This window comes from Corapipo altera, unplaced genomic scaffold (genome assembly GCF_003945725.1).
Source record: "Corapipo altera isolate COAL_440 unplaced genomic scaffold, ASM394572v1 64, whole genome shotgun sequence".
In the NCBI taxonomy this organism is placed as follows: domain Eukaryota; kingdom Metazoa; phylum Chordata; class Aves; order Passeriformes; family Pipridae; genus Corapipo; species Corapipo altera.
The window spans coordinates 8,865,886-8,998,589 of NW_020884893.1; the positions used below are offsets into that span (position 1 = coordinate 8,865,886).

General features: G+C 51.6%; 3 protein-coding genes, 1 long non-coding RNA gene and 1 pseudogene across 8 annotated transcripts; 4 read left to right on the plus strand and 1 right to left on the minus strand.

Moving 5' to 3' along the window:
• Positions 1-66,033: 66,033 nt before the first annotated feature.
• On the plus strand, positions 66,034-83,165 carry RGS19 (regulator of G protein signaling 19). 2 transcript variants are annotated; one of them, XM_027646016.1, is made up of 6 exons: positions 66,034-66,105; positions 77,603-77,742; positions 77,906-78,042; positions 79,959-80,033; positions 81,035-81,269; positions 81,825-83,165. In XM_027646016.1, the coding sequence occupies exons 3-6, from the start codon at positions 77,942-77,944 to the stop codon at positions 82,011-82,013; spliced, it is 600 nt and encodes a 199-aa protein (XP_027501817.1). In that variant the 5' UTR covers positions 66,034-66,105; positions 77,603-77,742; positions 77,906-77,941; the 3' UTR covers positions 82,014-83,165. The 2 variants fall into 2 exon arrangements, with proteins under 2 accessions (XP_027501817.1, XP_027501816.1); XM_027646015.1 differs by lacking the exon at positions 66,034-66,105 and adding an exon at positions 74,782-74,910.
• Positions 83,166-85,652: 2,487 nt separating this feature from the next.
• TCEA2 (transcription elongation factor A2) lies at positions 85,653-100,442 on the minus strand. 4 transcript variants are annotated; one of them, XM_027646011.1, is made up of 10 exons: positions 100,261-100,442; positions 97,616-97,678; positions 96,853-96,958; positions 95,659-95,749; positions 90,316-90,449; positions 89,858-89,914; positions 89,003-89,157; positions 88,507-88,653; positions 86,521-86,592; positions 85,653-85,956 (listed from the first exon to the last, which is right to left on the minus strand). In XM_027646011.1, the coding sequence occupies exons 1-10, from the start codon at positions 100,327-100,329 to the stop codon at positions 85,948-85,950; spliced, it is 903 nt and encodes a 300-aa protein (XP_027501812.1). In that variant the 5' UTR covers positions 100,330-100,442; the 3' UTR covers positions 85,653-85,947. The 4 variants fall into 4 exon arrangements, with proteins under 4 accessions (XP_027501812.1, XP_027501813.1, XP_027501815.1 ...); XM_027646012.1 differs by lacking the exon at positions 100,261-100,442 and adding an exon at positions 98,832-98,948; XM_027646014.1 differs by lacking the exon at positions 100,261-100,442 and adding an exon at positions 98,797-98,847.
• Positions 100,443-108,253: 7,811 nt separating this feature from the next.
• On the plus strand, positions 108,254-111,361 carry LOC113948547. The gene is made up of 3 exons (XR_003528189.1): positions 108,254-108,325; positions 109,061-109,273; positions 110,353-111,361. It is a non-coding gene; the product is annotated as an uncharacterized LOC113948547 (long non-coding RNA).
• Positions 111,362-115,845: 4,484 nt separating this feature from the next.
• SOX18 (SRY-box 18) lies at positions 115,846-119,799 on the plus strand. Its single transcript, XM_027646352.1, has 2 exons — positions 115,846-116,547; positions 118,246-119,799. Exons 1-2 carry the CDS (start codon positions 116,145-116,147, stop codon positions 119,094-119,096), a joined length of 1,254 nt encoding a protein of 417 aa, XP_027502153.1. The 5' UTR covers positions 115,846-116,144; the 3' UTR covers positions 119,097-119,799.
• Positions 119,800-128,652: 8,853 nt separating this feature from the next.
• The window catches only part of LOC113948440, a 9,594-nt pseudogene continuing 5,542 nt past the window's right edge, over positions 128,653-132,704 (plus strand).

Here is a 132,704-nt window from a genome sequence, read left to right on the forward strand (position 1 = left end):
ATTTTCCACCCTTTGTAATTCACAGCTTTCTCCATCCCAGCGGGGTGGAAAATTAGCTCTGCCACCTTGGCCGTCCAAAAGCACTGTACAGCTGGCAGCACCACCAATTGCCCAATTTTCTTCAACAGTTAACTCCCCTGCCAAGAGGAACAAAACAATTTGCAGCCACGTTGCCTATGTATCTCTTTGTTTTATGAGGTTTTCTGTCCTTGCCTTACATTATCTGAAACAAGGAAGGGCTGGTTCGTAACCGGTGGTGCTGTCTCCTGCAAGAAGTGCTCCACAGTCCTGCAGTGACACTGGGAAAAGATATGGTGTGAAAAGGGTCAGTCTGTGAGAAGGAAACTTCCCCTCTGGGGAGAGAATCACAGTATTGTTAAGGTTGAAGAAGTCCCCTAAGATCATCAAGAGGATTCACTCCTTCACGGCCATCTGGGAGACCCCAGGATGAGCTGGGATCATTCACCCCACAGTACGATATCTGGGGGGGGGGGAAACTGGCCAAGTGGACTCAGATAACCACTGGTACCAGACTGCTTCTATCTGGGGCTCCCTCCTGTTCCCAAAGCTGTCAGACACCTCCCTGGAGCCAGAAGCATTGCACCCAGAAGGCTGTCATCAACTCTCATACAGTAAAGCCATTTCAGCTAATGAATCCCCTCTAGAATCTGAATTAGCATCTCTCAGTAATAAAAAATCACTCCTGATTTCTGATTGCCTATAAATAACCTACCAGTGACCTCAGGAGCTTTCAGACAAGCTGCCGAATTCCTCTTCATCCCATGGGACTTGCTGGTCCCTGGACACAACCCAGTCAGGCTGGATCGTCAGCCAGAGGAAAATCTATTCAGCTTCTTATCTTGTTGCTGGCAAGAGAGAAAACAAGACCTTTTTAATCCCCAGGAGGTTAGTAGAAATATTTATGGCCCTACCTAATAATTAAACTATTTATGATTTATCTCAGCTTCCTCTTCCATACTTTTGACAGTTCTTTAAAGACTGACGAGTTAAATGGATGTAACAGATCTAGTGCTCTGGTACATTTACATTGTGGCACCTCCTGGCTGAGCAGACAGCAAAGGGCACCCAGCACTATCCAGGACTGACCTCCCACACTGCTTCCTCCCCCTTCACAGAAAATAAGGCTTTTTGTCTAAACCTTATAATTTCTCTGTCCTGCTGCCTTAATTTAATTCCCGTATTCTTATTTAATTCTAAAAACTGCTTTTAGAAGTCTTCGTATGTAAGAAGTTAAGTTAAATTCTCTCCTGGTCAGTGAGATATAAAAAAATACATATATATAATACACAAAAATCATTCATCCTTTTATATTTGAAGGGACTGAGGGGCATTGCCTCAAGATGAGCTGGGGAGCAAGGAGATGACAATGGTGTCAGAAAAATCAATTTTTAATGCTTGTATTTAGTAGTTCCTGGCACTGCACCACAATCTGTCACCTAGAGGTACAGAATTGTTTCATCAATATGCATTAATGAGGCTCCACATCCTGCTGGGACCCCCAGTTTCTACATCATAACACAGGGCTGGGCTTCACTTGGGTCTTCTCTGCTTGCCCATTATCACCAGTGGGGTTCTTTTTTTAAGTAAACCAGTGTCAGCAACTGGATTCCTTTTGTTTTATAAAAGGCAGTAAACAGTAGCACAAAACCTAGCTCTGTAATTACAGAAACACTCAACTGTTAATCACAGCTTAATTGTTTTGTACCTTTTGTCAAGTCCTGAACTACTCAGACTGTGATAATTCCTGTCATTAGTGTATGAACCTTGGGGCAACATTATTCTAACATCTTAACATTTGCACTCTCTCACTAGAGAATGGCATCAAATATGCAGAACAGCAGCCAGGGTGGAAATGAAAGGCCTTGCTGGAATTGCAAATGTTCTAATCAGAGTTAACGACCTCCCTCCCACCGCAGTGGAGGGGAACTTCAGAGCCGGGATCGGCATCACTTTTCACACTGGTGCTTATCCGAGTTGCATCTGTGCCTCCTCTCCCCCAGAATGTTGCATCCTCCATCCTCCAGCACCAGCCCATCCACAAGAGGAGAAAAAAACCGGTATCTCATACCCAGCTGCAGCACTGAGGGAGAATCACCACCCTGAAATAACAGCATTTCAATTACACTGTCCCGGGGTACAGCCAGACCAAGGTATGGCACTGGATCAGCACTGAGGCAGAGCAGGTGAGCTGGGACCCGGGACATGCAGATGCCTCATGAGACTAGAGAGCCATAGAGTCAAATGCCAAGTAGTTTCAGCTCCCCAGGAAGGCCTGTTATCTATCTGATTCCACTTGCTTTGATGTAGTGTCTTTCATAAGCTGTCGCTCAGAACAATTTGCAGCCAGAGAGGAAAATAACAACTTCAGGCTTTGGTGAATCGCATCCAGCAGCCCTTTGGATAAGCAGCAGAGCTTTTTATCCAGCTCTTGTTACGTTTTTGTAATGATTGGGTAACACATCTCAGCCCGTGTGGTTGCACAGATCACTCCATCCACACAAACTCAGCAGCTGGATGAGGCAGGATTTCTCCCTGTTAAAATGTGCAAGTGGTAATACCCTTGAACTAAAGCTGGCAACAGCTTGTTTAAAATGCATGGGCTAAACAATCAGCTCTGGGCTGACTAGGGCTCTGCATTTGATTAGAAAACGTGCTGGTGGTGTTCACAATGTGCTGTGAGCTCCATCCGCAGAGCTCTGAGACACAGAGAGGGCATCTGTGCACAGACAGTCAGAGGCTGGGAGGTGTGGTGCCAGCCTGTCTCCTGTTCATCAATGGTCCAGCACCTCCTTCCAGGGTAGGAAAGCATCAGGTAATTAGTTATTCAGCTGCCCATCAGCATCACAAAGTTTGGGTTGGGAAGGTTCGAAGAGGAAAGACAAGCTGCCTAAGAGCCAGCAGGGAGGTGGGAAGGGCACGGCACTGCTGGACAGACAGCACTGCAGATTCCTTCTTCCCCGGCCACCACATTGTGCCTTCTCTCCTTTTAAGATGACAAAATAAAATATCCAGGTGAGAATTAGCTACTCTTTGCCCCCTAGTGCAGCTGCAGTCATCTTCATCCCCCTCACCCTGCTGACCTCTGCCTCAACACCCTCCTCCGGAGCAGCTCTCCCACTTATCGCCCTTATCCCAGGGCAAATCTGACACGAGCCCTCCACACACCATCTCACAGCTCAGCGCAGGTGTTGAGTTATTCAGAAAGCTTTAAGGTCACACTGTTCTCATCTAATTCCACTTCCTGTAGACAAGAGCCATCTATGAATCCACAGCTCTCCTCGGGAGCCTGGTGTCCTCACAGACCTCGAGACATGTCAGCGACAAAGGACATCACTGACGTCTGAAGGTGCTTTTCCAACTTCATCCACTCTTCCCAGGAATAATTTTGCACTTGGCCTGTATTTAATCTTCCTTTCTCTAAAGCAATAGGCTTTTATCAGAAAAATCTGCAGGGCATGTATGGTCAATGGCTTCTTAATAATATTTTTAGCATTATGTTCCCAAAGGCTCGTGTGACAGAAAAAATTAAACAAAATAAAAAAGGTGGAAGAAACAGATCAAAACAAACAGCTTGTGCATGGTCTCCTGGAACTGTTTAATAATCCACCTAGTGAAAAGCACTGGACGAGAGAGGCAGGAGCATCACTCCCAATTACACCCCCTCTAGTTGAATAAACCAGAAAAATCATTGGATTGCTGGTAGCTGCCAAACCCTAATGCCTCTTAACTACCTGCATTTACTCTGTTTGGTTATTATTGTGGTTTGAAGGCAGGCCCCTGTCTCACAAAGGTCACCTGGCAAAGCGAATCCCTCCCATGCCACAATTCCATTTAGTCTTTCTGTTCCTGGTGGGAGCACTCACAAAAATAGAAGGCTGAACTCAAGCTCCTGAGATTTTGCCAAAGGAAAATCTGAATATTTCACCTATTGGTGAAATTTGGAGCTTGTCCTGTGCTGACTGAGCTCACAAACACATCAAGTGAGGACAGAGCTATGATAGTCTATGTTCCCAGCAAACCCCAAAAAACTGAACTTGCTCAAAACTGGAGGAAAACTACTGGGACACACATGAATCCCACCTCAGGGACTCCAACCCAATGTCAAAATGCCCCAAACTGTGGCAGGAACATCACTACAGCCACAATAGCTCAGCAAGAGTGAGGCACTTTCAAGCCTGGGTTATAGTAAGACCCAAAGTTTGTTGTTATTTTACAGGACCTGGAGGGGACATTGAAATTTTCATTGCTCTTCTGATTCATAGCACAGCTTCCATAGGGAGGCCATGCACCAATAAAGTTTATTTCAGCTGATTTCTCCTCTGATTACCATAAAACTCCTGCACACACACACAACTGGCCACTCCCCGTATCCTGGGACCACTTCTGCCTGCGTCTTGCAACTTTTAATGTTTCAAATATTTCAAGTTTAGCATCCCTTAGCCTGGAATCAGAGATAAGAGACTAAGGAATAATGAAGAGAAAAGCCAATTTGTTGGAAAACATCTTTAAGCTTTCCTTGGCAAGGAGTTATCTGTCGTTCATACTGTGCTGAGAGAACCAGGCATTGTGTTACATGGACCTTTTAGGAAAATTAAAATGCTATTGCTACTCCAACTCCACTGAAAGCCAACACCATTACTCACTAATAAGCTTAAGGGATTTCACAATTTCACTGCAATTCCCTCAGTATCTGGACATTACCCTGGTCTCAGTCACAGGTACATGCCAGAGTCACTTCATGCAATTCAGAATGGTAAAATTAATTTACAAATTGAATGAAAGCCCAGAAATATGTCAGGAATATCTTCCCCAGGCCAGGCTGCTGGTGACACTCAGCAGAGGAGCCTTCTCCATCCCTGATTCCCACTCTGCCCATTTTGTCAGCTCCTCACCACTGTGTGCAAACAGGGACATATAACAAAAAATGGTACATTTTTTTTACAGTCTGCCCTGGCATTGCACCTCTCTCCACATGGGACCATCGGGATGATGTCTTGCTTTCCTCCCCAGAGCCACTGCAGATGGGAGAAGGACAAAGGAGAACTGATTTTCCACAGAATATAACTTGTTTTTACAGCTACTCATGGTGTTTTATGTTATAGTCACCCTGGAGAGGATGGAAACCACTTTCTTCAGTGAAGAGAAATTGGAAAAAAGCCTCTGTATTAAAACCAGAAAATTTGGTTCTATACAGCCAAGAACAGCAGAAATTCCCCATCACCAGCTGGGTTTAGGGAAAAGGGCAGCACAGAAGAGCACAGATCCATTTTTACCAGCAACCCCCCAGCTCCCAGGGCTCTCCTGTGCATGATGCCATGGGATACAGTCCTGCTTGGGCAGGACCTGTCCCACCCACACTGCCAATCTAGGAGTAAGTCCAGAGGGTCCAGACCAGGCCCTCATTTGTCCATGGGAAATTTTTCCAGCTATCTTTCTCCAAAGAGCCATCCCACACAGCACCACAGTGCTTCCATCACTGCCTCTTTCATCAGAGGAGAGCAGAACAGATGAGATTAATCCCTTCTCAGCCTGCTGCTGAGGAGGCAAATCTCCTTCCTGAGGAGTTCTACCAGATTGTTTTTCAATTGTTATAAAAATAATGATGGTGATGAATTGCCTGGGCTGGATGAGGTTGGCAGGGCTGGGAACTCCAGCAAGAGCCACCATCCAGGCTGCAGCAGTCTTGTTCATCCAGGGGCAAAGGAGGTCTCACCTCCTGTTCATGGGTAAGGGGGAAATGGAGGAGTTGCTCCCTAATTTTGTGAGATTCCAGAGCTTTCCTGTCCTCACAGAAAGTCACCTCACTGGGACTTTCCTTCCTCCTTTGATGGTCTCATGGAGTAACAGCCTAGATGAAAGAGAACAACCTCAGTGAGTCCCACCTTTTTGTGGTCCTCTCAAGCTTTGTCCCCACTCTCCTTAGAAACACCAGCATGTCCTAATTCCCCACAGATCTGAGCACAGGAGTGGCTTTCTGTAAACAGCCCCTAACTGGAACCTCTGCAGCCTGGAGCTTTCATTAGAGGCTGGGAGCTGCCAGGATGGAGCCAAATCGGGATGGGTTACATCCCAGTGCCAGTGGATAGTGCAGAGGAAACCACTGCAGGTCAAGTGAGACACTGGGTTACCTGCACACCCTCCTCCCTCCCCAGTGCTGGGGGAGTCCAGCAGCATGGGCATCCATGAGCCCCCCATGGACCACGCTCCTTCCCTCTCCTCAACTCTTTCCCCAAACTCAGACAGGGCTCAGGGCTCCCCCTGGGGCAGGCACAGCCATCCAAAAAGGTAATTTCATGTTGAGATATGAAGGGAGATGCCCTCTGGGTTCAAAGTCACAGCAGAAGCTGTGCTGTGTCTCAGATGTGGCCCCCACAGACGTATCACTGTCTTCTGCTTGTTCAGGCCATTCACTAAACACCCCAAAACACTTCTCTGTCATCAGTTCACCCTGATGTCCAGACTGAGCCAAGCTACTAACACACAGCAAGCTGCAGGAGGTCCAGGAGGCTCTGCCACACTCATCCCTCCATATCATGTCCATGCTGAACAGCTCTGCCTCCCTCTGCAGAGAAACCACGTCTATGGATCGGGATCCACTCCGCTCGGAGTCATCCAGAGGGGTCTCCAGCTGAAGCCCCAGCATGTGAGCACAGCAGGGCCCAGGACAGCCTCGTGCTCACAGCCAGGAACCCAACACCTCAGCTTTCACAATTTCCCTGGTTCTGGCAATTTGCCTGCAAGGTGCCAGACGAGTTATCAGCACTCCCAGATAACCAGGCAGTTTTTCTTTCGCCACAGTAATTGCACATAGAGATCAGAACCTTAATTGAATGTCTGTTCTTCTCCATGCAGGTGTAAGCCAGGGGAGGGTTGGGTTGTTTTGCTTTTTTTAAATAAGGACTTCTCATGAGCTGACAGATATTAACATCTGCTGAGCATCTCTCATCACTTCTGAGACGACTCCGGACTCAAAGCAGGGCAGATCCTGCAGGATGCTCTCAACCACCCGTGCCTGGGGCTGCTAATTGCAGGACAGAGCAGAGAGCTTGCCTAATTAGTTAATTCTGTTAATTTAAAACATCTCAGCAAGGCATTCGATAACATGTAATTTGACCTGCCCTCAGTGCAGTGAGTCATTTTGCAGATTCACTGATTTGTTTTTCAGGACAATATGAAATAAGAACTATTAGAGAAAAACAGGAGGCGCATTCCCTTTGGAGAGGGGATTTCCCCCATAGGGCAGCACCTCCAACTGGAGGTGTGGAGCACACCAGGACCATCTCAGGGATTCCTGCTGGTTCCAACAAAATACACTTGGCCATTGCCTTAAACACTGGTGAGGTCTGAAACATCAGAAAAACAGGCGAAACTTGAGAAAAATTGCTTTTTGGTGTCTCTGTACCATTTTGTGACATCCTTATTTCCATCTCAGGTACATGTTCTGGTACTGCTTTAAATGGTAATTGTTTCACATTGTTGTGTCCCTGCAGCATGCAGGTATCTCAGCAGGGGAGTTCCCACAGATACATCAAGCACTAATGGGAGATGTTAATGCTGGCTAGACTTGCTGGACTTCAGACAGAACTTCTAAACACCACCCACAAGAGGCTTTTTCTATTGTTATCTATCTCCTCCATCTCCAGTTTTCTAAAAAACCACATGGATAAGCTCTAGTTATTTTTTTAGCGAAAGCAGCAATAAATAAATATATTCATTTAGCAGCAGCAGCTGAGATGCTGAAGGTTTCCAGGAGCACATCTGTTCCTGCCTGGAGCTGAGTCCCTGTTGCAGCAGCTGGAGGAGGAAGGTTGGGGAGCACACACACAGAGCTGGTGTGCACAGCTGGAGCGTGGGCAAATCACCCAACTTGCTTATGGACCTTTTAAAAAGGTGAAGGATGAAATAAGCAGGAAAAGCCAAACAGAAGATGATAGTCAGTCTATCATTGGTTTATCTACAAATCATGTTTCAACTGTAAGTTATTTCCTTCAGGATGGGCATGGAGGTAATTGTCCACCAAACATTCCCTGATGAGGCTTTTTCTTTCAGCTTCAGAGTAGAACTAACCAGCCTCATACTCTATCCATCTTTCTGGCTTTCTGCTGCCCTTAGGTAACTCAGGAAGTGACCTCCATGTAGCTTTGCTAGCTGGCACAATTGACATTTGCCCAGGAGCAAAACAACACTCATTTCATCAACCTGTCTATCCCTCACTCAGCAGCAGCACTTGATGTTTTTCAACTGCAGTGAAGTAGCAGGAAGACTAAAAAAATCCCACTAAAAAACCCCACAAGGCAGCCTTGAGCTGGGAGCGTGGTGATATCATCCAGCCAAGGAGCAAATCTGAGATCCTGCACTGATAACAGAGAAAAAACTCGGAGCCAGCAGCTATCCAAGGGACTGCTTTCATCTGTCTCGCAGTAGGCTTGGAATTTAAATCAGGTATTCCAGCCCGCTCCTGCTTCGGAGCTGTAATTGCATCAAAGAGCCCCTCACGCCTGCTGCATCAAACACCAAGCATGAAAAATTGCCAAAGGAAAATTAAGGTAGAATTAGAGTTGTAAGCCAAGGCACATAAAAATGGCTCAGGCAAAGGCAGCTTTTCCACGCTCACATTTCTCACGCTGCAGCCATATCATACCTGTGTGGTGAGCAACGTCTCGGGGGATGGAACATTCCCTTGGGCCACCCAACCCATCTCCTTCCCAGCACCAGCTTTTCACATTTATTATAATTATTTCCAGGTTCATCAGTTCAGAAGAGCAACAAGAATTTGGTGCGGGTGGGATGGACTGAGCCTTCCTTCCTCTTGGTTTGCCAACTGGTTCCACACAACTGACCCTTTTTTCCTTAGCATTTCAGATGTTTCAAATTCTGTTCAAGAAACAGCCAGTGACTTTCTTGCTCTCTGAATAGGAATATGAGATTCAGGTTGGGCTGTTATTTATTTCTGTAGCTTTACAGAAATGTTATTTAATTCACAGGTCCATGTTAAGAAAAACCTCTCAGAGGATCAGACCTTGCTTGAATGTGTGAAAATATTCACGTTACGAACTGTTTATCAGTTCTTGTAAAGAAAACACTTTTCTTGTGATGAATCCATCCCTCCCACATCAGCCAGGAACACTTAGTGCCATTTCACTTAAATTCCTAGTGGCTTCAGAATAAAACCCTTTTTAAAGTAAATGTCATTAATTAATTCATCTTTCAATTTGAAGGAAGAATCAACCGAAAGGTGAGAAAATAGCCACAGCATCTCCTCAGGGTCCCATGTCACAAATAGGATCTGATTTATCCCATTGATTTATCCCATTGGAAGCTCCCTGCCTGGGAGCACCACTAGTTCAAAACAACATTTCCACACAGCAGTCAGGGAGGAGATAAAGCATTAATGACAATCAACAAATTCCATCATTTTTAAGTGCTTTCCCTTCCCAACTGCTGCTCCTGGCAGAGGGGAGCATTTGGGGGTGTTTCCAGCTCGTTCATAGTAAATAAAACCCTCTTCTCTCCATCTGCTGTGCTGGAGGCAGCGTGGCAGGGTCCCCCTCTTTGCTGGAGAGCTGGAAACCCCTGAAACACCGTCAAAGGCAAGGACATGATGCAGGCTGGCTGTGGATTATAAATATTCCTACCCATGGACCAAACACATCTGGGGGAATCATGGCCACATCCCCCTCATTGGGGGCATAAATCTGTCCTTCGTCCCAGACCGGTGCCAAAAGCGATGTCACACTCTCAGAAATGAGAATACATGCAGAAATAACTAGAGAAACTAAAAGTAAACCCCTTAAATACCTCCTGGGTAGGTGTATTGCTCTCCCTCCCCTTCCCCTCCACTCTCAGCCTGCACTGCAGCGACAAAATACTCTGCCCAGACCACTTGAAAATAGAAGAGCAGAAAGTAGTTTTCCACCTTAAGTGGATAAAGGGATGATTGGAAGAGGCCAGAGTGTGATCATCACGCCACACACAGTCACCATTTCCCCACCACCTCCATCTCCTCCCTGTTTTCTCTTGGTCCCAACACCAGACACCAACATTGTGTCCCCAGGAAGCCAGGGAGAGCACAGTGATTTCCATCTCCTTGAGGGAAAACCTTGGGAATCCTGGAGAAAAGAAGCCTCGGAATAGACCCTAGAGCACCTTCCAGTACCTAAAGGGGCTCCTACCCAGAGAGGGACTTTATACAAGGGCATGGAGTGTCTGTGCCATCGGCAGAAATAGCTTTGACATTCCCAAAAACATGGATCCAGCTGTACTTGCCTCTGGGCAGGCTCAAAGCTGCAGGTTTAGTTGAAGCACCACCATTTCCACAAGGTTCTTCCCTCAGAAGAGCCCATCTCTGCTTCCACACCACTCTTCTGATGCAAAGGGCACTGCTGGGCTCTACGTGGCCCTTGGCATTTGATCTGAGCAGCGTGTGGATTGGGGCAATTAACTGTCCCCATATCAAAGCAATTACTAAGTGCTCTTGGAGAGGAATAATTTAGTAAAAATTCAAGTCTAAGAGGATTTAAGCACAATGTCTTTGAAGAACAAGGCAGAAGACCTTTATCCACAAAGATACACAGTGTTTGTTCAGCATCCCTAGGAACTGTTGCATGGAAATTAAATGTCATTCTTTTTTATTGTTTCTTACAGAGATGCAGCAGAAATATAAGATTTTAAGGACATAGGAGTGATTAAAAACAACAAAATATTAGAGCTGTGAAGTTCAAAACACATTTTGTTCCTTGCTGTTCTTCGTGCAATAAAAAAAGAAGGCAGCAGAGCTTGTGCAAGAGGCGGAAAGACCTTCATCTTGACAGCCCTGGGGACCACAAAGACTTTCTGACAGAGAACAAAGAGGAGGGTTTTCCTCCCCAGACCTCTTATAAGGGGTAGCAGAGGGGGCAGGACCACAAATCCCATGCCAGGCACACAGCCAGGGGCAGCAGCAAGGAGCCCAGCAGCAGGACAAATGTGGCAATGCTGTCATAGCTGTGCTTTGCCAAGGCACTGCTCCATCACACACTGCTTAAACCAACATTTTTTCTTTCCAGTGAGCCTGCACAGCCCCACCTGGACAACCTGCCTCCTCCTCTCCACACTCATTCCAAAGTCTTCCAAGGAAAAGTAGCAGAGAGGCACCAAGGGTTTTCCAAGGTGTGGGAGGGCACAGGGGTGTCCCAGCCCCAGCCTGGTGCCCGTGTCCCATCACTGCCCCACCACCTGCTCACACGTGCCCGTCCCACCTCCCTTCCTCCTCCACCAGCTCCCACCTGCGACGTGCTTGCGGGGAACTATTTTCTGCAATCTGTCTGCCACTCCAGAGCCATTAACATCCTCCCACAATTTGGGCTGTCATTTTCCCCTAATGATATATTTAAAGAAAATGATACCACAGGCGAAGCGTTTCTCGGTGATTATAACACATGGCAAGTAACACCACCAGGCGTGACTCAGCCCGACGGGGCTGTGTTTGTGCTCGGCGCTCCAGCTGCCGTCTGCTCCTCCCTGCAGGCACTGCCAAGAGCTGCAGGAGCGTCCTGGGGCTCCAGCCCCACATCCCAACACGATGTCCAGCACATGGGACAACCCACAGACAGATGTTCCCCCCCCCAAAACCCACCAAGCCAGGGGTTTCTGTCCCACACAGGGCTTCCCCCACGCTCCCAGGGGTGTAGCCAACCTGTATCTCTGAAGGGGTGATGAGAAGGTGTAGCTCGAGGCCAGGTGGGACAGGGGTTTCAGGGAACCCCTGTGTGTTTAAACTAGGGCAGGGCTTATGTAGAGATTTTTGTATAGCACTACAACTGGTGCACTTACTGGCTGGACATGGTTTAGTGGGAACAGTGGTATTCAGCCACAGGTTGGACTTGATGACCTTGGAAGTCTTTTCCAAACTTAATGATTCTATGCCACAATCCTATATATTTTTTTTCCTCCCTTTATGTTGAGCTATAACACCTGCACAGAAAATCTCAGGGGTCATGCAGCACTCCTGACCCACCCAGCCCCAGAGCTGCAGGGCAAACAGGCTATTTTAAAAGTCTGATCACCAAAAATAAAGGAAATAAGAGATAAACATGGCTACCCAAGCAATTCCCAAGCACAGGGACATCCCAAAGACACTGTTAAGACCACCTGGGAGTTCATTTACTGCCATTAAGTTGATATGCAGCTGTACAAAACCCAGAGACAGGCAGCTGTCATGTGTACATCTTGTTCCAAACTGGGTTTTCTCAATGGCAGGTCCTCTCAAGAGAGTTGGCAGCAGTTCCAGATTTGGCTTGTGCGTCTCAAATAAAACTACAGGAGGTGAGAGAAATGCTATATCTCATTTTAACAGCAATGACTGAGCCTACCAGGGCAGACAGCTCCATGTGCAAAGCCCAGCACATCCCCTGACTGGCCATCCAGCCTTCTGGCTTGGTTCACCACATCCAGCCCCACACATACCTGCAGCTCCTCTCCAGCAGCACGTTCCTTTCTCTTGTGTCTCCTAGTGCAGCTCCTGCTGAGATCAATACGTTGGGCTTGCCCAGCCAAGCTTTTTCATTGCAATGCCACAAGCAGACTTTCAGCCTCTGACTTTCAGCCTATCGATGGCTCTGAGCTGACAAATTCTGGAGCACTAATTCAGAAAGTAATGGGCATGAAAAGAAGGGTGACGTCCCAGTGCAAATAAATAAGTTAAACAGAGGAAATTTATTTTTCTTGGCCTGTTTTCTGTTGATCTTGTGAGGTTCCCACAGTACCAGCAAGGTGGATTGCTGCACCAAGGACTCGCCAGCATCTGCTGAGCACTGAGTTATCCTGTAGTTTCTAAAAACTCCACATGGCAGGCACATGTTTGGGTGAAACCCCCTCAACTTTGATTAGAAAAGAGGAAAAGCACTTCAATCTTCTCCTGGTATTTCTCACTGAAAGGCACATTTTGACTGCTGTGCTTGTGAGGAGCAGCACGAGGAGGTGACAAAGCATGTCAGGAGCAAACCTGGCTGCACTCAGCCTGGATCGGGGCCATCACAGGGTACAGGGAGCTGCCTCCTGGGCCTTGGGAGCTGCAAGCTGGCCATATCCCCACATGCAATTTTCCAAATGGGAACAATAAAGGAGGAGATAGCTTCCTTTGGACCCAAAAACTCGCCAGAAATTTGGGCTGCCATGTCTTACACCACAGCTGCTCTTGGAAAAGTGTGACTGAAGACAAGGTCATTGTTACCCATCATTGGGGATTTTTCCCTCTGTATTGGGTGCTTCCTGGTCAGAAAGGGAGTTGGGGAGATCCAGGGGGACACACAAGTGCCTGGAAGCAAATGGACATAAGCAGGGTACAAAGGCAAATATCCCTTTGTAAATATCCACAGCAGCAATGCCCACAAGAGAGCTGGTTGCTCAGACACCAGCAGCTAAAGAGAGGAAAAGATGGGAGTTACAGACCTCCAGTTGCTTCCAGGAAGGACCTTGCTCAGCAGAGGTGAGGACACGGGGATGGGCTGCCATTCCTGCCTCAGGCTAGATATAATTCTACAGAGGAAAAAAGTAGTGGAAGTGGTTAAAATTCACTTTAGGAAATTGTACTGATGAACCCAACACACAGCGAGTCATTTGTTGCCTGTTTTCCAGCACAGCTCCAAGCAGCCTTCCCCGTGATTAGTTTTCCCTTCTGTTGCTTTGGCAAGTTTGGGGAGACACATTGTCAGCGAAATCTGGGAAGAGACCCCGCCGGTTCCCACCCAGCACAGATGGAGGAGGGCTCTGGGCTGCCTCTGTGCCCACTGCCAGTCCTGTGCCCACCAGACACCCACGCTGCAAAAGTCATCGTGTCTGGACGATCAAAGAAGTGTTTCTTCTCTGTACACACTCCCCTGGGGCTTCCCAGCATCGAGGAGGGAAACGCATCACTCAAGACTTTCCTGCACTCCCCTTCCCATGATTCCACCGAATTCTTAATTACTGAAGGGGGTGGCAGTGAACCCTCAGTCTGTCAGTACACTGAGTGTTTGCCCTTCTTTAGTATTAATTTCCAATAAGCAAGTAATTTAGAAATATCAAAAGCACGAGCTGTGCAATTTGGAGCAGTGTGTCACTAAATAAGAAGCTCGTCACCGGGTAGATTTCAATCAAAGCGGAGCAATTTAACTTGCAAAATACAGGTTGCGGTTTTAGAAGGAAAGGAAATGTCTCCTTTTGTGTGAAACACCACATTTGTCTCTCTCAGCGGGAGGTGCTGTTGTCAGTCACTCCCATTGCAGAAGGAATTATTATTGCTAAACACTGTCTTCTCCTATTTTGGGAAGTAAAAGCAGAATTTCCATAGGACACGGCAGTTGCCCGGTAGCTCTGCTTTGTTTAGGAATATCAGCAAAGCAGGGCTGGACTCTGCAGTGTGACTGTGGTTTGCACCAGGCAGGTGCAATGGAGGCAACGCTGCTCAGGGTCTCCAAAAATCATAATGTTGGGTCCCTGGGGGCTTGGGAGGGGAAGCAGTAGGAAGGGAGCTGCAGATCCCCCAAAACAGGATCAAAACACACAGATTCCATGAGGACAGCAGAGAGCTTGGGAGGGTATTTTCCTCCTTCATTTCCATATTATTTTCAGTAAGCAAAATGCCATGAGAAAGAAAGCAGAGGAAGCAAGCACGAGGGAGCACAGCACTAAAGGGGTCAGCCCTCCCCTCCCACACAGATCCATCTCAGGGCATCACCAGAGACACAAGCAGTGTCACAAATGCACAGTAACACCACAACTGACTTCACACCCATCCCAACTCCATTGCAAAGTAAAATCCTGACTATAATTTAAGATTCACCCCAAAAGAAGCCCTGGGGCCTTATCTCCTGCCGGGACCAAAGCACCACACATATCCCCCACGGGATCCAGGGGAGGTGCTGCTGCTCCTGAGAGCAGCACAGGCAGGTTTGGAGAACGCTAATGAGGTATGAGACTGCTGATCTGCATCTCTATGGCCTTGTTGGGATCAACATAAATTATATACACTGAGTTTATGCTGAGGAGCGTGCGCCTGCACCCATGCGTGACTGTAACACTCTGTCTCCCCTCGGATTCCCTCAATCAAGCTGGCTGAGGGAGAAAGCCAAGCTCCAAGCACTCCCAATGATCTCCAGAAACAGCACTGAGTCCAGTTTGTTAGGGGCTAAGGAAAGCACCCACCACAGAGATGAATGGCAGAAGCCAAGGGCTTCCCAGTGCATGGCTCAGGGACCTTGGGGGGCACTGTTGGCTCAAGGAAAAGTCACTTCTTCACCAAGTCCTGGGAGCTCGATCCCGTCATCATCCAGACCAGCCCTGCACTGAGGTCAGCCTGCCATTGCCATATTATCCTATTTCTCTGCCTCATTGTTTCCCAAAGAATCCCTGTGCATGCAGCAACCACTCTCAGAAAATGTTCTATTCATTTAGGTGAGAAGGTATTTCCAGCCCCTGGATCATAGAATCCTAGAATGGTTTGGGTTGGAAGGGGTCTTAAAGCTCAGCTCATCCCAACACCCCTGCCATTGGCAGGGATAACTTCCACTAGACCAGGGTGCTTCAAGCCCCATCCAGCCTGATCCTGAACACTTCCAGGGACAGGGCATCCCCAACAGATGCTGTTCAAGCCAGATGGCCACTGAAATATTTCCAGCATAGGCAGGAGCTCCCAGCAGACACAGGCAGGCAGGACATCGGAGCTGCACCACAGCACATCACACATCCAGCTGGCCTCCACCAGCTATCAGAGGGTGCTTACAGCATCAACCCCCCTTTCAGCACAGCCTTTGCACCTTCAGCATCCCCCTGATCTGGCAGCACCAGGAGAGCAGGAAGTTACACCAATTCCCTGGCACAAGTTGCAGCTCCAGCCACTGAGGGCACAGGCCATGTGTGCACAGCAGCACATGCATGGGATCACAGTCAACTCCCAGGGGAAAAGTTCTGTGTGCTTTCCCCTTCCATAAAAGCTTGCTCCTTTTCTTCTTGTGGAAGGAGTAACAGATACAGCGAGGTTTTCTCATCAACATTATGAGCCAGGCACAACACTGCTAAAAAGACTGAAACAGTGGGTACAACATCTTGGAGCAAGAATTCTGTGAATATTCCTCTTCAGTATCTCTTATTTCTGTCTCCAGGTAGACAGATTTAAGGCTGGGGTAGTCCAAGCAGCCCCTTTTCCCACCTACTAGGAAGAGCTATAAAGCCAGACTTCTTTATTGCAGGAGATCTTCTTCAGAGCTAATAACTGCCTTCCACCCTCAAGCCCACCGTGAATATTTTACTGCCACTTAAATCCACCCTTAGCCCTGATTTTGTTGTTGGCACAGGATTTAGGTTGCTCTGGATAATCACCAGGCAAGTGACACGTCCTGTTCTCATTTTTGTTTGACTACGAGGTTGACTACAGGAGTAAAATCATGTCACTGTCATGCCTAATGCAGGCAGGTTTCATACAAGTGCTTCCCCACAGAGCTCTGCCAGTGCAGCTCATTTCTAATCCTTCCCATCCTCACTGCTCCCTGGGGATGCAGGGCAGCTTTCAGAGCCAACGCGACCAGCGGGGCAGAATTAAATCCCTGCCTCCAGGAGACTCTTCCCTGCTATGCCAGAATTGGGAGGAATAATATCTTTTGACTTTGATATCCTTGGCTTCGAGGACACCCATTACCAGAGCCATCTGCCTGCTGAAATCTCTGTTGCTGTGCAGAACAGGGCACCTTGACCTCACCTCCAGCGCCCACCTCCTGGCCTCTGAGCTCATGCTCCACTGCTAGAGCCACATTTTCACTCAAATACGCTGTTATAGGTGCTAGGAAGATCAGATGGCAAGGAGGAAAAAAATTCAATTCCCTTGAGTATTTAATATTAATTGAGGAAGTGGATGGGAAAGTCGGGTACGCTCTGCGCAAACACTTAATATGCCAGATGGGTTGGAGTAATTCTAAGCAGTAGTTTAGTAAATGTCTTAAGAAGAAAATGAACTCAGGCACAGAGCTGCATAAGTGGCATCCAATAAATACTTCAATCAACGTGCATTAAAGACCAGAATAAAGGCTATTTACAAAATTTCAGTAGGTAAAAAACCCACTATGATTTTAATGAGATACGAGGGCTAATTAGTAACTGGTACTTCACAAAACAGCAACAGCTGATGAAAAAAGTAGAAAGCACCCATTTGAAAGCATCACTTCTGTGCAACTGCCTTTTTTTTTTTTTTTTTTTTTACAGCATTGTTCCTGAACAGTTTTCACCAGAAAAAACTGGCAGGCAGATGGTGTTTACTCACTGCAGTGGTGACAAGGAGAATGGCAAAACCGAGGCCTCACAGCCATGCCCACCCTCAGCATCCTCCTGCCCAGCCAGAACAGTCAGACACAGAGGGATATACCCACAGCCTGATGGGTGAACCCATCCTTTCCACTGCACAAAGCAAATGTGGACTGACATCTCTAATCTAGAGACACATTTCTTTCTCCCATGATAGACAATCTGCTTTTTTGCAGCCTTCACTCCCTCTGAAAGTCAGAGGAAGAAATGTCATGTGTCAGAGGGCTTAAGTGGGTGCTAAGAACTGAGTGTTTCCAGACAAATGGGTTTCTTGCCATTTCACATCATTTTCTGCATTCATCTGTGCAAACAACAGTTCTATCCTTATTAATATTTTGAACCATATGTTGCCATGCTAAAACATTACTCCATGGCAGTGCTCCTTGCTAAAGAGAAGCCACCCATGGCACTAGGAGCTCATGCTTATCCTGCTCTTACTAGTTATAAAAAGCCCCTACAGGGAACAGTAATTCCAAAAGACTACAAGCCATCAGCATCTCTTGCCCCAGTGTTTCTTCAAGCAAAACCTTGTGCATCTTCTCTTCAGGGGGTCCTGTCCTCACAACACTGAACACTGGGAAAACCTCATGCTCTGCCCTCACCAAGGGTCACCCCAGGCTCCTTCAGTGTTGCAGGAGAAGGACATCATGGAAGCACTGAAAAAACCTCTCACAGAAATAGCAAAGGCAAAATCCCAGAAAAAACCCCGGGAAACAAACAAATCATCTACATTACAGGAACAAAACCTGCAAAAGCTGTCACTTAGGCAAACCTGTGATCTAACCCCCTGAGTCACAGCAGCAGAGCCTGGAAAGCAGCACAAGTTCTGCCTTGGCAGCTCTTCCCTTCTGTCCCATTGACTTCCCAAAATCCTGGCAAAGCCCTGGGAGATTCACTCTCATCCCTCCTACCCTTCTCCCCAGAAATGGGTACTGGCAGCAGGCAAGGCACGTTTTCACAGGGGTGAATCACTACCTGCATCCTTCCCACACACACCCTGATACCCAGCCCATCACCCAGCTTTCCCCCAATGATGTGACATGATGCTACAGGAGAGATGTTCCACCAGCAATAGCAGCTGCCCACCCACATTATCCCTCTTTGAATGATGCAGTTTCCAGCTGATAGTACTATTATTAATTATTAATTCCAGCACATAGAAAAGTTATTCAGCCAGCACCAGAATTTGAGTTGGCACCATTAGAAAGAAGCAGCAAAATGGAACTGAAAAAACAGAGGAAAGTCTGAAGGGAGAAAAACATTCTGGCCCAGGGAATGCCCACGGGGTGTCAGCGTTTCTGGGAGTTAAGCAGGGTGGAACATAATCCTTCAAGAAAAGGTTAAAATTAACATCCTGATTAAGTTGCAGCTCACAGAAATCAGCTTATAGAAACAGGGCAAAAAAGGAGGATTTGAGTATGAAGGAGCCCTAGGGAAGGTTTGAGTGCAGAGGTTACACATCTCTAATTTTCAGCCACTTCCACGAGGGAAACTACGGCAGCATCCAGCTGACAGCAGCCCTGGATCCCCAGCCAGTTGGCTGGGTGAGTATCCTCCAAGCTGGGAAACACAGAGAGAAAAATGCTCTTGAGCAGATGGAAGCAGAAGAACATGCAACATGACGTTACTCCACTTCCGTAGGCTTTGCTCTTCGGAAGCCTTCTACGTTTATTTATAATGTGACGATTTTGAGTCAGGTTATACAGCAAATCTGACCTGGATTGTGTCAGAGACATACTTTAGGACTGAAAACTCCCTAAAACAGGGACAAGTCCTGGCTTTGCTCTGCATCCACGTGGAGCAAAGCATCTCACCTTGCCTGAGCTATGAGCAGGGCTCCAAGGGGCTGCTCCGTGTCATCACCATCATCAACCCGTGCACCACCCCGCCTCACACGTGGGGATGAGCTCAACACGGGATGATACATCAGTGCAATTAAAGTCTCAGCTCTTCGGAGTAATTGGCCTCATGAACTTTGGGAGATTCGTAGAAAACAAATGTGACTTCAGCAGAATTAAATCACCTCCTTCAGTGGGACATCAATTATGGAAAATCACATCTCGGAGTCTGCAGAAATCCCTCAGCAGAAATCTCAATGAGGGAACATTACAAATTTAAAGCAGGGATCGTTATGGGATGTGTAAGATGCGGGATTGCTTTACAAATAACTTAGGATATTCTAGCAAGGAGCAATTCTTCAGTGGTGTTCATGATCAGAACACAGAATAGGGATGCTGCCCAGGAGGGAGGAGGAACTGTGGAAGACAGAAAGGAATAAAGAGAAGGAGAAATTATTTAAAGCCAAGCACAGTTATCTATGATGGAAACAATTAGCACAGTGAACACATCATACAGTGGGTTCTTTCCACAAAAGCACTAAAGGGCACACCGTGAAATTTAATTGAAAATTGCAGTGCGGAAAAAAACCCCAACAGCCAAACATATAGGCCAAGGAAGAACTGCCAGAGGTCCTAGATATTAAATAAGCCTGTGGAAACAGTATGAAGGGCTCTGAGTAGTAAATCCTGGAGCAAAGCATACTCGGCAAGAATGAAAAATGAGATTAAGAAAGAAAAAACCTGCTTCAGCCTACTTCTCGAGCACAAGGACAAGCACTTACACTTGGCTTTTTTTTTTTTCTTAATCATCTCAAAGCCTCTGCCACCTTTCCCCTTGTCTAGACACCTGCACTCTGCATGCAAAGTAGGAGCAGTGCTTATGGCAGAGAGCTCTGACTTGCATTTCCCACCCTGGTTTGCAGAGACATAAGTGATGACGCACGCTGCAGCCAGGGAGGAAGTTCAGGGCTTGTTTCACCTTCTGCTGCATGGACATGCTCTGAAACCACTCCAGTGGTTACAAGAACATTTGCAGGTCTCCAGGCAAAGCCCTGCTTGGCAGGGAGAGGTCCTGAGCCCCATGGTCCCGCATCCTCAGCTCTGCTGTGACACCATGGGGAGAGGAACCAGCACCGTACCTGGGGAATAACATAAGACATCCCCAAGGATGCATCTTCCCCTTGCAAGTTGGGCTACAAAGGTGGATGCTGCCAATAAGAAATCTGGGAGGTTAAAGGGTCACACATCCTCTGAGCTCCAAGTTTTCCTCGCCAGGACTAAGAGCAGCCAGAGCAGATCATCACCTCCTCTCAGGACAGTGCAAGTGCCTGTTCAACTCCCTTTTCCTCATTTATCCTACTCTGAGCAGTCAAAATTAATTGACTCCATCCAGCAGTCTCCACTAGGGAGGTTCCCTCTTCCACTCACTTTTTTTAAGAACAATGCAAGTTGCCATTTATTCGATGGGAAAATAACTTGGTTTAGCTTCGTCCCCTGTCATTAGTGGGCATCACATTAAGGACACAGCAAACCACTGAAGAGAAGAAGAAACACCTGTGCTAATCAGATTTAAAGAGCTGAGACCACAGTGCATCAAACTGAGTTACAGCAGTGAGTAACAGGTGGCACTCCCTGCCTGGTGGAAAATCCCAGCATCCCTATGGGTGCACAGTTTTCTCACCACCCAAATGCAAATTCCTTTCCACAGCAGCCCAAGCTCCTGCCCTTGTCTATAAGAGTTTGGGTTAAATACAAATTAATAACAAAATGTGACCTGGCAGCAAACGCAGCTCATCCTTGAGTGACAGGAGGGGACCACAGGGCTCCATCCTGCTGAGGCCAGTGCTTGTGCCCTGAAAGCACAGCAGGGGAAAACACTTAATGAGGGTCTCACAGGGGTTCAGATTTTCCCACAATTTTAGCACAGTGCCCTTCTCACACCCCAGGCACCTCCCTGGGGACAAGTCTCTGCTCCTCATGGCTACTGCTGTCCTTGTAATCAGCTGGTGAGAGAAAGCAGAGCATCACCTCTGATCTCAGCAATCCCCCATCCTCAAGCCTGCCTGGCATCCCAGCAGTGCTCATCTGCCCCAGGAAGAAAATGGGTGGGTGGCAAAGGGCCATGCTGGGCTGTGACAAACACCAGCAGCCTCAGTTCCTTGTAGTAGCACTGTCAAAGACCAGAGATCAATCAAGGCACTAGTATGGCCATGTAACAGCTCTAACGAGGTGGGGAAAATGCCGGTGGAAAAGCAAAGCAGATTTAAGTGAGCAGGAGCTGGCTGAGCCTTTGCACAAATCCAGGACATTTGCAAAGTCCAGCATCATCAACTTGATGAAGTGAGATCTGTGAAATAAGAATAAAGCTCCTGCCTCAGGCCTCAGTTATTCCATACACCCCCTCAGCATCCATTCCTACCTGTCGCCTTCCTAAAGCAGCCTGTGAATCCCAATTACTTGCCCATACCATCCAGTCATCCCTCTGGGACAGCCCTGCCTGGTGCTCCCCTGATAACATCTATCTTTTAATGCAGCAGGGAAAGCCATAATGAACTCCTGGCACTGGAAACTGAAGTGAAGTAGCTGCGAGAAACAAGACAGTTTTTAATTGCGAGGGTAATTTTCAAACTTAACGAGGTCTTTCAGGGTTTGCTATCACACATCACTCAGTCTTAAAGTTAAGATGCAGCACATGCAAGAGCTCAGGCAGAACTGTGGGCTTGGGAAATGAGGGAAAGCTTTACACCTCGCTGGAGGTCAGAGTAAATAATCAAAGTGATCCCTTCCAGTTCCAAAGGCAGTGAGCTCCCCATAGCAACCAAGTCTCAGAGAGCACAGAGCCTCATGAAATTAAACCAGAGCAAGGGTTTCCAAAAAGAAATGTTTCAACCTTAATTTGACACAAACTGCCCTTCTGTGCATATCTGCAGTCTGCACATGTAACCCCCACTGCTGATTCACCACTCTTGGAAGATCAGAGCCCAGCAGACGAAGCACAAAGCCCCACACAACCCACCTTGACTCACAGACTGCACGTAGCAAATGTTAGAAGACACAGGCAAATGCATCAAGCATCCTGAATAATGGCAGAAATGCAATATGGGACTTGCTTTCCAACAGAGAAGTTTCCAGGAATATAAAGAAGCATACAAGTGCTCCCAGGCCAGCTACCCAGGAGGACACTGTCCAGGTATTTTGGCTGATGAAGCCCCAGCCCAGCAGTACACAGAGCTACCAGACCCTGAAGGACCTTCCAGTGCCTAAAGGGGTTCCAAGAGAGCTGGAAAGGGACTTTGGACAATGGTATGGAGTAACAGAACAAGTGGTTACAGAGTCAAGCTGCCTGAGGGCAGGGCTAGGTTAGATATAAGGAAGAAATTCTTTCCTATGAGGGTGATGAGGCCCTGGCACAGGTTGCCCAGAGAAGCTGTGGCTGCCCCATCCCTGGAAGTGTCCAAGACCACGTTGGACAGGACCTGGAACAACCTGGGACAGTGGAAGGTGCCCTCGCCCATGGCAGGGAGGGTGGAATGAGATGACCAGCCTAGGTATTTTTCCCATGGTTTTATAAACAATTTTTCCAGTTAATTCATTACATATCTTCCTGGTCACTTGGGGACACGAGATTTGCCCAGCTCAGCAATATAATTTCCTTTGTTTCCTTTATTCAGGGCCCTGCAAGTACATTTTATACATTAACCTGAGACTTTCAGCAGCACAATTAATTCGACAGGCAAGGCTATTCATAGGGCCATCGTTACTGAAAGATTTGCAATGTGAGCTAATAAAATAAACAACAACATATGGGATTGCAGGGTGGATCAGCAGAATGTAATTGAGTGAACTGGAAACTGGCCAGGATAGTAAAATGAATTATTTTATTTGGACTTTTTTTTTTTTTTTGATGACCAGAGGTGGTCTGGGTTTTGCATCCCACACAGCTCTGGGTATGAGCTGTGGGGATGATCCCTGCTTGTTGTGAGAAGACAGCAAGCACAGCTGACAAAGGAGAACAGAGGGCACAGACAGATTGGATAGGGGGGGAGAAATTCTTCCCTGTGAGGGTGGTGAGGCCTGGGACAGGGTGCCCAGAGAAGCTGTGGCTGCCCCATCCCTGGAAGTGTTCAAGGCCAGGTTGAGCTTTGACATCCCTTCTTAACACAAACCGTTCTGTGATTATGACTTGGCACAAGCAAAGGGACCCCCTGACTATTCCACACACGAGTTGGGTCTCCTTGGTTAACTGCCCACATGAAGAAAAAAATCTCACCTGGATTCCCATCCTTGCCCAGAGGTGTATATCACCTCTGACACCTCTGCACTGGGCAGAGCACCACCTTTTAACCCCTTCCCCCTTGAAAGATCACAAGCAGAGGACTCAAACAGTTTGTACATAGAGCAGGCAGTGCAGTTGGATGCAGGTGTCAGCTGAGGTCTCTGGAAGAACAGAGGACAGGATCCATAACAGTTGGTTCAGGTGCTGGCATTTCCATTTTTGAATTCTTGCAGCCTCAGGCTCCTGTAGGACACCTCCACAGCTTCAGCACATCCCCACCACGAGCTCTGACCTCAGAGCTGCACCTGGACTGGCTCCTTTGGAGCTGCTCCACTAAAGCCTCCATTAACCTTGGATGAAGCATCTCAAGAGCTCCTGCAGCATCTCCTGGGCTCTGGTGATCAGGACTCCAAGTCTCTTCTTCACACCCCAAAACATATCCAAGGAGAGCCAGTGTCAAAGCTACTGCCTGCTCTGCCCAGAAGAGACCCACACCCTCCCAAACCAGCTTCTGTGTCCCATCTGGCCCTTATTGAGGGGCAAATGGTGCCTGACTGGGCTTCTGTGGCTCCACCTTGCCAGGGCAGCCCCACAGCTGCACCTGCCCTCACTTGAGAACTGGGGTTAATTAGCCCTCAGAAGATCTTTTCATTCCAACATCCCACCATAAGCCCCACTTTCCCTGCCCCACAGTGATGCTGGACTGTGCTGCAGCACATCTTCCCTGGCCTTTTCCCCTTCCTCTATCACCCTGCACAGCCAACTGCTCCCACAGCTCCATCCTTACCCAAAATTCTCCCCATCCTGACTCAAAATATTCCCTATTCTGATCCAAAATGCTCCCTGTCCTGACCCAAAATACTCCCCACTTCTCCCAGCCCTCTTCAGAGCATCTGCAATAATTACCTGGGGCGAGGGGAAAGCAAACTACACAAGCTACATCTCAGGAGGCCAAAATGCCCAGAAACTGCTATTTCTGTGGGAAATAAACAGCTGGAAAGAGCAGTGAGGTCATAATGAAAGGCAGAGCCAGGGAAAGCAAAGCTCTCCTTGACTTCTTCTGCCTCTAGAGAGCATTGTTGCATTTTCTTCCCAGTAAGAGACAAGAACAGAGAAATCTCCCGACACTCCAAGCAGAGCACTTGAAACGCTGCAGTGGTACATGGCAATCTCATGTTAACCCCCCCCAAAATCCCTTCTGTGAGCTCTGAGGGTGAACAAAGCCTTGCAGAGGAGGGCACTGGAGTTTTGGATCCAGCTCACCTTCCATCGAATGCTTTTTGCTGGCTCACAGCAGAACACTTCTGAGGAAGGGGCAACAGTTCTTTCTTGAAGATACAAAATGGCTACACACCACCCCAGGGTGTGGGCAAAGAACCCAGGGGAAGCTGCCAAAAAGGCTGGCAGAGGGAGGATGAAAGCCCTTACATGCGCATGCAATGCTCACCAAAGATCTGTGTGGACACAGCCCTTGCACAGGCTCCTACAAATTGCCCCTGGCAATTCTTTTCAAGACTGACAATGAGTCCAGCAGCGTTGCTCTCCCTCTGCTCATGCCCCAGACATGCCTGTTCCCTGCCTGTGCCCTGTCTGCAGCTTTAGGCCTCCTGTACCCTCTGTATGAGACACTCCAACCATTTCCACTTGCTATTCCCTATCCACCCATTCCTCATCCCTCCGCTACCCGCTCCCTGCTAAGCCAAATTCATTATCCAAAATCAATTAAAATATATTTTTGAAGGAGCATCATTGCTGTTACGGAGAGAAAGGTTATTACAGCTCCAATTTGCCATGGCTGGAACAATTACTTTCTCCCACACACTGTGAGTCAGGCTGCAGCTCCCAAGGCTCGGACTGCGGAGGTGCAGCAGGGTCTAGTGGGAGCTGAAGGGTGATCTGGTTCAGCTGATGGGCTGATAAGAGGGCAGCAGAAATTTGTGAGAACGCTCTGTAATGAGCTGAATTCGCCGGTCTGGCAGAACATTTCTTCCATCATTATCTCCTTCACACCAGGAGCAGGTCAGCTTCCCCTGCAGGGCAGGAGAAAAGGAGTGATGGAGCAAGACCAGCGCAGGGACAGGATGGAACCAGAGGCACAAAGGCAAGGGGAGGCATGTGGAGGGCAAAGTAAAAACACTGTTTTGTATCAGCTCAGCTCCTGCAAAAGCATTTAGAAAACTCCATCTGCACATCCAGCATGTTTCGGGGGAGGACAAGAGCTTCAGCTTCTCCAGGTCACAGCCACCGGGATGGATCGGAGGCGAGCTGGGCTGAGCAAGGTTTTGCACTCACAGCTGTGCAGCCGAGAGCTGAACACAAAGTGCTTGACTCTGCTGGACAGTGAACGTGTTAAGCTTCCAAGCTGCTCCTCAAATTGTCCCCCTGCCCCCTGGATGTTTTCCTGATGTGTCTGGCAGAGCAAGCCCCACCCTCACTCAGTGGTTGTAACTTCAGGGCAGTGCTTGAGGTCGGCTCTCCCCCAGCCCCTCTCCCTGCCACCCTGCAGGAGAAGAGTGCTGAAATCCTTTGGGAACAGTGTGCTGACTCGAAGAGCAGCTCCCCTGGACTTCACTGATCAGCCAAGGAGCTGAGGCCAACCTCACACCAGTTCTATAGCGCTGGAAGGAACTTTTTCCCCTGTAAGAGTTAAGCATCTTCCAAAAACCCTGTGGAGTTCCAGGAGTGGAAATTACTTGGAGCATGGCTGAGTGACCCCTCTGCTGCAGTTAAATTTCAGAGAGTATCTTCCCAGCCTCTGGAGAGGAGGGACCTGCAGCGAGCAGGTAATGAAAATCAACTCCCCAGAACATTTGGACACTTGGAAAACATTCTGCTCAAATTGAGAGCTGCTGTCTCTCACACACGGCCATCCAGCAGGACACGGAGCTCACAGGTGTCACACAGCAGCTCCTAAGTGCCTCTCCCTGCTTTTTCCCCTGCAATCTGCTGAGTGGATTTCTTTGCCAGCTGAGACCTCAATCACTGTGCAAACCCTGACCTCGAGTGTGGCAGCCACTGTCCTCCTGTCACCATGCGAGTGTGTCCCTCCAGGATGATTGAATGTTTGCTTCAGGGGCTCTGGGCATGGAAGATAGGGATGCTTGGGTTTTGGATACAAGTTTGCCTTTCTTTTGGGGATTTATTTGGTTTCATTCCTCCCCAGAGCCCTGCTGTCTCCCTCTACCTCGCTGTTGAAGCAGAAGACCAGTTACCCCGATCCCAAAGATGGGGATCCTGACAGCACTCATGTCATTAGCTTCCCCTTCCATGGATGCAGCACTCATTTACGAGCACTCTGCTCATTGCATCACTTCACACTTCCCATCACAATCTAATTATAATGTGGTAAAGGAGTAAACACCTTTTTTTTTCCCCTTTCCCAACTCCACATTTTTTTCCCACTAAAAAAGCCACATTTTTGGCCTGATATTGTAAATTGAAAATGGCTTTGAAGGCAGAGTGCTGGGTGCTGGGGCACCAGGGGTTTGAGCCACGGTTCCTCATGCTCCAAAGGTTTTCAGTCTTTTCATCCATAAAGTGGATTAATGACCTTGGCATCCTCCAAGGTGAGAGGCAGGTCCCCAGGGTGTGCTGCCATCAGAGACTCAGAGTGCCAGGGATGGGCAGAGCACATCAGCTCTGCTCAGCAGCTGGCCAGACCTGCAGGAGTAAAACAAGCTGGCAGCTGGGCAGGAGATAGAACATCAAATACCTGTTAGAGATGGCACAGTGAATCTCAGGGTGGAGTGTGTGCTTTTCCCAGGCCAAAAGCAGCTGCCACTGAGCGCAGTGGAGATGGCAGGTTGACAGGGTGCTCACATCTCCTTTTCCTGGGGCCTCTGGAACTGAGAGCTGTCGATCCATGAAGAAAATGAGCATCCAGGAGCCTGTGGGTCCCTCTGACGGGCTGACAGCACCCTGTGCCCAGGACACCAGTGAGACTATCCTGAGGCTTTTCTATCCCACTCACCCCAGGCACCGCAAACCGTGATCATGTCCCCACTCTGTGCAGACCCCAGCAGGCAGCAAGAGCTCTGACATGAACAAAACCATCCAGCCTCACCCCAGCAGAACTGGAAACAAAAGCAAGCCCCTCCAGCTCCCTCCAGGAATGGCATCAGGGCATTCCCATTCTTTTCCATGTTGCATCAGGAGTGGGGATGCAGGACCCAGGGGGACAGTGGTCCTGCACAAGCCAGCCTGGTTGTACAGCTTGTTCACTCCTGCTGGCATTCACTATTCCTCGTTTCTCCCTCAAAATGAAAGGCATTGCCTCAGTAGCAGTGGAAAAGCTCTGGAAAACCAATAAACTTGTCAGAAGGAGACAGGCTCTGAGTCAGAGATCTCGCAGGAGGGAGGCAGGGGAACGGGCAATGCCAGCAGTAACAGCAATCCTGCAAGCCAAGGTCTGTGATGGCAGAAGGCTGAAAACCCCCAGACACAAATCTGTGGGGATTCTCCCTGCAGGAAATCACCATTTCCCAAAATCCATGCTCACGGTGGGCAATCATGCAGGGGCATTTTACCCTATAGAGAAGCATAAAGAACTCACCCTTGTTTGGGGGGAGCCCATCACTGCAGCCCCTGACCACAGGCCAGGGGCAGCAGTTATTGCTTCCAGCAGATGTGCCTGGGCACTGCTGGAAACCACCCCCCCCGTGCCAAAATACGGGCAGAGAGAGGGGAATTCAAAGGTTGTTTTTGTGACTTTTGTTCTGTTATTTTTTACAATGGCTGTTCTCCAAGAATGAAACCATCAGCTGAGGGACACCACCACGAGGTCAGGAGTTACACTGATGTTTCAGTTTTCCCAGCACGGCTGGGATTCACCACGGCAGTGGGAAGGATTAGACACCTCTTTCCCAGAGGAGTCCGTGAGGAGCAGAGATGTTCCCCATTTCACAACCAGACCAAATACACCCAGTGAAGCTGTGTCTGTGCAGAAATCAGTGCACAGCCCAAGTGCTACAGCAGGCAGATTTGGTTGCTTTATGAATAAAGGAAGCCAGAAAATCTTCCAAGACCACAAATCACCTGGCCACACACTAGAAAATGGTTATTTTCAGCCAGAGATTGGAAGACATTTCCCTTGTTAAATTGCTGTCTGGTCAGTATTCAAAGCCCCGTGGCCCCTGCGAGCAGAACAGAAGTTGGAGAGTGAAGCCTTTGTCCTGTGGCTCCTTTGGATGCTGGGCTCAGCGGGACAGCCTTCCTCGGCACTCACAGGGTTTTGGCAAGAGCTCAGTTTTCACACCCACTCAAGCAAAAGTGTATTTTCTAGCAAAGGAAAGTATGTCAGGGCATTGATTTCTTGGGCAACTCCACCACAGAATAGATGGAGCTAAACTCAGTGATGCATTAGGCTGTTGGCTGCAAACCAAACACCTTGTAAAAATGCTTTAAAAACAAATTTTTTTGTGGTTTTTTTTTCTTTTTCTGGTGCATTTGGAAAATAGCCTGCCTGCTCTTAGGCCTTCCCTTCTGTTCTTGGCTACCCCATGCCAAATAGGAGGGAGGTGTCACTTGGGTTCCCTCAGCATCAGTTTGGGGGGGGGGGTATGCTTCCATTAAAAATTAGGCAAATAGGAGAGAAAAAACCAAAATTATGTGACCCTTTGGGAAGTAGTATTCACAACCAGTGGGAAGGGAGAAATGTTCCCCAGAGGTACAGCCTGGCTTGCCCAACATCAACACCACTACTGAGGGAACATCAGCAACCCACCGGTGTGGGGCCAGGGGGAGCCAGAATGGGCGGATGCACCAGGATGTGTCCTCCTCCTCACCACGTACCATCACCACCTGCCTGGGGTCATGCCATGGTCGTTCACAGGCTGATGAGCAGAAGCCCATGTCCCCCTGTGCCAAGGAGCACAGTGCAGGATTCTGGCAGCCGAAAGCGCTGCAGAAGGCGGCAGACGGCTGCTGACACCTTTGTCCGGAAGGATTTCCGAGCTGGCTCTCAGCAGCAGCTCTATGAATATCCAAAGAGGATAACGTCAGCCCTGGCTCTGGGAAGCAGGAGGATCAATAGAGAGACATGGCATTTAATCACCTGCCCTAATAGCTTTGCATCTGACAGAGGCATACCATGAAAAGCGCAATCCCTGAACACCGGCAGCCGCTATGAGCCGCCGAGCAAAGAGCCAGCTCCCCCTCTTAGGGAGGGCAGAGTCCTGCCAACAGGCTAACGAGAGCAGCCCTCCCTTCCATAGGGACAACGAGGGCTGAACAACACCCACTTTTCATTTTACACAGTATTTAACTGGCAGGTGTTCACCGTGTAGGGCTCTGCCATGACTCTGAGGGAGGATGAGGCTTGGCTGCGTTCCGAGCAGGAGCAGCAGGCACAGCGAATGTCTGAAGCCTCCCCCAAAATTTTTCTCTCTTCTGTTCCCTGTAGCTTGTGATGTTCTGGGATTTCAGATGCCTTGATGATGAGCGTGGTGAGTTTTTCCTTCTGGCCTCCAAGCCCTCTCAGCAGGTTTGGCCAGATGGAAACACGAGATCAAGTGTTGGCACTGCTTCTGCATCCATCCCGCTTTGGTTTGCAAATGCTGAATAACATGAAGCTGTTGGCTGGAAAGATTTGGCCATCATGGGCTCCATCCACAAACAGAGGCACCTGACATGCACCCATCCACCCAAAGAAGGCAGGGCAGGCCCCCCTGCAGCCCCAAACCCTCAGCTCTCATGCTCGATAAAACCACTCAACTGCAGCCAGCAGACTGACTTCAGCCAAGGGAAGGTTTAGATTGGATATTAGGGAAAATTTCTTCACAGAAAGGATTGTTCATCATCAGAACAGGCTGCCCAGGACAGTGGTGGAGTCACCATACCTGGAGGGATTTAAAAGGCATGTAGATGTGGCACTTGGGGCATGGGTTAGTGGTGGTCTTGGCTGTCCTGGGGGAATGGTTGGACTTGAAGATCCTTACAGGGTTTTTCCAACCTGAACCTGTGATTCTGTGGTCTAGCAGGTCCTCAAGGATTTGCCCAGCTCTGAACTGTATCCCTGCACCACTTAGCCACCCTCTGACCTCACGGTTAGATGATGGTCCACACTGCCATCACTGCCCAGTTCCAGGTTTCTACCCTCCCTAGGTCGTCTCCCAAAATCTCAGTGCATCCCAGCACCACTGGCTTGCACACAGGGGGAAACCACTTCACTGAAAGGGCTAAAGGAAGGTTCTCCGGCACCAGCAGGCAGCACTGCTATAAATGTTTTAAAACAGCCATAATTTCTTTAGGAAACATTTCCAGGCATGCCTGGATAAATAATTCACAAAGAATAAGAGATGAACCCATCTGGATAAAAGGAGAAAAGGCCATTGGGATCAGGCCAGCAGTTTTTTTCCTGTAATGCTATTGCCACTTGCAACATTCCTGTTCCTTCTGTGAAAGTATATAGCAATTATTTGTATTGGTTTAATGGAAAAGGGTTTCATCACATGAAATAACACACAAGCAAGTCCTGAAGCAGAGAATAATGTGGTACCTCTGGACAAGCAGGGCAGGGGGAAACCCACCCACCATGGCAATAAGAAAGAGATCACCATCACAGAACCATCCCAGCTAATTTTTGCTCCATTTCCATGTTAGCACTAAGAACATTAAAATTCTGTTGCCATTTTTAGAGAAGAAAACGTATTTCAGTAATGTTTGTTGCAAATATCATTAGGATAACAGTCACCCCCACAATGTTTTATTGCAAGCAGTTACTTCCATGCTGCCATTCGCAGCGATTACTCTCCAAATTACTTCTAAACATCCAAATTGCAAAGGGAAGGAGTTAGTCTAGCACTGGGATTGATTGCTGTAGTTTCTCTTGCAAGACTAATAAGAATATATCTATCTCTTCTGCAGTATTTTGCTTAACGTGGTTGTGGATGAAGGGGGGTAAAGGCTTCTCTGAGGCAGCAGAGCTGCCTGCAAAGACGTGACCCATCACCTGTCCAGTGAAGCCAAGCAAATCAAAGCAAATCAGGATGACCCACTAATCAGCACTTAAAAACCCATCTTCCTGGCATAAATGTACTTGAAAGCTGGGGAAAATTCCTAAAAAATAAAATCTAAGCAGACAGTTAAAGAGTACAGCTCACAGCAGTGTTAGAAAACAAACACCTGGGATTAAGACTTCTTTAATCAACATTTAGTGCAGGTTTAATAACATGTATTAAAAGAAGGTAGGCAAATGGTTTTTAGGAAGCGACAGGAAAATAAAGTAGATAAATGCACTAATTGCAGCTTATCTGACAGCTCTGTGTTCTCTGCTGCAGCTGAGACTCCAGATCTAATATTTATACATTAGGCAGGATTGATTCCCTGGGATCAAGCAAGACTCAGGGTAGGGTGACAGCAGCTGATGGACGGGCACAGTGTCTCACCAAATCCTGGCAGGTTGCTTTGTCCAGGTATTGCAAATTGAAAAAGGAAGTGTTTTGCAGCTGACACCATCCATTTACAGCAGGGAAGATTTGATCTACCCATTTTTGCAACACACTGGTGCAGGGCTGCTTTACAGTCTGAAGCAGCAACAGGTTTTGTATGTATTTGTGTGTTTAGGAGGGGACAGGTGAGCTCCATCCTTTTGGGAAGCTCCCACCCAAACAATCTGGATATAGATAAGAGGACCCTGAAAATCTGTATCGCAACCACATCTCATGAAGAAGAAAAGAGATCAAGATGTAGAAGCTCCATGGGGCTGATGGATGCAGCCCCATGGAGGTCAGGGGGCTCGGCTTTGCCATGCCTAGAGAGAGGACAAGTGGCAAAGCCCACCCAGCTCATCCCAGGAGCAACCATTGCCCCAGGGTCTGGGGGCACACACCCTGAGGTTTTTACCATCCAGCATCACAGCTTTACTCATCCAGAGCTCTCCTCATCTAGGATCTGGAGATCACCATCTCTGCAGCTCCTTTTTTTTTTTTTTTTTGATGGCTCCATCAATTCCAACACTATTGAGCCAGGAGAGGTCTGACCAAAGCCTGTCTCCCTGCATGAAGCAGCCAATGTGCATTTTGGCTCTCCTGCCCCGTTTCCCACTGAGCAGATTGTCTGAAGGGGCTTGCTAAAATCCTTGCTTCCATTTAGTGTTTGTGCAAAGAAACAGCCAAATCTGGGGTGGCCTCAACTGGTTTTGCAACTTGAAGGGAAGGCCTTGGGGGGGGCTTTTCCTGAGGCAAATCCCAGGCAGATAGCATCTCCCTCAACCACAGAAACCAGCTCCCTGTTGTTATGTGTAACCACAGCATCTGCAGCCCCTTTCTCTCTGTAATCAATCACAGCAGACGTGGTGGCAGGGCCCTGGCAGGGACCAGGGTGTCAGAGTTCCTGAGCTCACGCATTTCCGCACAGGGCAGGATTTAACGAGGGGAAAAAGCACCAATTGAAATAACCAGCAGCAGCCAAAGAGCTGACCCAGCAAATTCAAAGAGAAGCTTTTTAGTTGTTTGTTTTTTTTTTCCTTTGGGAAAAGAATGTGTGTAGAAATAATTGTTCCCAAAGCTCATCACTGACAAGTTCTTCATGGGTGCTTCCATGGACACTGATATAAAGGAGATGGAAATGCAGGAGTGGAATTGCTTTGCTCCTCTGGGTTTTGGGCTGTGCTTGACAGTGGATTTCTTCCCCTTGAGAGCCATAGAGGACACTCATGGGTTAATTCTCTCACTCTGCTCCTCGCAGAGCACAGTTGTTACAAACACATTCTCTCTGTTGGCTGCCAATAAACCTGAGCTACCTAAAACCAGGAGAAACCCAGGAATAAGCCAGCCTCTCCTCTCTGAGTGATTTCCCCTGCAATTTGTGCCAATATTTCAGAAAGAAATCCTCCCAGCCAGCTCCAGAGCCAGCTTTGGAGGAGCAGCATCCTTCTGCACTCCTGCTTTCCTTCCTCTGCCTGGAGCACAGTTCCACCCACTTCCCTGGGAACGGGAGCCAGATGCCCACAGTGGGTATGCTGGGCACTGCCAAAAGCACTGAGCACATCAGCTCCAGCTTTTTGATATCTCCACTCTCTGAATTAACCAAGAGGTTTGCTGTGCTCCCAGCTGACACTCTTCTCCTCCTAAAGCCACAGGGAGACTCTTGCTGGGAGGCTGCGGAGCCCGGTGGGGCAGTGGGACGTGTCCCATGGCAGAGCTGGCCAAGGTCACATGGCAGCCTGTGCACTGGTGGGACTGACTGGAGGCCAGGCATATCCCTCAGAGCCGGCACAGCCTGGCTGTAGCCTCCTCACTGAAGTGGAGCACGGAGCGTTTCAGCTCTGCCAACCCCACTGTGCTGCTGCCACCAAACCAAGGAGAGGAGGACAGGCTCTGCCAGGCCAAGATTCAGCTCTTCCCCAGAAAAACTGCCTCTCATTTTCAGGAGCATTACTTTCACAGTGTGTGCAAAGCAACATGAAATGTGATTACAGTCCTGTGTCCACCCATGCCTGCAATGCCCCAGGGATAGGGATACTCCTGACAGAGCTGCCCAGCTGGACCCCAGGAGGCTCTGCTGCCCTCCCAAGGGTGGACAATGCCCCTTCAGAATGGGGATTTTTGCTGATTTTCCAGCCAATAAACTCCCTCCTTAGTGAGCCTGCTCTCACTTTGGGACAAGTGAGGGATGGGGATGTGTCAGTGCAGGGATGGGTCATTAGCAGGCTGGTACCTACCTGTGTGTTCCAGGACTCATGGGCTGTGTGTGTGGCACACATGGATCAAGGCTTCCCAGGAACGTCTCAGGTCTTCCTGAAGTCCCTGCATATAACTGAGGTGTGTTTGGACCCCCAAGCTCATGCCTTGTGCCACAGTTTGTCCCAGACAGAGAGTTTACTTGGTAATTCCTGAAGCAGCCTGCTCTGGTGCAAAGGGGACTTCAAGCCTTTATTGCACCCTGGTCTCTCTGGCTGCTGTACCCAGCCCACACTCATGGTTTACATAAAAGCAAAGCTCAGGCCTTGCATTGCTTTGCGGGGAATCTGCCTTTCCCAGCCTCCACATTTCCCAGATCCCAGCACCCAGCCCTGCTCCGCATCCCTGCCTGGTCCCCAAAACCAGTTTCCTCCGCTCAGCCGCCCGGGCTCTCCAGCCGGGTTCCTGGTGAGAAGAGGAGAAACCCATTCTCCCAGGCTGTGATTTTCAGCCCAGAATGATTTTCATTATATCTGTCCCCAAGGCGCAGAGGGGGACAGGCCACACAGGCGCTGAGCAGCCCGGAGCTTGTTGGAGTCAGAAGAAAACGAGGCAGAGCTTTGCTTGCAAACTTAATTTGAACCAACCGGCGGCTGGCGGAGCAGCCAGGAGAGCCTGTCCCACAGCAAGAGCCAGCATTTTCCAGGGATACCACAGAGCTGGGATGCTAGCAGGGAGGGGAGAGCAAAGGGCTTAGTCAAAATGTTTGGGCACAATTATTTCAAGAGCGCTCCAGGCTCACGAAGACGGGCTCTGGCACACGCGCCAGGGACGTGCCCTTGCCCGTGTGTGCAGCTCAGCACCAGGCAAGAACACGAGGAGGGCTGGAGGGCACCAGGAGAGCCCCAGGGGTGCTTTGTGGAAAGCTTGACTCTTCCTGTGGGCAGTGCTGGTGGCAGCAGAACGTGGCATCCGACACGGGATATTGCATTTGGTCAATGTGCATCCTCTCTCCAGTCTCCACTGCCCTCATTTTATGCCTAATTAATGAAGTTTTATTATTCTGTGTAATACAATAGCTGCAATGAAGATGCAATTACTCTGGATGGAACTAAAATTGTATTCAGGACTAGTGAGACACAGAGTGGATGGACATGGAGCATCGAGGGCTGCGGAGAAACCAGGTGAAGTAGGAGGTGGCCAGACTCACATCCAGGCAGGGCTGGGACAGGCTGGGCTCCCAGCTCTGTCAGCCAGGGCAGGGGTGGAACAGCACCTGAAGTATCCTCCCAGCCGGGTTAGACAGCCAGGAAAGGAGCCCCAAAGCCCCACACACATGGGGCTGGGAAATGAGAGCGGGTCCCCTGGCCAGAGCATCAAAGTAGGTTTGATACCATCTCCAGCACAGGAGAGAGAGGGAGAGTTTGGGTCTGGCAGGGCAGAGCCAAGATGCTGAACATCCAGGTGATGGGAGTGATGCCCCCGGGGATGTATCTGGCTGCTAGCAGGACCCACATGGTAAAATGCATCTTTCCAGCATCTCCCCTGTTTCTTCAGCTCTGTTTCCTTGGCTCTCCTCTTTGGGCAGGGATCCATTCTCACCCCAGGCAGGTAAAAAACATAGGACAATGCTTGCTGCACACGGTGGAGACTTCATTAAAGGGCAAGGGAAAGCAAAGCCTCCCACCAGCCACCCCCACTTGCAACATCACCAGGACACAGCCCAAACTACCTGGTTCATTCCAGCCTCTCCCCTCAGGCAGTTCCAGCACGCCAAGGAAATCCCAGGGGCTGCTGCAACTGGCTGGAAACCACTTGCCCTGTCAGCTGTTTTGAATTTTCCTTGTGTTTGCAAAGGAAAAAAAAAATAGATTAAATGGCCTTTTAATCCTTATTCAGCATCGTTCTGGAGGCTTTTCCAGCTAAACTAAAATGTATCACCGATGCCTTGCTGTTTGCATTAATAGCCCAAGGGGAGCTAAAGCTGACTCAGATTGTGTGGCAAATGCCCCAGAGAGCTCAGCAAGGGCAGCCAGGCACTGTGCATGGCTGGGAGCTCCCACAGCCCTTCCCTGGTTTGTCTCCAGCTCACTGATTCTGCAGCCAGCTGCTGAGCCTGTGCCGTCCGCCCGGCACCACTCCTGGCCTGGGGATGCTGCCCTGGAGCTGGAGAGAGCTTTTGACAAGAGTATAGAGTGACAGGATGAGGGGCTGTGGTGTCAAACTGGCACAGGGCAGGGTTAGGTTGGATATAAGGGAGAAATTCTTCCCTGTGAGGGTGGTGAGGCCCTGGCACAGGTTGCCCAGAGAAGCTGCAGCTGTGCCATGCCTGGAAGTGTTCAAGGTCAGGTTGGACAGGGCTTGGAGCAACCTGGTCTAGTGGAAAGTGTCCCTGCCTATGGCAGGGGGTTGAAACAAGATGAGCTTTAAGGTCCCTTCCAACCCAAACCATTCTGTGAGTCTGTGCTAAGTCCCTGGCTGGCAGGATTGCTTCCAGCTCCTACAAGGCCCTGCCTTCCCCCAGCATGAGCTGGGTACACAGCAAAGGGCAGAGGGTCTCAAAAGGTGCCTGGCAGCACGGTATCAACTGGAGGCTGCAGTGGGTGGATCAACCCCATCTGCATCATAAAGAGGGGGCGTGAAATCCCACAGCAGCACAGCCCATCTACCCAAGTGTTTCCCTTCGTACCCACAGGGCAGAGCATCCAGTGGGAATTTAATTTCAAGGCAGGTTTGTTGTATTCATACAAAGCACAGCATGATTAGAGCTCGGTTTGCATCTCTCCTGACCCAGCACCATGGAAGGACCTGTGTCTCTGGCCCATGCACCCAGAGACACGCACATCCTCCTAAACTTGCAGCAGGTCAAAGGTACTCACCAAGCTCAGCTTATTCAGCATCTTTATGCCAGTTGGCCTCTCCCCTTTTCCTCTCAGGATTTATCAGGTTTAATTAAAATTCCTATACACGGTTAGTTCTCTCACTCAGGCTATTATCTGCAGTGTGCTCTACTGCCTGTGTCATTGAGCTCATCTTATTAGGAATCCAATTCTTGGTAAATGGAGCCATATTTAGGAGGCAATATGTGGCCTGGTTTTGAGTCTGAATAGTTCTATTCACCCAAACCCTTGACAAGACAGGTGCCCCGAGGACCTGCTCTCAGTGTGCCTGCCACGCATCTATTTCCAGCAAAGCAAGGGTTTGCTTCACTGCAGGAAATTACAGCCAGGAAGGAGGAGGAGGTGGAGGTGAGGTTGCTCTGCCTCTGCACTTACTGCTGTCTGTGTTGCAGGTCACACTGCCCAGCACACTGCAAAGACCCACTTGTGCCCACCCTGAGCTCATCAAGAGTGTAGGTCTGTGTTTTAACCATCCCGAAGCCAAAGAACACCTGCAGAGCTTCTCTCTTCCTCCCTCCCTGGGAAATCAGATCTCACATGGAGGTGGCATTTGACTCTGCCTTCTCTGCTTCACAAGGGCTGGTCCCAAGTCCCTAGGACACCAGCCCTCTCCTGCTGTGGGCAGAGGACCAGCTCAAGCAGGAGCCTCAGGCCAAGCGCTTTGTGCATGAAGCACTTTTGGGGCCCTAACTGAAGCTCGAGGATTCACACATGCTGCAGATATGGAGCAGTGAAGCAACACAGCAGCCCCCTCCTCTTCCTCTTCCACCTCGCAATCCCCGTTGTCTTTTGGAGGACACATGGTCCAATAGACTCCTTTGGTCCCCCTCCCACACTCTGAGACACCCCCAGCCCCCCAGCAGCCCCCTCCTCTGCCCCTCCACACACTCACTGCTCTCAGCAGTAGCTGCTTACTCCTTTTGGCCACTCGCTGCTGGTTCCCATCCCGTACATTCCCTTCCATTTAGAGATATTGTCAGTCGAGAATCAGAGCTCAGATGTTTATTATTTCTAATGTCATTCCAAGCCAAAATACGAGGCAGCGTGTTTAGTCTTTCCCTCGGCTCTCATCGCGGAGGAACGGCAGCTGAGTCAGCATCCGCGTTACCCATCACGGCACATTCCCCACGGACAGATGGCAAACTCGGAACTCTTCGAGCAGCCCTCAGATATTTTTACTGCCTATTTCTCTTTCGCCTCTGTTTGTTTTTCGGGCTGAAATAAGCAGAGTGATGGGAAAAAGAAATCTCCTGCTCAGCGTTGCATCAGAGACCAGATTCCCATAAGGATTAATTTCAGTGGAAACAGCAAGACCTTCATTTTTTTGGCAGGGTGAACTCAGCAAGGGCTGTGCCCAGCACAGCAGAATTGGCTTTCCATGCTGAGCACCTGTGGACCCTCCTTCAGTCTGGCCTCCCTGACAGTCCCTTCCTGATGTCTCTTATCCTCTCCTGGGTCTGGTTTCTTTTTCAACTGCTGTGATCCCACACTGTCTGTGGCATTGTCTGGAAGGTGAACAGATGGATGAATCCTACTTGTGTCCTCATTGCTGGGCAGCATTTGCCACCCTTACTGCACATGGAGGGCTGTATCCCAGCCCTTGTTCACGCCTGGTGAGGCTCCTTACTCTGTACAATCTTCCTTGTTTCCTCAAGTGCCCAACAACAAGGAGAAGCTCTCCACATCCAGCCCTGTACTCCCATATGAACCAGCTCTGGCCACCACAAGATGCAGCAGAGCACAGGAACCAGCAGGAGCCGTTCTGGAGCAAGCTGGCTTCTTTCTTCCCTTGTGATGCTTCATATAAAGCACAAGAGAGCCACTGTCTGCAGTCTGCAGGACACTTTTCTGGAAGATAATGTAATACTTAACAAGGAACCTGACTTTTTTAATTATTATTATTTCATGTGTTATGTGTCAGAAGAGCCAGGTCCCCTTGCACTCACTCTAATGCCCTGAGCAGCAGAACTGGTTCTTGTGACTGATGAATGTTGCTTATTTAGTGCTCCCCATCTGTGAACGAGGTGCTAATGCCTCATAATATCCTGCAGCAAATTGTGCATTAGGAAGTCAGAGAACATTAGAGAAACTTCCCACTGTTTTCTCAGGCAAGAGAAAAGCATTGAGAGGCCAGGGCCCACATGAGAGCCCATTAGCCTATTTCTCCTTTACCTCAGAGAGTCAAGATGAGCTCTGGGGCCATTTTAGTGTAGAAGAGGTAAATGTATCAGGACACAATCAGAAGACCTTGTTGGTTCAGATAATCACTAAAGATGCTTCAAGCACAGACCATCAGAGAGCCAAGAAAGCTCCATCCTGTTTTGGGCTTGTTTGAGTCAGTCTGTCTCTGCTCAGCCAGGGCATCCCAGGGGTGTGGGTGACTCCAGGCAGGCAGAACTGATCCGAAGATCACACTGGTGCCTGCCCATGCTGTGGTACCCTTCCCTGTCCAGAGGTGGGCAGACCCACAGCATCCCTCCAGGCTGGCACTGCAGGAATGTTATGGGGATTTGGGAACATTAAGGGGATTTCCCATCCAGCATTTTTACTGACTTCTGAGGTGGTATCACGTGGACCAAAGTTCTCTGAAACTGGGATTGCATCACTGACTCATGTCTCCCAGCAACTGCACTATGTGCTGCAAAGCAAACTGCCCAGGGCCCAGCAGTTATTTTTAACCCCAGGCAGGCCATGTCCACAGGACAATTTCACAGGAAGAACAAACACCTGATGCTATTTTTGCTGTGCCATAGCTGAAAACCACTGAATACAGAGCAAAAGTGAAGAAATCCCAGCTGGCAGGATCTGGGGAACAAAGAAAGAGCACAGCTAGGCAGCAGTAAGGTTCTGTCACTGTTTCCATCCTTAAATCTCAGAGAAATCAATAAGATCTTACTGAACAGAACCTTTCCCCATAAGAAAAGGGATCACAGCAAGAGGGGTAGATGTGCCTCTTCTGCAGCCACATTAAAACTATCCTTCATCTGGATGGCTCACCTGGGAAGGGCAGCTCTTGTGAGAGCTGCAGTGAGGTACAGGGCACAGCCAGGGGGCTCGGAGAGCTCCTGCAGATGGCAGTGCACAGGGATGGACACCAGCACCAGCACGAGGATTCCAGGAATGAACTGCTTTAGAAATAAGCTCCTCACATGTCAACATAAAACTCCTGTTGACACACACACCTGCCTCTCTCCTGCCAGAAGAGAACAGGGAGCTGCTTTCATCCTTCTGTGGGAGCAGAGATGAGGCTGGAGCCCAGCATCAATAAATTAATGGAAAAGAACAGCCTTTGCTTTCAAACAGAGGCACTGCAGATCTCAGCAGGCACATCACAGCTTTCTGCTCCTGCCTAAACAAATATTCAGCTGGCAGGAAAACTGCAAGGTTGGGCTGTACCGACACCTTTCTGGGACACCGCGGCAGCTCTGCCCTGATTCTGAGATGCCCCTTTTACAACAAGCTGGTCCAGAGCTGTTCTGGAGCACCTGTCACGTTTGTGGAACCAACTTCCTCATTTCCCATAAAGGGGACCAGACCTGAGAGTCCAGCTAGCTCCTGGTTTTCCTTCATTTCATCCATACCCATCAGCACAGCTGACAGCTCAGACCTGGGGCAGAATTCACCCTCCCAGCCTCGCTCCGTTCACAGGTGAAGGCTCTACCCCCTGCTCACTCCCCTGAAGCAGTCCCCCATTCCCAGTCCTCATTTGGTGGCTTTATTTAGGTTTAGCTATCCTCTGAAATAGCTGCACCCCTGCAGCTGCAGGAAAAAGCCAAGTCCTCTGTGTCCAGGGCCAGGGCTGTTTATTTGCACTTGAAATCCCATCCATTTGCTGGTCCACCCCACCCTGGGCACCATAGTGTGCTGGCAGGGATGCAGCTGCTGCCAGCAGCCTGTGACAGCCCTGTGTCCCCCAGCCTGCTGACCCAGCACCAATGGGCACAGCTGGGCATCCTTCGAGCCCCATCCCAGACAAAACCTCGGGGAAATACTTTTCCCTGTCCCTCTATTGCCCTCCTCCCTACTCACTACTGAGATGTTTTCCCATCTGTGCCAGTTAACAGGCTGAAATGCAGCAGCTTGATTGTCTAGTAGTGGTGAGGAGTAAAGAAAGCTGCCTCTGACCCAAAGGTTTACAATTAAGAAATAAAAGGAGCAACTAAGAGGAGGATACAGCCCTGGCAGCCAGCAAAGTCGATGAGCATGGGTGGGGAGCCAGGGGAGGCAGTGGGTGGCTGAAGGCATGAGGGCAGCCCAGAGGGGTGAGGCAGAGAGACAGGAGATGTGGGAAGCAATGCCTGAAGCAACATCCCAGTGGATGCAAGCTGGCCCACAGTGAGTTTGTTCGGGTCAAAAAGGGATATTGCAGCAAGTGGAGGGGGATGTGATGAAAGAGAAGGTGAGAGTTTTAGCTTTAGGAAAGGCTGTGCAAGGTTATGCAAGTGTTTGAGGTGTCCAGGATATGAAGACATGGGAGGAGATAGGAGATGAAGACAGGTCTCAGATTCTGGCAGCATCCTGGCATTGCTGAGCTCAGGAATCACTGAGCTAAGAAGGAGAGGTTAAATGCTCTGATTTGGCCGTGCTGTGCTTGAGCAGGTGGTGAGACATCCACAGGATGTCAGAGAGCTCCTCTGAGATATGAATTTGGACAGGGAGAGGAGAGCCCAGAGTGGGGATGCATGCCTCTGAGTCATCACCACAGAGATGGTATTTGAGTGTAGCTGAAATGAGATTACCCAGAAACACAGTGCAGAGAAGGGACACAGCTCTGTGAACTCCTGGGGCAAACCAGGTTCCAACAGCAGCCCAGCTGTTGGCCACCAGGGGGGACAACAGATGGCCAAAACTGGGGCACACTCTAGGCAAGGCTCAGAGCCAACCACAGCCACATCCTGGCCTCACCTCCAGAGCATGACTTGGGCCCTCCTCAGCTGTCCCTCTCTTCTCCGTTGGCTCTATGTTCTCCACACAGGAAATCCAGGTCCTAAAACCATCGGACACCAAACTCCAGCACTTCAAAGGGGACAGAGCTGAGCTTCAGTCTTAGCTCTGCAAAACAGAGGGATCCATACCCTCACACCCCTCAGAGGAACCACAAGGACAAATCCCAAGACAGTGAAGAGATTTCTGGGGTCAGGTTGAGAGGGCAAGAGGGATTTCAGAGCAGTGCCAAAATGAGCTTCTGTGAAGTGACACAGCAGCTCAATCACCACTTTGCTGGGAACAGAACTCCCACATGGAGCAGAGATGACAGAGAGACTGAGACCTCTCAGCCTCCCCCTCCAGCACACCCCTGATCTCCAGGACTTGGAAGAGCCATGTGTTCTCTCCCTCCAGGGAGGGGAAGGAGGAGGAATGTGTGTAGTGCTCAGGGCACGTGGCACCCAAGTCTTTTGCCCCCCAGCTTCATGCTCCAAGCTGTGGTTAGTCCTGGAGACTGTGACCAGGAGGTGGCAGGCTCAACTCATCCATGGATGGTGGCTCTTCTTCAGGAGGGTCTGGCCTGGGGACAAAATCGCTCGTAATGTGTCTCTAACCCACCCAAAGGAAACCAGAGCACTGAAGCGCTGGAGGAAGAGAGGAAAAAAGGGACTGTTTGAGCTTCTCTGAAAAGCAACCACGACTTGGGAGAGATGTTTCTGCAACCAAGGCTGATGCCTGTCAGGGACAGAGTCGTGCTCAACACCGGGACTAGCATGGGGAGAACAGCCAGGCTGGTGTTGTCGGAGACTGTTTCTCTCCGCTCTCGTTTCAGATAACTAACATGAATCAATGAAGAGGAGGAACATGTCTGCATTTCCAGCTGTCCCTCCCCACCCCCAGCATCCTGGTCCCTGGGAGAGCATTTGAAAAATTGCAATCGCTATAATTAGAAGTAACACTCACTTTCCAAGAGGAAACTGTGCAAAAGGTTGACTTCCTCTTCAATGCCATTTCAACTAACAGATCTGCAGCGCCAGTGGTGAGGGGATTTGCTGAGCAGCAGTCTGGATTGCTAAGAAGAATTAAGAGTTCCCTCCCACTTCCATGGGGATTACTCACTCTAGGTGCAAGATGCTGGGTCCTAAGATGCAGAGGGGACTGTGGTATTTTGAACTATCCCTCTGCAAAGAGCAAAGGCCAGAGGCATTATCTCATGACTATTATGCATTTGCCCCCATGGCTAACTAACACTGCTGCATGCAGCACTGACTTGGGAATGCCAAAGACATTGGGAATGCCAAAGACATTGGGAACTTCATTGCTGGAGCTTTCAACAGAGCTACAAGCCACAAGCAAGCTCCTTGTGATTCCATACAAGGAAATATTCACAACATACAACAAAAATAGCCTCCATCACTACACGTTATAATCACATCAGGGAGTCTCCAATCTCTGCAGTAATAAATGATGCCCTCCCTCCTCACCCAGAGCACTCTGCAAACACCCATTAACCCTCCCAACACCCAAGGATGGGCTGTGGAGATTACAGCACAGACCTCAGCTGGCACAAAAGCATGGCAGGGAGTCAGCAGCAACGCCTGGACTGTAACAACCATTTTATCTTCTCTGATAACACAAGACAAGTTTACAGTGTGCCTTGTCCTTTCCAAACTTTCTGAGACCTTATAGCCAAAAGAAGCTGATACATTTTCTCCCCCTTCAGTGTTATTTTTGTGCTGAGCCCAGGAACTTGTGATGGATAAAAGCACCTGCAGAAAGGTCATCAGTCATAACTCAAAATTATTCAGAGGTAAAGAAACTCCCTCTTCCCCTTGGCAGGGTGCTCTGGTGGTTCAATCTTGCACTATTCAAAATGTTTGCCTGGTTTCTAATTTGAACTCATCTTCATTTTTCATCCAGATGTTGGTCCTTACTAAAGCCCCATTGAGCTGCCTACTGCTGCACAACATTGCTCAAGCACCACAATCAAATCCTTTTGATAAGCTAAAGGCAAGGGGCATTTTCATCTCTCATTGCAGAAAGACACCAGACCAGTTACTGGAAATGCTCCTTTGGCCATGGCAGCTTGAGATGATGGAGCCTTGGGAATTTCTGCGCTGAACTTTCTTGCTCAGGCCTTCCAGCCCCTCACTAAATTCACCAAATAAAGTCAGGTTCTCTTTCCAATCACCACTGACACAAGGGGCGTTTCAGCAGTTGTCCCTGAGATGGTTTTCTTAAGACAGAATTAGGTTCAGTTCTTTTATCTACAAAAATACTGTAAAAATAATTTTCCCAAACTTTTTCAGTGAAGTAACCAGACCACACTTTTTCCACTCCTTTAAATACAGCTTCAGAAGTGAGATGTGCCATCCCTGAGACATTCATCGCCTTTGCCCTCCCCTGTACTGCCAGAATTAGATGTGTGTGTGTGTCAGCCCAAGCTGCTGATCCCTCCTGCCTCCCCAGAAAACATCTACAGGGCTGTGAGCTGGTTCTTTGGAAGCCGTGGCTCCCATACAAGGCAACTGCTCCCCAGCCAATGCAGGACAGTTGGAAAGGCCTGACCAAGTAAGAGATTTACTTGGCTGAGCATCATTTCATTCTCCACAGGGGAGTGTAGGAGGGCAAAATACAATTGGGTCACCTAACAAAGTGAAATCTCATCGTGTGTCACTTGTTTCCAAAGAGTGATTTAGTTTCTGTGAATGTCATGCTCGTTCCCAAACAAGTAGAGAAGAAACTTCACGTGGTGGTAAGTTAAATGTCTTCCCTCTTCCCATCAACTTCAGAGGGAAGAGTGCCTTGGATAAGTAAGCTCCTCCACCAAGTCTGGAGGTACCTTCCCCATGTAGCAAGCCTGAATCTCCAGATCTAGGCAGGTACAGGCTGCTCTGCAGCAGGGCTGAGCATCAGCATCTGCCCAGAGAAGCTGTGTCTGCCCCATCCTTGGGAGCGTTCAAGGCCAGGTTGGGCGGGGCTTGGAGCAACCTGGTCTAGTGGAAGGTGTCCCTGGCCATGGCAGGGGGTTGGAATGAGACAAGCTTTAAGGTCCTTTCCAACCCAAACCAGTCTGTGATTCTGTGATTCTGTGATCAGCATCAGCCCATTCCTGTTGCTGGGCTGCAGCTGGCAGGGAGCGTGCAGGACCCTTGGGAAGCTCAGGTCACTCCACACACAGCTGTGCAGACTCGGCCTTGTTGTGTTTGGAAAGACAAAAGTGATGGCACATGTCAGGCAGATTAGAAGGTGGCGGATAGATGGACAGGCAGGCAGGCTGCCTTTAAATAGTCTCCATATTTTTCCCATGACATCTGTCTGCAGGAGTTTAAATTATGATCCTCACTTACAGCTTTGAAAGAATTTAAAATGCTTAAATCCCTGTTAAAGACTAAGCTAACAAAGCTTGGCTGGATGCTACACTTTTAATCCACAATGAAAGCAGTGTGCTGGATTTGAAGGGCTGCAGAGCTCTCATGGAAATACCCTGCAAACACTCAGCCCCTCCTAATGATCAACCTGCTATAAGAAATGGTTTGGTGTCTGATTCAAATCTGACAGCTACGCTGAAATGACTCCACCATAGCTTCCTTCTGACTGAGGGATCAGAGTATAAATGTGCAACTTGTTCTGTTTTGGGACACCTCACAAGCAATAACTGTGATGTCAAGGCCCCAGATGCCAGGTGGGATCTGGGAGAAATCATTTAGCTGCCTCTGACCCCAGTGAGTGAGGGGAGAGAGCAGCAAGTCCCAGAGCTAAATGCTTTCAGCAGGACCACCTGCTGCTGCCCCCCCAGCAAACCAGCCATAGATCCTATGAGCTCTGCCCCCCCATAACCAGACACGAGGAGCACATGGCAAGTAAGGCAGGTTCCCAAGGTCATCACTTATCCAAACCTTTGGAGAAGTCCTTTCGTAGCATAAACCACAGATGATGAAGTCCCAGGGAAGACCTCCAGTTCCCCATTAGTCTTTATTTATCATCCTCTTTAAGACAGACTGGTTAACTTCCACCTTCCCATGCTGAGCACAGCCTGCTGTCTGCAGAACTGCTCACAGGCAAGCCCCAAACTTCCCTGCTTCGAGCCAAAAACTGAAGCATGGCCAGAGCACGAGCAGGCAGGACAGCACAGCAGCTGTGAGACCATCACCCTGCCCACCTCCTGCACTCGTGCCCTCCGCTTGCTGCACCATGGCAGAGGAAGCTCCATTCTGGTTCATCTAAAACTGTGGTGCTCTGATGTGGAATTACAGAGGTGGCTCTATCAAGGAGGGTGAAAAAAAGAGACAGGGGTCCACCCCAGCAGTGGCAGTGCCCTGTGTGATACACGGGGACATCCTGTCTGTGGGGACTTCCCCGATCGCTGCCAGATGCAGTGCCTGTTCCCCATCCAGCCTGCAGCTGGATCTCATCGCCTGGGGAAAAGCCTCTGACTTCCCTGACTATTCTGTTTATTCTGCTAAAGACCATAATCATTCTGCTAATTGTTTGGGTTTGTTTGGGGTGAGGGTTTTTTTTAGCAAGCTCCTATTTTTGTGAGTTCATGTGCTACGCTCCCTCTGCTGGCAGGCTCTCTTGGGCTGGGGGAGAGGCTCTGGGGAAGCACTCATGGAATCATGGAATCATAGAATCACAGAATGGTTTGGGTTGGAAGGGACCTTAAAGCTCATCTCGTTCCAGTCCCCCCACCTTCCACTAAACCAGGTTTCTCCAAGCTCCATCCAACCCAGCCTTGAACACTTCCAGGGGTGGGAAAGGAGAAAAACAAATCCCTGCTCCATTTTCCTGTGAAAAGTCACACCACAAACCCTTCCCAGGCCCTGACTCACCAAATGTGAGCGAAAAGACCTGAGAATGGCATTCTTGTGCCAGATTTACTCCTCATAGCCTGGTAATGCTGAGTCTTGTCAACAAAGACAAATGTGTGGTTTGCTAAAATTCAGCTGATCTTTGTACGAGAAACTCTTACACTTGGAAGTCACGTCAGCAAAGTGATAGCCTTGTGCTGCTGATGGTTTAGAGCTGTGGTGTTCAAAGACCCTCAGCAGGAGTAATTACATCCATCACAAATCGTGAGCAAAAACATGAAAGCAGATCTTGAAAATCTTGATTATAGAAAATCTCCTGGAGGGCAGGAAGTATTGCCGAAGAAGAAACAAGGGGATGCTTCAGCAAGGAGCCTTCCCAAGCCCCTCATGCTTCAGAGAGTGTTTCTCATACACAGAACTGCTATCAAGAGCCTTGGAGCTGCCTTCCCTTTCTGTAGAGGCAGTGAATGGGATCAAACCCAGGGTCCTGCAGCATTCACAGTGCTACTTTCGTCATCAGAGGAGCAGAGAAATCTTTTGATAGACGTTAACCTGAGAGTTTTTCATCAACCCTATTCAGTAGGCAAGTCAAGAAACGGCAAGGGCACTCAAAATCAGGCAAATAAAAGGCAAGACAACCCCCCATACAGATACTTTCTTGCTAAAACTATTAATAAACATTGCACATTGCGTCAATCTCTGAAGGTCAGAGCAATCTTTTTCTCTGGTGGAAGCTCTTAATGGAGATTTTTGAGCTGCATTTTATGCCTAAATGTGCTTCTTTAACGAGTGCAATTTTACATCTGTTCAGGTAAAGCGCCTTGTTGTACATTTGCTTTCTTCCATGGTTTTATTATACCTATTTGGCTGATGATGCCCAGCCAAAAGAAATGAAAGATGCTGGGAAATAAAAATGGACTTCCTGAAAGTATTTGTCTTCATAACATATTAAAAAAATAAAATATATATATATGAAGCAGCATGCTTCAGTATCTGTTTACCATACACCTTTTCCTCACATAAAAAGGCATTTAAACAACATAAAAGATGTAATGATTCTGCTAGACAAGCCATTTGCTTCCAGCTGTAACATGAAAAGGGAAAACAAAATGCCTGTGAACTGCTTAGCTGACATCGAGGCCCTGAGGGCTCCTTGCACTGCCCTGAAGCAGTGGAGGAGAGAGGGGGAGTGAGGAGGGGAGTGGAGGGATAACCCTGATGGAAAACACCCCTCTGGGGCTGGGGCAGCTCGGGCCCTGCTTCACCCCATGCCACGATGGGCTGGCCAGGACAGTGCTGCTGCTGTTATTGAGTCTAGACCTCAAAGGAACCCCCAAATCTGTGCGTGGGGAGGGCAGGGTGTGGGGAACCCCACAGGACATGCTGTGGTGAGGATTGGTGCTGCCCAGCCTGGGTATGCTGTAAATGGGCAACAAGTCCTTGCCCCAAAAAGGAGCTGGGTTTTGTCTCATTTTACATAAATGTGTGACCCATCCCTGTTGTTCAAGTGTTCAAGGCCAGGATGGATGGGGCTTGGAGCAACCTGGTCTAGTGGAAAGTGTCCCTGCCCATGGCAGGGGGTTGGAATGAGATGCACTTTAAAGTCCCTTCTAACCCAAGCCAGTCTGGGATTCTATGATTGTATGTGTCATCTAGATAACTGTGGGTAACAGCCCCTGCAGTTACACAGCGTTTCAGCCCAATGCCAGCAGCAGAGAGAGGTTCCTGTGATGCCTTTTCCCAGGAGACTGAATTGTGGGGTATCAGGGTTCAAAAGGTAATTCCCCAAAGATTTGGAACAAGGCCGTGTTCCTCGATCTGCGATTTCTTCCAGACCTTCCTTGGAAAAAAAAAGAGATAATTTAAAACATCTTTACCTATATAAATATATTTAAGGTCTATTTCATCAAGGTCCATGAGAAATGTGGTGTTTGAACCCAAACATCTGCTCTTGGAATTGTTCTCAGGCAAAGTTAGCACTGTCTGAGTCAACAGCTGGGCCTGTGAGGGTCCCTGTGGTTGGCTCCATCAGTGTGTTAGTTACAGAGGTTTTCCAGAGAGCTTTCCTGGGTTTTGATTTTTTTTTTTTAAGTCTTATCATGTTTTATTTAGGAGATGTACTTACTATAAAGGATTTGTGAACTAGAAGGGTCTTTTTGCTGCCAAGAGCAACATCACAAAAATTGGATTTCTGCAGTTCTCATACCTTATTCTCTTTGTGCTATTGGTAATTATGTAATGGTAAAAGAACCTCAAGCAGAAGATGTAGGAAGACACAATCTCTGCTCCTCAAACTCACTGTTCTGAGTTAGAGAAACAACACTGAGTGACAGGTGGCAAAAGACAGATGGAGGAAGGCTAAAAGAGATCTCCAGTTCTATCAGTTTAATGAGTTCTTTACTTATCAGCTTCAGCCCTTGTCCAGATCTGCTAAGTGGTTTTTCTTAGAGACTGAATGACTATGAATTAGAATGTGGCAGCTCCTTTTGTTACACAACTGACCAGATTTTCGACAGTTCAGTCTCTAAAGAGCTGAGCTGTTCTCAAAGCCTGGCTGCTAAGGCGAGCATGCAGACGGCAGCTGAGCTCCTCTGAACACTGATCCTCTTGCAGGGCCAGGCTGTGAGGCCACGGGGCTTCCACACACCCGAGCAGAACCAGAGCCTCTCAGGCTGCCTGCAAAAAGTTTCCAGCCTGAGACTTTCCTGTGTTCAGCTTGAACACGTGTGGCTGCATCCACACTGAAGCAGAAGCAATCCAGGATGTCCTGGGAAGTATTTTGCACTAGCCTAGGAAACGGTGTTTGGCAGGAAATGCATCTTTCCTTCATTTGCAAAAGTGTTTTCCATCTGGGAGCACAGTGCATGAAGCAATCCCTGCTCTCTCCTCTTCTGCCCAGGGAATGGATGTAGCTCAGGAAAGGCATCTGTGGGGATAGTCTTGGCCCCAGGACTCTTTTATTAGAGTGGTGTAGGCCAGGGACCTCACTTGTCTCATTTCTACCATCATGTTGTTTTACCTTGGACCATACAAATATCGGGGGCTGACCTCCACTTGGGAAACTGGATAAATGCTAAACCTCTGTGTGCAACCACTTAGAGGGTGTTACCCTCACAAAGGCCACTTCCAGCAGCAAAGAGAAACCTTGAAACTAAAAAGCCAAGCAGCAAGTGGACCTTATTTATTAGGCAAGGGTACTTCTTTCTTCAACATACTTGGAATTCAGTTGTATTTCATAAATTGCAAATTTAAAATGTGACTACATTTATTCCTACTTGTCTTGTCCAGAATATTTTCTCACTGATGAAAAAGCCATTTCTTGCTTTGCTACAGAAGCCAGGAAGTGAAGCCACATTTGTCCTGGAAGGCAAAGGCACACAGCACATTTCATGTGCTTGAGGGCAAATAGGGCAGCTGCCACTGAAGCAGGGACCCTTTGAGCACAGAGCTGAGTGGTGGTTTTTTTTCCCTTTCTGATATTCATCCTTCTGATGCTTAGGTGACAGCAGTTTTGCAGCAGGGATTGACAGAATGGATGCATTACTGCATTTGGAGATTTGAAGCACATGAACAGGCAGCTGGATCTGCACTGGCTCTGATTAAACTAAATACTGTGGAGTCAGTGTCCTGAATTTCTGTTCACAAGTAACAAACAAAGTGGAGGTGGGAGCCTGCATTTTGTTATAGACTCATAAATATAACATTACGATGAACCATTTATGAGCAAGCCTTATGAATAGCTGTTTTACTCTGAGTTTGGATTTATGTGAGGGCTCTGAGAGAAATTTTAAGATTTTTCAGCTTCATGTAGCTACTGACGTGAACTTAGCTGTTTAAAAGCTGTATAGATTAGCTGAAAAGAATCTGAGCTACATTAACTATACGGGAAAAGAAGCACAGACAGACTCCATGCAGAAATACACAGGCATCTTCACTGAAAATATGCCAAATATATTTCATTCATGGCTAGGCTTCATGAACGAAGATTTGGGAAGGGTTGTACCCACATTTGTTAATACATTTGTGTATATATATATGTATATATACACAAATGTGTACACAAATTCTGTAGGTGCATCCCTGCACAGTTATTTCGAAGGGTATTCAAATCTGTAGCAAATGACTAGCTAGAACTGAAACTGTTTTCATTTGCAGTTACACTGACCCACAGGCCAGCAGCAGTCACGCAAGGCTGTCTGCTGAGAAACCACCTCCTGCACCCTCTGTGGAGGCAGAGGTATTGTGCTGCTGCCTTTGAACCTCTACTCCACATCAAGAGTGAAAGGAAAATAACAGACCGAGGACCTCAATAAACATGGATTATCTTGTTTACTGTAACCACTTAAAAATGGCCAAGGCAGCCCCGAGTTCTCCACGAGTCAAGTACTTTGCCCTGTTTCTATAATAAGGCCTTCTCATGCACTGCTGGCTTCCCACATGATGTGTCCCAAGTTCAACAGGGCTCAGAAAAGGTGGGGCCTTCCCCAGGCAGAGCTCAGGAAGACTTCAAAAGTTTCAGTTCCTGAACAGGTTTTGTAACAACGGCGCCCTGAAGCAAGAGGTGACGAGACAGTCCAGCCGTGCTCAGTCAGGAGCCACAGAGGCTTGACGAGCTCGGGGAGCTCCCTGAGTCTTTCCTCCCAGCATGTGCTGCTCCTCTGGGGCACAGGAGGCAAGAACAGTTCATGGCATACTAATTGCAGAAAATACCGATTCCTCATGTGAATTTGACACGTCTGGCATCCCACTTGCAGCCTCCAATGTCATCCTTAAAACCACTTCCTCCCTCTCGTCAGCACATCCTGTGTGATTTCCTGCGTTGTTTTGTAAGACCAGTACAAATGAAAGGATTCCTCCTTTATAGAAGGGCTTTTTCTGTCTTTAGCAGCTTCTCTTTCAAATCTACGTACAAAGCCCCTCTTTAAAGCATTTTTCTAACATGTTTTCTTTTTTCTTTTTTTCTTTTTCTTCCTTTTTTCCTAGAATTCAGAGTATTTTTCTCTACAGTCAAAATTCTTTCCCTCACTTTTTGTTTTGTTTCTTTTTTTTTTAAATCACTCACTGATCTTAATAACCACAAATGTCCTGAGCTTTATTTCAAAAAGAAATGAATTTCCTTTCCATCTTCATCCAAAATCCACCGTGCAGAGCTAATGTGTTCAGAGTAATTTGCATGCACCATGCACCACTCCCACTGTTGTTGGTATATCACTCCCTCCCACAGGCATGTAAACTGCTGACTCAGTGCTTAAGACCCAATTCTAATACTGCTTTCATGGATCCTAAGTTAAGTTGGCATCTTCTGGCAGCTCCTGAAACTGAGTTTTGGCAGACATTTAACCTCCTAAACACTCAGTCAGATTCTTTTAGTCTCAAACTGCCACCTGCCTTCCGTTGTTGTGTTATAAACCCTCCAAACTTTCTTCATTTCTATTAATATGTAAATTAAATCAATTTGCCTTCCTGCTAGTCACGTTCATCAGGGTACAGATCACTCTAAGGAGAACTCAGCTGAGGCAAAGGCAGGCTGCTTACACTCCACAATATCCCTCTGCTCTGAACATGTTATTCTCCATGACTTGTCAGCTTGTCTGCTTAGAGTCAAACCAATTTACCCACTCTCTCTTGTTATTAAGAACATTGCCCATGTAATAAACCCGAGGATCTGTGCAGGACAGACAAATTCAAAGGCTTGTTTGTGCCGTAGGGATCAAACACATTTGTTCCTCCTGACCAGTAGCATTTCCTGTGATAATAATAGTTTCTGGTTACCACAGGCTGTCACGTATTTATTACAGATTCCAGTTTCTAAGAATTAAACGATTATGCCTCGGGCTGTGCTTCGTGTGAAACTTGACAGGTTTGGTTCACATGGCTTGGTGAAAACAATCTCAGCTCTCAGAGTTCCTCCATGGGTTTGTATTCATTCTCCCTGTGTCCTTCAGTTCTGGCAGCCACCTCATCACATTTGAGCCATAATATCTGTGTTTAATCTATCTTGATTATAATTTTGATCTGCAGTCATTGGTCACCTTGTGTTAACCTGCAGTCAGCTGTGTTTTACACTGAGGGCTGAAACCAGGAGCTAGACTGTAGAGTTTATTCTAGAACACAGGAGAGACTCCAAGGAACCTGTTTCAGTGGCAACAAGCTAAATTCATCTGTAGTCTCTGTTTTACACAGACTGTATTCAGAAGTTGTTGACCTAACCCTGCCTGTCTGGGCTCCTCTGTTGTGATGACACCCTAAATGTGAGACCCCTGTGTTTGTGTGATAGGGCTTTATTCAAGAGCTGTGGTTTCCCAGTGTTGGGATTCCAGCCAGTGCTCCCCAGCTGCCATGAATGCTGCAGGTACATGTCAGCAGCAGCAAGGGATGAGTGGAAGAACTCCCTGACTCCCAATTTTAATATGGATGCTGAGCTTGCAACCTTTAGTGAGCTAATTACCATTTGTGGCCTCAGTAAAATGAGAACTGCACTACTCGGGATCTTCCCAGGCCTCTTACAAGGATCAGCTGGTTCATGTATGTGAAAGGTTAGAATATATATAATGCTTTTTGAGCAACAGATGTATTGGGATGTCTTGGTCTCCTGAGCAATTGATATCTAGTGGCTTGTACCTTCTCTGTTGCTCTCAGCCAGAAGCAATCAGCACAAGCAAGGCAGGGCCGAGCATCTTTGGGCTTTTTATACTTGGCAAGTTCATGGCAGCCTCTCGTGGCTTTGAGTCATGCCCTCAGCTCACACTGCAGCTGGGACAGCCCCTCAGCGTTTGGACTGAGCTTGAACCACAGTTCCAGGAATGCTGCCTGGCCCAGCTTCCCCATTGCTCTGAACTGGGGAGCTGTGCTGACTAACTCTGGCCACTGCCTGCCTGCCCAATTTCTTCCTTAGATTTCAGTTTGGTTGTCTCAGCCTGTCTTAGAATTGAGGAGGGCTATGAATCTCTCAGGATGCACTTGACAAGCTGACACGATCCGAGCTACTGAAACAAAACACCAGCCATGGCAGACTTTCCCTGTGATCCCTGAACATTTACAATCTTCCCGTCTTACTGTGTAGGCAAAATTATTCCCTGTTGAGTTATGTTTCTGCTGCAGATATTCTGGTTGCACCCAGAGACAGCTTTTCTCAGAACTTGAAAACAATGTTCATTAATCAACTGAATTGGACTTTGAATCTCATGAGTGGCAGGGACTGAGTACACTGTGTCTGTAATGCCCCATCTGTCTCCTCTGAAGCTGTTGCAGAGCACAGCCAGAGGACCTTTGGGCTCATGAAACCTGAACTAAAAATAGTAATTACTGGGAAACAAAGAGGACAACCTGACCCCACAGCTGGCACTTAGTACAACAGCAGTGGTACATAATTGCCTGCATACTTCTAAACTACATTTGAGAACGGCTTCCAGGAACTTCCAAGTAGAGATGCACACACAGGTCTGGCAGATGGTTTCTCCTTGCAGGAGAGAGGGCTTCTTGGACTAGTCAGGCCCCCTCACAAACATGGAGTAGGCTGTTTGGCATATTCCAGCTCAGCTACCTGTAAAATAGCTCAAGTGGACCAGACTTGATCCTTTTGCTTGGCAGCAGAGGATTTGAACAGAACAGTGAAGCTCTAAATAACCCTGATGAAATAAGACTGGGTCATTTTAAGAGTGACACCCTATGTGGTGGTAGAAATCTCAGTGTAGATGAGGGGCCCATATTATTCAGCAGTGAATAGATAATAGATGTCCTGCAGTTCAGGCAGAGAAAACGGGCAGAGTACAAGAAATTACAAAGATTTGAGTTTGCAAGGGTTAAAGGACAGGTCAGCATCAAAGCCACAAGCATCTTCTGAGCCTGACAGCAATATTTTTATTCACTGGCCATAGTAAAGAAGCTATTAGCACCCTAAATTAGTACTAATGTCAGTTGGCCTCTTCTAGCCACTCAAAAAACCTCTGTCCTCATACACAAACATAGTTCTGTAATCTTCCTCCTTTTTTCTGCTTTAGGCTGCTTTGCTACTCACAGCTGCAATAAAGATGACTTCAAGACAGAGAGGCTCACACACACAGAGAAGGACTATTCCTAAACCAAAAGCATCCCTCTGTTCAACACAGCCCAAGAGAGGGCAAGGTATGTGGTATTCGCCGAGCCCACTGCTGAGAAAATGAAAACCATGCTGGCCTCCCACATCTTCATGATGGATAACAGTTACTTCAGAAGCCAAGCTTGGCATAGACAAAGAGCAAAAGAAAGAGGCCTGGGTCGTCAGCCTGCTCAGAGCTGCAGAAGCCCAAAATCACCTTGAAACCTGAGACTTTGCTCTCGGGAGCTGGGACTAAGTTAACCATCAGAGGATCTCTCAGCAGGGATCAGGCTGTTAGCAGTGAGAGGCAGGGCTAATGAATGCAGTGTATCAATCGGACTTGTTCAGCCTATCCCAAAATGTCACTTTTCAGATGTTGTCTGCGTGATTAGAACCAGGGAGAGCAGAAATAAAAAGTACATTTCATTTTTCACTGTGTGCTTAAGTTTATCCACTGCTTTTCGTGGGGGGACACCCTCTAATCCGTGTTGTGAAATGGTGTTAAACAGAGGGAAAACATTTCTAGGATTATCATAAGTGTTTGTTTCGGGCAAAATTCTCTTTCCTTACCTTGGAGAAGAAATGAAATCTGAAATGGGAGGTCATGCCGTAATTCTTTGGTCCCTTATACCAGGTTTGAGCACTCCTGGATCACTTAGCAGGACAAATTCAATCCAGATCATGCCTGGGCACACAAAGACGTTTCTGTTGAATTAGCCAGAGTACATAACACGGCGTTTGTGCTGGCTCTATGCCGGCAGCAGGAAGAAAGACAATATCTAATCTGGCATAAATCCTACCAATACAGACTTCATGTCATAACTTCTTGAACAATTTTGAATGGGATCAGTGCTTTGGGTTGTGTAGTCTACTATTTTGTACCCAGGAGCCCTAGAGCTGGGTTTCCTGTATCATTTTTGCTGTGCTTAAAGTGTTCCTCCATAAAATTTTCACTTATTATGAGAGACCTTTATCCCATTTGAGTCCTTGTTGTAATCCATGGTAGTGCTGTACTGTATGTAATACATATTTGCATTTCACAGCCTTTCACAGTTGCTCTCAAGGTTCTGCAGATTTGTATGTAAATTTTGTGTGTACATTTTGTGTAATTGTGTGTAAATTTTGTAATACAAACATCCCAGCTGTTTGCTTGACTGGGTCAATGGATGCACACGAGCTGTCATTTGCTTGTGCAGCTCCTGTACTGTTACCCTTGCAGCCATGGGAACTGTCAGTGCTGACCTCTCAATCCATCTTTACAGGGTTCATCAGTGGCATCTGATTTCTGAAAGGACCTTCTTCTCCATGGCTCCATACTGCAGAACTTGGGCTGGAAAGACCATGTTTGCTCTCATTCCCAGAAGGTGCTGTTTTCTAAGAAAGCTGATGGAGAGCCAGGCTGTCATTCCCTGAGAAGCTTGGAAGAATCTACTCCCTGAGCTGTTTTACCTGCTGACACTTCTCATCCAGTCAGTTCTACCAAAGTAATCCTTCTAATTTACGGCCACAGGCTGGAGTTTGTGTAGTCTTTGGGAGAAAACTCACACTGGAAAAGTTGCTTATTTTAGAACCCACAGCCTCAAGGAAGATATTTTCCCCTAATCCTAAACTAAATGATATCATACTTGGCTAGTGCTGTAACCATGGTACTGAAGTTATTTATGACTCTGAAATTAATGCTATAGTTAGCAACACTGGAACAGGGTTTCTTCTATGCTACTGTCCAACTACCTCCCTCCCCCAGCCCGAGGCTACACTGGAAAGCAAGACAGAGTGTCTCCAGAGGGTCTTTAATTTGCTGTAAACAATTGTCAGCCTTTGCTGATTTCCAAAACTTGGCAACACACAAGTGGATATGCACAAAGATGCGTCTTCTAAGCAAAACAAAGCACTTGGCTATGTTTTTATTGATCTTATTTTGTGAGGAGATTTATTTGGGTTTTGTTTGTTTTAGTTCTTAAAGTAAATGTTAATTTCCGTGAAAGGACCTGGAACCCCAGTGCACAGAGCCAGGGCTGGCAGGAGGAGAGAGAGCTTGTACACTGTTCAACAGCTCTAACACTGGGGAATCACCACGAGGGCAAAGAGGAGAGGTCAGCTTTTATGCCTGGGACACTCTGAAAGTCACCTCATTGAAATGGATACCTTGTGTATAAACATATCTGGGGACCAAACCAATATTATTCCAATTCTGATCCCTCTGCAAAGATCCCAGGAAAAGTTGGGAAGAATCCAGCAAAGTAGAACAGAGGAAAACCACACAATGCTAAATCCCTTCTGGTCAAAGATCAGGCAGCTCCCTGCTTCCATGGCACAGATCACTGTCAGGAATGCTCATGGTCACATCCTGAGGCTCAGATGACAGTCTGAGATACCTCTCTGCTCTTAGAGGGGACTCATGCCAGCAGCAGGAGCTTCTGCATGCCTTACACAGTACATCTCCTCTCAGTCAGGGAATGAAGAAAACCATAAAACAAGACTGCAATAAAAATATTGAAATAGAAACTTAAAGGGTAAAATGAAAAAAAAAAAAAAAAAAAAAGAAACAGAGGAGAAAGAAGAGACAGAGCCAAGAATTATTAAGAGGTGATGGGATCCTGCTCTGGGATGCAAGGGCAGCCCATCCACTGATCCACGACTGAAGGCAGTGTGAGTGAACTCAGCTCAGGTCACAATGTGGGCAAGTCCCCATCCTCAGTGCCTGCTCTCAGACAGCAGACTGAGGAACAGATACACCACAGCATTTCTGGACACTCATGCCACTACCATGCTTCCATTTGATGTAACTGTCTGACTGCATGTCACATCTGCCACCTGAATTAGCCTTTTTTTTTCTGCCTCAGAACACCAGTTGACAGAGCAGTCTAATTCTGCTTATGCCAAGAAAAAGGAGGAGCCAAATCATTACCCCCCAGTTTAGGGCTTTCCAGATACTCTGGCCTTGGGCCCTTGGAAGAAAGTCTTAAGGCCTTCACTGAGAAGTAGATAAGGCATTCTGGGAAAATTTATTGGGTGAGAATGTAGCATTTATTTGGAGTTTCAGTTTTATTTTGGTTTACAGTCTGAACTTCCAATTCCCAGAGCCACGATTCTCCCATTGCCTTCATGGGATTTATAGTGGAGCCACTTGACCGGGTTTTGATATGTCTAACATGTTTCTTTATTTTTTCCTTTTTAAATTTTTTCTCCTTTTGACCACAGGCAAAGGAAATAAATCATCTGACATCCTGCCAGCAAACTGCCATAGGCACTTTGAGATTGGAGGCATTTCTCCTGCCCCAAAAGAGCATTAAAAAAAACTGACTGATAACTTGGACGGGGTTCAGGTATGTTTGTGCACATACCAGCAGTTAAAGTGATTTCTTTTACTATCTTATCTGTCCATTTCTGGTTTTAAAGGGGAGGAAGTTTGGCAGTCAATGCACTCTTGGAATGCACTCAGTAAACCATGGGCAAGAGAAGTGAAGAGCATAAACAGAAATAACCATAGGTACAGCAGCTGGGAGCCTGGCTGCTGCCTTCTATTCCTGGCTTTACCCATGACTCAGTTGGTGACCTTAGAAAGCCACTTCACCTCTCCATGCTCCAACTTTCTCACAGGGAAAATCACCCATGTCACAGGTCATCCCAGGCAGAGAGATTCTGTGTCTCCCAGATGGGTGTTTTTTGGAGGAAAAGCCTCATCCTACGGCCTCTGCCAGACCCAGACCCTTCCACCAGCAGGATCAGGCCGTGGTGCCTCTCTCCCTGAGGGCAGCTGGCAACTTTAACCGAGTGCATTTTGTGAAGGAAAAGCACTATAACAAAATGTTGCTAATTATAGCACAACAGCCTACAACACATTCCTGCTCTGGACAGAACTCTGCTATCAGCCAACTTAATTATACAGTACCTTTGCCCAGTTCCCTCCTTATTAATTGTGGCCAAAGCACTGAGCAAAGCCAATTTGCTGCTTGCTCTCCATTTCTCCTTGTCCAAGACCAATTCCTTGACAGCTCGACCGTGAGACTGTTACGCTGGGCTGTTTCTGCTCCCCCGCCTGTGCTTCCCCCCCAGCAGTTGTAAACATGTCTCTCCACTTTGTTCCTGCCCGCCTGGAGCAGATTCCTGGGATGTTAATACCAGATACAGCCCTGCTCTGGTGTGGGCAGTCCCACAGTCAGAGCAGGATGGAGCTGTGCTCCTGTGCCTGGAACCTCCAAACACCCCGGAACGGGCTACTGGAAACACAGACCCTGCTTTTGCAAGAAAGGTTTTTTAGTGGTGCTTGGGAGTCTCCCACACTGGGCAGTCAGAGGGGTGTCCTTCCACACATCTCAACCCCAAAGCTCTATCCATGGGGCAGTGCCAGGAGAGCCAAATGAACGAGCAGGAAAGCCAAAGCAAAATTCCTGGAGCCCACATGCACTGTTAGCCCCTCTGCGTGCATCAGGACCAGCAGCAGCACAAAGACATCCTGGATCAATCTAATTTCTGTATAAAAACAGGAAGCAGCCCCTCCCTTTGCCAAAGGAGAGGAAGAGCTGCATGGCTTGTATCTGTATCACCGAGAAAAAGGGCAGGGAAGGAGAAAACAGCTCCTTTCATCTTATCCAGGAGCGTGTCAGAAAGAGATGCCTCAGTCAATTTTTAGGGATATTTTTAAGTCTGTCTCTGGGACAGGTCTTGGACAACAGCAAGAGGATCTCTAACAGGGTTCAGATCAGACAGGCTCAGACCTCTCCTGACACCCATTTTCAGCAGCAGAAGCAAAGGAGGGGTTGGCTACAAGCAGCAGGGCAGGGATGCCTCCCCAAAACACACAGGGCACTTCATATGGGGCCTCTGTTTCAATTTTAGTTTGGGGTCATGGCAGCTGAACCCCAGTGCTGCCTTATCTGATGGTTCTTAGTGACCCGGAGGAAATGAATCCTCACACACAAGCCCGACAGCTCTCCCCTCCCCCTCCAGCTCTCACAGCAGGGAAAGCCGCGATTGATTCAAGACTGAGAAAAATAAACCCTTTCCCTTCAGAAACGGCTCTTCCCACACTGGACCAGGCATTGTACAGCAGAGGGAAGGCTCTTATTTTTGACTCTTTTAATTCTGTAATGAAAACATCTTGAGAGTGCAGGGATGACTCTGCCCTACATCCATTACAGAAAGACAAGGGCAAAGTGAGAAAACATCTATGTTCTTCCTTCTTGTCTTTATTCCCCTCGATTGAAATAAATCTCCCAACTGATACAATTTGGGAACTCTCATCTGAGCTAGCACTTCCTCAGGGCACAGCACCCTGCTCTCCTTTACTCCATCATCTCACAGGATCTTACTGATGTAGGATGAAAATATAAATCCTGCAACTTAGTTGTGTTTGTTCTGGAACTGCATGCATGTCCATCGGGCTGTAACCAAAGCTTTACCCATTTCAGAGTCACCCGGTCAATGAGGAATAAGGATTGTATGGTATTAAACCAAAAACCACATACAAAAATCACTGCTCTACGTGTCAAAGTTGTTCTCAGCTTAACGTGTAACTGAGAAACCTCAAAGTCATGAGCAGCTTTTCCTGACAACGAGTCCTGGATCTTGCTGTGTTAAAACGGAAATATCAGGATGATATTTGTTCACACACTCATAAACATTGTTTTCTTTGTCTGGTGTCTTGTACTCAGCAGGTCAGGTACACTTGTGTTTACATGTGTCCACAGAGGAATCCACCTGCAAACAAAGAACTGCAACAGAAGTTGTGGTTTTGTTATTACTGCTCCAGACTGAGATGGTGTGAGAAAAACACTTTCCAGTTCAGACAGAGGAAATGGAAATCACTAAGATTCATTACTTTGCTATTCAACAGACCAGATTTCTAATGAACTCTGTGTACCAACCGATTTAGAGAGGAGGAAGCAACAGAGAAATGTTCTTCACACCAGTAGAATAAAAACAGGATAATGTAGTTCTTGGGGTAGATTATACAGCTGAGAGTACCTTCCCTCTTATGTAAATTATTTTCTTTTCATTAAAGACACTTGACTTCTCAAACCTCCCCCTCAAATACGCTCTTCCCATCTCCAATCATCAGCATCCTCTTCCCCCTGCAGCCAAAGAGTGGAGACTTTCCACTAGCTCTCCACACACCTGCAGGAGCAGCAGACATAGATTGGAACACGCTGGACTTGGTCCAACTTTTTCCCTTGTCCATACTGTGGTCAGGGAAAAGGCACAGCTGACCAGATCTCCTCTGCCTGCCTTAATTTCAGCCAAAAGTAACCAGAGGAGACCGGCCACCTCAGTTTTGCCCTTATTGTCACCACTTCCAACTTTTTTTGTGACCTACCTCATAACAAGTGTTCAGCCACCTCTCAAACACTGATGAGAGTTTGAGAGAAAGTCTGTAGCTCACTGAGAGGCTCAGGTGAGAACCATGATGGTAATATGGATTTTAGTGCCCTCCAAGACACTACCAGCTTGTGCCACTCAGCAGCAGGGCTGATAATTTGCAGTGATTCCTTCAAGGAGGGCATCTTTACACCATCACAGGCAGGTTTGGGGGCCTTTAGACCCATCCTGGAACACCAGCATTAGCCCTTTTTGCCAAGACTTCTGCTAAGCTTCTTCTCCCTCCTGGCTTGGCACTGCAAAGCAAACAAACAGCTCTGGGAGCTGCAGAATTTGCAGAGTCTGGCTTTCAGCAGGCTGGCGTCTCTTGGGGGACCGACCTGGGTGCCTGGGAGGGCACAAACTGACTGAAGCTTTTCCCACGGTTTGGGCATCGATCAAATGTCAGCTCCGTGTGGATTCTCTGCTGTCTAATAAGGTCTGACAGCATGTGTTGGTTTTTCTCACAGTTGCAGCCCTGGCAAGGTCATTCTTTGCCCAGTTGTTTGTAACGGCAGGAACTGAGCTCTAACTAATGTCATTTTTTGATAAAACTGGCCAAAGGGTTAAAAAAAATTTTTAAAGAGAAGAATTTGGAAGAACATGAGTGGGCTGATATACAGTGTGATTGCATAAGCTCTGGTATATTAGGAAACCAAAATAATTGACCCTCTTCCTTCTAAATGTTATAGAATTTGGAGCTGTGCTGTTCCTGGTAGTGCAAAATCCCCTTTTAAATTTTGCTCTATGACCTGTGGAGAGCAACACTCCAGAATGTTGCTTTATCTTCAAGCTTGAGTACAGGAGATACAATCTTTGTACTTCAGACCCCTGTGGAAAAAACATGACCCCAACCAGAATGACTCTTGAGTCAGCATGTGAGCAGCCACAGGAGCCAGAGAGATATGCAGGTTTGTAGCACACCTGATAACTAAGGTAGAGATCAGGATGGGAAATGCAGCTCTGACATTTTCCAGGAAGCTTTGAGGCTTTAAAAGAGTAAGTAAAGGCTCTAAAGGGTACCTAAAAAGATATTTCTCAAAAGGGAATAAATTAGCTGTGATGGGACTGCACAGCTCAAACAGGGTATTCTGCAAAGACAGCTCCACGACTGTGGTGCCCAGGGTGGATTTATGACCCGGAGCAGGGCTGGTCTCCAGAACAGCTCTGCTTCCTGCACCCACACGTGCCAGCTCCTGTTCACACACAAGAGCATCACCTCTCTGTGTCCTCATGTGCCCTCAGCAGACAGGAGATGCATATTCAGGGACAGGATGAACACAACCTTTACAATCTCAGCTGTGGGCTGACAGCACAGAGTTGCTTCTTCTTGACCTCCCACTTGGGCCGTAGCAGCTTTCATACTGTTGATTCCTCAGAGCTCAGTCCCAGGTACATCTCTTTTGGTTACTCCAGTGCAGATACGCTCTGCTGCTTAGAAAGTTTCAAAAAGCCCAGATAGCTGATGGGAGAAAGAGTCTTTCCTAAAGCAAAGTATCTCTGCAGCCTTCATCATCCAGCTTCATCACCTGCCGGCCTCTCAAGGAGCACACGAGCTGGAAACACCCTGGGAAGGATCAGCCCATTCTGCTGTTGCAGCCAGCCTGATACTGCAGAACACTTTGGAGATGGGATTGAACAACTGTTGACAGGATTTCTCCATCAAATAGTGCTTTGCAGATCTGTTGGGAGCCTTGGTGTATCTCAGTCCTGACACAGGCTCACTCCTTTCAGATATTCATCAAAAGAGCCTTCCTGCTTCTGAGCATCCTGCCTGGAATTACTGGACTTCTTCTCTTTGAAGAGAAAAACAAGCTCAGCAGGTGCTTGCATTATGCTGTACTCACAGCTTTCTGCTGCTCGTGGCAGACTTCACCTCTGCTCACCCAGCACCTTCTTAGAATCATGGAATCAGAAGGCAACAGAATTGCTTGGATTCAAAAAGTCCTCTAAGATCATTAAGTCCAACCCTTAGCCCAGGACAGCCAAGACCACCACTAAACCATGTCCCCAAGTGCCACACCTACGTATCTTTTAAATCCCTTCAGGGATGGTGACTCCACTGCCCTCGGCAGCCTGTGCCAGGCCTGGACAATCCTTTCTGTGAAGAAATTTTCCCTAATATCCAACCTAAACCTCCCCTAGTGCAACTGGAGGTTATTTCCTCTGGTCCTGTCACCTGTCACCTGGGAGAAGAGATCAACTCCCACCTGGGTCCAGTCTCCTTTCAGAGCCTGGCAGAGAGTGAGAAGCTCCTCCCTGAGCCTCCTTTTCTCCAGGCTGAGCCCCCCCAAGCTCCCTCAACTGCTCCTCATCAGACTTGTGCTCCAGCCCCTTCCCCCGCTCCGTTTCCTTCTCTGGACACACTCCAGCACCTCAGTGGCATTCTTTTCATCGGGGGCTCAAAACCGAACACGGGATTTGAGGTGTGGCCCCAGCGATGTCCAGCACAGAGGGTCAGTCACTGTCCTTGTCCTGCCGGCCAGGTCTGAGCCCACCCAGCAACACCATCAGTAAAGTAGGGAAAACTTCAACGGAGAGCCCAACTCCTGCTGTCAAGACCGGCGATGTCCCTTCGGAAGCATCCGTCGGGTACCCGAGGAACGCGGCAGCAGCTCCCGGGACGGTGCGCGGCCGCCCCGCGCTCCTGAGCCGGAGCTGCTCCGCTCCGCAGTGGGTCCGCTCCCCGGGACCGGCGGGGGCCGGGACGCGCCGGAGACCCCCCGAACCGCCCGGGATCCCCGAACCGTGTGCTCCCCCCGAGCCGCCGGCCGCGCTCCCGGCGGAGTCGGGCGGCACCTGCGGGCAGGTCCCGCTACTGCAGCGGCGGGCGCGGGGCTGGGACCGGCGGAACGGGTCCGGCGGGGAGCGGGTGCGGTAACGACGGGGGGGAGGGATGGGGAAGGGGGGCTCCGAGCAGCCCTCCGCCCCCGACTGCCGCCTCTCAGCACAGACACGGCTCAACCCAGGCTGCCGCCCTCTCCGCCGGTGCCTCCGGGCGCAGCAAGATGCTGCCCGTTCTTCCCGGGAGCTCCTGCTCCCACCTCGGGCTGGCGCGGGGAGAAAGCAGCTTTCCAGAGCCGGAGAATTGTTGTCGCTATTGATCGGAGCATTTGCAACTGCTAGAAAAGACGATAGGCCGAGCTGCCGCACCCTGAGAACCCAGTGCCGCGAGTCTGGCTGTTCACTGACAGCTCCACTGTGCAGGTGGTTTGGGAGCACCAAGCATTTGTTCCCAATCCACACTTTTTTTTTTTTTTTTTAAAAAAGGTAGTTTCCTTTCATCATCTGAAGGAACAGACTGGATGGAGAATCACAGGGAATCACAAGCCCTAATCATAAAATCCTGGAATCCCGGAATGGTTTGTGTTGGAAGGCACCTTGAAGCTCATCTCTTCCCAACCCCCTGACATGGTAGGGACACCTTCCACTAGATCAGGTTGCTGCAAGCCCTGCCCAACCTGCCCTTGAACACTTCCAGGGTTGGGGCAAATGTTCATGGGTATTCCTAAAAATCCCAAACACACACTACAAAGCAGTTTCTGAAGGCGTGGGAGCCTTTATGGGCATTTGTGAGCTTCCAGTTAAATGAATCGCTAAAGAAAATCAGGAGAGCTGGTGGCCCGGTCACACAGCAGGAGGGGGCAGACTGGCAGTCACAACTGCACACTGGAGCTGCTCTGAAGATTTCAAAAAGTTGCAATCAGAGAAAGGACCCTGCTTTGTCCATAGAGGTCCTTGGGCAGGTCGTCCCTGGGTGAAAGCTGTGTAGATCCCTCTGTAGTGAGCTGGATGGGTGGAAAGAGGAAAATCTGGAGAATTGGACTGGGCAGGTTGAAAATCTGGGAGGCACATCGGGTCTGTCCAAGCCCACTGTGCAGAGGTAGCAGGGCTCAGCTCAGAGACACTGATTGCATGGGTGAGAGTTGGGGTGGTGTTTTCAGCAGAGCAGTCACATTTGGTCCCCCATTGGTCCCCCACGTCGCAGAGTGCATGTCTCGAGCATTGAAATAGACAGTGGTTTGAACATTGCCTCTCCCAGGGAAATGGTTTTTAATGAAGTTTTAAATAATAAAGTGGGATAATTTCCCTGGCTGGCAAGATCATGAAATTTTTATGCCTCCTTTCTCTCCCAAAGTTTTATCACTCTTTATTTTCAGTGATGTATAATTGCCCTCTTTTTTTTGGGGGAGGGGGGAACCAACCAAAAAAACCAAAACCAAAACCAAACAAAAACAACTGAGAAACCATTGATATAGGGAAAGCTGCTCCTGGGCAGGGACCCTTAGGCAGCTCCACAGGTAGCCCTTCCCCACATCCTGGGGATGGGCGAGCACCCCACAGGGGCAGAGGGGACCCCCAGTGCAGGGTGTCAGCATTGCCTGCATGATGCTGGTGCATGTTGCTGGTGTCAGGTGCAAGCACTGGGTGCATGGTGCTGTTACTGGGTGCCAGTACTGGGTGCATGGTGCTGGTATGGATACTAGTGCCGGGTGTATGATGCTGGTGCTGGGTGACAGTACTGGGTGCATGGTGCTGGTCCTGTGTTCCAGTATTCGACGCTAGGTGCTGGTGCAGGGTGCGGGTACTGGGTACACGGCGCTGGTACTGGGTACCAGTATACACGATGGGTGACAGCAGTGGGTGCCTGATGCTGGTGCTGGGTGCCCATAGTGGGCACCGGGGCTGTGCGTGGTGTGGGTGCGGGAGCGTGTGTGTGCGCGTGTGTATCTCCCTCTCTCTCTCTCTCTCGTGTGTGTGTGTGTGTGCGCTGTGTGTGCCGTGAGGAAGTGCCAGGGCTGCAATCGCTTTCGGAAGTGGCCGGCGGGGCCGGGCCGGAGCCTGCGCAGTGCCGGCGCCGCCGCCGCTCCGCTCCCGCTGCCGCTCCCTCTCCCTCCGGTGCCCAGCCCGGCGGCAGCGCAGCGGCGGCGCCCGGGGGCGGCGGCGGCGGCGGCGCGGATGCCCGGCCCGTGAGTACCCCTCGCCCCGGACCGGGGATGCCGCGGATGGGGCGGGGAGTGGGGGGGACACACACGCGCGCCCATCGCCCCCTCCCTCGCCCGGTGCCCAGCCCAGCCTCGCTCCCCCGGCGGACCCCGCTTTGCCCATCCCCTCCCTCTTCGCACGCTCCCCCCGCTTCCCCCGGGCATCCCTCCCTCCTGCACGGCTTTCCGCCTGGACACGCACCGAGCCCCGCGGAGGATGGAGAGATCTGCCTGTGTGTGTGTGTGTGTCTCTGTCTGTCCGCGCGTCCGTGTGTCCGGCTGCTGCCTGTCACCGGCCCCATGTGCGAGCGCTGGGGAGGGGGGATGCTCCGTGGGGACCGGCCGGCGGGGCGGGGGGACCCCGAGCACCGAGCAGGGAGCGGGCACTCCCCGCCGCATCCCCCCAGGGGAGGGCAGGGCTCCTGCCAGGAGGAGGAGGAGGAGGAGGATGGAGAGGGGGAAGGAGGGGGGCACCCTCCAGCCGCAGGGCCGGCTGCACCGAGGTTTGCCCAGCCCGGGGGCGGAGGTTGCAGGGAGGATCCCCCCCCGGGGGCCTCCCTGGCTCTCCTGCACCCACAGGTGGGTGCCAGGGCGGCGCCGGAGCATCCACGCAGGGATGGCCAGGCAGGCTCCCTGCCCGTGCAGCTCCCTGTGCGCCCATGCAGGGGGTGCTGAGCCTCGTCAGGGCGATGGGGAGCCCTGACCTGGCCGTCCAGGGCTCTGGGAGCACCGGGACTCGGAGAGGTTGGCTGAGGTCAGGGCAGCCGTGAGCTCCGGTCCCCGCAGTGTCCTCCAGCAGCAGCACGGCCAAGAGTTGGCCGGAGGGACCTGCCTCGGTGGTTCCCGGGACACAGCTGTCCCCCACAGGGACGTGACATGCAACCATCGCCCAGCACGAGCCCATCACGTGGGCAGTGTCGCGGGATGCCACGACTTGGCGCCGTGTTCCCGGGGCCGAGGGATGGAGAGGTCCAGGCGCAGCCACCGGAGCTGCTCCGCCTGTGGATCGCTGTGCGTGCGTCCCTGGGCACGGAGAGGTTCCCTCGGGAAGCTCCCTCTCCCCGCCGCTTCCATGAGGCTGCTCTGGCACAGATCCATGGCCTTATTTAAGAAACTAAACAAAAAGTGTTAAGCGAGTGGGAGGGATTCCCCTGCTGCGAGGGGAGTTCATTCCCCTCTGGATGCATCTCCATCCCCGTCAATAGAGACACTCATCCTGTGTCATGCTGGATGAGCGAAGCCGTGGCACTTGCTGGCCTGTTGGATGTGGTTTTCTTTGGGAAAACGGGTCGCCCCAGTGGGCACATATTTCAGAGTATCTCCCAAGGGAGAGCGCCACATCAGATTTCCCTACAAGGATTTTAGCTGCTCCGCGTCAGCCCTTCCCCACAAATGACTCAAGCCACTAATCAAAATACAGTCGTGTTCTTCAGCAATTAAACAAACTCCACCTCGTAGAATTATAGTGGAGAAGCAGGAGTTTGGTGACAGGAATATAACTCAATCAGGGTGTGGGCCCATCTTGATATTATTATTAAAAAAAAGAAGGAACTGAAGGCAGATAATTGGATAATTCAACTCAAACCCAGAGAGGGTAAGGGAGAAAAATACCTTGGTAGGGTAGTTAGTTCTGAGTCTGCCCAAGGTGCTGGAGCAGCACATCTCAGCCACCTCTGGAAGTGCATCCTCTCCCATCTTTGCTGAGCTTTGGTTCTAGTCTCACTTTTAGGCTGGACTTGGGCTCCAGCATCAAGTTTCAGCTGGGCTGGTATGAGGGGGGGGGGAGGTGAGCTCAGTGCTCAGGGCTTTTCCTTGTGAGCAGCAGGTCCAGAGTGGCAAAGCAACCACCATGTCACTCCTCAACCTCTGCGGAGTGTCAGCTAGAGCTGGCGTGGCTTTTCCTCTTTTTTTTTCCAAATGTTTATCTTCTGGATAAAATAATTTTGGAAAGTCAGCTGAAGGGGAGATAAGAGCCATGCTTGGTGCTGGCACTGCTCCTGAGCCATCCTACAGGCCACCCTGCCTTTCCCCTCCAGCTCCTTCTGCTCCTTGGATCGGTTCCTGTACCACCTCCCTGGTCATGCCTGAGTACCCCAAAAAAAACCCAGAGTGGCCAGGGCAGAGCAAGGCCAGCAGGCATCACTGCTGGCGTGCCACACGCTCTCAGAGTTCGGCATGCTGGGCTCTTGTCTGGAATAACAGCAGATCCTGGGTGATCCAGTGCCCACGGCCTTTACCGAGACTTCCTATTGCTCAGTCCCTTATTCATCTGTGCATCTCTCTGCATTTCCTTTATAGAAGCTGTTCAGAGAGGAGGAGATCCAAAGCCAGTTGTTTATATGCATGATTTCATAGCTATCTCCTATTCTGGGGGGAGGAAAAGATCTTGGACCTTATCAGTTGTCATTTGCATCCCCCAACATGTTACAACATGGGTTTTGCCTGTGGGGAGTACAGGATAGGGGAAGAGTGTCTGACATTTTCTGTGGTGTGAGAAGGGAAGGAACTGAACTTGCAGAGACTCCAACCACCCTGTCACAGACTGGGAAGCAGCTCTGCAGTGCTGTCACTGTCCCTGCTCTGGCGGCTCAGGGAACAGGCACCCAGCCCCACAGGCATCTCCCTATTCACACCGTCCTGCTCCAGCCCCACACGAGCCTCCTTCAGCTCATTCCATCAGTGCTGGGCTCAGCCAGCCCATTTACTTCCCCAGCTGCTTGCCCCATGTAGCACAGGGAGGACCTGCAGGAAGTCCCGAATACTCACTGGCCATCCAACAGTGTGATGGTTGCTCCAAAAGCTCCACTGGCTGGCTCTCCCCTCTGCACCCACAGGTTTGAGGACATCCATAACTTTTCACTGGGATAGAACATCTTGAATCCAGCTGTGCATGCTCTGTAGGAGCCGTTGGCTGTGCTGGTCCATGAGCTATGGGGTGAGTTCTCTGTGGTGCTCCCCAGCCTGCCTGGGAAGTGCTGGGACCTGGGGACACAGGAACTGATAGCTTTGGGGTAAAACTGTAGTGAAGGCAGAATCCTGGCTCCGTCTGGATCCTGAGTGCTGTGTAAAACAAGGCAGCAACCCTGGAGTTCTGATTGACCTTTCACCCTTCTGCGAAAGCACTCCCTGGGAGCATGGAGAATTATGTTATTTCTGTTATTTTTGGCTGGAAATCCACTGGGTTCCTTCTTCAAGGGAGACCAGTAACAAAACCTCCCGCCTGTGATTTTTTTCCCCCTCCCCTGCCACTGTAGTGGGCATGGAGGGTGGTGCCCCAGCCCACCCCATCAGCTCCTCTGGGTCTGTGGGACCTCAGCCATCCTGAATGAGTGTACCAGGAGAGGTGGGGAGCAACTCTGCCACTCACCCATCCTGCAAAACCTCCTGCCCATGGCCGTTTAATGGAAGCAAAGATTTAACCAGGGGGAGGGTGGAGCAGCAATGAAAACAACAACAAAGTCCTTTGGGGTTCAGCTTTACCATTCATCTTAGACATGGAAAAAAGGGGGTTTCCTGACAGCAGGAAAATGTATGGTCGAGTTTTAGAACAAGCCACCCTTCCAGTTCTCTAACCACTTGGAAACAGCCTTGGTTGACCTTTTGAGGGCTCTTAACTCCAGCTGTGGAGACCTGCTGGGTTTGGGGGCCCAGGTTTGCCACACTCCAGACTCACTTGTCAGCACTTGCCTGCTCTGAAGGCAGAAACACTGTGGAGGCTCAGGCAACAACAGGATGGGCACAGGCAGAGCAGAGCCCCTGGCATCCCTGTGCACGGCCATGGCTCTGGGTGCAGGGGACAGGCTGTGGGTGCACTGGCAGCCCGCTCCCAAAGCTGGAGGTACTGCTGGTTCTGTCTAGAGAGGGTCAGCAAAGGGGTTTGGGGTGAGCTCTTGGGTTTGCCAGTTCTGCCCCCCTCCTGCAGGCTTGAACCCAGCCAGGGCTGTAGTTTCCTCTGGCAGAAGGTGAATACCCAAGCAGTGTTTCAGGGCAAAGGGCAGAAGGAGAGCAAACAGGTACATATTGGCATTAGCAGGCAGGAGTCCTGGAAAAGGAAAAGAAAGCTTCACACCAGCCTGGAAAATAGGACAAAAAACAAGGAAAGATGCTGCCTGAGCACCTAGTGTGGGTTTCCCCACGAGGAGAGACCTGGCAAAGGGGATTTGGGGCCAGGGAAATGTATTGCTGTGATAGAAGTGCATGTCCTCTGACAGTACTCGAGCCCTGCAGCATCCCCAGGGCTTAGGGAAGGGCATCTCTCACTGGCATCCCCTGCAAGGCCTATTCCTTCCATCTGAACCCAGAATGCCTGCGATGGGCATCCACCATGGCCAGGCTCCTGCACCCCAGCCGTTTTCTGCAGCTCTGTCTGCCAGCAGTGGGATGCGACAGCTGCACTGCCTGGCACTGCCCCAGGGCCAGGGGCCACCTCTGTGACATGGGGCCACACAGGGTGACAGTGCTTCCTTCCTCCCCACTCTGCCAGCTCCTCCCCGGGGTGACGGAGCTGAGCCCTGCCATCATTCTTCCCCTTTGGTTGGGGTTTAAAGAACCGGGGCAGCCAGTCTCAGAGGGCACAAATTGCTCACAGTGCTTCCTGTTCCTTCTCACAGCCGGGGCAGGGCAGAGCTCAACTACTGTCCTGGCACTGTGACCACAGCACAGGGGTCACTTGTGACCCTTGGGATACTCCAGAACTTGGACAAGGTGTCAGGTCACCAGATCCCCGTTGCCTGGGTATTTGCCTGCAGGATGGTCTCATTCTGCAGTCCCTCACTGTTTTAACATAGGACCAAAGTCTGATGTGGGAGGAAGTTTTACTGGTGCGAGTGAAAGCTCAACTCTGCCAGCTCTGGTCCAGGGACCTGTGGTGGCACTGGGGCTGGGCCTTGGCACTCACCAACAAGGAGTGACATCTTCCTAAAGCCAGACCTCAGAAGGCAGCAGCACTCACAGCTACCCAGGTGAATAAACCATGGTGGGCAAATGCCCTGGGGTGCAGCATTTGGGAGATGCTCCCCCTTGTCCTCAGCTGTCCTGCTGGTGTGGCCCCGGCCTGGCCGATCCCACTGCTGGTTGAGCCAGCTGCTGGGCTCAGCCCTGCCCTGACCACATCAATGCCATGCAGGGCTACGCTTTGGGCAGGGAGCATGGCCGGAGAGCAGGGCCAGACCTGTCCTTGGCGTGGTCAGACCCACCTCCTGCCTGTACCAGCACACACTCCCAAGCCACTCGTGCCCAGATGGTGCCTCCCATGCAGGGCTCCAGGTGCAGCCGGCAGGGTTTGGTCTCGTGCCGGGGCTTGGGGGGAAAATCAGTTGCAGTGGGAGGTCTGGGAGCCATGGTAAGTGAGCCCCTTGATTCAGCATTTCCCTGTGTCCCTCTTTTTCATCCCAATCCCACCTTGATTCTCCACGTAGTTCCTCATTTCCTTGAAAGGTGCAATTCCTCATCTTCTCCTCAGTCATCCTAGCACCCCTCCTAGGACCCTCATCCCCTAAATTATCTCTGTCCCATGGTCCCAGGGGGTTGTGATGCTGCCCACACTGGCATGTGCTGGGAGAGGAACAGGCAGGTCCTGATCTGGCAGCACCCCATGGACAGAGAACACCCCACTACCCGCCCGGCTCGGCTCTCACCCTGGCTATGCCAGTGCCATATCCCTCCCTTTCCTCTCCTCTTCCCTCCCATCAGCCACCAGGCTTCATCCGGACTGTTTTACGCCCCTGCTGAGTATTGATCACTGATTTCTCTTCTCCTTTCCCATGGATCATTTCTAAAGGTTGGAACAGGCGTCTGCCTTAACGCCACAATACCTCTACTAATAGAAACATAGTTGTCAGGGCTTGCAGGCTTGCCTTATTAAACCATTCAGCTGATTGGGACGGGTGCTATTTTTATGCTATAAAATAATCAACTCTGTTTCAGTGCCAAAGTTGGGGTCGGGGGGCGGGTGCTGGCAGCACTGTGCTCGTTGTGCCACCCAGCAACTGCTGTGCCAGGACAGAGCCACGCGTCTGTTCTCCTCTTCCCAGCAGGTGCTGGAGAGGCTCATGTGGTCCTTTTTGGAGGGTTCTTGGTGGGATTTGTTTTGGAGGATGCTTGAGCAGAAATACACTGGGAGCAGAGAAGATGGCTGGTCTGGAGAAGGACCGTGGCATTGTCCTCATCCTGGCAGGAGAGGTGCCCATGGAGCAGTCAGCCCTCAGGGTGCAAAGGACCAGTGTTGGGACACACTGCAGCGTCTTGCTGTTCCAGTTGGCAGGACTTGCCTCCCCAGTCTCTGGGAATGGCAGAAAAATCACTGCAGGGCAGAGGATCTCTCTGAAGGCATCCCCTGGCTGCCGCCGCCTCCACCCCGTGCACCCCGGGCACATCTGCGGCGTTATCAGTGCCACGCGCTCACAGGGCAGCGAGGACATGGCAGGGTGCAGCCACATGAGCATCACCCATCCCCTCATCCCAGTGGGACCCGGGGAGCCCATCCAGCCACTGTTGGGATGGCTGGCACTTCCATACTGGTAGTATTGGGGTCAGCCCAGCCCCATCCTGCAGAGCCAGGGGGCTCAAGCCCTCAACCTCTTTAATCTTTTTCTAGTAGATTGCTAAGGGGGGGGGTTGAAAACTAGGTCTAAAAATAACTCCTAAAACTTCCTGTGCTGCTGGCAGGTGGCTGGGACAGGCTGCGGGGGCGGGAGGCAGCTGTGGGGCTCGGCAGTGGTGCTTCAGTGGTTACCCCAGGGGTAACCCCAGCAGAAGGGTCCTGGGAGGTGCCAGCCCCCCGTCACCCAGCCTGGCTGCCTGCTGGGCTGCCTCGCCTCTGCTTGTTACTCGGTGGCCAGTTTCAGCCAAATTTGGCAGAGATCAGAGGTGCTGGGACCTCCTGGGAGAATGCCAGGGAGGGGGTGGGGAAGCTGCAGGCTGGGCTGAGCCCTTATTAGACACTGGAGAATCCAGCGGCGTGCGGGCAGCTGGGGAGGCCAAACTCTCCTTGTGCTGATCCAGCGTGGCTGGTCTCGCAGGTGATGGGTGTTTGCAGCTCCTCCGAGGCATGGAGAGGGGCTGGAGCTGGCATTGCTTCCCACTGAGGCATCACTGGTCTGTGACAGGGACTTGGCCTGGGATGGTGTCTCTTCTGGCACCAGGGGTTTGTACATCACCCCCACCCAAATGATCCCTGTGGGAGTCTGTGATGAGCAGCAAAGCTGCCATCCCAGTTTTGACCCATAAAATATGAGGGGAAGGTCCCCTCCTGGGGTGAGGAATGGCCAGAGGCAGCCAAAGAACAAAAATACCCTTGGTACCAGTGAGCTGGGGGTGTCAGGGGCTTCCCCATAGGAGCGTGGCTGCATTCTGGCAGCCCCCAGCTCTCAGAGCTGGCCCTGCCTGGCAGCAGCAAACAGAATCCTGGAAAACCGTCTGGGAAATAAATGAGGTTCAGGTGCCCTGAGAAGCAAAGCCCAGATGAGCCCCCGGAGCACCAGGTGGGCAGCAGCAAGGGCGAGAGATGGTGGCAGAGGAAGGAGCTGCCGAAGCAGAGAGTGACTTTTTTTCCATCCCATCTGGATGGAAACGTCCAGGTGGGGACAACGGCAGCACAGCCACCTTGGGTTTTGGGTGCCAGTGCTCGCAGACTTAGGAAGAGAGGAGATAACAGCCCGAGTCCCAGGGAAGGCGAGGGAAGCAGCTGAACCTAACAGAGCACTGGGAGAGCTGATAATGGGCACATGCCACAGCCCCAGGGGAGTATGTGGGAGGTGCCATCATACCCCTTCCTCTGGTGAGACCGAAGCGAGTGAGGGGCAGCCGCCAGCGGAGACCACAAGGGGTGTTGGTCGCTGGTGTGTGCTGGGGCTGGAGCCTCCTCCGCCCACAGCAATGCTGAGGGTGAATTTAATCAAGAAAACGGAGGTTGGGCATCTGATTTCTCTCTCTTCTCTTTCATTTTTTTCCTGAAGAGGAAAAAAACCAAACAACTTTGTTTGTGAGTCACTCTTGGCGGAGGGAGCAGGGCCGCACTCTGTGTGGCAGGCTGGCACATCCCACCTCACATGGACGATGCTGTGGGGAGGCACCCCCGGCCACTCTGACTCAGCCCACCCTCAGGCACAGGCCCTTTCCCTCACTGCCCACCTTGCTGCCCGTGTCTGTGCCCCACGGGCAGCACCAGAGACACCGGGGACACCAGTGGGAAGTGCCATCACTTTGAAGTGGCCTCGACTGGTCACCAAGAACCAGCCCATGTCCACCCTGGGGACGTATCCTGCCTGTCACTCCTTGGCAAAGCTGCTTCCTTGGTCATGGGGTTGTTCCAGCACCAGCATGCCCAGGTTATCTCTGAGATGCCACTGTCAGTGCCAATCCTGACTGGGGAGCTCTCATGCCCTCGTGCCTGTGGCAGCCACCAGATCCATCCAAGGGCTGGAAAGCAGGAGGCTGACCTGGAAGCAAGAGGCTGAGCTGGCTCAGCCACTGGTGGGACCCGCTGTGCCCCACTCCTGCCCTGTCAGGGCAGCTGGCCCTGTGATGGAGCAGCAAGGAGAGCAGCCGGGCTGGGCTGGGGCTTTCCCAAAAAAGGCCTGAACTCTACAGTTGAGTTTGCCACTTCCCTTACCACTCCCTTTCCTGTGAGAGGATGTGTTCGGCCGCTTTTCTTTTCTCTTTCTCTCTTCTTTTCTCCCCCCCCCTCCCTGCCCGCAGACCCGGCGCTCCTGGCGATGCCACACACCCCCTGAGCTGGCCGGGGTCACCCCGGCTGGCACCCGCCACCACCACGTGATGGCCAAGCTGCAGGTACGGACACGGCACAGCAGGTCCCCCCACACTGCCTGCCCTCCCAGCACAGGGTTGGGGGTGCACGGGGGTCAGTGTAGGCTGTGCTGGGGGTGCCTCTGCACCTGGGTGGGCACTGGTTTGTGCCTCACACTGCAGAGGTGGGGGTGGCTGGAGGAGGATGAGACACTGCTGAGGGCTTCATCCCTGGACAGGGTGCTCGGGGAATGTGGGGTGCATGAAGAAGTATCATCCCTGAGGCCAGTATTTGCCATCACTTTGGTGTGGCCTGCCTGGGCACCACGATGCCACAGCTCCCACTGCAGCTGGCACAGGGTGATTTTGGCGTCTGCTTTGCCTGGGGTGAGCAGGGCACAGGGCACTTTGTGTGTAAGTGCATGGTTTAGAGCTGTCCTGGCACCTTGGCAAGGCCAGGTGGAAGGGGAGGTTTCCCTTTAACAGCGATTTTGGGGAGCATTTGTCTTGTCTGATTGTGTGGTGGGGTCCCATCTGCTTTTGGCGAGAGGACGGTGTGGTGCCAGACTCATGGGTATGTCCCAGGCACATGAACTGGCACAGCCCAGGGAAACCAGGACTCCCAGGCTCATGGGAGCTCAGCGAGGGTGGCTTTTGGGGCGTCCCTTCTTCTCCCTGGGGGGAAACAGTCCCCTTCTTGTCATCCTTCCTCTTTTTGCAGCCTCGAGCGCATGCCCTCACCTTCCCTCCGGCATTCACAGGCTCCACCACCCGCCAGGACTTCCCTATCTGCTGGCCCCAGCAGCCCCATGGTGGTGTCTGGCACTGGGGCAGCTGGTAACAACCCCCTGGCACACAGTCCCCGCCAGCATGGTGAGGTGGGGGTGTGTTGGGACTGTCAAGGGGGGCACAGACAGTGCTGGGAAACCATTCCTGCAAATCTGGAGCATAATGCTAGTGCCCTTCAGTGCCAGTCAGAATGTGCTGGCGTTGCCCTTTGGTGCCAATCCAGATGTGCTGGTGTTGCCTTTCGGTGCCAACAAGGATCACACCAGCATTGCCTCTTGGTGCCATGGGCCAGAGTTCCTTTGAAGCCCCACAGCTCCCTTCTCCCTGTTCCCTGTGGCACAGCCCACGCAGTCGAGATGGCCCTGGGTGTGTGCCGCAGCATCCAGGATGGACTTATCCTGCTCCTGGACAGGTGCTGAGTGCACCCTACAGCATGAGGAGGGGAGACTCTGTTTGGAAGGATGCCACCCCATCCTTCTGCCTCTCCAGGGTGTGTTGGCTCAGCCCCCTGCAGGTCAGCTCCGGCCAAGGAGTGAAGCGAAGAACCTGGGAGTCCCCCCAGAGCACAGCCACACGCTGTCCTCACATGCCTGCCCCTCAGTCACCCCCAGTCCACCCATTCCACACCCAAGGGCCGTGGCAGAGCCAGGGTGGGCTGGGAAAGAGCAGGGTTTTCCCAGCCTTCAGGGTTTCCTCCTGCTCTCCCCATTCCCACAGTCTCAACACCAGTCGCTGTCATTGGTGCCGCAGCCCCCAGCAGTGCCGGCTGCCATGGGGTGAGCAGTGGGATGTGGGTGGGCAGCAGGAAGAGGGGTGCCAGGAGTGCAAGATGGTCGGGCCGGGGGGAGCAAAGGAAAGGGAAAAAGTAGGAAGTTAAATGGACCTGAGGGCAGCAGAGTGTGAGAGGGAGCAGAGCTGCTGCTGAACTGGGCGACAAGGTCACAGCCATCCTGCCTGCACTCAGGGCTATAAATAGGGACAGCTGGGAGTGAAACACAGACTCTCTCCTTTTTCGTTCCTGCAGGAGCACTGGGACAGCGGGAGGGTTTGCGAGGACCCAGGAGAGTGCTGCTGGGTGATGGCCACGCTGGGACAGCGGGGGCTACACTGCCGGGGCTCAGTGGGTGTTCTGGGGACAGCTCTGTCCCCAGCTGGGACCCACACCCTGGCTCTGTTCCCTTACTGAGTCCACAGCAGGACTCAGACCTGAGGTGATGAGACCTGGGGCAGCTCGAAGTGGGGATGCTGAGGCTGAGATGTCTGGGGGCTCTGCCTGCCTGCTGCCCTTGCTCCCATTCCTTCCTTCTGACAGGGGAAGGACTGTGATTGCTGCCCATCACCCTTGGTGGGGCACAGGGAGGTAGAGCCAGCTGTGTCCGTGTCCTCACCACTGCCCACACGGAGGTGGGTGCTGAGCCTAGCACTCAGCATCGCTCCTGCCCAGGAGCATCCCTGCTCCAGGCTGAGCCAGCGGTGCAGGCAGGGGGCATAGGATAAGGTTTGGTTTAGCGCTGGGAGCTGTGAAAACTCACCACCCCCACCCCATTTCCTTCCACTCACATGATGCCATGGAGCAGCTCCGACTTCCCCATCTCGTGCCTGAAGGCACCAGGGGGTCCAGCCACGCTTCCCCGCAGCACAGGGTATGGCCAGGGATGTGCAAGGCCAGCACTGAGCTCCACACCCTGCCCACCCCCACTGCTGCCAGCAGCAAGCCCCACAGCATCCCCAAAGCATGGGAGGGGATCCCAGGCAGGGCAGGGATCTTGCAAAGCATCTCCCGATGTGTTTCCTCTTCTACTTTCCTTCTCACTTCCTTTTCTTGTGCTTTGTCTGCTGCCCTGCCCTAGCTCGCCACCTTCCCAGAGCTTTCCTTGGCATGGAGCAGCCCCCTGAGCACTCGAAGCTGGGGGGTTCCACTGAAGTAACGTGGTTCCTCTCCCCACAGGCTCCATCCAGGAGGCGGCAGGGACGTTAGCTGGAGGGTCTCGGCACGGCTCACCCACGGGCTGGGAGGAGCAGAGAGCGGCACAACAGCCCCTGGAGCTCGACCCAACCCCGTCCACCGTGTATGAGGCTGGGACGCAGGTGAGGGGTGACTGACCCGGGGCCGGGGTGGCGAGCGGGAGCCAAAACTCAATCAGAGCAAGTCGCTGCACAGGGGTGCCCCATGTACCTCTGTGTGCTTGCACGAGGTGGGGGCTGATTGTGGGCAGCTCACTCACCTGCTCCCTGCCCTCCTGCCTTCCAGTACGCAGGACCCGCGTCCGCAGAGACACCCCTTCCGATGTCCCGACATGAGACTTCTCCGACAACGGTGCAACCCGCCAGCAACCACCGCCCCAACGCCTGCTGCTTCTGCTGGTGCTGCTGCTGCAGCTGCTCATGGTACGTCCCACCACCCGCCCCAGCCCAGGCTCCTGAGGGGCCAGTGAGCATCACCCACCCACCACGTCATCCTTAATTCGAGGGTCCCATAGGCAGGGGTGATCACAGAACCATAGCAAGGCTTGGGTTGGAGGGGATCTTAAAGATCATCCAGTTCCAACCCTGTTCCATGAGCAGGGACACGTTTCACTGGACCAGGTTGCTCCAATCCCTGTCCAACCTGGCCTTGAACATTTCCGGGGATGCAGGCGTTGCACCCTTGTTGCTTTATGCAGCAACAAGTGCTTGGACGTGGCTGCTGCCCAAGCAGGCAGCCAGGTCTGAGGGAGATGGGGTCTCACAGCAACCCCCACCACTGGGATCCCTGCAGCCCTGTGGTGCAGCTGTAGCACCCATGCCACGGGCAGTGGGAGCAGGAGGGCAGCTGGGACTCACTGAGCTGAGCCTCCAGACCACTTGTGTGCTCGTTGGGTTGGGAGTCAAGAGCAGAACAGCCATGTGGTTGGACAGGTGTAAGCTCCAGGTGCTCTGACGCAGATGGGCATCAGTGGAACCATGGCGTGGGGCTCTCCCTGGCACAGAGCCTGGTGAACCTGAGCTGAGCCTGAGTGCACCATGATTCCTGTCCATCAGCCAAATCTTTTGGAATACATAGAGCAGAAAGCAGCAGTGGGACCCCATGGTGCTGCACTGGTGGTCTCCAGGGAGGGATGGCCCTAGTCCATGTGAGCCCTCTGGGAAGCTCTGCCGTGGAGCAGCAGGTGCAGCATCCGGCCCTGCCCTTCCAGCACTACCCAAAGCCAAGGATGTAACCAGCTGCTTGCCTCCAACTGCATCTCCTGTCCTCACTGAGGATCCACAGCTCCTTATTCTCTGGATAGCCCAGATTTTGGAGAGCCCATCTGCTCTTCATCCTCAGCATCTGTTTGCTTAGAGATTACTGATGGTTCTGGGCTTTGCAGCCCCTTTGGGCTTTATGGCCATTGAGAGCTGTGAGCAACAAACCCTGGAGCTGAGCACTGTGCATCTCCTTCCTGGACGGTGCCCTGGGCTCAGTGGCATTCAGCCATGGGCAGAGTGCCCCTTCCCTGTGTCTCTTCTCCATCTCTGCAAGAGCCTGTGAGCAGAGGTGGGACAGAATCCCAGAGAGGTGGCAGATATCCCTCCTGTATCCCATTTCCAGAGCAAGCGATGCTGGGTGGCAGCCACGCTGGGGCTCAGGCACAGCAGGCAGTGAGCCCTGGGGGTGGCACAGGCAGCTTCACCCACCCCAGCCGCCCACGCTGGGGCAGAGGTTTGCACAGTCAGTCCTGTGTGAGCAGCGAGGGCCGGTGTCGCAAGCAGGAAGGGCTGTGGTCAGCGCCGGGCGCCAAAATTCAAGGGCCCAAGGGAAGTTGGCTGATGGTTGCTCTCTGCTTGTACCACCAGCCCCCCTGGGGGTGAGGGGCATGGGGGACAGGGGACACTGGCACCCCCCAGCCCCAGCACCTCCATCCCACAATCTGCCTCCGTGCTGAACCGGTGCTGGGGTGTCACCAATAAACCCTTGTTTATTTATTGGTGTGACAGTTCACGACGGCTTTGCCGTGGGCTGATCCAGCACTGACCTCTGCCGGCTGCTGCGGCCACTCCAGCTCGGTTCAGTCCTGGCACACATCCCTGGCACACATCCCTGGAACACGGCCCTGGCACATGGCCCGGGAGCAGGAGCGGGGCCGCGGCAGTGCCGGAGCACAGGGACACCCTCTCATGGTGACAGCAAAACTGCACGAGGGAGCCAGGGTGGCACCGGGGCAGCGGGTGAGGGGAGGGGATGGGTGGGGGATGCTTGTGCCCACAGAGGACCCCACAGGGGTCAAGGTGGGGGTCTGTGAGTGTCCCCAATGTCCCTGACTACCTTTCTGTCTTCCTGTTAGGAACGAGGACCGGGAGCGAGCATGGAGGGCATCCCGGGAGACCAAACTGGAGCCCATCCCTAACTGTGAAGCGTGGTGAGTGTAGGGGCAGTGCCGTGGGGGTAGCAGCATGGCATGGTACAACATGGCACCATCCCTTCTGCCACCCTCCGTGGCACCCAACCCTGGGGTACACATGAGGAGGAGGGTCAGGGGTTCCTGATGATGTGTCCCCAGTTCCCACCAAGAAACAGGGATCCCGAAGCCACAGGCTGCAGCCTGCTGCAGTTCTGCCCTTGGGCCCCTTGCAAAGGAAAACTGAGGCACAGGAAAACCTCAGCAGGTTTCGGGTCTCGTCCTGCCCTTTAGACCTGCTGCCAAGAGCATCTTGCAGTCATGGGGAAAGGAGGGGACAGGTCATTCCTGATGTGTTCAGCACTGAAGCAGAGGCAGCAGCAGTGTCCATGTACTGTGGGACACAGTGGATTTACACTCAGGGAGGAGCAGGATGGGCCAGCCCCCCACTCCAGGAATGCTCAGCACGGAGCACCCGCTCTCTGAGGGACAAGTGTGACTCCCTCTCACCCAGCCTAGCCATGGGTGCTCTGTGCAGTGCCTGGCACAGCCAGCTTAGGGTCAGACTTGGTAATTATCCATGGATAATGATTGCACCTGCCCTGCTTGAGCAGGTGATGAGTATTTGCTGGGGAGCAGCCTCCTTCCTTCCTCAGATGAGAGGGCTGATGGACCTATGTCAGTCCCTCTTGGCTCAGAGCTGCCTCTCTGCTAAGGAAGGGCTTTTGCTACCTTTGGGATTTGTGCAAAGCCAGCACCACAATATGTCTCAGTTTGGGAAATCCAGCCAAAGGCAAGGCTACACTCCAGCCCAGCTGAACAGAGCCGGGAGAGACCCCAGGAGAGAACCTCTGAAAGCCCTGTAACACCAGAGCCTGAGCAGGAATGGCCTCTGCATGAGCACGGGGGATGTGTTTGGGCACAGTCCCCCAGGGGATGAGCAGGAGGGACACAGTGGGGAGCTTGCAGCCCTCCCTGGCCGTCTGTAACACTGTGTCCTTTCCTTCCCCTGGATCTGTCAGTGCCAAACCCACGCCAGAGGAGGTGCAGGGCTGGGCACAGTCCTTTGACAAGCTGATGAAGAGCCCGGCGGGGCGCAACGTCTTCCGGGAGTTTTTGCGGACTGAGTACAGCGAGGAGAACATGCTCTTCTGGCTGGCCTGTGAGGAGCTCAAAACCGAGTGCAACAAGCACACCATCGATGAAAAGGCCAGGATGATCTACGAGGACTACATCTCCATCCTCTCTCCCAAGGAGGTATGAGGCAGAGACTCTGAGGGGGTGGCTCGGGCTAAAATGAGGCTGGGGAGGATTCTTATGGAGAGGGCTCTGTCCCAGCTCTCACCACAGCCCTGTGACAGTTTGGGGATGAGTTTGGCAGGATAGCAGCGGTAGGGAGAGGAGCCCTGGCCCCGCAAAATCCTCAGGACGCAGCCGTCCGTGGGATCACGGGCCAGGTTGTGCTGCGGGTCCGAGACCTCACGAGGGCACCATCGGGCCGAGGAGATGCTGCATCCCGGCCTGCGGCATCGCCGGAGTGGGAGCACCCAGGGCGGGAGCACCCACACCCGCCTCCTTGTGCCCAGCTGGGGGACACGGCAGGGGACCCAGAGAGCTCCCCGCTACTCCCTGCAACCCTCTCTAAACCACCCCAGTATCATCCAGGATGGAGCACACCGTGGTCTTCCCACGTCTGGCCATAGTGCTGTATTGATACTGTTTCCCACGAGAGCTGGTGCAGGGGTGGGTGCTGGGGCTGGGGGCTTGTCCTTGGGTTTTCCCCAGCCCCCAGTTTCTCTCCCTGCCGCCCAGGTGAGCCTGGACTCGCGGGTGCGGGAGGTCATCAACCGGAAGATGCAGGAGCCGTCCTCACACACCTTCGACGACGCCCAGCTCCAGATCTACACGCTGATGCACAGAGACTCCTACCCCCGCTTCCTGAACTCTGCCATATACAAATCGCTGCTCCAGAGCGTCTCCCACTCCTCCTCGGAGTCCTAAGGGCGCCCACCGGCCGCGGGGACATTGGTGGGGACACAGTGGCTGGAGGGGCTTGGTGCCTCCTCACCTCTGCCACCTTCCCTGCTGGCCCCCAGGAAGTTTTTAGCTTTTTACCTATGAACTGTCACCCCGGTGTCTGGGCCACACTCCAGGACTGTCCCCGAGGCACAGCCCGGGCCAGCTCATACTACTGAACCCCTGCCCCGTCCCCGCCGCTGGCCGGAGCGAGCTGGGGGAGCTCACGGGAGAGCGCCCGGGACCCGGTTTCCCCTGCACCCTGTTTTGAAGAGGTCACTTTATCCCATCTCCACCACACCCGGGGACACAGCACATCCCCATTTCCCACCTGAGACCCAGCTGGGGACTGAGTTGGGGTTTTTTTTGAGGTGGGGGGGAGGTCGATTGTTGTTTGGTTTGTTTTGGGTTTTTGTTTTTGGGTTTTTTTTTTAATTTTAAATGCTCTTTTGGTTGGCTTTTACTGGGGGACTCGAGGGGCGGGAGGGGGGTTTGACAAGTGTCTCTGTACATATAAAAACTTGTCAGGTTTACATCACTCGGTCTGTTTTAGGTGGCCTAAGGGGTGGGGGGCAGTGCTGCAGCCTGTCTGTATTCCTGATGGATATGGATGGAGCAGAGGGCAGGGCTCTAAGGGGCCAGAAAAGACCGTGGGGATATGCTCAGCAGGTGGGCAGGGGGTACCCTACAGCTGCCTCCCCCACCAGTCCCTGTCACACATCAGCACTGCTCCAGCCCCAGGACATCACGTGCTGTCACCCCAAACCCAGAGCATCCTGCACCCTTGGTTCAGGGACCTCAGAAATGGGGAAAACACCTGTGCAGGTGTGGTTTGCCCTCCTGCAGAACCCACAGGCACCAGGAGCCCTGAATGGCTGGCTCACACCTGCCCTGCCAGTGGGGAGAAGCCCAGGGATCTGCCCTGGTCCCTTGGAAGCTGCTTGTGACCTGGGCTCCACCCAGGATGGGAAATGTCACAGGGAAGATAGAGAATATCCATGTGTTTTTGTACAGCACAAGGAATGGTTTACTGGAGCCCCAGCACACGTCTAAAGGCTTAAAACACGTCTGTCCCTGCCTTCCACACTGAAATGAAGCCAATGCAGGGGGTTTGATGCTGGTCTTTGCTTTTCCTGACCCACCACAGCAGTTTCCTATTTATCCACCCATTCTCCTCCTTCTCTCTTTGGCCATTCCACAGAAAAGAGTACTGGTTCTTTTTACTGAAGATATTTTTTAAACAAACAAATTCTTTTAGCTTATTTTTTTTGTGGGGTGGTTGTTTTGTTGAGGCTTTTTTTTTTTTGTTTCCTTCCTTCCTCATGGCATGACTGTGTGGAAATTCATGTCAGTAAATTTAGGGGTTTTTGCCAAGCTGGAAATACAGTTCAAGAAAATGTATTTTTGAGAGAGACCAGCAATGGTTTTTTAGGAATGTCAGTATTGTTGTTATTATTGGCAGGTTTTCCCCCACCAGTGCCCAGTCTGCACCCCTACAGCATCCCCACCCTGCACAGGGGAGGCTTTAGTTCTGAGTGCCTGGTTTGTTCTATGAGTAAGGAAAATAGTCTCAAAATATGGCCCCAGCTTAAGGGTCAAAGGCTGAACATCCCTGAAGCTGTTCAAGAGCATGGCAGGGAGGTCAGTCCCTCCACACACTGTGGTGGTCTTGGCCCAGGGAAGACCCCACTGCCACCAGATAATCTAGTTTTTCTCTTGCTCCCAATCCCAGCACTATTAATTACCTCGTGAGCAAATCTTTACTTCTGAAACACCTCTTTATCCAGTGGCCTTGCCCTCCCTGGCCCTCCTCTGTGTTATCCCAGAAAATGACACTGTAAAATGACACAGGTACTTTTCTCTCACTCCTGCTTGAGACTCTCCATACCTAATTCAGGATGTCAACCAGCTGTACCCAAACTCAACCCAGCTCCTCACAGGAACATGAGAAGAAAGACAACAGCCACTGGTAAAGGGCTGGCTCCTGCTCCCAGCACACGAACCAGTCCGTGACCAGTGTGGGTTTAGGATCCTGAAGCTTTTTTTCGGCATCACTGTGAGGACACTGCTCCCTCCCAAGCCTGGCTTGAATAATCCCATTCGCCACAAGACTCGTGAGGCTTAAAGGAGTTGTCAGCATCTTTGAATCTTTTTCCTTCTTGGGAGACTTGGCTGCACCCTGTAAAGTGAAAGCCCTGAGCGAAGGATGCTGGTGGGATCCCTGCCTCCGGAGCAGCACAGCCCTCAAAGGGGCTGGGAGCACGTTTTCCGCTGCTTTCATGTGGCTACTTACTCCTCTCCAAACATCTCCAAGGCCTCTGCTCAATGTCTGCTGTCTGGCATGCTGGGAAGCCAGTGGAAATACTTGTTTTCCATTCTGGAAGAGGGAAGCAGTGCCACGAGATGTGACTGCAAATGCTCCTGCCCTGCTGGCCAAGAGCTGCGGTGCCCAGCACTGCTCCCGAGCAGCTCAGACTCAGAGGCCTTGCTGGGGTCCCCCAAATGCTGCATCACCCCAGTTAAAGGCTATGAAAAGGAGGAAGGATTTTAAGTCTCTGTGAAACCTCTTGTGAGCTTACATGGAATTTCCCCACCAGGTTCTAGTTACCTCCTAGAAGGAGCCTGATTCCCTTCAGTAAATCCCCTTCCAAGGTTCACATCTGCAGATGTGGCACCTGGGGCTGGCTTTGCTACTGGATCCTTTACTTATCTCACCCCTTCTAAGCACCAGTTCTGAGTTCACTTCAAACCTCCTCTGTTTCTACAGACAAGTGCTAACAGCTAATCCCTACCTCCTCCAGATCCAAGCCTCTGGAAAAACTGTATTTGCAGTATTTTTACTCCTCCTGAGCCTCTCCAGCAAGCCCCTCTGAAAATCCAGGATGCCTTTCTGTCATCAAGCAAAGAACAGAGTACAAACATGGGACTCCCTCTGATCACTCCCACTGGCCCATGGATCCCTTCCACCTTCTTTACTGATGGCTTCTGCCTCCATCAAGATTAACTGTCCCCAGGATCCCAGCATGAGGGCTATGGGGAGCAGGCAGCCTTGGGGACCAGCCTTCTGGGAGGCAGCAGGAACATCAACAGGCTGCTGGACCCTCTCTGTAACTGCCCTGGTCTTCCCTGCTCTCAGCCCAAGCTGAGGGAGCTCTTGGCTACAGGGGTCTCCTTCCACAGACAGATGGAATCCCAGGAAAAGCTTCCTCCCTGTCCTGCTTCCACAAATCAACAGTTTGGGGTGGTTTTTTTTGTGGCTGGTGTCACCCTGCATTCAGTCTCTTCAGGCAGCACATTCTCATCATGCTGTTGGCCTTTAAAGGCTCAAGATGCCAAGGAATCACTCCAAAATTGAGAGAATGCTGCCAAGAAAAAGCAGCATCTGATCTGTGCCCCAAAAGCTGTGTTCTGTCAACAGTACTGCCCACCCAGCCATGCCAGGGCTTGGCCCAGTGGTTTAGATTTGATGAGCTGACAGGAACAAGCCTTCACGTGCTGAGGATGTACCTACAAGTCACATCTCACTTTCTGGTGCTCCAGTCAGTCCTCATCCACCTGGACACGGACCATCTGTCAAGCTCCCATGCAGTTCCACACCACAAAAGCAAAGTGCTGCACACGCAGTTGAAATAAAAAGTCAGAAACTGACAAAAATGTTTAATATTAGTTTTGAAGAGGAAGTGACCGTACTCGCTTAGATGAGAAAATAACGACTGGGTGTGTTTAGTGAGCTCTCCTGCCAACTTGTCAGCCCAGGGCTGTGGCTCTCCGTGAGGCCCCCAGGCCTCCCCGCTGCTGCTCTCTCAGCACGTGACAATGCAAACTCACTGGGACACAAAACACAATTGCCGTGGGAGCTGGCGCGTGGAGGCTGCGCGCGGGTCTGCGCTTGGCTGCCGCTCTCGGGCCATGGCACATGTCAGCAGAACTGCAAGAGAAGGGAGTTTAAACCCCGATTAGAAACCTCGCTGCCGAGGGGAGCTGTGGGTCGTGCTGCCTAGAAGAAGGTAAGGATCCAGGTGATGGGCTGGTTTCAGAAGCTGGCAAGGGCTCGGGGGCCAAAGGGAGCTCCCGTTTGAATCTCTCGGCTGTGGCTCTTTGGCACTTTGTAGTGGCACCGTTTCTGCTCGCCACTGACCAGGAGATTCCTGCTCACCCCCGAGCTCTGTGCACAGCATGGAAGAGCAGTTTTGAAATCCTGAATGTCATCACCACCATCTCTCAGAGGGAGCGTGGAAAGCACTGTGAAGCTGATCATGGAAGAAGGAATGTGATGAGGGAGCGGGGAATGTGGAAGTTGAGACTTGACCCCAGCTGCTCTGCAGAGGTGGGATGAGCCCAGGAGCTCTTGCCTCTGTGCTGAGAGGGAAGATCACTCGCTAGAGCCAGCGAGAGTTTGGCAAACACCTCTGAGCAGCAGCCAAGTGCCTGCAGCAGGGTGGATGCAGCCCCCCAACACCCCTCAGTGCCAGTAATAGCCTTGGTGTGCTACCTTCCAGCGATTCCCACACTCGTTGCACACGACGAAGGTGGTCATGGGCTCATCGGAGCTGCGGGTCTGCACCTGGGGAGGACAAGAGAGAGGTGAGAGCCCAGCATCACACAGGCCCCTGGAGGACACAGGGAGCTCCCCCCCTCCCTCTGGCCTCCAGGGATTCAGGCTGGGGTCACAAATTCAATGAGAGACCGAGGCTTGGAAGGGCACAAGGAGCTTTCCTGTAAAACAAGTCTGATTGTTGCGTTATGCACAGATACACCTGTACGTCCATCATGACCCCTCTCCAGCCTGACACTACCTGAGTGATGTCTTTTGGGGCAGCAGATTTCCCTCTCACTCTCTCTGCTGCCCATTCCTCGTGGGTGGATCCAGAGATGGATGTACCCACAGCCAATTCCTTCCCAAACTGTCCCCCAGGAAGGGACGTGGCCAGCAGGGAGATGACAAAACCCTCAGCCTCAAGCATGTGCTCCCCAGTCACACATAAAAAAGCACTCAAGCCATTCCCATTTGCAGACCAGTCCTACATCCTGGCCTCACAGGAACACACTCTGAGTTACCAGGTTCTGCACATTTCCAGTCTGGTTTGTATTTGAGCCACTAAGGAACTCCGATATTTAACCCAGATGTGATTGCTGCCTCTGACTGGCTCTTGCCAGAAACACATACTTTACTAAAAATCAGATTTTCATGGCATTTGAAAACCACAAGGCAGATCTACACTGAAAACACTGGCACTCCTGCACAAGTCAAGCAGCAGAACTGTGCCAAGGGGTAATTATGATGATCTTTGTGTGTACTTACCCAATATGCAAGAGTCACAGTATTTGCATGATGCAAATTAAGCATTCTTGCAAGCATGCTGAAAAGCTAAATTCTGTAATTCCCCCCCAACATTACCACCTGCCTTCCAACGTGCTCATAAACACCAGTTCATCTACTTGGGACTTACAGCATCTCATCACCCACTGGAGATTTTACTGGAAAACCAATAAAAATAGAGAAACCCTCCAGATATTTCTATTTAGAAGATAACTGTTGTCTCCTGCCCCAATCCCAGGCAGCTGGACTCCAGTCCACTACAGGTGGAGACAGTCCTGTGTGCTGGCACAGCCCAGAGTGCTTCCAGCTGACTTACTGGGAGCACTGGCAGAGTGAGGCCTCTTGCCTGAGCCAGCCCATGGGATGCAAGGCTGCTGCTGAGCCAAGGGAAACTCCCAGGTCAGCTCCCTGGATCTCCTCTGTGTTTGCATGTCAAGTCCAAGCATTGCAGGAGTTTCACTCGGCACTTGCACACGCAGTTCATGCACACCCACTCAGTAGCAATCTTGTGGCTGCTGGTGCATTTTTGGGTATCTGCACATTCTAAGCCACTGACTCGCAGCAAAGGCACATTTATCTCCTGATGCCTGGCACAAACATGGGAACTAAGAAGCACTGGTAATGCACAAGGCTTCCAGCAGCTGGCCATAGAGAAGAAAAATCCTCTGCCTGCTCACATCACTGCTTTGTGTATTCCTTTTGTTTCACCTGTTTCATGCTGCTTGATTTTAATGAAGTTGGGATTTGTCCAGCAGCAGGTTGTCTACATTCTTAATTTGCACTTTCAATACCATCAACATGTCTGCTTTGGTTTCTGCAGTCTCTCCTCTATGCTCCCCATTCCTTTCTCATCTGAATCCCAGCATTCCCAGCACCTGCTTTCGATGTAGAGCACTGCTGTACTTTTGAAAAGCTTCCTTATGGCTGCACAACTCCTGCTCTTGTACAAATGAGCCAAAAAGACTTACACAAGCTCCAAGGAAACATGTGCAAAAGCACATTTTAGAGAGCCTCAAGTGTACAAAAGGGCCCTGTCCACCAGTGGCAACATTTGTGCCTGCAGGGCCTGTCACAGAGCAGCACGAGCTCGTGACCGTGACGGATCGTGTCCTGTGCAGAGGTCAGTGGTGTGCAGGCTGTAGGAGCAGGAAGACTAACCTGGGTGTAGGTGCAGTTCTTCTTCTTGCATTTCCCACAGGTGAAGAGGTCAGTCTGCGTCCCTCCTGTCTTGGCCATCTGATGTTCCCGGATTGCTTCTTTTGTCATGGCTTTCCTGATCTCTTTCAGCTCATTACTGGCCATTTCCTTTTAAAAAAAAAAAAAAAAGGCAATAAAAAAATCACATCTGTCCAGTTTTACTACCACACCCACTACAGTAGAAGCAGCCAACAGGACAGGGTGGCCTGACAGAAGGGCATTAAGACACAAAGCCTTCATTCCTTGTTTCTGGTTCACACCCAGGCCCCAGTGATGACCTGAAGGCTCAACAGACTACTCTTCACACTGCAAACCCCACTGCTAGCTCGCTCCATGCACTCTGGCAGCAGCTACTGAGAAATCTGCAACCCTGGAAGCAGCCCAGCCCTTTGCCTCCAGCCAAACCTCAGGAAATTTTCCCTCCAAGAAGCAAACCCTGCTCCTCGGGCTTCCTCACCTCCGAGGTCATCACCGCGATCTGCTCGGGGGTAATGGCCCCACACAGCACGTTCTTTTTCAGCTCAGGATTTTTGGAGTCCTTCAGGTTGGAGATGCGGCTCCTCACCCGGTTCTTGTATTTCATGTCAGTGTTCTTGACATCTTGGTAAATGCGTACAGGGCAGTCAAGGAGTCTGCAATCAACCCAGAGGCCTCAAGCACTTCCCAGCCACCCATGAAGAGCAGGGAGTGTTACCCACTGGCAGGACACAGATGAAGGTGCTGGGACCCAACGGCAGCATCTGCTCTGGGAGGTCAGTGCTGGAGTTGAGAACTGGTTTATGCCAGAGTCCAGGGGCCTCCAGTTCAGACTTTTTCACTGTGCTGGAAATAGTTATGCTCAGGTTCTTCAGCCTGCTCTTTCTCTCAGCAAGACAGCTGCAAACCCCTTCACTGAGAGAGCCCAGCTCACCTCCTACCCTACAGCCCCCAAAGGGAGCAAACTCCTGGCTTATCTCACAAGGACATGGAACTTGATCCTTATTGCTCCATCTTTCCCACTGCTTTTGTCTAAATCAGCACACTCTCCTTAACAAGGAGCACAGGGAAGTTGCATGTATTTGGAAATAGAGTCAAGAGCAGGGAAGAGCACACTGATGGGAAGGTCAAACTAGGGATTACAGTCCCTGAGCTCCCAGCACCACACTGGTGGTTCCTTAGTGACCCAGGACTCAGCCAAGCAGAGCTGGAACCAGACCCAGAACCCTGACAAGTTGCAGCAGAACATTTACACAGATTCTTTTTCCTTTGAGCACACAGATTTCACTCCTGGAGGCATGCAGGCCCTCGAGGAAGGGCTGTACAGTAAGGATATACTCTTCAATCTGGGCTGCTATGTGCTCGCAGTCAGCACCGATGGCGATGTAGTCATCTGTAAGACAGGAGAAACAGGAGCTTCACTTTACAGCAATCAGACAAGAACTAGAAAGTGAAGCAAATCCCTGAACCCCTGAAGATTAAACTTACAGCCAGACCATCCCCTGCTGCAGAGCAGAAGACCCCAGGTAACCCACGTTCTTAACACCCACTGCCTGACACGCTGTCGTGCCTCCAGCTCAAGCCAGATCCCTGTGCAAGTGTCTGAAAAAGCAGCCAGTTCAAAGAGGTGACCAGTGGCTAGACTGAGCTGCTAGCAATAATCCTTTGACAAGGCTGCTCCAGAATGGCATATTTTAGCTGAACTGGCACTGACTTACATGCAGAAGTCTCTGTCAGAACGCTGCTGGAGCTGTGAAGCACTTCAGGCAATGCAGGGCTCCCCACAGCACTTACCATCAGCCTGCAGAGCTGCTGTCAGCATCTCTCTGCATTTGTTGCGGACGGCGTCGCACGTGATCGGTGCCGGGGGGAAGGTGGTGATTTTGGGGGTGGTCGGAGTCTTCGGAGGCTCCTGCCTTTTGTTGGAGCTAAAAGAAAAACTTCACCTGTCAGAATGTCTCAGTTCGGGCCACTGAGAGCAGAGAGGGGAGCAGCAGGTATGTGGCCAAGCATCCTGTTGATCATAATACAGAACCAGTCAGAGGAACACAGTGCAAAGAGCTTTGCCCCAAATCAGCACAGAGCACAACACAGCAGCCAACACCAGCAGCCCAGGCACGAGCTCTCCTGTGGACACTGCTGGCTACCAGCAGAGGTTTAGTCCATGAACAGCCTTGCCAACCATCTTGTGTTATTCAACATGTATCAGCTGCTGCACCACTGGCCATCAAGCAAAAATATTAGTGCTGGACACCACCAGTAACTCAAAAACACTCAGACATCTGAGACCATCAGTGCTCTCTCAGTCTGGCAGTGTAGTGCAGACCCAGGGTACTTCTTTCCTCTGGCTTTGCAGAGGTACACAAATGCTCTCAGCAGAAATTGAGCAGAAAGCACCACTGAAGTTAATCTCATTCTTTAGCACCAAGATTTCAGCAGCAGGAAAGAGAACAGCTAAACGAAAATGCACTCCAGCTCTCTGCAGCCAATAAGGAGTGCAGCATGCTGCCTTCTGAGGCAGAAATCAGAAGCCAACACCAGCCCCTCCAGAAGAAGGAGCTGCTGTGCTAAGGAAAAGAAAGAAAAAAAAAAAGAAAATGCCTTCTTCAGCTCTGATATTTAAAAAAAACAAACAACAAAGCATAACACATAAAAGGACCTTCCTTTTTCCTGTAAGCTGAGCAAGACAGATTACTCATCTCACAGCACAGCACCCCTACACAGCCACACACGGCTCACACAGGTGCTGGGCTAGCACAGAACTAAGAAATACTGCTTTGCTCTCAAAAATAACTTCATTTCCACCTGCAAGCAATCACGGGCACAGGCAAGGGAATGCAAACACCTGCCTGCTGGGGCTGACTCAGTCGGGTCACCTGCCAGGGGAGCTGGATGGAGACCTGCCTGCACAATTAGCACATGATGTGGGCAGGCTGAGTCACTGCTGCAGGGTCTGCCTGCAGAGAAGGAGCTTCACTGAGCAGCTCAGCTGGGTGTGCACCCATAAAGCCTAACATCTGCACAGGGAGTTAGTCAGCCCTGCAAATATTGCTGGTAAAGGATTTGGGCTATTATGATTCACAGATGATTTTCTAGAGCTTTGTTCTCCCCCTTAAATCTAAGCAGCAGAAGAGCAATTTTTCTTCAGCAGAGATTGCCCTGGCTTTGGTGACTGGGCTGTAAAATGCACTGTATTTATGGCCAATGCCTGGTAACATTAATACACTAAAGAGACAAAGGGGAAAAAAAGAGAAACCCCGATATTTCAGCCATGCCATGCTGGCAATATCTCCTTGAATATCCAAGTGGCTTGACAATTTTTGTTAAGCTAGGTCACTACTGCCAGTTTGTTGCCATCAAAAATAAATCTGTTATGAACAAGCACTTCCACTACACTGTCCTGGAAGGGATTAGTCAGCCCACAGAAAAACAGTGCTAAGCTGGAAACCTTCCGATTTTGCTGCCACACAAACTGAGCCAGACAACTTCAGAGACTTATCCTGGGAGTTTCTGCAGCTAAGGTCATATCCAGTCTGGCTAAAATCCCACAGATCATCACTGGGGCTACTGGATTTCCGCAGTTCAGAACCTGGCCAGGCCCTTTCCAGAAGCATCCACCAGTGAACCTTCAGCAAATTGTTCAGGTCACCAAAGCAGAGGATTAATTTCTTGCTCAGATGAAGGAGATGCATTCTTAACAGGAAGATTATACTGTGAGCTTATTGTGTTTCTCTTTGACCAGTAGCTGAATAAAACCATTTTTTACCAGCTAGTTTTACTGGTCGGCACTGCAGCAGCCTATTAAAGAACAGATTTGTGTCCAAACAGCTCAAAACATTCAACAGTATTTACACTGCAAATGTTAGAAAGAGAAGAAACAACTTAGCCTGTAAATAATCAATTAGATGATGATGATTTTCTCCCATTTGGGATGTAAAAATTGCCATCAGGTACTTTTGTGCTTAAGAAGCTACACACAGATCACAGGCAGCACCCATGGGGGGTGTATACACTGAGTATACACAAGTCAGGAGTAACCCATCTGAAAATCACAGCTGCTCATGTTGCATAAAATAGTTTGGAAAAATGAGACTTCCCAAAGGACAAAGGCAAAAAGCCTAGAAAACCTACCTACAATAAAAGGAAGGACTGAAGGAATTGAGGTGGTTTTTGGCAGGGAAAATTTAAAGGAGACAAGTCCTGAAATTCCTTACAAAATAAGATGGTAGGAAAAAAAGCCTCCATACTAGCTAAAGACAAAAGAATGTAAAAATGGTCTTAGCAGACAAGTTTGGATTGAGACTGAGTTTCAGTCTGTAAAGGTGAGTTATGAATTGGAAATACTGCCAAGGGCAGCTGTGGAAATGCCTTGCTCTGAGGTTTTTTTAGGATTGTCAAAGAAGAGCTTAGAAAAAAGCCCGTCAGGGACAGCTTGGACAGAGGCTGTGCTGTGCTGGGGAGGGGTAGCAGGAGAAGTTTCCCTGAGAGCTCTTCCAGATTTAAATTTTGTCTGTTTGTCAACAAAGGACTCCCAGAGCAAAACACTGTGTGAACTCAGTGAACTCAGTGTGAACTCAGAACACTGACCTTCACCACATTCAGTCCTTAAAGCCAGGTCTCCAAACTAATACTTGCAGAGGTAATACTTGATTTTCAGGAAGGTTCTATCTGCAAATGCCATCGACTTAAATATTTAAATTTTTATTTCCTGGAGGTAGAAAAAATCTAGTCAAGATGCATGGTAATCCCACTCCTGTTAGTTGATGAGGAGAGACACATTTGCCTACATACAGACATGTCATACATGCCCTGAGATAAGAGCTAAGCCCTCACAAATTAGATGAAACAGATTTCTCAGCCATTCCAAAGACAGAAAATTATTTATTAAGGTTTAGAGGTTAGTTTATAAATAGAATAGTTGGGAAGTAGAGCTCAAACACACCTAGAAGACTTATTTCAGGAAATCCTTGTGGTTCACACTGTTCCTGTTGAACAGGAGAAAGAGCTTGTAAATCTATCCAGGCAACAAAAGTTTATGCATAAAAAAAAGGCTATGCTGGAACAAAATGGTGGCAAAGCAGCAGCCAGGGACTGCAAGCAGAACTCAGGGCTGCACTGGAAGAAAATCCCACAGAAAAGCTAAATTCAGGCCACAGTTCCAAAACCTCCTAATAAAGGCAGTTTACAGAATCCTGGAAAAGAAAAAGCTCCTGCTGCCAGAGACAGAAACACAAGACACAGCCCATTAACATGGACTACTCCAAGGGTCTGAAATTCTACAGCACAACAGAATATGCTTTGGATTAGAGCAAGGCAGCATCTAAATTCACAGGTGCCAGCTCCATGCTGGCTGGCTTAGAGCCTTCAGGTCTTGTAGTGATAGCTCCAGTCACTACAGAGGGATTTCTACATCTGTGCTCCAGAAAGCAAGTTTCAGGCCAAGAGCTGCTCAAGCATTTCTCCCTGACAGAAGAGAAAGGCCTGGCCAGAATCTATCAGAATAAATGGCTGAAATATCTGAATACAAGTCGATCTCTTTGGTGTCTTGACTGCAGCCTCATCTGAACCAGCTATCACACACTGAGCAACCAGTCAGACTCCATCACAGCCTGTGCTTCAAAGAACAAAGACTCCTTGCTGCTAATAAATTACTATTTTTTTAAGGCAGACTAGTAGTTTATTTTGCAGGACTGGAGAATAAGCATTCCTGCCTCTGGAAATTGAGCCTGGCTCAACAGACTGACACCAGGAGTTGGCTGCTGCTCCTGGTCTGTGCTACACTAATCCATTGGCTTCTGTTCATCCTTCATAGCCAAGGGAGGGCTTTGCCATTCAGAAGATGGAGGCTGAATACATCTAAAAAGCATCAAGGATTAAAAAAAACCCCAGAAAACTGCAGTATCTGCAGCACATCAAGGCACAGGGGAATATCAGCAGCACAAGCCAGAAAACTGCACTCCACACACCCCATGATACATGACAAAGCAAGGAGGCACTGGGGTTTTGCCTCTGTGCTAGAGCCAGGATTTCTGAGTGAAATCACACACAGATCCACACAGATCTGGACAGCCCTCACTCCCATGCTGCACTGCATCACTAAACTCCATTCTGGCCGTGGAGTCTCCCCAGTGCTTTCACTGCAATACTCAGCAACTCCTTTTTTCGCATTTTACGGAAGCGAGACATCAAAAGATACCAGTCAATTAAAGTCATGGAGCTCAGCATCAGCAGCCTCCTCCATCAACAGCTCTGTTGTTGAGCTGCAAAGGCTCACCCAAAGTGTCAAGCCCTGAGACAGCTCATCAAAACAGAAAAAAGTCACAAGAAAGTGACCAACAAGGGCTGCAAACATGGAACATCCTGCAAAACAAAACAGCAGGACTGTAGCTTGAATATTCTAAATCTTCTGTCAAACTTGGGAAATTGGATAAATCACTTAGGAGCCAAACCTATGAAGCACACACTCTTCTAGGATCTGAGGCTGAGAGAAGTCTCTGGAATAAAGCTTTAAATCCCGTTTTCCCCCTCCCCTGTGATCACTGTCTCCACTCAGCAACTGCAGTCACAGGCAGTGGAAACAGGCATGGCAAGGAGCAAAAGCCTGCAGCAGACCTGCCAGCTGGGGGGACATCAGCCTACAGGGAAAAGGAGATTTCTGCTGGGATTTGTCAAGGACAAAGAAATGGCAGTTTTACTATAGTAACATATCAGTCAATCCCATCCATCACTTGAGACTACAAAGGTCAAAAATAATCTTCATTCTAAGGAGTTCAAAGTTAGAAATAAGCAAAAATATATAAAAATGCAACATGAAAAAAGAACAGAGGAATGCTTTACTAATAGAGAAAAACAACACATAATCAAGAGTAAAAAACAAAAGCATAAAATAAGATGTGAATAAAATTTAAAAACTCACTAAAGCCACTGTATTTTGTAGATATATATTTCTGCATTATAGTTTATTGATAACATCACACAGATCAACCCTGAAGAAGAAACACTTCCAGTGTCTCTCATCAGGAATTTCACTACCCAAAACTCCCAACTCAGACACTTAAAAATAAAAATTAAAGTAAGGTGCCTTGAGAAAATTTAAATTCTGTAACAGTGTCATCTTTGGTTAAAGGGAAGCATTACCTCTGGTCTCTTGAGTTACCAGTCTCCTTGGAGGAAGATGTTGGCAAGGACAGGTTTTTCTTTTTCTCCTCACCTTTTTCCTCAGAAGCATCTACATTCAAAAGAAGAGTAAAGGGTTCAGAACTGGTCTTTGTGCTACAGCCCTGCATACACTCATCAGTGTCCTCACACTACCTAGTGTTGGCCTAAGGCAAGTTATTATTCTCCAAAAAGAATCAGGAGAAAGAATGCCTTTATGGCCTTCCCCACTTTACAACAGATCCTTTTCTTGCCTCTAAGTAGAACCTAATTCAAACAAAAACTTTCCTCACCAAACTAGAGAGCCATCACCTTCCCTGCCTGGGAGATAAGCCTTCTCACAAGACATGCCTCATCACAAAAGTGTCTTTCAGAGACACACAAGCTGCTGAGCAGGGATCAGATCAAGTTCTCTCAAGCACCATTAAAAGCAGCGTTTCCAGCCAACACCTCCTGAAGGGCCAGTATGGGCTGGTCCTTCTGGGAGTACAGTTTCTCCTGATTCCCAAGTGCTGCTGAAAGCCAACAGCACAACCCTGGAGAGGACTGTCATGGCACTGTAGAACAAGTCTGACCCAGAGCTAAACTGTCTGAGCCTAATACACACCCAGCCTAATGTGGAGGTGACAGTCCAGCCAGGACACAAAAGCAGTGCCTGTGACGCTCATCCAGCCTAGCACGAAACAGGGAGCCCATCACTGTGAAAGCCTCCACAGCTGGAAATGGTCCATGTGAATTTATCTACAAGGTGGTAAACTAAGGTCCTTCTCCAACTCATCAGCTAAAATGCATTCCAGCATTCCCCTTTCCAAACTGTTGCACAAGGCTGACAGCACATACTGTGTTAAGTGGGGTCGGTCGGAGGGTTCAGAGCACAGATATTGTTTCTACAAATAATGCTGCTAATTATTATATGGACAGGTACATGTTACTAGTCCTGAAGCTTTCAATGCTCTTCCAAGGATGAGGTGGCTAAACAGGAGCTAAATCCAGAGGGATGCATGGTAGGACACAAAACTTGAAAGACACAAGGGTGGAATTTAAAAAAGGCTGATTTGCTGGAAGATTTACTGATCTATTCAGATCAGTAGATAAGTTCTTCCAAGAAAGCCAGCCTCCCACTGGAGCAAGCTCCTTCACAAGCTCAATCTGATAGAAACACCCTGATTTCCTTACCTAGAAGTTTCTTCCAAGATTTGATGAGGGATTTGGCAAGTGATATCACTTCTTCATCTGTGCTCTGCTTCCTCAGTGCATTTACAGACATCCCAATGCGGGTGGACTGCAAGAGAACACTCGAATCAATCACTCCAGAACAGATTCGTTGTTTGTTTCTAACTGAAATCTGAAATACCCACAACCAAGTCAAAGTGATGACCAAGATATGAGTATGCAAGGACTTGCAGAATGATTCTACGATCCTTACAGCTTTGGAAGAGTGGGATGACACTCTCCAGTTTCTTAAGCCTATCAGAAGAAACATCCAATCACCCGAATCCCTCCCCTGCACACCTCTAAGTGACATTCAAGCTTCGAGTGAAAAACTCCAAGATGCATCTTGAGCTCCAAATTGTAATTCTTTTCACACCTCCCCAGTGTCTCCTGAATATTACCATTACAAAGATCTGAACTTCTCCCAGGACTGCCCTTTGTTTGCTACTTTTATCCAGTATCTCCTCTTTTTGCAGCCTAAAAACAAGATTTGAGCAGTTACCCACACTTGTCTCATTACCTTTGCACAAGTTTCAGGCAGCACATGGTGACCCAGAGCTATTTAACTACCAGTCCAAACCCCAAGTTCAGCACTATTTTATTGGATTTAATGTTTATTTTGATCCTTTGCATGAGGCAAGAAGTGTGAGGAAATCTATTATTCAGACAACACGTTGAACTCATCCAGATGCAGACTTCAGCTTTTCACCCTACCTGTGCAACTCACCTGCAGCAAATCCAAAGTCATGGGCATACTCTTCAGTTCTTTCAGTAAATCCATTGCACCTTCCTGGAGAGAAAAAGAGAAACAGAATGAGTGTCTCAGCTTTTAGTAAACAAATGCAATAGCTTGGGAACAGACTCAGAAAGCTGGATTCAAAGGGAAAAACACCAACAAGTGTTCCCTGGAACATCAGAAAGCTTCCTGCTGGGATTGCTGTTCTGGACAGACAGTACATCCTACAACCTGAAAGCACCTGAATTATTGGAATGGGCAAAAGAGAAGAGGACTGGACTGCTACAGATCTTTGCTGGTGCATGGTACAACTGCAGCATTAGTTTATTACCCTCACCTGGCAAGCTGAACATTTTTAACACATGGGAAATACACTCTGAAGCAACACTGTCCCCTCAGCACAACCACTTGGCTGGTAGGAGTAATCCTACTCTCAAACTCACTATTTTTGAGGCCCTGAGAAAAGATAATATACTCACAATAACAATTTAGCATAGTTGCAAGAACTTCAGTCACCCACCTAAAGCTCAGAGCCAGAGCTAAAGTATCCTCTTTCTACAGCATGAAATTCCATGTAGCTGTTTCCCAGTTTTCATCTTAATACCCCACTCTGCTCAGGACAGGAGCTGATACCAGAAGCAAAGCCATCAAGCTGTGACGCTGAAGAGCTGGCCACTTGACAATTATTCTATGAAGTTTCCTTATATCATCTCTGCACCCCAGAACCCAAGTCCAGAAAAAAAATATCTCACTAGGAATCTGTAGATACCTAAAACTGGCAGTCACTCAGAGTCACTAGTGGTAGTCACTAGTCTCTCTCCAGCAGATCCCAGCCTGTCTCCATTCAGCTGGCTCTTTCTTCCCAACCCCCTTCCCTCAAACAAGGCTTCCAGTGTTCACATTTAGCAGCTCATTTACAACACAGACCACTCCAAGCCCAGTTGCAGCACAAGGCCTGCACAGCCCATGACTGAAGGGAAGCGAAGCCGCCTGCACTGACAGCCCTGTCCTCAGATCCCGTCCTCCCTATGCAGAAGGGCCATTTCCCACTCACCCCAGAAAGCAATCCAGCTGCAATCCACCCTACAGAACAGATGCCAAAACCAAAGCAGAGTCAAAGCTTTCAGCATGCACACAAGCAACTCACACCAGCACAAACCACATTACCGTACCCAGAACGACCGACTTCCCCCTCAGGCAGTCTCACACCTTTCTGTTCCTCCAACAGACTCCACTACATCCAGCCCTGAACACACAAAGCAACCCGGTGATTGCTGTCTCAGAAATGGGGCCGCTTGGCACAACGCAGCAAATGAGGATCCACGCAAAAACTAGGGCAACAAACGGGTACTCCAGGAAACCGTCCTGCAGGAAGAGTTCTCAGATTAGCCCCCACACAACGAACACGCTGAGGGTTCAGCACCATCTCAAACACCAGCCAGGAGGAAATGCTGCATAGCCCTCGTGTAAGAAGCTGCCTCTTCCCCAGTGAAGAGGCCTGTGCAATTAGCAAATTCTGTAAAGCTGCTCCTTTCCTATTTCAACACTGGCACTGAAAGCCTGCCACCAACAAGAACAGACATCCCAGGCTGTGCTTTAGCCCAAACACACTTCCCTGAGTTGTTAGAGCAGGGACACAAGTGACAGCGCTCACCCGACCCACGGCTGGCAGGGCCAGTCCAGCATCCAAAACTTCATGTGATATCAGCACCGAGTATCCCACCACATGAATACCACATTCCTCTAATCCCTTCTGCTCCTCACCCATCACCTCCCATCCACCACAGCCCTCCCTGGCCCCAGAATCCTTCTCCCCCGCCCCAAAAACACAGATGTACAGCCTACCTCAGTCACAAACCCTTGTCATCTTCCTGCCTTAGCACTTGCACGATTCTGCTTGTGCTCCCACGAGCACTGACATAGCCCATTAAGCAGGGAAATACTGGCTACTGTCCCCCCAAGCAGTGACACCGGTCTCACCCTGTGAGACCCCCGGGTGCAGACAGCAGCTTGGCCACCCTTCCACTCTCCAGCGGCCACACAAGTGAGCACAAGCGGTGCCGGCATAGGATGGGGATGCAGGAGGCAAATCCATCAACACTGGAGCCTCAGGATCCCCCAGGGCGGATCCCCCTTCCCAAGGGCTCCCAAAGGAACAGGAGAGGAGGGCTGAGGATGCTCCCCTGGAGGAGAACACCCTGCAGGCAGCACAGGGTGAGCCCCGGCGTGCTGAGATGGGGGCAGGGAGTGAGTGAGGCCTGGGATGGGGGGCACAGTGTGGGGACGGGGGGTTCCCAGAGCACCATAAGGGGAACAAGGAGCTGCCCCCCCCAGTTACGGACAGTGGGTGGACCCCACGCCTCCGCAATGGAAGGGGAAGGGAGAAGGAGAGCAGGTCTGGGGGAGGGATGCCCACCCTGATGGGGGTGAGCCTCTGTTCCAGCACGACAACGACGCGGGCGGCACTGAGAGAGAGGCCCCCAAATGGGGGCTAGGGAAGGGGAGGACCCTCACAGGCTGGGGGTCCCTACAGCACGGCAGCGAGGAGGGGGAGCCGCGACCGCCAGACAGAGCCCGGTGCAGGGGGCGGCTCCTCACCCCAACCGGGCTGCGGGGGCCCGGCCGCCGCCACTCACCGCGTTCTTCTTGGCCACCATCTTGTCCAGGCGCCTGGCGATGCGCACGATCTCGTCCTCCCCGCCCATCGCGCCGCTGCCCGGGGCCGGGGCCGGCCGGGGGTCCGGGCGGGGGGAGCTGCGGCCGCTGCCCGGTGCCCACCCGAGCGCCCGGTGCCGCAGTCGGGGCGGGCGCGCGCGGGGCACGACGGGAGTTGTAGTCCTGGGGGCGCCCGCCCCGCCTTCTGTCTGCCGGAGCACCGCCCGGCGGCAGGACTACAGCTCCCAGCGCGCTCCGCGCCCGCACCGCGCTGCCCCGCCCGGCCGCCGCGGGGCGCTGTAGGGGTGCGGTTCACCCCGCGGTGGGTGGCTCCGAGCGGGGCCGGGAGTGAGCGACCCCCGGTCACCGCCCGCGGGGCTGTCCCGGGAAACAGCAGGAACAGCCTGTCCCAAACTGCTGGGGCGAGTCCAGAGGAGGCCACGGAGATGCTCCGAGGGCTGGAGCACCTCTGCTCTGGGGACAGGCTGGGAGCTGGGGCTGTTCAGCTTGGGGAAGAGAAGGGAGACGTTACAGCCCCTTCCAGTGCCTAAAGGGGCTCCAAGAGAGCTGGAGAGGGACTTTGGACAAGGGCGGGGAGTGACAGGGGAACAGCTTCACACTGACGGAGAGCAGGGTTAGATGGGATATTGGGGGGAAATTATTCTTCCCTGTGAGGGTGGTGAGGCCCTGGCACAGGTTGCCCGGAGAAGCCCCATCCCTGGAAGTGTTCAAGGCCAAGTTGGACGGGGCTTGGAGCAACCTGGTCTAGTGGAAGGTGTCCCTGCCCATGGCGGAGGGGGAGGGGGGTGGGAATGGGTGAGCTTTAAGATCCCTTCCAACTCAAACCATTCTGTGACTGTCATCCGTGGCTGCACTGAGCCCCTGGAGCAGCGCTGGCCCCGCTCTCCGGATAAACCGAGGCGCTGGGTTGTGCCCCCCGCACGACCTCGGGGACTGACCACCAGTTACCAGCGGGGCTGGCGGGGTGGCAAGGGGCCGGATGGTTTGGGGGGGCCCAGGCTGGACCCCCCTGTAGATGGCACTCGTACACTGTGCGAGGGCAGCGCATCCCCCGGGAGCTGCTGTTGAGCGCTCTCGCTCCCTCCAGCTGGCGCCTGGCAGAGGGAAAACTCCCATGCCTCCTCCTGCACAGGCGCCTTCCCAGCCCTCACCAAGCACCGACGTTTCGGAGAGAGCCCTGACTGTGCTGGTAAAGAGCAGCCGTGTCCTGCCCCGGCGGGGCTGCAGATCATATGAAAGCACGGGGATGTGCTACGTGTGGCCTCGGGCTGCACAGTTAGGTCTTGGGAACCAGAATTCACAGTTTTCCGCTCCAACCCGTGCTCTGTCCTGGGGCAGCAGAGTCACTGAGGACAGAATCATAGAATCACAGAATCATTAGCATTGGAAGGGATCTCTGGAGATCATCCAGTCCAACCTGGCAAAGGCAGTGTCACCTAGGGCAAGTGACACAGGAACACATCCAGGTGGGTTTTGAATATCTCCAGAGAGGGAAGGATTGAACATATCAGTGCTAAAGCTCTGCTAGGTGGCTGTCCCCCAAATCTGCCCGTTAGGTACCTACAGCTGCCAGCTTGCTGTTCTTTATGGCAGCTCGCATAGAGCTGGACAGACCTCTGGGATCCCCTTGAGCAAGAGCTGCTCCCTGGATATGTGAGACAGTTCGGTCCATCCCCAGAACAGCAGAGTGTCCCCAGACCAAACCTGAGCTTCAGCCCCTCTCCCTGGCATGACGCTTTGAGCTACCTTGAAACTTCTTGGCTTGTCCCCATGTTTGTGAATGCCAGTTCCCTCCAACCCACCGTCTGGAGCCTCTGCAGCATCTGGAAAGCCTCCAACCCTTGGCAGGGTCTGGCTGTGGAGCGAGGGAGTGCCATTTTGGAGAGGCCCACCTCTGTGAGGGAGGAGGAAACAAGTCCCAACAAGGGGACCTTCTGGAGGTCCTTGGAAGCGGGCAGCTGCCTGTCCCGTGTGTGGGGTCGGGTCACGCCGGTCCTTGGCGTCAGAGACACGCTCGAGCGGCACTGCTGCCACTGTGCTTGTGGTTTGTAACACTGCAACACGAAGATGGTTCCTGACCACAAGTATGGCCGGGGACGTGTCTCAGATTCCAGAGCGCACAGTCACCGATGCCGAGCGCCGTCACCCCATCGCTCCCAGCCTGCGAGCAGGAACCCGTCACCCCTCCAGTGCTGACCCCCCACCACGACCACCGGCCTTGCCCGGGCCTCACCACTGCCTGGCTGGCAGCGGGTCCCTGAGGAGCAGGATGGCATGAAACCCTCACGCCTGCAGCCCCATCTGCCTGCCAGGCATATCCCCTGTCCCTGCCCACCCACGGGCACAGGCTGGCTCTGCAGCCCAACCCTGCCAGCTCTGCTCTTCCCAAGGGTTAACAGGACAGGCGTTCTGCAGAACGGGGAGGGTTTCTGGCTGACCTTGGCTGGGACTCAGCGGTGGCGTCGCTCAGCCCGGCCCCCCGAGTGTGGAGCCGGTGGCCCGAGCACTCCTCGAGCCTGGGTGGAGGTAGATCCAGAGGAAACTCCACCTCCGCGGGAGCCAACCTGCTATTGCAGGAATTCCCAAAGAAATTCCCGCATGGGCTGATCTGTCAACAGATCCATGAACTTTCTTTTACCTCTTGTGAAAGCAGCTACTTGAATGTGCTAAAAACAGCAGGGGTGAGCCCATCGCTGTAGCGAAGCTCTGGGGAGAGGCTGGGAAGGGGCTTTAGCTGACCCCTGCACACCAAGAGGCACCCTGAAGGTCTCTGTATGTGGTGCCTTGCTGGCAGCTGCCCTCAGCAGGCAGAGCTGGGGGAACCAGGAAAAGTTTCCTGCAAAATAAAACCCCACAAAGTCTCACCTGGTTTTCCCACTGGGCTACAGTATTTCCCAAGTGACTCAGAAGATTTGTTTGCAGTAGAGGGGCTGGATCAAGTCAGATGAGCTTTTCTTGCTTCCAATATCCCCAGTAAGTTCAAGCCACCATTATTCATTTTGAAATCAGCCACCCAAACTCCACCCTTTCCCTGCTCCCAGCCACTGGAGGCTTGGTCTGGTCCACTTTTGGTAAGGCAGAGATGACTCAGCCTTGTCCACCCACCCACCAACCATGAAACCCCCAGGGAAGCTCTGCCCTGAGACACCCCCTAACTTCAGGGATGCCCACATCTCCAGGTCCTCAGCCTTGGAGTCACCACTCGAAGGACTGGCTGTCCCAGGGTGACACGCTGGGCTCTAAGCTGGTAGTGAGTGACCCCATCCAGGGAAGAGTGACAGCCAGTAGCTGGTAGAACCCAAGCTAGGAGATGGGAGCAGCTGCTGTAGGCTTTGCCAGAGCAGTACTTATTTTGGGAAGGGGTTTTGATGCGTCTTCCCTCCTTTCCACCCTTGTGAGCCTGCCTTGGCAGCAGCGGATCACTCCTAGCTCTAATCCTCTAACCATGCGCTTGTGCAGCCCCAGAATGGAGGAAGGGATCTGCCTTTTTCCCTCCTCCTTGCAGCTGTCTAATATCCTTAATCTCCTAGCCCTGGCACTGGGGACATTTGACCCTGGAGGCCAAAATCCTCCACACAAACACTTAGGAAACCTGGTTAATTTGATGAGAGTGGTGTCTCACATTTCTGATTTGCAGACCGTCCTGCTTTCTCCTTTGAGGAGCCAAGGGACCTCTCCACGCCTTGCCTTGTGGCACCAGCCCTCCTAAGACAACGGAAAGCATCGTGGTTCCCAGAAGATATTGTAGGATTCACCCATACCACTCTGAAAGAGCAGCCCACAGAGGCTCTGTGTCCTCCACTCCCCAAAGCCTCCCACTGCATCTGTCCCGGAGCTGCTGGTGAGCAGCCTGTGCCTGGGGACACTGCCATCTGGACCTCCTGGGACAAGTCCTGCACCAGGAAAGGCTGCAGGATTTGGCTACAGTGGGCAGCAGCTGTGAAGAGGAACGTGGCCAGGACCACCCTGTGTGGTAGCCCAGCCTCTGCCACCCTGCAAAACAGGGAGCATGGAAGGGAGGACATAGAGGAGATGATGGCTCCCCTGGGCCCTGCTCATCATGAGTGCCAGGGTGGAGTTTGGACCTCCAGCTTTGCAGATGCTCTTCTGAGACACTTTGGATATTCCCTAAACCTCTTCCTCCTAACAATTTTAATTATACTGGCTGCTGTTCAAAATAATAATGACAGGGAGAGGAGTCAATGCTAAGCAGCAGCCTGTCACGCTTCGTGAGGTGCCCTCAGGGGACACCGGGCCAGACAAGCAGTCAGCCCAGAGCTGTGCCAGCCAAGTGGGTGCCGGCTGCCACACCAAGCCAGCCACCAGTGGGCTTTGGGGTCTGGGCTGGCCTCTGTGTGAGCGTGAGAGCGTGTGCAGGCACTCAGGTCTCCTTTCTCTCCCCCTCTCTGTCTCCTTTTATTTGCCTCCATAAAACATAGGAAGTTCAAGCCATTCATTTTTCTATTTGTGTCTCCCTCCCCACGCCCCGGTTCCCTCCCTTGCCCCCTGCAGCCTCTCAGCTCGCTGCTTGCCCAGCATCCTTGACCCCGAGAAGTCTGGTGTGTATGCACTTCCCTTTTGGCCCATGGAAAGCGCCACTCTGAACTGGTGCCTTGATAAGTCTGCTGTGGGAAGGCAGGGGCTCCTGGGCTCCCACACAGGGCTTTCCCATGTAGCATTTCCTATGCTGTCCCTGCTCCCCCACACCATCTCCAGACCCGGGCAGTCTCTCCGGATGGCGGTGCCCCTCCCTGGCAGCAGGTCTGTCCCCCTCAGGATCCTGTGACTTGCTCTGTGTCAAAAGCCATGGCATGTGGAAGGAGGCGTCCTCCTGAGGAGGAGGATGTTTGATTGGCTTCTCATGGGCTAACATAGCACCTGTCAACTCACTTGCAGCAAAGGATTGCAAAGGGCTTGAACCCCCCAGCCCCTTCCTCTTGGCACTTTTGCAAGCAGAGCTCTGAAACACAGTTTAGGATCAAAGGGATCTGTGTCCTATCTGCAAAGAAGCAAGCACGTGGCAGAGCAGACTGGACTGGGGTCAAGACCTAAGAGGGGCTGGAAACTGGGTTTGACTGGCAAAGAGGAGGAAGGAGAGGCTCAGCAAAGAGGGCTGAGACCTTTTCTCTGAAATACTCCCCTCGAACTTCTTTGCCAAAGGACAAGAGGCCCTTGGTGCATCAGCTGTGGTCTGGTGGTGTGCCAGAGGGCGAAGGCAGCATGCTCCTTGTCTCACTGCCTCCATCGCTCCCTTTGAAGCCCCCTGGACACCCCTTTGCCCTGTGCCATCAGGACAGCAAGGCCCAGCAGAGCCAGGTCTCCAGGGTTGCGCCCGCTGCTCCCGGCAGTGATGGGAGCACAGATAAGAGCGCTCTCCCGCTTATCGCCCCATCAGCGGCGCTGCAGCGGCTCCGCTGCCCCACCGCCGAGCACCGAGCCCTGATCTCATCAGCGCGCCGCACACTTGCAGCTCGAACAATAACCTCCTTCCCTACCCGACACAATTCCCAGAAATGCACAGCCTCCTGCTAAAGCCTCCCTGGGGGAAAGCATGCCAGCCGGCCTGTCGGCACCAGCACGGACATCGCTGCCAGCCGCTGGCAAACGCAGCCTGCTGTGTCCCTGGCGAGGAGGCACCTCTGCAAAAACAAGAGTGTGCTGGGTGTGGTGGAGGGAGAGGCCAAGCTGGAGTCCTTGGGGCCACCCAGGAGCTGGCCATCCTCAGGAAGTACCTTTCCCTCTGGGCGTTCATGGCCAGGTGTGTTGCCCCGTCCCAGCCACCCTGTTTGCAGCCCCTGGCTTGGGTGCTGTCACCCTGCTCGCTCCTGATGCCTGCTGGGTTCACAAAGGGGCCGGGGGAAAAACCAAGCCTGACTGCCTGAGCTGGGAGGGTAGAGACAGGTCTCTGGGTACTCCTCACCCCAGCAGGGAACTCCATCCTGGAGAGGCTTTTCCGCATCTCAGAGTATCCCGTGACTCAGTCTGCCAGAGCCTTTCCTCGCCACAGCTGAGTAATTGCTATTGCCTCTTCCAGATTAAATATCTGGACACTCAGGCAGGCATGGCTGGATGCTCAAGGTAGGTATTTACCCTGCTGCAGCTGAGCTGGGAGTGGGAGAAGGCCCCTTAAACTGGCACAGCCATCCTTTCTCCAAGGGCTTCCTCTGGAGCTCGTCAGCCGGTCTGCCCATACACAAGGCCAGATGTGCCATCCAGGGAGGGGCAGTAGCAGCCCTGCCTGTGCAGGCAGGGGCACAGCAACAGACCTGCAGCCTCAGTGATACAGCAGATATGCCAAATCCCCACACAGAAGGTGCAACACCAGCACCATCCTGCAGCCCACATGGATGGGGAACAGCACCTGGCAGGGCACAGTGGTGTCCCCAGTGCAGGAGGACCAGCCTCATGGTGTCCCTTACACGGGATGCATTGTTCATGAAAACACATGGGGAAGTCCAAGGAGGACAGACTCGCTGGCTGCATCGGGCTTCCTGCCTCCTGGCCCCGGCTGCCGCCTGACATCATTGCTCCTGGTGGGAATGGCCACCCTGGCCCCGCTCGGTCCCTGACATTAGCCAATAATTTCCTGACCTCCTGTCCGGCTTTTCAACCTCCCACAGCCCCCCATGGTGTGTAGGCCTTTGTGCCTGATGTATCTGAGGTACATAGATAGCCGTGCCTTTTGCAACCGGACCTGTCTATCTCGCATTGGCCTTTTTAGCCACCAGCGTGCTGGTAGCAAATGTGGGTAGAGCCCTTCCCAAATCTTCGTTCGCGAGGCTTAGCCATGAAAAATGATGAAAGATGAATCTGAGGTATATAGATATGTAGAGAGATATAGATATAGATATAGATATAGATATAGATATAGATGATATAGATATAGATATAGATATAGATATAGATGTATGCTTGACTCCTGCCACCATGGCATGACAGCTGGCAAACCTGCGTTCTCTTCCTCACTACCATGGGCACAGCCCCATGAGCTCCATCCCTCTCATCCTCCCATCCCACTCATCCACCGACAGATTCAGTCCAGACCAGGAGTATGTGTTCTCCAGAAATCCCCTGTTTATAATGACAGGGGCCAGGAAGGCTGAGCAGGTGGAATGTGGGGGGAAACAACACAGGTGTTGGAAGGGTGATTCCTCCTGTGAAGCACAGGAATGCACCATGCACCGGCCCTGTGGAGGCACCGACCTTCCCACCATCCTTGTATGTGCCCAAGTGATAGCAGGCTCTGGGTGCAGCATGTGCTGCCTCACCCACCCACCCTGCACACCTGGTGTGGGTTTTTCCAAATACACAGACTTTGTAGTGAAAATGTGGAGGTCCAGCAAGCCTCAGGCTGTTGCTGCACAGCCTCCCTTGCCTTGCAGCCATGAGGTTTTTTCCCTGGGTGACTCCTCATGAGCAGAGCATAACCTTGGGCTGATGCACTGCAAACCTGCCCTTGTCCAAACCCGCTGCCATCAGCATTTTGCTGCAGCTGCTTCCAGTGCTGCTCTAAGAGTTTTTCCTTGCAGCCTAAACCCCCACCACTGGCTCCGTCCTTCTGGCTCCAGCCCACAGGGGATGGAAGGTTTCTCCTTCCCGAATACAAATATAACTGTAATCTGCTAAACCCTGCTGTTGATCCTGACTGCATCCTCCTGTCCTGAGCTTTCCTACAGTGCCTTTTATACCGGTAATAGCACCAGGCTCCTTCTCCCATCATTGTTGACTCGACAATGAAAACTGTTTGTATTATTGTGTCCCCGAAGCTTTGCCAATAGCACATGTGTCCCGAGCTGATAGCAACAGGCTTTGGCAAGGCTGCAGCTCCATCAGATAAGAGCCTTTAACCTTATTTCTCCAGCTTGAGCGCTCCATGAAGGGCCATTCTGTCATGAGCTTTTCCTTATCCTCCCCGAGCACTTGCAGATCAGAGTGAGACTCCACGGGCCAAGAAGAGGGGTCGCTGGCAAAGGGCAGAGGTGGAGGTGTTCAGGGCAAGCAGCCTGGGAAACGGCTTCAGCTTGGGTGAGAGAAGAGCCCTGGGGGGAGATGGAAAGACAGAGCTGCTTTCCCAGGCAATTTAAGGGCCAAATGCACGGCCGTCCCCTGTCCCCTGCCTTCCTCAGGGACCCACTCCACCCCGCCGTGCTCCACCTTGGCCCGGCTCCCGCGCACAGCAGGAGCAAAGTGGAGGAGAAACACTGGAGCCCGGAGGCCCTCGCACGCTCCCGGCTGGCCCGCGAACAAAGCCTTTCCCTTGGAGCCCTTCCCTGCAGCCTCCCTCCTACCCCGGCCCCCTGCGCTCCGCCAGCCGCGGGATCCCCGGCACCAGCACAGCCTTGGGGGTCCACACCGTCCTCCTCATCCCACCCTGCATCCCTGTGCCGAACCCCTCCCTGGCTGCTCTCAGCATCCCTGAGCTCTGCTGCTGGGGGATTTCACTGCTGCTTTCTGAGCTGCAGCACAAAGGAAGCTCTGAAATCAGAAAGTAAAGAAAACAATGCTGCCTCTGGCAATGTTTTAAATCTCATTTTTAGTCCAGTTTATGAGAGGGATGTCACAGTTCTTGGAGTTTTGAGCTGCAAATGCTGCATGTTCCATTTCCCTTCTGTTAATGCAGCACTGAAAAAGCAAAAGTTGTTCATCTGCTGGCAGGGAGGGAAAACTCTCAAGTCCTTCTTTTTATTCTTAGTATTATTATTGTAATTATGATTTATTTTTAGTACTATTATTGTAATTATTATTATCATTCTCTCACAGGATAGAAGCACTCTATCAAAATTACCCGGATACATCCTGCCTTTGATGGGGAGATTATTGTCTTTAAAGGGCCCAAGGAGAGGCTGGGCCTGAGGAGAAGCCCCATGCCCTGCACAGCACATGGGGAAACTGAGGCACAGAGCCACCACAGCATTTACCCTGCTCTGAGCCAAAACTCCTCTCTTCCACTGGTGTTGCCTTGTCTACATGAAGGTGAGTTTCTCTCAGCAACATCCTCATCCTTTCTGCTGGATGGTGAAAGCCTTGGTGAAGCACAGAGGTGGCCACAAGATCCTGTGTGCAGTGGGGTGGGCTGCAAGTTTTGGTGAAGGTTGTCACTTCCAGGGATGCTGCAAAGGGCACCCCTTCCTCCAGGCCATGCGGCAGTGATGCTCAGAAACCAGGGAACCACCTTCCCAGGATCCTGTGAGCAAGCCAGCCCATGTGTGGAAAACCTTAGCAGAAAGCACTGGTTTGGGGCCTGCAGACAAAGCAAGGAGAGGGAAGAGGAGAGAGAGGAGAGAGGAGAAGGGAGAGGGAAGCACAGTGCAGCCAGCAGTCATCTGCCATCTGCAGCTGCCCGGTGAGGTAATGCCTCGTGCTAAGTTAAACCATGTCAGGAGCCACAGCAGCTCCTGAGAACAGCAAACCTTTCCCAGATGGAGATGTCCTGTGCTGCTGCATCAGCCTTCCCAGCAAGAAAGAAGATGAGTGACCTTCCTGCTGCCAGCTGGGGGGCCTGATGCCCACAGGGGTGCAACCAGCCACTCCCTCACTCCTGCTCTCCTGCTGCTGGAACTTCATTTTAGGGAGCAGAAAGGCAATAACCAACTCAGCCCTTGCTGTGAGCACCTGAGGTCTGAGACACACAGCTGAGGTGTAATTGCTCTGTTGCCTTCCTTCTTTCCACTCCTCTCCCCTGCTTGAAAGTGGCATCCTCATCCACAGTGGTTATCCATGGTGCTTCCAGTCGAATGATGCTCAGGGAGCAAGGGATAAGCAGACACCCAGTGAGGCCTGGAGGTTGGGAACCCACAGAGCACAGCCCTGGTGAGAAAAGCATCTGCAAAGGGGAGGCTGCACTTTTCCTGGGGGTCACATTGTCTCCTGGCAGTCCCTGAGGCTGCAAATGAGGGTTCACCACTCCATGGAGAGGAGCCACGGTGGAGCAGCAACTGGCCATGGTGCTTGTGGGCACATGTGGCTGCAGGGCCACAGATGGGCAGCCCTGACCCACCTCCTCAAAAATCCAGGCTCAGAAACCCTCCTAATGGCAGTTTTCCTTTCCCCAGCACCCAAAAGGAGGTCAGGCAGACCGGAGCAGCCAGCCTGAGCATGCAGAGGGAGCAGGATCCCGGTTCTTGGCTGCATCTCCTGCACAGACACCAGCGAGCAGGATTTTCTGCCAACTCAAGCGATGGAAGCAGCGAATAACCCTGGCATGCCCAGGCTCTGCACAGCCCAACTGTCGGCCAGCTGCCTGTTCCTGGGAGGCTGCAGTGCCATAGGCAGAGAGCATTTTCGTACTGTAATCAAGAAAAGAAATTGTGCCGATCGGAGCAGCTGAATGGCAGCCAAATCTGCTTCTCGGCGGCTTTTCTACACTCTGTATTCATGTATTTGGCATGAGTAGCTCTGCATTGAGGTAATTCATTAATGCTCAACCAAAAATGTGTTTATGGGAGTCTTGAAATAGTTGGTAGAAGTGTAAGACTTTCCTTCCTAAAAGCCTGGGCTCTCTCTGTGATGGGAACCGGGTATTAAAGCATCGAGTGCTGCTGCAATCAGCTGCCAGGGAAGCGACTCCAGGCAGCGTGTGTGCACTGCACGCTCCAGCACGCTCAGATCCCCTTGTGCCGAAGCCTTTCCCTGGATTTAGTCAGGCCATAAGCACCGTGGGTGGGATTTGCAACAGCTCGGCTCATGCTTGGGGTGTGGGTGCTTCACCCCGGGTTTCACAGAGAGCAGGTTGGGGAGCAAACACAGGGTGATGCGGCTGGAAGTGTGGCACCCTGAGCTGGTGGGACCATCACCAGAGAGTCAGGGCTCTACCAGGAGGGGCTGTGGCAGGGCAGAGGCAGGGGAAGGGGAGGCAGGACAACCCTGGTGAGGACCAAGGACTCTGGCTATCGCCCAGGAGGCTGTGGCGGCTGTGCCTGTGTGGAGCAAACAGCTTTTTCAGGTTAGCTGTGGGTTTCACTGCTTGCACAATGAGTATCGCTGTTGTCGTTCCAGTTATAATCCTGTATAAACAAGGCTGACCTCTGGTTATTGAAAAGAGCTGAAAATAAAGACAACTTTCTCCGCTTCCTCGGATGCGGTGTCTGATTGCCAGGCTTGGCCGGCACAATCCTCACCGCGCTCCCGGCTCAGCTCCCGTGGCTGTTGGGGACCTGCCAGCGTGGTTGGCAGCAGGGCAGAGCAGCAGTGAGCACCTGAGCAGAAAGCCACTGTGGCCCAGGACACCTTCCCTCTGTCTCCAGTGCCCTTCACTTGTCAGAGGGAGCTGGAAGCCAAGAAAAAGAGCAAGTGAGCAGAAAACAGCTGAGCCAGATATACCCTGGACTGGGACTGGCACAGCCACCCGCTCTACCCCACTTGGTGACGGTCTGGTCCCTGTCTGGGGACAGGGAGGACATGTCACCCTTGCACAGGAACATGGCTGCAGCCAGGATGCTCCTCACACGGATGCTGAACTGTGTCTGCTGGCGCCCAGCAGCCCCCGGCTGCCTCGCTCGGTGCTTTCCAGCTCTGCCTGACCCACTGAACTATTTGTGCCCGAGGAAACCGGGCGCTGAGCTGGGCCCTGGAGAAAGGGAGGCTCCAGTGAACACAGCATTTCCCAGCGGATGACTTCAGCCTCCCGGCAGGGCTCACACACAGCCCCAGCCTGGAGTCCTTTGCTCTCCAGGAAGTGCCTTTCTTTGGGAAGCCTTTGTTCCAGCAAGGCTGGAGCAGCCCCAGCCCCAGGGGAGCCCACAGGACCTACTGGCACGGGGGCACCTCTTGGGGCACTGGGGCACCCACCAGCCTGGGCAGCCCTGCACAGGTCCCCCAAATTCCCTACTCCCCTCAGCCACCCCAAGGATCCTTATCTCTTTTGGGATGAGGAAGCAGGTGTGGGTGTAGATCACGTCCATCCCACCTGGCTGCACTGCTCAGGGTACCTGTGCAGTATGGCCTAGCAATAATTATTAGCTATAATTAATAACAGATCTCTTCCTGTGAAACATCTCATTCATCCAGTCAGACACACCACAGCACCAGCCACACACTAGTGGTAATTTTATGGTGATTAATTAACCAGCAGCATGAACACATCTACAGGTGAGGCTGGTCCATGTGAGCGAGTCAAGGCAGCGCTGGGCACCACAGGAGGGTACAGCACCTGCACCCAGGCACCAGGCCCAGGGATTCATCCTGCCCCTGCCCCTGTCCCATCACCTGTGCCCCTTGTGACCTGTGTCCTCTGCAAAATGAGGATAAAAAGCAATTTTCCCATCACAGTTTGTGTCCTTGCTGCTGCTGTGATGCAGGGTTCTGCCACCATCCACCTGCCACCTCTGTTATCTGGATGCAAATGTTGAGGGTAAATCCCTTGGATTTGGTTGCACAGCCCCAGCCTGGGGCTTCTGCACCAACGTGCAGCCATCGGCAACAGAAACAACCATCAGGCTCAGCTGGCAATTCTCACTTTTCCCTTCTTGACATCCCCACCAGCCCCACTTTGAGCCCCCAGATCCCTAACACCCCTTAGCATCGTCCAGGCGGTGCCACATCTATTTTTAGGCGGGTGGGAGCTCAGTGTTGGACCCGGCTGGGAGCTGGGAGGAATAACCGGGAGCGAGCGGGCAGGCTGGGGGCGGGGAGGGAAAACGCCTTTGTGCTGGGGAGCCGTCCCGCCACGCTTCCTCTGCTAGGTGTGGTGCTGGGCTGTGTGGGATGCTAGGAAGGGAAACCAGAGGCCGGGGTGGGGTCAGCCAGCTGCCAGCTCAATAAAACTGAAGAGGGAAAGAAAAAAAAATTGAACTAAAGAATACTCAACTCCTGAGAGTTGTGTGCCGGACTGGGGTCCAGCTCACCCGACTCCAAGGCCACTGAGGAGGGTGGGGGGAGAGGTCACTTGGCTGGCATGCACTGATCCTGGCCCTGCCCAGAGATGTCCAGAGATTCCTCTCTGGTCGCTGCTGCAGATGCAGCTGGTGAGGAGCCAGTGAGTTTCCAGCACCCCGCGTTGCATCCCCATAGGTAGCAGGGGGAAAGGAGGGGGTTTATATGTCCATCTCTCTCCCAAGAAAAGCTGTGCTGGGCACAGACCCTGCAACTTCACCCCCCACCTGGCTGGCTGAGAGGGGTGGCATTGTCCATGATGACAGGCAGCACACCCCCTCCATGCCCCTCACAGGCTGGGTCGGGTATTTTTGGGCGCTTTACATGTTGCTCCATCCCCCTCACAGCTCTCCTTCCCCTCTTTCTCCCGTTTTGCATCCTCCAAAACCCATGCCACTCACCATGGCTCTTCCCCCCTTTCCTCTTTTTCCTTTCTATTCATTCCTTTTTTTTCCTTTCTTCCATTTTTTCTCCTTTTTTTTTCCTTAATGATGCAGCACCAACAGCAAATGTGTGCATGAGGAACATCCCTACTGCAAGGCTGGGTTTGCAGACCCAGTGTGAGGCTGGGTTTCACGTGTGCTTGGAGGTCAAAATGCCCAGCTTTTCTCCATGGGTAGAGAAGGTTCCAAACTACCCCGTTGCAACAGCAGCACTGCCCTGATCCCATCCCCTGCACAGGGAGGGCATCCCATGGGGAGGAGGCCCAGCTTGGAGCAGCTGCCCAGAGAGCATGGAGAGCAAGAGGCTCTGCCTGCCCCAGGAGGGTTTGCCCCACTCTTAGCATCATTTCCAGGGCAAGCAAATCGGAGCTGCCCCCACTCCCACCTCGCTGCAACTCAGCCCCACCACATCCCAAATGTGAATTGGTGGCACCGGTTCCAATCCCAGCTTTGGGGCAGTTCTGAGCCCACCAAGAGGCTGAGTATGCTGCCAGGGCCATGGGGGAGGCCATGGAGAGGATGTGATCAGGAAAAGCAGGACACGCTCGGCTGAAGCCTGGGAGAAGGACCAGGATCCGTGTCAGGGTGATGTTCCTCGGACATCTCCAGCAGCTGCCCAGACTGACTGCCCCAAAGGCTGCTCTCACTTCACCTCACAAGCAGCCACAGGTCCCAGCCTGAGGACCCCCAGCTCCCCCAACACCCACCTTGCTGCTCCTGTGGCAGGGGTGAAGAACCAAAGCCTCCAGGGGCTCAGCTCTGGACAGCAGCAGGGGTTGCTCCTCTGGCATGGCAATGCTGTGGCTCCCTCTGGATGAGGGAGAGGAGACAGGAGGCTCCTTGAAGCCACATGGGCTCTCCCATGGACTGGTGCTGATTTGCTCTTGCAAAATACTAATAAGAAGCTCCAGGAACATGAGGGAAGTCTCGCCCGAATCTTCTGTTGCTCCTGGCTGGTGATTGAAGAATAAGTGAGACACAATTTTTTCTTTTTCCTTTTTTTTTTTTAAAGGCCTTTGTTTTGTTTAGGGTTAACAGCAGATCGGCATTTCCAAATCACTTCCAGACACACAGAAACCATGGCATGCAATACCCCACGGCTGCGAGAGGCTGGAGCTGGGCTCTTGCGCAACCTGGTGCCCCAAGTCTTCCTAACACCGAGGTTCACATTTCAGGCTGGGGTCTGGGGCATGTCCACAGCCAGAGAGGGCTTGGGGGCAGCTACCCGGAGCTGGGACATCTTTCCCAAGTCAGCCCAATCGCCCGGGGGGTGTCAGAGGGCAGGGACAGTGAGCCAGCACATCTCCTTGACTGCAAACGGGTCCCGCAGAGTTCGTAACTCCCCGGTGCCAAGGGCAGGAAGGACCTTCAGACCACCTAGCCTGATGCTTGGCACTGCAAATCCCTGCTGGATGGCAGCCAAGGGAGCGCAGCAGTGATCTGGTGTCAGGGGACGTGCTGCTCCGCCGCGGCTGCCGATGCCCAAGGCATCAGCATAGCCATGCCAGCCCCAGCAGCTCCAGAGGCTGGTTTTAGCTGCAATCACCTGGCTGCTGGTGAACCCCCCATTCCACAACAGTCCCTAGAAAACACTTTTCATGCGAACGGTGCTTAAAATCAAAGAGCCGTTTATCACACACACACACCCCCGGCATTGAAACTCCCACCAGAAAATTGCCAGGGGAAGGGGGATCGCCCCTGCCTTTATCTCAGGGCTGCTCCCGACCCCGGATGGGGAACGCTGGCCAAAACACACACACGGAATAAGTCACGAGAAAAATAAATACCGAGTCCTGAGCATCCCTGTGCTCCTGCGTACAGCCTGGCAGGCAAAGCTGAACACTTCCCTGCACGGTGGGTGGTGGGAGGCAAGGGTAGGGCACGGAGCAGAAAAGGGGCTCGCAAAATAAATAATAATTAAAAAAAAAAAAAAAGACATACAGAAAGGCAGAGAGGCATCCAAAAGGCATGAAGAAAGAAAGAAAGAAAGAAAGAGAGAAAGAGAGAAAGAGAAGGCAGAGAAAAAATTAACAACCCTCCTCCTTGGAAGGAAGAGAACTAGGCAGCAGCGTCCCCACCGGTCCCGGCTCGGCCCTGCCCGGGTGGCTCTTCCTGCTGGTGCCTGGGGACGCCCCCCTTCCTCCTCCTCCTCCTCCTCCTCCTCCCCCTCATCTCCTCCTTCTCCTCCTCCTCCCCCTCATCTCCTCCTCCTCCTCTCCCTCTCCTCCTCCTCCTCCTCCTCCCCTCGCCCCGCTGATTGGTCCAGCCCGGCTATATTTTGCCCCTTCCAGCCCAGCATCATCCCAAAAGTTTTTTTTGGGGGGAAAAGGGGGAAAAAAATAAAAAAAAAAGAGAGAGGAAAAAGAAAAGAAACCAAAACAAACGCGGGAGATCCCGAGTCCCCCGAAGGCAGGCGAAGGAGGCGAGCGGCGGGCGGCTGCTCAGCGGTGCTGGACTCGGTGGAACGCGGCGGGACCCGATTCTCTCTCCGGCACCCGGTCGGGTCTGACACAAAGTGCTGTCCAGCTGGAATGAATATATCTGAGTCTAACTACTGCCGAGAGGAGATATCGCAACCCCGGGGCGACTGTTCATGGGTCACCGCCGCCGTGCCGGCCGCTGAGCCCGGGCTCGCCTTCCCGCGCCCCCCGGGAGCCGCCTCCCCCTCCAGCCGCACGCCCAGCCCCGAGCCCGGCTTCGCCTTCGGCCCCGGCCCCGGCGGCGCGGCCCCCGGCGCGGCCCCCAGCCGCACGCCCAGCCCCGAACCGGGCTATGGATACAGCCCCCCGGCCGGCCGCCCCGAGGGCAAGGCCGCCGAGGATTCCCGCATCCGCCGGCCCATGAACGCCTTCATGGTCTGGGCGAAGGATGAGCGCAAGCGGCTGGCGCAGCAGAACCCCGACCTGCACAACGCCGTGCTCAGCAAGATGCTGGGTGAGCGGGAGGGGTGCGGGAGGAGGGCTGGGGGTGGGGGGGATTCGGGGATACGGAGCTGTGGATGCGGGATGCGAGAGCACAAGGCTGCGGGATACCGGAATGGAGCTAGGGATGTGGGGATGCTGGGTTACAGGGCTGGGGATGAGGGGATGCAGGCTGGGGATGTGGGGATGCAGGCTGGGGATGTGGGCTGCAAGAGCACGGGGTTGTGGGATGCAGGCATCCAGAGCTGGGGACATGGGAATGTGGGGCTGGGGATTCAGGCTGCAAGAGTAAAGGGCTACGGAATGGAGGTATCGAGCTGGAGACACAGGGATGTGGGGATACAGAGTTGGGAATACAGGATTGCAGAGGTACAGGGTTGGGAATGTGATCTGCAAGAGTACAGGGCTGTAAGATGCAGGAGTACAGAGTGAGGGATGTTGGGGTGCAGGGCTGGGGTTGTGGGGATAGGTTGTTATGGGTCAGAGCGTCCAAGACAGTGGAATGAAGGAATATAGGACTGGATATGAGAACTGCAGGGGTCCAGGGCAGTGGGATGAAGGAATACAGGGTGTAGAATATACATTGCAGGAATACAGGGAGTCAGGGTTGGGAGTGTAGGATGAAGCAGTACAGGGATTTGGGATGTGCACTGCGAGGATACGGGGCTGTGGGATGCAATCTGCAAGGATATGAGGCAGCAGGATGTAGGATAAAAGGACACGGGGCTCTGCTAGCCAGGCTGCAAGGATATGGGGGTTCAGGAGCTGCATAAAAAGGGTGAGGTGCTGTGGGATACAGGGATAGGGTGCTGTGGGATACGAAAATGGGGGATTCTGGTCTGCAGGCTGCAGGATTAGAGAGCTGTGGGCTGGTGAGCTTTAGAGATATGGGTTGAAGGGATACCAGCTGAAGGCTGCAAGAATGCAGAGCTACAGGGACGTGGGCTGTAAGGATGCAGGGCTGTGGGATCAAGAGCTGTGGGATGTGGTGTTAGAGGATGGGGGACTACGGGAATGTGGGATGTGAGGATACAGAGCTGCATGTAAGCAAGATGCAGGGAAATGAGACTTCGGGATGCAGAGGTGCAGGGCTGTGGGGTTTGCAGCTGTGGGGATGCAGGATATGGGAATACAGGCTGCAGGATGCGGGATACATGACTGTAGGATGCGGGATGTGGGAACACGGGAAGCAGGATATGGGTAGATGGAGCTGCAGGATGCGGGCCTACGGGAAGCAGGATATGGCCAGACGAAGCAGCAGGATGCAGAGGCACGGGGCTGCAGGGTGTGGGGATGTGGGATTCAGGATATGGCGCTGTGGGGTTTGGGGATGGGTGATTTGGGCTGCAGAGGTGCAGGGCTGTGGAGGTGGGATGCAGGGAAGGAGGCACACCAGGGGCTGGACTGTGCCATGGGGTAGTGGGAGGCAGAATCCCCAGCCCTGGCAAAGGGGTTCCCGTGGCCCCCCTGGGTGTTGAACCCCTGTTCTCCCACAGCACTGAAGTGCTGGGCACAGCTGCTGGACATGGGAATAGCCTGGCTTGGGCTCCCATTCCCCAGCTCTTTTTGTGCCAGTGCTGGGACCACACTCAGGTGCCAAGCCATCCGAGGGAGCCCTTCCCACCCAAGGACTGCCTCTCTCCAGGTGTCCCTGTGCCCTGGCTTGTGCTGGGCTGAGCTGTTGTCACAGAGCTTCTCTTTCCCCTTCCAGGCCAGTCATGGAAAGCGCTGAGCGCCAGCGACAAGCGTCCCTTCGTGGAAGAGGCAGAGCGACTGCGAATCCAGCATCTCCAGGATCACCCCAACTACAAGTACCGCCCAAGGAGAAAGAAGCAAGCCAAGAAAATCAAGAGGATGGAACCCAATATCCTCCTGCATAACCTTTCCCAGCCTTGCAGTGACAACTTCAGCATGAGTCACCACGGCAGCAGCCAGCCGGGCCACCCCCAACCTCCCCCACTTAACCACTTCAGAGAACTCCACTCCATGGGGTCGGATATTGAAAACTATGGCTTGCCAACTCCTGAGATGTCTCCCTTGGATGTCTTGGAACAGACCGAGCCGGCGTTTTTCCCTCCGCACATGCAGGATGACTGCAACATGATGCCCTTTCGCGGCTACCACCACCATCACCAGATGGAGTTTCCCCAGGAGAAGTGCATGGGGCGGGACGTGGCCGTGCCCTATGCGCAGACCCCCTCACACTTGGCCGACGCCATGAGGACTCCCCATCCCTCCAGCATATACTACAACCAGATGTGCTCGGGAACTCAGAACGGGCTTTCCGCCCACCTGGGCCAGCTCTCGCCCCCGCCTGAAGCCCATCACATGGAGAGCGTGGATCACTTGAACCAAACCGAGCTCTGGACAGACGTTGACCGCAACGAGTTTGACCAGTATTTGAACATGAGCAGGACTCGTCCCGAAGCCTCGGGACTCCCTTACCATGTCTCCCTGTCCAAAGTGACTCCTAGAAGTATCTCCTGCGAGGAGAGCAGTTTGATATCCGCCCTGTCCGATGCCAGCAGTGCTGTTTACTATAGCCCCTGCATCACCGGTTAGGTTGGTCCCACGGCACGATGCACACACCAGGAGAGCCCCGACTCTCCTCTAAAAGCAAAAAGCCATCCTCCTTTAACCACGAGCTCCATCATATTTAGAGTATCTCATTAAATGCATCGCTTTCTTGTTTGTTCTTTTTTATTTTGATTTTTTTTTTATTTTTTTAGAGACAGATCATGCTGAACTCACTGATATACCGTATAACTATATAACACAGATAGACGCCTTTCCCCGCCGCGCTCCCTGCTCCAGCCCTCGGCAGGGCACAGCTCTAGCTCCCACCAGCTCCAAGGGGCATTTTAAAGCCAATTCCAGTAAATCCTGCCTGAAACAACCACACCAGGATGAGCCGAAGTGACCTGCCCCCCGTATTTAACCCAAGGGCAGGCGAATTTGTAGGGGGGTAAACTTTTAGGAAGACTTTACCGGGGCTGTTAAAGAGTCGGTGCCCATTAGGGGTGGGCTTTAGGACAGTTTTTACTGTATTCTCAGCAATATATTTTAATTGGGCAACAAAACTATATTTTTACTAAGCATTTTTATATATAAAATGGTATTTAATGTCTTTTGGGGTTTTTTTTATTAGACTTTTTAAAAAGAAAACAAGGGATATCCATGAGATCTAAAGCATTTATGTAGCAAAGCTGGATTTAAAAAAAAAAAAAAATAAAAAATAACCAAAACAAAAAAAAAACAGGAGGAGGAGAAAAAAAGGAGATATTTTGTGAAAAGGGAATGAAAATGTAAATATTGTGGAACAATTGACTGGAATTTTGTACAAAAGAAAAATATGACTGCAAACACTTTTATTGTCTAGAACTGTATGGAGAGCAAACTGTTTTATACTGGTTAATTATTAAAACATCTTCATATAATTGTTCCCATCTTGTGTGCTTGTTGTGTGAACACATATTTTCCGCAAATACATGTTGTCCCAACCATTTCCAGATTTTTGTATCCGTTGATTAATGTTTTGACAACCTGGCAAATGTATTAATTTCCAAGCTGCCGCCCGCCCGCCCCATCAGCCGCCTCCGGCTCCACGAGTGCAGCTCGGCTCAGCTCGGCTCAGCTCGGCTCGGCATGGGATGGTGGCCCAGGATGGGATGCTGGCGGCCACCCCAGGGCACCTCACTGTGTTGCCTGGAGATGCTCTCTGCAGGAAAAGCAGCTGTTCTCAGATTTAAGCATAATAAAACATGTGATACCCTCCTCCAAAACGAGCCTTGGTGTGGTCATTGTTTTGTCAAGCTGGCAGCGCGTCGCTGCGTGGTCCCCATGGCTCACCCTGTTTCCCTGTGAAACCCCCAAAAATTAGAGCCAGACTGCTCTGATGCCTTCGCTCCAGTCCTCAGAGATGGAAGAAAACCCCATGTGCCTGAGTCTTTCCACCTCCTGGCCTTCACTGGCTGCTTCCCGGCTCCAGCAGTGGCAGGTCTTGCCGAGCAGTCACCGTGCCCGGCCGGATCCCGCTTGGAGCTGCTGGTGCTTTGCTGGAGCTTCATCCCCCTCCTGTGAATCACTTTGTGATTTACAGTATTTTTTTGTGTTCCATTTGAAAAGGAGGAACAACAATCTGTTGCTTAAAACCCAGTGGCATCCGTTCCTTGAGCACCGAGTGATTTAAACCAGGCTGATATCGCCAAAAAAGGCTATTTAAAAAAAAATTTTTTCAAAAAAATTGAATAGAAGAAGAGCTTTTTTGTTGTTGATGTTGGCAAAGAATTGCCTTTTAGGGGAAATGGATATTTAACAAATGACATTAATTTTCAAGCTTCTCCTAAATTAAATTCACATTAGTGTTAACAGGACTCAATCCTGACTCACTTTTTTTTTTTTGTTGTTGTCGAATGTGAAGCGCTAATAAACGGGACCACTCCGGGGGCTGGCGACGCGTTCCCATGGAACGCCACAAAGGCGCTTCATTGTCTTTCCATATACAGTATGTAAAAAAGGGGGAAGACATGGAAAAATGACCTCACTACCTACACGGGAGGGCTGGCGGGCGCCCGGCGGGTGCCAGAACCCGCGCTGCAGCAAACAAACACAACACCAAATGAGAAGCATCCTGTGCCGCCGCCGATGACTATGAAAGGAAGCAGCCGGCTATGGGCTCCATCCCGCTCCGCTCCCTGAAGCGGCCTGGGAGGAAGGAGGTGAGGGAAGGGGCGGGAGGGGGGGGAAGAAGAAAGCCCTGAGTTATTTTCCAGCCCGCAGCTTCCAGGTACCTTCCAGGAGAGGATGCGGTCACTTCCTGCGGTTCAAAGCAGCGATGCGCAGGCTGGTCCTGGCCCAGCTGCCCGTCGCATCATGGAGGAAACATTAAGTCATTTTTCTGCAGCAGAAATTCCCTTCTTTCCCCATGGCTCAGCTTGCCTCGGATCTCAGAGGATGGTTATGAAACCCATTGGGGGATTTTTTGGCTGAAGTGCAATTTGGGTGCAGCGTGCCCTGGTTTAAGTGCTCAGATGGGCACAGACAGGAGCTTCCCAAAGTACCTGCACTGCAAAACTGTTGAAAATGGTTTTTAAACTGAAGAAGGGCCAATTGAGATTAGATATAAGAAGCCTCTTTTTAGAGTGAGGGTGGTGAGGCCCTGGTACGAGTTGCCTAAAGATGCTATGACTGCCCCATCCCTGGAAGTGTTCAAGGCCAGGTTGGATGGGCTTGGAGAAACTTGGTCTAGTGAAAGGTGTCCCTGCCCGTGGCAGAGGGGTGGACCAAGATGATCTTTAAGGTCCCTTTCACCCCAAACGATTCTGTGATGCATGCTCAAGGATGCTGTCATGGGTCTACAGCAGGTACCAGACTGAAAGCTGTGATGGGTGGTCGTTCCCATCCGTAAATGCACCAAGGATTTACCATGCTGAAACCCCAGCTGCTGCAAAAACCCCATCTCACCGGCCAGCCCTACCCCAAGTCACAGGGAAACAAGAGAGAAGGGAAAGGAAAGAGGAAACAGAGCAGAGCAGGGTTTGGGTCATATACAAGCAGGTAGAAGGACCCATGCCAGACTCTGGGGGAATGGCACCTCCTCCCATCATTTGGTGTTCTACACAGCCTTTTTCACCTAAACTCACTGTTTTGGCATCAAGTTTATCAAGGAGTGTCCCAAGCCAGCTTGGTTTGGGACTGGTACAGACCCAACAGTGGTTTGGGCAGGCACTTTCTTACAGCGTCAATGCTGCAGCATCACGTTTTAGCCATGGCCAGGACAGTATTTCTCCCTTTCCAAATCTAGGGTTTGGTGAGGTTGGTCAGCACCGGGGCTGATCTGGCTCCATCAGGAAGGTAGAGAGCTCAGCAGACCCTGGGAGGGGTGCTGGGTCCTTGGGAAGGGTGCTGGATCCTTGAAGGGCTTTAACCATACCACTAATTTTATATATTCTTTTTATATTTTCATTTATTGGTTACATATTTTATATATATTAGTTCTATGTTTATATATTGGTTTTATACATTATATATTATTTTTATATTTTTGTACATTTGACATTGTTATATACTTTCAATATTTTATATATTACTTTCTATATTTTTAACATCTATATTGTTTTTATCTTTCCCCTGTCCCCTTACAGCCACTCTGGGGCCAGGAAACCATCCCCCAGTGTTTTCTTTCGCTGTGTGCCAGTGGCTCAGGTGTGACGTGGGACTGGAAATGGCCAGGACTGACATAGTTTGGGGATGATTTCACTGCCGTTATGGCTCAGGCTGGGGCTGTTACTGCAGAGCCCCTTCCGATTTTTATGACTTAATCTCTCCAAAGCTCAGGGCCGGATGGTTTTGGGCTGAAGAGGAGGAGCAAGGGGCTTTTAGCAGGTCGTTACGGCAGAAATATGGAGAAGGTATTTGACAGGTATATGGAAAACCTGACAGCCCATCCCGCCGGCTTTCCCAGGATTCAGGGAGAGGGGGAGGCGACACTAGGTCCTACGTGGGCTTTATGGGCAGGTGGCATCTGCCTCGTGCCCCCTGGGGGGTGCGGGGCAGTGGGTTCTATCCATGTGTCTGTGCCCCAATACGTGTGTGTGCACAGGCATTTGTGTGTGTCAGGGTGAACACACGTGCAAGCATGCGTGCATCCATGTGTACGTGAATCACCGTGTGCATCCACGTGTGCATCCGTGTGTATCCATGTGTGCATCTGTGGATACATGTCTGTGTATACTGCATGTGCATCCATGTGTGTGTGCATCCATGTGTGTGTGCATCTCCGCTCCTGCACATCTGCGCCCATACATGTGCACGTGTGTGTGCACACATCCACATGCACACACGTGTGTCCCCATGCATGTATCCATGTGTGTGCAGCCGTGTGCACACCCGTGTGTGTGTGTGTGTGTTCTGCTGGAGGTTCACGGGCCGGGTTTATAGACGTTCTGGTTTTTTTACGGCGTTATGGAGCGCTCGATGACATCACCCAAATATTAAAACCGCATGTGCCAGCCGGCCCGGCCCAGAGACGCGCAGCTCCAGGCTCGCCCTTCCCGAGGCTGAGACCACGGTGGAGCCAGGGGCAAGTGGGATGCATGGGGTGGCAGGCAGCAGCTCTTGGGCAGCCTAAACCATCCCAGCACGGAGCTCACCATCGGGGAGGGAATGCTGACACCACAGCCTCCATGAAGTCATCCCAGCTGGGAGGTGTTCGGGGAATTAGAGCCTCTTGGTCTGCGTATTTTGGGTGCTCAGTGCGTGGGAAGATGTTGCCAGTGCTGGTTCCCCACTGTGGCACCAGGCAGCTGCTTTAGACCAAGTGATGGGATTTATATTTTTTCCCCCCAGTTGTACAGAAAAAAAAAAGGAAAAAAAAAAGATTTATCAAAATCAAACCTGTGTGTAGGAAACGGATCCAAAACATTTCCTGACTCGAGAAAAAGAGCACTGGAAAAAAAAAAAAATGTGTTTCCAGGTTTTTTTAGATGGGAGGCAAAGCCTTTGGAGAGGTAATAGCATTCTGTGGTGGGAGGTTAACCAAAGGGAAAAGGTTGAAATGCAAAGAAAGTTTTCAAATGTTCCCAGAACAACCTTGCCTGGCCGAGTAGAAGCAAAGTTCCCAAACCTTCCCCAACTTTCTTTTTTGCAACCCAGTTTGGGAAAGGAAATGTTTGGAAATCTCAGCTCTCCTTGCAGGACAGGAAAGGCCCTGTTTCCTCCGCTCCGTGCCCAGAGCAGCCGGGCAGCAGGAACGCACAGGGTGAGGCTGGATGCCCTCCCCAGCTCTGCTCCCGGCAGCAGGAACACTGAGCTCTGCTCTGCTGGCTGCCACAGAGAGGGGAGGGCAGCTCCCTGCAGGGAATAGGGGCCAGGGTATCATAAACATTACAGGTTTTGTAAAGGAAACAAAAATAATCCAATGAGGAGTCCTTAATGTGCCCTGGGAAGTCTGTGCAGCCTGAAACTCTTGAGCATTTCTCTTACTGCAAAGTTCAGCCTCTACATCCCCTGTGGGGCTTTGGTTGTGCCCCCGCAGCTCCCAGCATTGCCCCCACCAGCCCTCACATGCCTTCCACTGCTTTAGGGCCCCCACAAAGACCTGACCCTCCAGCCCCCAGCCCCACACCCACCATGTGCTCACCCATCACCGTGCTGGGGTCCCCTTTGGACTGTTTGGCAGGTTTGGGTCTCACGGGGAGTCATTGGGGAGTTCGGGAGCTTCTCCTCCCCACTGACTCTCAACCGACTGAGCCCCACAACATCTGTCAGAACCATTTTGTGCTCCTCTTCTGAGCTGAGCCAGCAAAGCTGTGATGTACCCAGAGGCCAAGGGGTCATGGAAGGCTTGAGAGTGCTCTCCAGAGGTCACCTAACCCAATCCAACAGAACCCAACTCAACAGAACACAACCCAATACAACCATGGTATTGTTGGTGCCATCTAACCCAACCCAACTCACCCAATCCACCCAACACAACACAACCAAACTCAACCTAGCCTAGAACAATCTACCATAACCCAGCCCAACCCAACCCAACCAAAGGCAACCCAACATATCCTAATCAATTCAACACAACCAACCTAACCCATCCTAACCAACTTTAACCACATGACACAAACACCCTATCTCACCCTAACCCAACACAGCCCAACCACCTCAGCTGAGCCTACCTAACCCAACCCAACAAGCCTAATTCAACTTCCTATCCGAATCCTAAAGCAAACTTCCCATTGCCTCCCACAGAGCCGAGCTCAACCCTTCTGGGATGCTGCAGTATCTTCAGTGGTAACCTCTCCCTCCTTCTACGCTCATCAGCCTCAGGGGGGTTGAGCCCTGCAGGGAACTGAATCACGTCCCCCCCACCATCGCGGGAGCGTCACAGACCGTCTGAAGCTCGTCAGGAGAGTCAGTCCAGGCCGCGCGGGGCCGTTCTGGGAAGCCGTCCAGCCATCCGCTGGAGAGAGGAGGCTGCCTAAAAATGACTCTGCTGGCTCCTCTCCACACTCCGACCGTCCCATATGGAACAAATGTACATTTTCCATCGATTGTTTGTATTTTGCATTTAAAGAAAGAAGGGGGGGAGAGGAAAAAAAAAAAAAAGGCAGCAAGCAAGCGGGTTATACATATACGCAAAGCGTCGGTGACAGCAGATAGGCCCCATCGCGGAGAGGGAGAAACACTGGCCAGCGTTCAAGAGACTCAAATGTATGGTATGAAACAATAAATTTTAAGTGTGTTTTGACATATTTGGTGGTCTCTGCCTCATGCTTAATGAGCATTGGTCCACATTGCGGGGGAACCGCACAGCTCGGGGTGCTTGGCAGGCTGTGCTGGGGCAGGGGGAGGTCGGTGGCCAGTGAGGCCGGAGGTAGACGTTGAGGTGGTCCTGGCATGTGTGCCCCAGGGGAATGGGGCACAGGGATGTGACATGGGGGACTATACCAGCACGCTTGGAGGAAGGGATGCTGCGGGTATTACGGCGCCTCGGCACCCACAGGGTAGGAGCAGTGATGTCACCTCGCAGGAAAAAGCATCGAGAGGCGGATTTAGGTTGAATTTGGCGGGGGGACACACAACACAGTGGCAATACCCCAAGGCAGCATCCCTCACCACCACATGGCTTGAAGGGCGACCTGTGCTCCCATCTCCAGGCTGGGCCCCTGCCAGGCAATGCTGCTTTGCCTGCAGAAGGACCATTGGCTCCCATATCCCCATCACCGTGGGGAGAAAGCCCGAGGGGACGGGCGAAGCGGCAGGAGAAGGGAGCGCAGCCCTCCCGCATCCCCCGCCTCTGTGCCAGGCTGCCCGGCTCCCCCCGTCTGACAGGGTTTGATCAGAAAGATGGACATGAAAGTGGAGCTTGGCTCTGGTTTCTCTCTCATTCAGAACATTCAAAAACTATTAACTGTGGTGGGGGTAAGCAGGCAGCTGGTTTTAATATTGTGCTCTTCCAATTGTGTTGGGGTTTTTTTTTTTCCCTGCTTTTCGCGAGCACTTTAAGTGACATGGTTACATGTATTTGATTAAAAAGCTGTAATTCAACGAGTGCATTTTCTTGTACTGTACAAAACGGCTTAAAGACACAGGATTTATTTACGGTGGTCTCCCAGTTTTCCAGCTCTGCCGAAAGACAAGATGACAGGGAAATCACAGGAGGGAGGATGGATAGTGGCAGAGGGGACATGTAATCCCTCCTGGCTTTCCCAGTGTGGGGAACACAACCAGATCATTTCCTCTGCTGCAAGGCTCAGCCCATTGCCACCAGCCTGGTCCTTGGGGCCATCCATTGGTCCCAAAGGCACGAGCTCCTCTTGGTATCCCCAGGGTTGGGTCTCAGCTCAGGGGGGCTGGAGGTGGGGTCAGCTAGGAGGGGACACATAGGTTTGACGAAATTGGTCCCCATCTTGCCTGCAGCAAGATGCTGCAGGACCTAACTGGGAGTGGGGGGGTAGATTTTTCCAACCATGCCCATCCCCTGCCTGTGCAGGGGTGCTGCCAGCACTGAGGAGCCCATCCCAATCTGGCAGCTCTACTTCCTAAGGAGGAAAAAGTCTTTATGAGATCCCAGCAAGGAGCCATGGCCTGATGCCGCTGAGAGCCCTGGATTGTCTCCCATTAACCCCAATATCTTCCATGGCACAGCTATGGACTGGAGCCATGCTCACCCACACCCTGATGGTTCCTCTGCTTCCAAAGTGATGCATTTCACCCCAAAAAAGCAGGCATGGAGATGAAAGGAGAGGCAGGGGCTGCTCTGAACCCCCTCAAGAACCACAATTACCTTGTCTCCCCACAGTTACCCTGTCTCCCCACTCTACTGGCCCTGAGAGGCTGTGGCATGTTTGTGGCATGGCCCCTGCACCCTATCCCCTGGGCTGGTTGTGTTCCTCTGGCCTGGGAGGCAAGCATGTGCATGTGCAGTGCTGACCCCACAAACCCAGCTCCACCCAGCACAGCTTCACACTTCTCACCCAGATTTATAATAAAAAGATGTAATAAAAATATATTATAGAAATTAACCCAGCAATGTTTGCACCTCACCTGCCCCAAAGCCCCCGATGTGCAGCCCTGGGGACATGGATACCAACCCCAGCATCACTCAGGACCACCCTGGGAAATCCCAGCCTCCCCCATCCCTGCCTCCGGGCTGGAGTCTGCCTGGCTGCTGGCCATGTCGAGCCGAGCCGTGTCTCTTCCTCAGGCTACTCCTGCCCAGGGATCACCTGCAGTTCAGTTGATTTATGAACGGAGAATTTTTCGAGCTCCGTTTCCTTTTCATTGTTGTTTCAGTTGCTGGGCTCGCTTCCGCCTGCCTTTGAATAACTCCTGCCACGCTGCGAGCGGTGAGAAAGGCGCCGAGTAAACACTCACACTCGTCCCGGGACCCGGGGGGCAAGAGCCCTGAAAACAGGGGGACGTGGGGCTGCCCACCAGCTGGTCCCACCTGCGGCAGGAGGATGCTGGGCTCCAAGCGAGCAGAGCTCCAAAGCGGACCCCTCTTTTCCCGTGGCTGCAGTTTGGGACAGAGGAGCAGCATCCCATTCCCTTGCCCCGCAGCACAGCCCCTGGGAGGTGGCAGTCCCGTAGGAATGCTGCTCCCCCACGCTGTGGCTGGGGAGGGGGGAGGTTGCAGCAGGTGGTCGTGGGGGGGCAGTTCATTGCCGCATGCAGAGCAGGGTCCCCTCCACCCAGAGCTGTGCTCCACCACAGCTGGGCTGAGCAGTGGTACCCGGCTTCATCCCTGTCCTCATGCCCAGCTGGAGGGGGACTCCCACCGCGGTGCAGAGAGGATGCTCTGGAGGGAGTTTGGGCTGATTTACAGCAAAGCTCTTAAGGGGAAAAAAAAAAAAATCACAAAAGGAAAGGATAGAAACCCCATCCGCAATCTCAGCTCAGCTGAGGACCCACGTCCCCACTGCTGCCACCTGCTACCCGCGTTCCCCCTCCCTCCCAGCCACATCCCTCGCCGCCGAGGAACCCCCATCCCGGGCGGTGGGCAGCTGCCCATCCCGGCCTGCGCCCATTGTCCTGCCCTTCCTCCCCGCGCCCCTCAGCCCCCCGCCGCCGCCCCGGGGCCAGGGGGAAAACAGGAAGCGTTCCCCAGCACGCTGCTGCGGAAATGAGACAAGCGGGCTGGAGCGGCGGCGAGGACGGCAGGAGGAAGCGGACGGGATATTTGGAACCGACGGCGAATTCTTGGGCTTATCTCTGCGCCGCAGAGGCCCAGGAGTCCTTACAAAACAGCGCCCAGCTGGAGCGAGGCCCGCGGCTGGGGACGCGTCCTCGTCCCCAGCGCCAACCCTGGTACCTTGTTCGGCAGAGGGATGCTGGTGGCAGGGAGGGGACACCGATCCAGTGTGGTGGGTGGCACCTGCATCCCATCGGTGGTCAACAGGAGGGACCTGATGCCTTGCTGCGGGGTGGGGACGGGCAGCCCCCGGGGTGCGTGGTCCCCAGGTCGTATGTCCCATCCTTCACAGGGATCTGGGCATAAGGTCACACCCCAGCGTCCCTAAAGCCTGTCCAAAAATCTCACTGTTTTATGAGTCCCCAGGCACGAGTTCCCCCTTTCCCACGGGAAACCATTCCCTCTCCTGCCCGCAGTCTGCACTGGGACACTTTCGGTCCATCACCTCCCCTTCCGCCCCCGCAGGCACCAGCGGCAGATTCGGGATGTGGGATGCTGCTCCCCTGCCCGCCCTGCCTTCCCTGCCCGCAAAGGGTTACAGACAGCCCTGCTTGCTCAGATTTTGCCCTTCCAGCTGCTGCTCGACTTTTTGGTGGGTTTGAATTATTTTTCACAACAATGCCGTGGTACTTCATATTCAGCACATCCCAGCTGGGGAATAGAAAGCGGGTCCGTGCTCGGAGCACCCGACCCAAAGGCAAAGGTCTCTGCAGCGCTTCCTGAAAGCTGGAAGCTGCTCGCTGCGGGCAGGGGAGAGGGGCTGGGGGAGTTGCATCATCCCGGGGAGCTGGGGCTGCTGCCAACACCCAGGGATCCACAGTTGGGCTTTGCTTTGGTCAACCCCTCGTTTGTTAATTGGTGGTGAAAATTAGGCAGGAGCCTGCAGTGGGGAGCGGAGGCAGCCGGAGCACCCCGGAGTCAGCGTTGGGAGCGGCTCGACCATGGGCATCACCTTCCTGGAGTGTTCCTAACCCAGTGCGGACCCCCCAGCCGAGGGCACGCAGCTCGGTGGCTGCAAGGAGGCACCTTTGGAGCCGGAGAGTGCTGGTGGTGGGGCGATGCCCGTTGACAGGACCCGCCGAGGAGGGCTGCCGCGGCCAGTGGAGCCAAATTTGGTGGCTGGGGGGGGGCCAGGGTGTGACGGGTCACCCTGGCAGAGGTTGAGACTCCTCCTCTGCGGGGAGGAGGACAAAGGATGGAAGCGGCTGCCCCGTTGCAACACATCCCCGGCGAGCACAATGGAAATGCCATCCTCCGTCTTGTGAAACAGGAACCTCATATGATCTCGCTGAAGGCTTGGGGACACTCTTGTAGGTCTGAGCGTGACGCTCCCCGGGCTCCTTTCTCTACCCGCAGGGGGATGGGGACAGCAGGGAGTCCCCGAGAGCATCCCTGCCCTGGTGAGGGCCTAACTGCCACCACTGTCTCCCATGGCACGCTGGACCCGCTGGCAGGATGCCCTGCCACCCACCCCGTGGCCAAAACATCCCCAGATCCCCCCAGCTCCCCCAAAATGCTGTCCCACAAAGGCACACAGACCCACAGCCTTGCTGAGCATCCCCCTCCCACCCTGCTGGAGGACTCCTAAATAAACTTCGTTCTCCCTTTATGTTCTTGACCCTAGATTTAATTAGACCCCCGTTTCCTGCCTATATGAAAAATCACTTCCCCGAGCAGGTGGCTGCGACGCCGCGGGGGCTGTTGTTGTTTTCTCGGGGGTGGGGAGGGGGGGTGGGGGAAAGGTGGTAAATGGGGGGGAAGAGTTTGTTGTTTATTTTTATATTTACAAAGCGCAGCTTTTTCCTGGTGCCGGGCATCGGAAGAGTGGCAGGATGTGACCTTCATCCATCTCGTCCTCGCTCGCACAATACGGCCGCGAACGCCGCGGGCTGTCGCCGGCTTTGTCCCCCCGCGGCCGGCGGGCACCTCCCGCGCCGCCCCGCCGGCACCTGGCGCCCGCCGGCACCCGGCACCCCCCAGCTGGGCCCCGCCGCTCACACTGGGAGAAAAAAGGAAAATAGAAAAAAAAAATTTTTTTGAAAAGAAATAATAGCAAGGTTGCCGGTTTCCTCTCTGGAAAACAGGCGGGAGCTGAGTGGGACATCAGCGTGGGAAGGAGGGAGTGGGGGTCCCGTTGAGTCCCTTGGGAGCCTCCCCTTCTTGGGGAGTGGCCAGGGCTCGCTGCCTCCTCCCTCACTCCATGTGTGGGGCAAACACAGCCCTTTTCCCCCTTCCTGGAACAAAGGAGTCCTTTTCCCCTCTGCACGGGTCAAACATGCCTTTGGCCCCATCCAGCTGCAGTCCTGGCTTCACTGGGGGCAGCAGGCAAGGAGGGGGTGCAGAAAACATCTGGTTCCCTCACCTGGATGTTGTGGGGGGTTCCCAGCAGGCAAGATCCCACCCAAACCCCTGTAAAAACTTTCAGAGCGGGTGCTGCTCCCTGTCCCCATCTCATGCAGTCCCTTCCTTCCTTCCCAGTCCTTGTGGGCGGCTGCAGCCACTTGCTGGCTCTGGCTGCTGGGTCTGCTGTGGTGGGCTGGTCAGCAGAGCCAGCCTAGGTGTGGAGTTAGCACTGCCCAGCCTCCCTGTGCTCGGTGTGGGATGGATAAAGATGTAATGGAGTGAGCTCTCCTTGTTTTCATTCTTCCCAAGGAGCACCACACTTCATAGGCCACACTGCACGGAGAGACACACTCCAACCCTAGCCCCACCTATTTGTGCAAATTAGTGTCCACAGTGGAGAAGCTGCAGGGACAAACATCTGATGCGACCCCCAAACCAGCCATGGCACCCATATGGTACTTGCTGGTGGCATCACTGCCCCAAACAGAGAGGAATTGCTGCAGGATTTTACAGGGACAAAGGGTCTGTCATCCAGGAGTATCTTCCCAAGAGGGCTCCTCAGCACAGCTGAGCTCCACTTGGAGCAGCCCGAGAGCCTGGACCAGCCCTCCCCAGAGGGCTCAAACAGGGGCTGGCACAGCCAATGTGACCCCCCAGTACCCTCCAGCACTGCAGTGTGACACAGCCCCAGAGTCTCCAGAGCCCAGTACTGCTGGTTGGCACAGGGCTCGTGGGTCCCAGCACCCTGCTTACAGCCTGGATCCTGGAGCAGAGGGTGGTGCCAGCATGGGCATGGCATGTGGCATGGACAACATGGCATAGAATAGCACAGCATGGCACAATATGGAATGGCACAGCACAGCATGGCATGACACAATATAGCCCAGAATGGCATGGCATGGCACAGCATGGCACAGCGTGGTACAGCATGACATGGAATGACACATCATCAGGGCACATCACCCTCACACTTTCAGCAATGCCACCCAGTGACACGAGCATCTCAGAGCCCCTTTGTTCTCGCCCTGGCCAAGCATCCCACAGCAGAGCAGGGGGTTCATTAATTCATCTTTTAATTCCCCAGCATCCCCCATCCCATGAGCCAGTGGGTCCCCATCCTGCTCAGGACCCCAATCAGGAGCAGGTGCAGCCCTGCCAGGGTGCAGCACCCACTGCCCCAGCACAGACCCCCCCGAACCTGCCGGACCCTCACCCCCACCCAGAGACCCCCACCCGCAGGTCTGGTGGGCAGTGGGTGCCCACCTGGCTGCAGGGCTGGATGTGCTGGCGCTGGCTCTGCCCAGCACAGTTGGCTATCCTTACATTTGGCATCGGCCACTTCCATTGGGCTCCATAGGGGAGGGAGAGAGAAAAGGAAAACTCAGCTCAGGGCAATTTAATAAGTTCAGTGTTACGAGCTGGGGAAAAGCTGTGGAACACACAAGTGGTAACGCAGGATTAATCTTTCCTTTAGTCTTGGGAATTATGTTTTCATTAATCCTAATTTTTCCAGATGTTTCACTCCTTATACCATGCTCTTCAAAGCCTCTGTGGCTGCAAATTCTAATGAAGCCATGAGAACATTTTAAAGAGAAAGATTCAAAGCTTAAATTGCTTCCTTTTTTTTTTTTTTTCTTTTT

Bases quoted from the DNA above. Each gene is read 5' to 3' on its own strand.
- RGS19 (XM_027646016.1), top strand. From the start codon at position 77,942: ATGTCCCGACATGAGACTTCTCCGACAACGGTGCAACCCGCCAGCAAC. The intron at 78,043-79,958 runs GTACGTCCCACC...TCTTCCTGTTAG, and splicing joins TGCTGCTGCAGCTGCTCATG to GAACGAGGACCGGGAGCGAG. The intron at 80,034-81,034 runs GTGAGTGTAGGG...TGGATCTGTCAG, and splicing joins ATCCCTAACTGTGAAGCGTG to TGCCAAACCCACGCCAGAGG.
- TCEA2 (XM_027646010.1), bottom strand. From the start codon at position 100,329: ATGGGCGGGGAGGACGAGATCGTGCGCATCGCCAGGCGCCTGGACAAG. The intron at 89,158-89,857 runs ATATCCTTACTG...ACTGCCCTGTAC, and splicing joins AGCAGCCCAGATTGAAGAGT to GCATTTACCAAGATGTCAAG. The intron at 88,654-89,002 runs GTGAGGAAGCCC...TTTTTTTAAAAG, and splicing joins TCGCGGTGATGACCTCGGAG to GAAATGGCCAGTAATGAGCT.
- SOX18 (XM_027646352.1), top strand. From the start codon at position 116,145: ATGAATATATCTGAGTCTAACTACTGCCGAGAGGAGATATCGCAACCC. The intron at 116,548-118,245 runs GTGAGCGGGAGG...TTCCCCTTCCAG, and splicing joins CGTGCTCAGCAAGATGCTGG to GCCAGTCATGGAAAGCGCTG.